The sequence below is a fragment of the Sturnira hondurensis genome, unplaced genomic scaffold (assembly GCF_014824575.4).
Source record: "Sturnira hondurensis isolate 20B ecotype Veracruz unplaced genomic scaffold, ASM1482457v3 Scaffold0009560, whole genome shotgun sequence".
NCBI classification, from domain to species: domain Eukaryota; kingdom Metazoa; phylum Chordata; class Mammalia; order Chiroptera; family Phyllostomidae; genus Sturnira; species Sturnira hondurensis.
Window position 1 is genome coordinate 332,843 of NW_028082191.1, and position 125,372 is coordinate 458,214.

The 125,372-nt window shown below is 38.6% G+C and overlaps 1 protein-coding gene and 2 pseudogenes across 1 annotated transcript; all 3 read right to left on the minus strand.

The window, feature by feature from the left end:
• Window positions 1-16,792: 16,792 nt before the first annotated feature.
• On the minus strand, window positions 16,793-84,141 carry MAOA (monoamine oxidase A). The gene is made up of 15 exons (XM_037057250.1): window positions 83,940-84,141; window positions 69,023-69,117; window positions 61,931-62,068; window positions 40,157-40,261; window positions 39,308-39,399; window positions 35,662-35,803; window positions 32,731-32,880; window positions 32,281-32,440; window positions 31,289-31,385; window positions 28,076-28,129; window positions 23,272-23,329; window positions 21,763-21,860; window positions 20,100-20,211; window positions 19,838-19,894; window positions 16,793-19,646 (listed from the first exon to the last, which is right to left on the minus strand). The coding sequence occupies exons 1-15, from the start codon at window positions 84,010-84,012 to the stop codon at window positions 19,506-19,508; spliced, it is 1,572 nt and encodes a 523-aa protein (XP_036913145.1). The 5' UTR covers window positions 84,013-84,141; the 3' UTR covers window positions 16,793-19,505.
• An 18,897-nt stretch (window positions 84,142-103,038) lies between these two features.
• Window positions 103,039-103,214, minus strand: LOC118994609 (uncharacterized; annotated as a pseudogene).
• Window positions 103,215-104,701: 1,487 nt separating this feature from the next.
• On the minus strand, window positions 104,702-106,829 carry LOC118994604 (zinc finger protein 131-like; annotated as a pseudogene).
• Window positions 106,830-125,372: the final 18,543 nt, after the last annotated feature.

Below are 125,372 nucleotides of genomic sequence, written 5' to 3' on the forward strand. Positions count from 1 at the left end.
ATGATGTGCCTTGGTGTGTTCCTTCTTGGGTCCAACTTCTTTGGCACTCTCTGAGCTTCCTGGATTTCCTGGAAGTCTATTTCCTTTGCCAGACTGGGGAAGTTCTCCTTTATTATTTGTTCAAATAAGTGTTCCACTCGTGGCTGTTTCTTTCCCCCTTCTGGTACCCCTATAATCCGGATGTTGGAACGTTTAAAGATGTCCTGGAGGTTCCTAAGCCTCTCCTCATTTTTTTGAATTCTCATTTCTTCATTCCTTTCTGATTGGATGTTTTGTTCTTCCTTCTGGTCCATTCCATTGATTTGAGTCCCAGTTTCCTTTCCATCGCTATTGGTTTCCTGGACATCTCCCTTCATTTCAATTAGTTTAGCCTTCATATATTCCTCTAATTTGTGACTATAATCAACCAGTTCTGTGAGCGGATTGATAAACAGTGTCTTGAATTGTGCTTCTGAGAGGCTGGCAATTTCTCGGTCACTGAGAGTTATTGGCTCTGGGACTTTGAGTTCTTCTCGCGCCATCTTTTGGGCTGTTTTTGCCTGTTCCATAGCAGGATCGGAGCCCTAAGGTGTTCACCAGAGCAGGGCAACTCAGTTGCTGGGTTGTGACACTGTATGTGGGGGCGGGGTCAAAGGAACTATGGTGTCCCGTCTGCCGCCTGCTGCTGCAGCCCCGACCGGCTCTGCAGCCACCACGGTCACCGGGCACACACGATTTGTTCCACTGCACTCGAGTGTGCCACTGCCGTCAGCCCTCCACCACTGGGTTCGCCCCTTGGGGCCTGCGTGGTCCGTCTCACTGTGCACTAATGTGCGACCGAGGTCAGTCTGCCCCACACCCCAACTGGTTCCGGGCTGCCTGCTCGCCTAGGTCGGGGGATCTTTCCTGCCCGACCCTGCTCTGCTGCTGGCTCCATTCCTCTTACCATCCCTGTTGAACAGTTCATAGTTGTTGGACTGCTGTATAATTCAATTTTCTGGTCTTTGGCTGTGTCTTTGTTCTCCAAACCTCTGTTGTATTCAAATTTGGCTGTGGGAGAAGGCACAGTGTTTCCGCCTATGCCTCCATCTTGGTGGAAGTCCAATATTTCATTTTCGAAAAAAGCTTTTTTCATGCCCTCTTACCACTCAACCTAACTCTGACCTCTTCTTGATACTGTTCTTTCACCTATTCTATTATATGGATTAAAGAATAATAGACAGCAAATGAATGAATAAGTGAATGAATGAGTCAGTGAGTGAATAAATAAATGCTATCATATATACTGTCAGTAGATAGAAGTGTTATCAAGAATATGTAAGCAAGACAAGGGAGTAATGTGGTGGGGGCTGGTTATTGTAGATTGGGTGGTCAAGTTAATGTTTGCAGGGAAAGTGACATTTAAACAGAGATTTAAGTAAAGTAAGGTCATGAAACATTATGCTATTCAGAGAAAGAACATTCCATGAAGGAAAAGCAGCAAGTGCAAGTCTCAGAGGTGAGAGTATTATTGGAGTATTAAAGTACATAAAAGGGATCAGTATGACAGGAGCAACAGTAACATAAAACTAGTGGTAGGAAATGAGGTTGGTGATTTAGACAAGGGCCAGAATCATTTAGGAAGTATCAAGACATAGTAAAAGTTTTGGCTTTTCTTCTACATGTGAAGGCAATCCAGTGGAGGGTTTCTAGTAAGGGAGTAGGTCTGGGAGATTTTTATGAGAATCACTTTGTAAGGGATGCTGTGGTGCACTGCCCAGATCCATTAAGGTTTGAGGCACTTATTCTTCCAGCTGCTGAAAATTGGGAGGCTGACAGCCTCATGGCTGTGTCCCTTTCTGCGGGCTGAAAAAGATCCCCTGGCCCCAAAACATGCCCCTTTCTAGGGGTAGCCTACATTCAATGACTGGGCAATGAGAGGGCACAAAGAACTGTTCCAACTCCAGGGCTTTCACAGGATCAGCTGATACCTCTAGTGCAATTTCATCAGAGTGCACCTTCACCTTCTGCCCAATTTTGTTTCCCTTACTCTCTCATAGGTATTAATCCCAAGGGGACCCTTAAATAAACTTCCTGCATGCAAATCTCCATCTCAGAGCTGACTTTTTGGGCAATTCACCTGTGACACACTTTGCAATGTGAACAGCAGACTATTATGCAGTAAAAGTAGAAGCATGAGACTAGTTAGGCCAGGAAAGTTGTCCAAGCCAGAGATTTTGGTGGCTTGGTCTAATGTAGTAGACTGGAGATACCCATTCAGTATCTTATGGACATCCAAGTGGATGTGTTGGATAGACTGTTGAACATATATGTCAGAGGTTAGGACAGAGTTTGGGCTGGTGTTATAACTTTGGGAGACATGGGATTGAGAATAGATAAATCTCTGAGGATAAACACTGTGACATACAAACTTTACATGTAGAAAAATATTATATATATATATATACATATATATATATATATATATATATATATATATTTTCACTTAGAAACAGCTGTGATCCCTAAAAGTAACATATATAAGAACCATCACAATCTGTGTATTAAAAAAGACTACTGTGATACTATGATCATCCATTGTAAGCTACATTATTACAGCTTTTCAATGAACATAACAACCTGGTGTTAAAAAAATGAGTATTTTTTTTAAATCACAACATTTATGTTATATATTTCTGGTTTTCAGACACCTGGTTAAACAATCTGCTGCTGTATTCATGTATTTTCTTATTGTCTGCTATTTCCTAAAGAATTTGAGGCAACATTCAGCAGTATAAGTAAACATGAAGTTAATGAAACAATACAGAAAATAAAGACTTGTTTCAAAAAAAATAAATGGTAGGTAAGCAATAAGTATGTGAGGAGAAGGCAGAAAAGCAGCTGGACACAGGGAAGGCCAGCTGCCTTCTAGGTGGGTAATCTGAGGGACTCCAATAAGGACACATTGACTAGGCCCTGAAATGTTTCTGTTTTATGTTGTCACAGTGAAATATTACATCAGAAAGCCTCTGGGATTGGGATCTCTCAAACGTACATCTGGCCCACCAACTGAATTCTTGGCTTATCTCACCTACCATGAATAAGATTCATTAAAATGTGGTCAACCCAGATATAAAATCAGCTCTGAAGTTTAACTTCTAGGTAACATCATCACAAGGTAATTGCAGGATGTTGGAAGACCCTTCAATTTCTTCTTCCCCATAACATTCCTGGGCTTCTTTCTGCCCACCTTCTCAATGTCAGCTTTTCCTCATAACTGTCCTTGGCTTCCTCCTGGTGCACTTTCAGTGGATGGTCTCTTTTCCAAGATCCTGCTGATGGAGGAAAGAGGGTCCCTAATGTGTCCAGTGCTTCCTGTGGGCCAGAAGGGGGATGCTGGAAAATATTCTTCATGGCTTGACCTCAGAAAGATGGGTTCCTTGCTTGAAAGAGCTCTATGAAAAGGGAGATGGGTGAGAGAACCAGAATGAAGATAGGTGAGAAGGGAAGGTTGCAATAACTTCTACTAGCTTTTTGTCCACTCAGCAGACTGTGACTTGAGAACGTTCCTTTGGGATTTGTGCCTGAAAGTAGTACTATTTTCTCTGCCTTGGGCATACACTCCTGTTGTCAGCCTGGAGAATTTCTACATTTTGTCTTCAGCTATTCAGCTCCAGAATTTCTTTCTTCAGAAAGCCAAGGAATAGAGAGCCATCTGGGTCCAGTGAGGCTCTTTCCTAACCTCAACACATCTAGGTTCACAGGGCCAATCACACAGTATGCATGGCTTGGTAGGGTGACCCAGATATGTGAGTGAACCAAAGCAGCAGGATCCCAGGGTGAGCTGACAGGTAATTCAGTCAAGGTTCTATGGAGACTAGTCCAGTGGATTCAGGGGCCTAAACCTCAGCAGAGATATGAAATGTCATATTTAGTTGGGGTAGGGACAGAGGGTAGGAGACTGGCAGCACCTGGGTTCCAACTATTTCCCTGTCTCATAGAGAAATGTGGTGAGAATAAAGTAGTTAAGGGGCCAAGTGCAGACCAGTGGCCTAGGACTAGGTGTCAGACCTCACCCTTTCACAAGGATGGGTCTGCCTGAGAGAACAGGACTGAGACTGTGCTCAGCAGCCATCAGCAGTTTCCCAGGAATTCCAAGAGAGGCCCTGCCTCTGCCCCTTGTGTGTGGGGCTCTCTTGCCTACATTTGAATGTATAGCCTGCCCCAGATAATTACCTGTCATTATCCCTTGCCACACCCTGAAACACCCTGGAAAGCAAAACTGAAGACTGGTGGACCTTTCCATGACAAACCCAGCTTTTCCTCTGAACACCACCAGACCACCTAGGCTATAGTTTCCCTTTGTCCACCCTTGCCATCCTACTGTGTTGGCTCTGTCCCGGGGAATAGGATTGAGCCAGGCATATGCTCCTTCTTTCTGTCTCAGAAGGATTGACCACAGAGATCCAGTTTTCCTAGGCATTGATTCATGAAATATGTTACCTGCTTAGTGCTTGAAAGCATCCATCTAATGCATGCAAGGGTTGGAGGAGAAAGTTTGCCCAAATTTAAGAAGCCAGGGGTACCTTTCTGTGGTGTTGTTCCCAGTGTCAGTCCTAACCCTTGAAGTGATCCAGAGAGAGATTGGATTTGTTCCTTTCTGTGCTTGTTAATTTTAACTTGTTAATTTTGTATTTCAACTATATACCCAGCTTTCCTTTGAGACTGGCCATTTTATAAATGATCAAGTAAAAAAATAATGAATAAATGCTTCTCTCTTGTATTCCAATTTAAATCTGAGGAGCCCTGGTGAGATCTGAGGACTGGTCTTATCAATTATTTTTTCCAGACTGACCTCTGGTTACTAATTGGCTCATTTAAATTCCTTTTTTTTTTTGTGAAGGACATGTTACAATGGCAGTAAAATAAAGAGCAACAAACTTGAATTTGTCATTGGATACCTTTGAAGCTATGCCATTATCATTATGATACTGGATACCTTATGAAACCGTGGTCTGGGGAAATAATAGCGGGTTTTATTTTTTCTTCTGCAAGTGATGTTTTATAGTATAATCTGAACATTATCCATGACCTTTAATCTTTGTTTCCTTGTATTTCTATGTGTATCAGAAATACTGGCTTAAGGCAGTGATTCCCAAACTTTTCTGTATCATATCACACAGAGAAAAATGATTACATTTGTATGGCACAATGGATAAATGGATAAGGTTACTTCATGCCTGAAACTGAGCAGCTTGGGGGCTCCAGCTACCAAAGACCCTGAACTTCTTTCCAGAGTGCTGACAGCTTATAGACATCTACACATATATAACTAATTTGTGGTGGCACCTATCATTTGGGGAGACATTAGATACCGTGTAGGACAGTACTGGGGCCAAGATGGAGGCATAGGCAGAAACACTTTGCTTCCTCACACAACCAAAAGAAGGATAACAACCAATTTAAAAACGAAGAACAACCTCAACTGCCAGAAAACATCTGCATAGAAGTCCAACAAACAAGGAATTGAAGAAATATTCAACCAGATGGTAGGAGGGGCAGTGATGAGCCATGGGACAGAGAGGACATGGAAAGGTGGTGGCTGGAGGACAGGCAGGCAAGGCAGTGGCTGGCGGACTGTGTGGGCAATCCTGCATTCATGCACAGACAAGCCCAGGGAAAGTGGGGGAGCTAGAGGGACTGCAAAATGCTGGGTTTCAGTGCAAGAAACTAAAGACTTAAAACCACAGGCTGTGGAAAAGATCTGTGGGGATTGTGATGGCAGGAGAGACAACCAGCCTCACAGGAGGATTTGTTGGAGAATTCCACAGGATCCTACCACCTGCTTGCAAATCAGCACCTAAAGGGCACAAAAACACTTGTGGAAAGGGAGGGAAGTAAAGAAAAGAGAGCAGAGCAAAGGGCATTGTTTCTTCTCTGACCCCTCCCTCACAGACAGTGCCACAACACAGCAAAGAGGGTAGCCCTGCTCTGGTGAATTCCTAAGGCTCTGCCCCTTACATGTAATGGGTGTGCCAAGACAAACAAATATGGCCCAAATGAAAGAACAGATCAAAACTCAAGAAAAAGAACTGACAAGGATGTAGACAACATATCTGATGCAGAGTTCAGAATACTGGTAATCAGAATGCTCATAGACTTGATTGAGCTCAGTCACAAAATGAAGAAAGAAATGAAGGCTACACAAGGTGAAATAAAGGAAAATATACAGGGAATCAACAGTGAAGGGAAGGAAACTGGGACTCAAATCAACAATTTTGGAAAAATAAGCATCCAACTGGAACAGAATGAAGAAACAAGAATTCAAAAAAATGAGAAGAGGCTTAGGAACCTCTGGGACAACTTTAAATGTTCCAACATCCAAATCATGGGAGTGTTGGGAGGAGAAGAGGAAGAGCAAGATATTGAAAACTTATTTGAATAAATAATGAAGGAAAAGTTCTCCAATCTGGCAAAGGAAATAGACTTTCAGGAAGTCCAGGAAGCTCAGAGAGTCCCAAAGAATTTGGCTCCAAGGAAACACACACCAAGGTACATTGTAATTACATTAGCCAAGATTAAAGATAAGAGAATCTTAAAAGCAGCAAGAAAAAAAGAGGCAGTTGCCTACAAAGGAGTTCCCATAAAACAATCAGCTGATTTCATTTAAAAAAGCTTGTAGGTTAGAAGGGGCTGGATAGAAGTATTCAAAGTCATGAAACCCCAATACTTGCATCCAAGATTACTCTATCCAGCAAAGTTATCATGTAGGATGGAAGGGCAGATAAAGTGCTTCTCAGATAAGGTCAAGTTAAAGGAGTTCACCATCTCCAAGCCCTTTTTATGTGAAATGTTAAAGGGACTTATATAAGAATATTTATAAAAAATTATGAACAGCAAAATGAAAACAAACCCACAACTATCAACAACTGAATGTGAAAAACAAGCAAAAACTAATCAAACAAGTAGAACAGGAACAGAATCACAGAAGTGGAGATCACATAGAGGGTTATCAGTGGGGAGGAAGAGGGGGACAATGGGGAGAAAAGGTACAGGGAACAAGAAGCAGAATAGATTGGCACAAAATAAGATGAGGTTAAGAACAGTATAAGAAATGGAGAAGCTAAGGAACTTACATGTACAACCCATGGACATGAACTGTGGTGGTAGTTGGGGATGCAGGAGGGTGGAGGGTGTGGGGAGTAGGGGGATAAAGGAGAGAATAAAATTGGGACAATTGTAATAGCATAATCAATAAAATATACTTTAAAAAGAAATATAATTTAAACAAATATGTAATTTCAAATCTTTACAGGGGGGAATAAAAACAAGGATAAGAGATTATGATGGAGAATCAATTGTGGGGAAGGGGTTGTCAGAAAAGGCATCTCTGAGGAAGTGATATAGCATCAGCTGACCCAAAGGATTTAGCCCAGTAAAGAATGGAGGAAAGAACCTTCTAGGGAGAAAAGGACTGCATATGCCTGAGGACATATAAGCAGAATTAGATGGCTAGAATTTTCTAAGGGAGAGGGCAGTGACTCCAGGCACACATAGGATAGCACGCAAGGGATAAAATGTGCAAGACCTGCCCTAGTTGATGTTGCTCAGTGGATTGAGTGCTGGCCTGAGAACCAAGAGGTCACCAGTTTGATTCCCACTCAGGGCACATGCCTGGGTTGCAGGCCAGATGCCCAGTAGGGGGTGTGTGAGAGGCAACCACATGTTGATGTTTCTCTCCCTCTTTTTCTCCCTCCCTTCCTTTCCCTAAAATAAATAAAATCTTGTTAAAAGTTTTTAAATGTGCAAGACCTTGTGAGCCATCCTGCATCATATCCAAAGTGCAAGGACACGCTATTAAAAAGCAACTTAGCCTTCAACTGACAGGATCTGATTAGCACTTTTTTAAAAAGATTCTCCAGGCTATTCAGGTGGTGTGGTAAAAGAGAAACCAGGACATTTTAGTAGAAGAGAGAAGCAATTCAAGATGTATTTTAAAAATAGGAGTCAGAGTAGACCACAAAGTGATCTTGAATCTTTTAAAAAATTTTATATAGCCCTGGCTGGTGTAGCTCAGTGGATTGAGCCTGGGTCTACAAAGCAGATGATCGTGGTTTGATTCCCAGCCAGGGCACATGCCTGGGTTGCAGGCCAGTTCCCAGCAGGGGACACATGAGAGGCAACCATACATTGGTGTTTCTCTCCCTCTCTCCTTTCCTTCCTCTCTAAAGATAACTAAAATTAAATTTTTTTAAAAAAGGTAAAACAATTACATATTGATTCTGTGTGTGTGCGCGCGTGTGTGTGTGTGTGTGTGTGTATAAGAGAGAGAGAGAGAGAGGGAGAGAGAGAGAGAGAGAGAGAGAGAGAGAGAGAGAGAGAGAGAGACATTGATTTGTTGCTCCCCTTATTGATGCATTCATTGATTGACTTTTACATGTGCCCTGACCAGGGATCAAACCCACAGCCTTCATGTATTGTATCAGGATAATGCTTCAACCAGCAGAGTTACCCAGCCAGGGCTTACATCTTCTTTTAAGGCTAACATTTATTGTTGCTAACAGGTTTGTCTGCATTGTCCTATTTAATGCTCAGAAAAACTTCAGAGTTATATTTAACAGACGGAAAAACATGTTCAAAGCAAAGATTCAAACCCAGGTCTAGCTGGCTTCAGGAACCTGAGCTCTTAACATGTATGATCTTTGTACAGAGGAGAATGACTTAACAAAGAATCTGTTTTCAAAGAAAATTCTTAAAACTGAAATATGTAAATATGCATGTAGCAATAATAAGTATTCTCAGATCTGTGCTAAATGTAAGAACTGAAACCAACATTCCCTCCTGTCCCTGACCTAAACAATACGGAACCAGGCAAAATAAGTTGCTTTGTTCAAGAAAATATTTGCTTCTGGAATATAAAACTTTGAAATAAAAAAAACAAATTATTTATAAACACTAATTGCTTGCTCAAGATTCACTTCAAGACCCCCATCTCAGTATGCCTACCATATCTGAGCTATGGTGTCAGAGATTCTACCAATGCCAACCAGTTTTCTAACTTGCAAGACTGACCTTAAAAATAACCCTGCCATACTTTGAAACCCCATAAACCTATGAACCCTGCCCTAATTTCTCCTAATTTCTGAGAAACTATTAAGACTGTCAATGTGATGTTCTCTGTTACTGCAGTGTCTAACAAACTTAGCTTTCCTTGATTGGCATGTTTTCTGGTAGTCTTTTGGGAGGTAAACAATTGGCAAGTGTCTGATAGGATACTTTGCTTTGAGCCTCCAGCTACTAAAGGGAGGCCTGAGAAGGTTCATATAGAAACACAATATTTACTCATATACAGAGTGTGAACAAATTTGGATTAGAGCATAGAAATATCAGTTCTCTAGTTTCTTAAAGGTATGAAATTGGAGTCTAGTTTTGTGCTTATATAAGACAAACACAATTGCTTTTGGGGATCAGATTCCAAACTTTCTGTATCTAGAAGACAAAACTGGAAAAGGTTATATTAAGATGTATGTGTGGTGGTGCAGGAGTTGGGGGATATTGTTGGGGCAAGGGAGAGTCCCTATGGTTTTAAATCATTAAATATTACACTTATTGCTCCAAATATAGGTGCCTGAAATTGCAGGAATTTGAGGATAGGCCAATAATGACATTTAATTCTTGGTTTGCGTGCTAAGCTGAATAATGGCTGTGAAAAGATGTTCATACCTTAACCCCAGGACCTGTGAATATATTACATTACATCACAAAAAGTTAAAGAACACAAAATAGAGAGATTGCCCTGGACTATCCAAGTGGTCCCAATATAATTATAAGTGTCCTCATAAGAAGGAGGCAGAAGGGTCGAAGTGTGGAAGAGGTGATGTGTCCATGGTAGCAAGAGATTAGAGTGATACAAACATGAGCCAAAGAATGCTGCAACTTCTAGAAGTCAGAATAGGTAAACAATGGATTCTCCCCTGGAGCCCCCAGAAGGAACCAGCTTTGTTGACACCTTGTTTTTTAGCCCTATAAGACTCATTTCAAACTTTTGACCTCCAGAAATAAAATATCATAAGTTTGTGTTGTTTTAAGCCACTAAGTTTGTGGTAATTTGATACAAAGAGAAAAAATACAGCCCATAAAATTAAAATGGCTTACATAGCAAAGGTGGTTGGGCTGCTTGTGAGAGAAGCTAATCTGCCCTCACTTCCTTTGGCCTATCTGAATTGTCCCCACCTGCCAGAGAACTTGTCTTTAGGATGCACACTGTGGCTCTGCACAGTGTAAACACAAATTCCATCAAACACCAGCAGCCTCATTGGGTCCATTCGAGAGCCCCACATCTGTATCTCCCATGTTCACTGTTTGATGCTGATACAATGGTAGCTAGCTGAATACACACACAGGATAAGCATACCTTTGCTCATTTTTTAAAAATGTAAATAGAGCCCTGGCTGGTGTAGCTCAGTGGATTGAGTGTGGGCCTGCGAACCAGTGGATTTGGTTCGATTCCCAGTCAGGGCACATGCCTGGGTTGCAGGCCAGTTCCCAGCAGGGGACTCATGAGGGGCAACCAATCATACATTGATATTTCTCTCCCTTTCTCCTCCCCTTCCCCTCTAAAGATAAATAAACAAAATATTTAAAATATATATATAAATAGAATTCACCGCCAAACCTATTATGTGTCTATCCAGTTTGGGGTGTATGGTTTACTACATTAGAACCTGTTTTTTTCATGGCAGAATTTTTGAGGTCTTTTTAGTTCCACTGAGATCCCACAAATGAACTTACAGAACTCTTTAGCCACCATTGAAGATGCCAGAAACTATTACCCATCTCTTTTCTGAATTTATATAGCTCAGGATAACATAGGCTGTTTGGGGAACTTCTAAGGTGGTCTCAGTACAATATACTATCTAAAGGAAACACAATTTTGACTCCCAAAGCATAAACAGTAGCACGAATATTTATTGCACCACATGTATCTTAGCCAAACTTCCTTAAAATCTTCCTAACTTTCTATCTGGGCTGTCAAGGCAGCTTTTGAAAATTCCTTCTTCCCTCCATCCAGCTGCACTCCATAAATACAAGTTGACTTTTTGAAAATTTCTCCTGTTCTTGCCACCCACTTTCTTCTGGTTTTCCCAGATTAGTTCCTTGCCCAATCTAAGGTAAAAAGGATCCTACCTCTCTCAGCTCCCACAAATTTTCCTCCTCACACATTACTGAGATGGATACAACAGAGGCTGAGGAATCAAGCAGTTCTAACAAAAAATATTCCTGGGAGATTAGGGCAGAGGAAAGACTAAAGATATTAGACATTAATATTTTTTATTCATGTTGCCAACTGGAAAGTAAGAAAGAGCAGGCAAATGTGTTTGGAGGAAATTCTGGATGGAGGTGACAACTCTTAGTTTCCCTTAAGGACAAAACTAAGTTGTATATTTTAGGATTTTCATTGGAAGGAAATAGTAGTGTTTGGCCAGAAGATGGCATGCTTTTAAAACAAATTTAGGTGGCTCTTAGCACAAGGGGCTAGAAGATAGGCTCCATTGATAAATATCTCAAATTGCAGTGAAGAACTAGGTAGACAGGAACAATAGAAGACTAACAGGATGAACAATGGTCAATGGAGCATGGCAAGTGGGATTTAACATTCAGCACTTACTGATGATGCTTGTGATTTTCTTTGCCACTTAGCCATGCCATCTGATGTGATCTGAATGTTTGTGCCCCACCCCCTCCATTTGCATCTTGAATTTCTAACCCAAAAGTCTATGGTATTAAGAGGTAGGGCCTTTAGTAGGTGATTAGGAAATAAAAGGTGGAGACTTTATTAATTGAATCAATGTCCTTATAAAAGAGGCTCCACAGATATCCCTCACCCTTTCTAACAGGTGAGGTTACAGCTAAAAATCTGTGAACTAGAAAGCAGGCCCTTACTGCTGGGAACAAGAAAAATAGTCTCAGCCCCAAGGAGCCTGTGTCCCTAGCAAACATCCTGTAAGTTGATTGCCATCTGTTTAGTTTCAAAATTTTGCTTTCAGTTGAGTCAGACCCCACCCTGTTCCCTCGCACGGGCACTGTGAGCCAACCGCAACATCTGCTTCTGTGCAACGATTGCTTGCTTGCCTCTATATAAGGACTGTAAGCACTGTACGCGACTCTCGTTTGCAGCCCCTGCGGGCATCGTGTCTCCGGACACTTTGAGAGTTCTCCCCTGTGCAGGTTAAACTTGGCCAATAAAATAACATCTTTGAAACCCTGAAAGTCTCCGACATTTGTTCTTGCGGTTGGTGGATGCAACACTTACCAGACACCCCATATGCTGATATTTGGGCTGTGAAAAATAAATTTCTGCTGTTTATAAGTCACCCAGTTTATGGGATTTTGTTATAGTAAAACCCCATCTCATTTTTATTTCCTTTCCCCTCACTGACTTGCTACACAGTGACCTATGGAAGTTTGAGGATGGAACTTAGAAACCTGTCCTTAAATCCCTTTCTAGTTTCCCTCTAGAAACTTTCCCTGAATACATAGTATTTTATGTTTTCCATAGTACTGGCCAGAGCCCAAACAATTGTGCTGCTTGGCATATACAGTGGACTATGTGCTCCATGAAAGGAATTCTCTCTTTTCGTTGCTGAATCCTAACAATGTGCCAACCAACACATAGTACACGCTCAGTAAGTGTGTGTTGAATGATTACAAAAATACAGGGCCCACAAAATTTTAAAATTACCTTCTTTGTGCTTCTATTCTAAAAGGTCAGTGTAAGTAAGTATAATAGCTAATACTTGCTACTTGCTATGCTAAGCCCTTACCTTTATTACCTAACTTTCCCTAACAACTCTATAAGGCAAGTCTTTATTACAGAGTAAATGACACAACATTCAGGGGTATCCTATTCACTTTGGTGGTATCAACCTATCAAAATTGTCATCATGTTGCTTTGTGGACATTTAAGCAACCCCCTCCCTCCGCAACTTCCCTTCTCTTTTTCTTGCTTCCACCCCACCACCCAAGCATAGACCCACACCAGTACATTCTACCACAAATTCACATATGGATCTTGATGGTTATTGGAAAATATCTGAGGCCCATTAATAAAAAAAACATGGTTTCTATTGAGGCTTGGCTGTAAAGGATTATAAATAAATAATAGTCTTGTATGGCTGATACATGCATCAAGTGAAGTCTTGTTTGAGTGGCCTATGACCCACCTTGAAGGAATCCCTAGTTCCCTCGAGCCAATTTTTTCACATGAGGCTCCAAAGCTGCCTTCCCAAACTTGGCTCCAGGTTAAGTAAGACAAGTTTACACCAGCTGTCACTCTGAGACCTGCATTTGGATTCTGGAGACAATAGCCTTGGTCAAGGAAGGAAACCAAGCCCTGAGCTCTGATAGGAAAAAGGGAATTGTTACTATTACTCAATACCTTTCTTTGTTACCACACAATTCCTCCAAAGTCTCTAGGCTAAGGCACTTGCCTTTCATTTTTATTACCATCTTGGTGTAAAATGGTCAGTATGAGACAAGGTAGTAAGAAGGTAGGAAAATTCCTTGGCAAGTGGAATAGGGAAACTGAGACAGCTGAACACAATGGCCAAGCAATTTATTATAGCCACATGCAGATGGTCACTAGGGGAAGGGCCCAGTGCCTGTCAGGGGGCAAAACTGGGAAAACAAGGTCCTTGCCCCCAGGGTGATGTTTCCTCCCCTGGAGTTTCCTCCCTGAAGATAACATCTAGGCCTCAGCTGTGCTTCAGCTCCAAGTCCTGAAAAGCTGCAAAATCATGTGAATGACGCCAGGATCAGTCTAAATGACTAATGTGACCCCTGCCCTGTCACTGACCAATCAGTGGAGACCACGACTCTGAAAGGGCACTCCTGGAAAACTAATGAATATTCCGCTGAAACCATCCCCTAAGATTCCCACCTGCAAGAAAAAGAGAAAAGCCTCAAGACTAAGGACTCTGCTTCATAGAGCTCTCCTTTTGGGGAGCAGCCTGAGCCATTCCCTTTCCACTCTTCTTCCTTCACACACAACGATAGCTAAGGCAATGGGCAATTGGCACATTTTTGCAGGCTAATCTTCTGATCCTGTCTCCAAAGTCCCCTTTTCTCTGACTTCCCAGTGAGCTAAAGCAGCCCAGCCCAGGCTCTCCTGTTGCTTCTTCTATACTAGGCCCTTCCTTGTTTCACTGTTCCCAGCTTTTTAATTTTTTAAAATTTATTTTATCTTTATTTTTATTTTTATTTTTAAATATATATATATTTTATTGATTATACCATTACAATTGTTGTTCTATTCCCCCCTTCATTCTCCTCCACCCTGCACACCCCCTCCCCCCTTTAGTTTATGACCACGTGTCTCAAGTTCATTAGAATCTATATTTCCCCTACTATTCTTGCCCTCCCTCCTATCTATTTTCTACTTACTATCTATGCTTATTCTCTGTACCTTCCCCCCCTTCTCCTCCCACTCCCCTGTTGCTAACCCTCCATGTGATATCCATTTCTATGGTTCTGCTCCTGATCTAGCTGTCCTCTTGCTTTGCTTTTGTTTTAGGTGTGGTTGTTGATAACTGTGAGTTTTCTGTCCTTTAACTGTTCATATTTTTCATCTTCTTTTTCTTATATAAGTCCCTTTAACATTTCATATAATAAGGGCTTGGTGATGATGAACTCCTTGAATTTGATCTTATCTGAGAAGCACTTTATCTGTCCTTCCATTCTAAATGAAAACTTTGCTTGATAGAGTCATCTTGGATGGAGGTCCTTGCCTTTCATGACTTGCTCCGCTGCTGGCTCTGCCCCTCTTACCAGTCCCGGTTGAACAGTTCGTTGTTGGACTTCCATATAGTTCAATTTTCTGTTCTTTGGCTGCGTCTTTGTTTACTAAACCTTTGTTGTATTCAAACTTGGTTGTGGGAGAAGGCACAGTGTTTCCACCTACGCCTCCATCTTGGCAGAAGTCTCCACTGTCCCCAGCTTTAATAAATGGATCCTCATAGTTACCTGGACTTGTGTTGTGTAATCTTTCCTACACAGTCAAGAACCCACACACTACAGCTGGCCCTAGGCAGACCCAGTCAGGATCAGGCCCCTGTTCAGGAACAAGTATAGTTTTTAAAAATCCATTCAGTCAATGTTAGTGTCCTGCTTATTGGAACTATATCATAATCAACAGAGATTAACCATTGACAATAGTCGATTCCTACCTTATAGTGAGGATGCATTTTTTTCAATAAAGTTTGGCACTTCTTTTGTCAGTCATGACATGGACATAGTAGGTGATAAGCATTGCCTTGGGATGCACTGGGGGAAGGGTTATTTCTTGAGGGAGATTTCTGATCTAAAAGGGATTTTTTTCCTCTCTACCCCACCCCTTGTCTTTTTGCCTGCTCCAAGAAATTTTACAAAATGATTGCTGGTTTTGGTACTCATTTCTCAAGAAATCAAAGACATCCAAAAAGAATTTATCATTTATATGATGTAAAACAAAACCTTGCACTTATTTATGAGACTTGAGAACAATTCGGACATGTGAACAAAGCCTTCAAATGTGTCTTAATTGGTTAGCAATCTTTTAAAAAATTTGAATATAAAAGCTTTTCTGAGGGGCAGATACTCCCTAGATTAGCCACAGTTTCCAATGCTCCCTAATGTCTCATACCTGCTGCTCATTTTTGGCTGCCTGACTCCTGAAGACATTAGATTTTGGACTCATGCTTATAAATGCACACTCTTCCCCATCACCCACTCTGATCTTTCTATCACTAAAATGTAGAAGGGTTTTCCTTCACTGAGACAGAGGTTGAAACATTTCCAGAGTTCCTTCCAATTCTGATTTTTTTCTTCCACATGAATAGTGCAGAAATATAACCTTCTAAAAGCAGTTACCTTACCTAGCAGGGGCAGTTTCATAGCAATAGCTTCATTCTACTTGTCAAAACCAAACCTCAGATCCAGATTTTTTACATGACAAAGGACACCATATATTTTTTGAGGTGGGGAGTGAAACAAATGCTGCTGTGGGTGCTTTTTTCTGGATTCTCCAACTGCTGGGAATGCAGGTTGATCTTAGGTCACAGCTGCAGTTCCCACCCAAGGTAGTGCCCCCTTGCAGAGGATGGCTAATGAAGGAGTACAGAGGCCAGACCCCTTTGCCTGAATGGGGGACAACTCTGAAGGGCCTTCCCATCTCCTCCTTAGGATCTGCTGAGGCCTCAGTTGCAACTGCTTTGTAGGTCAACCCCTGCCCAATCCTGCCTACCTCACCTCTGTAGTTGTATTTTCTGAGATCTGTTTCCAATAAGCTTTCTTCCCTGATTCTGCATCTCAGAGTCTGTTTCCAGGAAACCTAACTTAGGATAAAGTAGTGAACCAAGATACAGAAGGCAGAGTGACTTGCTCCTGCCATACTGATAAGCAAACATAGAGCGCTGGCAACAAATACATAAATCACATAATACTGCCATGAAAAGAATCCTTTGAAGCCATCAAGTGCAACCCACCCTTTTCCAGATGGGGAGACTGAGGCAGAGAACTAAAGTGATTTGCTTAAGGTATTATATGCTACTTAGGTGAGAAATCTTTGATTAGACACTGCACTGATTAATTATACCCCGGCAGACAATATTATAGCATTTAATCAGCTCCCAGGAATCCTTGATAAACATGAGAGTCAAACCAAAGTATGAGAAGTTGGAATCAATACAAAGTGACTTTTAAAACCCATCATCCATGGAAAATGCCTCATTGTGACCTCCTGCTATACAAAGCCATTTAACCTTGGGACTATCGACTAAATAGAGAAGCAAGGTCTGAATCAGGGGTGGTAAAGCACTTTATTAACAAATCAAACAGTACCATACAGGCAAAATCATATTTCAATCGCAAAACAAACACTTATGCATACTCCTACATGTAGTACTTGGGTACATTGCAGACAGAACATTAGGCATCAAGTTTACAATCAAACTAAATGTAGTTCATGGTCCTTCAACATTTTTTTCTTCAGTGTAGTATAAATCCTTATTTAACAGTTGTGACAAAAAGATAACTTTTAAAATCTAATTCTCAATTCTACAATGGAGTAAGACCAATTCAGCTCTCAGAACTGTTAGGCAAATGCCTTAACAGAACCTGGCTCTGGTTCTTAACAGAACCTGTTGAAATTGACTAGCTTCTCTGGAATGGAGAAAAACCTATGATATCTTTCTTAGTGATGAACAATCTCCTATATGGTGGGAGTTTTCAGCTCCAACTTTATGTACATCTGGAATGGCAACCATTTTAATACTCAATCTGTAGCTTAATAGGGCTGATCTAATTAGAATAAATTAATTGTCTTTCTAAAAAGTTTGAGGAGAGGGTAACTGAATACTCAGGAGTTCTTCAATATTCAAGACTTGGATATGCTATCAACCTGATTACTGTTAAAACTCTTGCCAGTTGAGATTTTGCCAAAAGGTGTGTCAAAGCCAAGTTAATAAGTAAGTGAACAGAAACAACTGAAATAGATTAGGGATGTGGTTTCTATTAAGTGGTTTGATGTATGTGCACCTCACTATGCATTAGAGCATGTCCAAGGCATTGCCAAAACTAAATTAGTTAAAACACTTTTCAAATGAAAGTTAAAGAACAGCAAAAAAAAAAAATCCTACTCTTTGCTCTTAGGTGAGGCAAAACAAATACCTTAACTCCTCACACCATGGCAATAACTTAATTTTGGATTTATGATAAGGTTGATTATATAATAAACTTGGGTTGGTCTCCTTTGGCAGTCTTTAATTCTCATGCAATAAAAAATAGATGTGGTTAATGGGTGTTAGAAAATAAAGATGATATGAAATAAAATGCTGAATATGGGAGAAGACAGAAGAAGCAGTAGCCTACCCAACAGCTACAAAACAATCATGTAACATTTTGTTGAAGGGCAAACATGATGGTATTACTCTATAATATAATTCAGGCATATAATGATTGACCTTATCAATAAAAAATAATTGGATGTAGCTTGTTTAATAATGCATGGAAATATGTTCATTGAAATTTTTATTTAAAAATTTTGGCACATAAAAGAGTAAGTTCTGGCTATCTAGAAACTTCATTTGAAATGAAACATTCATTCATTGATGCTGCACAATAAGGTTTTACTGTGTATCTACCACCTGTGTACCTGTGTCCACTGAATCTTCTCAGTTGCTTTATTTGATCACATTTATGTTGATTTTTCTCCAGATATTTATATTGAAAAAAGAAGTGGTTCGTGGCTGAAACCTTTGGAAGAGGCTTTTAAACATTTGAGTTTTTAAAATGGGAAATGCAAGAGGTGGTACTTCTCTGGGCCCACATAACTCCTTAGAGAACTTAGTCTTCATATGTAAAATCACTCAATTTCATATCTCATATAAAACTTAATAACTAAAGCAGGTGAATTTATAATATAGAGGCATAATTTTCTTTATGTCTCTCTTGTCTCAACAAATAATAATAAGAATTTTTTATGTCTTTTTCAGTTATTTGAGAGAAACTGGCATGCTAACAGTAGGGTAACCATATTGAAAACATATTGAAATTATCAGGTATGTCTAACTCTACTATGGTCATAGGAAAAGAGAAAAAAATGTCACTAAGGGCTTTCAGATATCCAGGGTCTACCTGAAAGAAAGGAAAATACTGCTTTCCTGAAATTGGTAGAGAAAGTTATCATCAATGATGAATGAAATGATATCTAGCCATATTCCAGGAAGAAGAGAATATGCTTCATATAGAGCTAGTCAGGGAGTTCTCTTGGAAACAATCCTGGCACTAGTTTACTTTGCTCACCTGGGGAGATGTACAGAAGTCACAGAAAGTCAATTTAATCATTATGCCTTGGTAAACACTGTCCCATTTAAGAAGCTAAAGTGGAAAATATACAAGTGAGCTAGCACTAGTACAAGATGTCTAGAAACTACATAGGGATTAGAAGCAGTCCAGAGTTTCCTGAGGCGACAGCCTACAAAATGTCCTTCCCCACCTCACTGGTCTACCTCTACTACTTTCATGTACTATTTCCTCATCCAAGGTGGAATCAGCTCACCCCAAGAAGCTGTGACCCCCTGTACTCTGGACCTACACTTCACCATTTCCTAAAGACTGAAAAAATCAGTCACGAGCTGGGCCTTCACCTATCTAACCTCTATAGAAAGTTAAAGGCTTCATTTTTGCAATCATCAGTCATTTTATGTTAAAGAGGAAAAACAGGACATAGAAATTATTTCTGATGAACGCTTGAACTTCAAATTAAAAAAATGACCGTAAGGTTTTATTCTACCAATCAACACAAATTAGTCTACACAGACACATAAGATGGAGCTTGCACTTACTGATTTTAATGAGGTGATTCCATGAGTTGTTTTTACTTTATCACAGACTAAACTAAGGGGTTATGTCCAGTGCACTTAATGATAGTCTAATGAGACACAGCCATTAATTTGTTGACAATTTCTTGCTGATAGCACTAGAAAAGACTAAGCAGAGAGTGTACTTCAGGATCATTTCAGCAGCCTAAACTTGTATGCCACAAAACACAGGGCAGTTACTGATGTGGACAATCCAATGATCTTCATAAGGCCTGGCACTGAGGGGAGATGTCTTTCCCAAAAGGTATGCCTGATTTCAGTAGCTGGAACATCCTAGATGAATGAACACAGATCATTAGCAGAAAACTCCTGCACTGACAAGGAGGGGCAAAACATATCTGCAAAATGAGTGCATGGTTATGCCTTGGAGAGTGGCGGCTACAATTACACCAGAGGCTAGAAGATGAGACATATGAGATCTATATACAGTTACTGGTATATGAAGATGAAGCTGCCAAATTTACCTCTGATTCAGGTTCTTCAATGTCTAGATTTGCCACCTTCTCCATAACATACAAGATCTGGAAGAAAGCAGCAATGGTATTGTGAAATGAAGTTCTATAGTTTTGACATATTCAAGGCACTGCTGGCCAAAGATGAGCCCCCTGAGTGGAGTAAGGGGCAGAAAAATAGACATACATATTTATTCATGTCAAGATCTAGAAAGGTCAGATACAAAAACAATGCTGGACTCAGGAGGGAAGGTAACTTGGATTCCTCCCTTACCGATCTAGCTGCCCGTTCTCCAGCTTCAACAGCTCCTTCCATATACCCACTCCAATGTGTGGCTGTCTCTGTTCCGGCAAAATAAATCCTGCCTACTGGTTCACGAATCACCCTTCAAATGAACAGAGAGGTCACAGTTGCTTGAGAAGGCACTGAAGATCAATGAGTCAATCACTGCCCTCATTTACCCCACAAAACACAAGGTAACTCAAATTGTTTCAAAAACTCCCATGTGCCTCAGCCAAATGTGAAAGGCTTTTTCTTGTTTCCTGGACCTATATCCAAGGGTCTGAACTTTCAGGCCAGAGAGAATCAGGCTGTCTGATCATCAATCACTAAAGGTGATGCTGACCTTTCTTAACCACCCAGAATTGGAATATAAGAACATTCATTGAATTCACATTCAGATTTATTTGTTGTATGCTTCTTGTTTGTAATTCAGTCTGATCCCTACACTGTATTTCGAAAGGGGTGCATTCTGCAAGAGATCTCATCTGACCACTGACCACAGCCAGGCTGGCACTCCCAGGCTGCCAGGTGGAACTGTAGTGGCAAGTGGAAAGACAAGATTAAATTATTTCTCTCAAAGAAAAGACCCGAGGGATTATAAATCTCTCTCTTAAAAAAAAAAAAAAAAACAACCTCTGTACAGTTAGCATCTAAGAATTTATCTGGAGACTGGCTGAGGGCAGGAAATGGTCCTTCTCTTACAAAGAGGTCTCAGTGAAGAGAACCATGGTTGGGCTGGGCTGAACAGACAACTATCCTTTCCTACCTTGTTGGGTTTGACTTCTACCATGTCTATAGCCACTTTCATAAAATCTCCTAAGCTACCCATCTCTACCCCAAAGGCTTTCATTGCAATTAATAATAAAAAAATCCCATGTAAGGAAAGGGTTAATAAATTTTTCCCTCATGGACATACGTGACCTTCAGTTAACTTTCTAACTCTGTTCCTTTGGAGACCTGACGAAGGTACAATGCCATCTATGTTACTGGGCAACATTGCTTATGCTAAAAATGTCTCCCCCAGCCCAACAATGGTAAATTGAATCTGAGTGGTGAAGACTGGCATGAATTGTAAGTACCTAGTAGGAGGCTACTACTTTGGGCTTCAATGAGTGTGGTACCTTTTGTGACTTGGCAAATCCCTTGCAGGGACCCTGGACACTATACAAATTAGGCTATTAGAAGAGACAGTGGTTCCTACTGGGCTTTTGAACCAAGATGGACTCCCTCATCCTGTAGGGCTATCACCTCTGCACACCTTAGCTGCATATGGTGGGGACCCCTCTCCCTGAAGAGGAATATATGATAATGCTTTGCTAGCAAGATGTCCTTCTATGTAGACTGGTGCCAGGAGCCTAGGGTAGTTGTGTGAGACTAAATGTGTAATTGAGCTCAAGAAATCCCCTTTAAGGACACGGCAACTTAGAGAATTCTCACATGTGCTGCTGACATTTGAAATCCTCACCAGTGTTCTGCTATTGTTCTCTGTGTTGACAGCTATTTTCCTATGTGCCAACATAACTTATTTACCTATGGACACCCAGAAATATACAAACTGACTACTTGAGACATTATAAGTAGGAATGCTGATTACTATTCCTAAAATTCCCATTGAACTTTGCTTATTTTTGTAAGTTTGGTGTCTGAGTAGTACCTTCCATATTGAGTCATGATGCCAGGAGGAAAGTAGGCAGTATAACAGCCCCCTGAGTACTGTTCTTCGCACCAGTTCTTTTCTTCATAATGTACTGGCTGAAATTCAATGAGGAGAAAATTTCAAAGGAAAGACACAGCTGAAATTCTGTCAGTCAACAATGAAGGTCCTCGTGTATTTTACTTTTAAAAAGTTTACATTTTTTAAAAAGATGGACCTGGTTTTCTAGCACATTTATGGGGAAATATAACAGAACCAAGTAATGTAATGGTCTTTTGTGAGGTACCAAGCAACTAAACTTGTATACTTTGACTTTCTCAACCTCTTTCCTCTGGACACAGAGCATCTCCAGGCAGATTCTGAAGTCTTTAGACCTAAGTCTACAGGATATCTCATCAATAATCAGGTTCTGGCCAGGCTGAACACTTTCAGAGGGGAGAGAATTTCAGGGGAGAGGGGAAAAGTTTACAGGAACAAGTATAAAAGACACATGGACAAAAACTCCGGCGGGTGGAAATGGGAGGGAGGTGGAGAGTTCAGTGGGTAGGCTGGGATGGTAGTAAAAGACAGAAAACTGTATTTGAATAACAATTAAAATAAAATTAAACAAAGAAAAACAACAATAATCAAGTTCTGGTAAGGTCTACTCAAATCCCTGCATTCTCTAAATAACAGATTTTACTTCCCCATCTACCAAGGCATTACTACTGAAAAAAAAGTGTGGAAGGGAGGAGGCAGAAGATAAATACAGTGTCTATGAACAAGTTTTTTTCAGAACCACTTCTCCAAGCTAGAAAACTGTATGATAGGAATTCTGATAAAAAGAGGAGAATTAAAGATTAAGATGTTTCTCAAGGGACATGAGAGAACCTTCTCTGATTTCCCTAACACATTCTGCAAATTTGTTATTTGAACAGTTCAGATATAATCCCCTAAAAGAGCCCTAAGCTAACTGGTAGGATTTTCAGAAAGAATTTCATTTGCATAATTATTTTTAGTGGTGGATGGAAAGCACTGAAATTCCCAAGTGAGCTGTGAATTGAGTCTACAAATGGAAAAATAAATTAATATAACTTTGACCTGGGCAGAGAGTCTAGATTCAGTTATATTGTCAAGTGTATACTGCAGTGCTTTCACCAACAAATGATGATATATCTGGGATCTTATTTCACAGCAGTCAGTTGACATTGACAGGTGGGCAGGATCTTGGTTGTGGGAACTGCTCTCATCCATCCTGGAGATAATATGTGAAGCTCCAGGCTCTGACTACAAATGACTGCCAGTTATTCAGTGAATATTTAAACGGTCCAAGGAACTACCGTGTCAAAACTTTCTTGCACCTATCAGCAGCTTTTAGTGGCCTTCTGTGATAGTTGAAGTTAATCCTGCAGTAAGTATATCCCTTTATACTTTCTTCATAAGCCTGTCAGGGAACCAGAATCTGCTTTATTTTACCCTTTAGAGCAAACAGAGAACAACCTGCCAGGTATTAAAGCTGAGTGTTCTTACTTGTAAAGCTTCTTCAGATCCCAGCACTTTGGAGTACAACTCACAGATTTTTCTCTTTCTATAAAAAAAGAACCAAAAATGTTAAAGAAGCAATAACTGGTGAGTATAGAATAAACTGTGAGTTCCAGGGCTCATAGTATAAACTATGAGTTCCAGGGCTCTTGCCAATGAACCAGATTTATCAAGGAAAAAATAAAATCAGTGGTCTTCTGTAACCACACAAAATAAACAATTCCATGAATCTTTGCACTCCAAGTAACTCTATGCCTTAATGCAGTTATTTGATTTAAAGATTTAACAGCATTTTTCTTCTTTTTTATAGTTTGCCTCTTACCAATGTCATATCTAGTCAAGATCAAAATTGGGGAAATAATTTTAAGTTAAATTCAGCCATTTTAGGATTGATTCTAAGTGACTTCTAGAATATGTACATTTCTACAATAACCTCTATTATAAGTCTGTAGGACAAATGCCTTTTTAACCATCCTATATTTGTTTTACAGATATTATGAACATATAAAGCTAATTTAATCTTTTAAGCAGAACATAAATTATGCTAGACCAAAAGATGCCTATGGTCATTCCAGTCTAGTAATCTGTAACTTTAGAGAATGGTTTGTGTACACAGGGTTCCAAAGGGCATCTGGGGAATGAGCACAATGTAATGTTACCTCAAACACAATCTTTTGTTACCCTCATAAATTCTTATATAAGTGACTAACGCAGAACATGGCACATACTATGTTTAAAAATCAGTAGCTTAGCCCTGGCTGGTGTAGCTCAGTGGATTGAACACGGGCCTGTGACCAAAGGATTGTGGTTCCATTCCCAGTCAGGGCACATGCCTGGGTTGCAGGCCAGTTCCCGGCAGGGGACCCACAACAGGCAACCATGCATTGACTTTTCTCTCTGCCTCTCCTTCCCTTCCCTTCTAAAGATGAATAAATAAAATACTTTTTAAAAAATCAGTAGCTTAATTTATCTAAGTATTTCTTGGAAAATATATATTTTGAACTCACAATCACTCTTAGTGAAATTTAAAAGTTCTAATTTACTAAAATTGTTCATCTTAAAAATGAATGTTTCTATTTTGGGATTTGTTGGGATAGGTTCGCACTATGCAGTTATATGCTTTTGGTATTTATTTTCTGTAGTCTTTATATGGTTTAAACATTGCAAGTGCTCCAAAATATTTGTTATTGGCTAACAGGCAACAGGAAATAAGAGTTGCTAAAAATGTGGCAGAGGGTTTAATTCAAATATGCAAGGTAATAATTAAAAGCTGAAAAGACAGCCCTGACTGGTGTGGCTGGGTTGGGCATTGTCGTGCAAAGCAAAAGGTCACTGATTCCATTCCCAGACAGGGAACATGCTGAGTTATGTTGGGCCAAACCCTCATTGGGGTCTGGCCCCCCAATGAGGCTTATACTAGAGGTAACCAGTAGATGTTTCTCTGTTGAATCAATGTTTCTCTCCCTCTCTTTCTCCCTCCCTTCCCCCCTCTCTAAAAGTAAATAAATAAAATCTTTTTTAAAAAGCTAAAAGGACAAATGGCCAAAATGGGGGGGGGGGGTAGGAGAGGGAGGGAAAGGAAGGTTATACTTACCAGTAATAAAACAGATTTTAAAAGATGACATTTTTATGTTTCTAATTACATTAGAAATTTAAAAAATTTGTTTTATCCTCTCACCTGAGGTCAATTTATTCCTCATTGCTTTTTAGAGAGATAAGAAAGGAGAGAGGAAGGAAGAGAAAGAAACATAGATGCTTTGCATTGATTGGTTGCCTCCCATATGATGTGCACGTGAGGGGATCTGGCATCAGGGATCTGGGATCCAACACACAACCTAGGCATGTGCTTTGACCTGAAATCAAACTTACAACCTTTCAATGACAGGATGATGTTCCAGCTAACTGAACCACACCAGCCAGGGCTAGAAAATATTTTGAAAACATTCTCCTAGTGTCTCTGAATAATGTTAGACAAAATGTAACCTTATAAATTTACCCAAGTGTTCATGTTTACACCATTTATATAACTGTCAGAACTTCCATCTTGTGGATATACAGTGTTAAGACAGCAGGAAGGTGAGGTGGAACTATAAGCACTGCCTATTGCAACCATGTTACCATCAAATGTTTTCAGGGGGAGACACATGCCGCTCCTGAGGTAATGTCCTACAACATTAGGTTGCTACTTAAGTTTCAGGACAAACAGGAAAAGTTTGGTTTCCCTTCAAGGAGCTGTTTATACTGTAGATCAATAATTATAAAGGAAAGGGAGAACTGGAAGAAGTCTCAAAACTACTATCCTCCTATCTGTCTCTCTCTCTCTGTCAAATCCAAGCCCTTCATTTCAGAGATGAGGAGATCAGGGCTCAGTGCACTAAAAAGAGTTGTTCCACATCAATTGGCTAATAGCAGGGCTTAGGCTGAACTCTCATGAGCATCCTACCTGTAGTTAGTGCTCAATAAAAATGTACTGAACCAAAATCCATCCTCAGCCTAGTATTGTACCCTCCATGATATAGATATAGATATAGATGAATGATTCTTACCTACTTCACATGAGCTTACAAGGAACAATATTAACATTTTGAGTCAATTAGAAAATAAAAGTATTAACAATCATTCTGAAAAGTTTAATGAAGTTTAACTTATTTTGGGGACATGTAATAAAATCTTTATTAAAACAGTGTGAAACCTAACATATAATGGAACTATAGGCAGCTATTTTTAAAATCATGAATGAGAAACTACTTATAATAGAAATATAAGTCATTTGACTGTATTTCATATTATTAGATAAGTCAAGAATAAGTTCATACAACTACATCAGGAAATTCCCCATTCATTCCTCTCATTAAATTTAAAAACATTTTAGAAAAGTAACTGGAGCAATGCACTCTCTGATTAGTTGGGCTCTAAAAATGTTGGAACATTTTAATGATGGCCAAAGGAGGTCCACTGGGTAGATTGTTTTGTAGTTAAATTTACCCACTGGTTTCTAAATCTAGATGCTCATTACAATCACTTACAAAGTTCCTTACAAATACAAATCCTCAGGCCCCACCCCTAACCTACTGAATCATGATTTATCAGCTTCACACAATATATATTTTCTAAACGCTCTTTTTTAAAATTTAAGTATAGTTGGTATACACATAGGTTGGTTACATTAGTTTCAGGTGTATAATATAGTGATTCCACATTTTTATACCTTACAATGTAATCACCCACTAGTAATCATCTGTCACTGTATAAACTTATCACAATATTATTAAGTAGATTCCCCTTCCCCTTTTTACTCATCTCCCTACACCCCTCCCCTCTGGCAACCATACTTTTGCTCTCTGTTCCTATAAGTCTGTTTGGTTTTAATTATGTTTGTTTACAGTATTTGTCCTCTGTCTGACTTATTTCACTTAACATAATACCATCTAGATCCATCCATGTTGTTACAAACAGCCAGGTTTCATTCTTTTTTATTGCTGTGTAATATTCCAGTGTGTGTGCATGTGTGTGCATGCACCACATCAAGCATTCTATTGGAGATTTTGATGCAGTCAGTTCTGGGAACTGTTGCTCCAGTCAATAACATATTAAGACTTCTAAAGGTTTTGTCTTATAAAAACTTTTGAGAAGTTCAGTCACCATGTGGAATCATAACCAAATGTCTACACCTGGGCTGGTATTTACTTTACTATTAATAAGAAAGGAGAAGCAGGAAATCCAAAAGAAAATGTCAAGCTTAGTGTGGTGTAATGAAAGAAAGTATGCATTAGATGCTATTCCTGAACTAGATGTGGAACTTTTTTTGTCATAAACTAGATGTGGAACATTGGCCAAACTGTTCCCCACTACTGGACCCCACAATTTTTCCTCTATTGTGTGAGTAGTGGACATTAAAATAGATCCCTTCCTGACAGCATATCTCATGGAAATTCAAATAAACTAATCCATGTGCAAATGTGGTAACTTCTGCAGCTTTTCCTGACTCCCAAAGTCATTCAAGTAACCCTCAAAGCAAGGGCTGTTAGTGGATTTGCTGTTTAATGTTTAAATTGAATGCAAGGAGAAGTACATTGTGTATACATTTGTTCTTGTCAAAAGCTAATGAGAGATTTAAGGCTACCATAAAGAGGGGAAGTCAAGAAATTCCTGGAGGTAGTCCCTCAAAAGTCAAATGACTGTTTCCAGGTGAGATTTTATTTGAACAAATAACTCCAAGGTAAAACAAAACAAAGCAAAAATACAACAATGCAGAAAGAGAGAAAGAAAGAAAGAAAAATCTATTGTCTTTAAATTCTTTTATACTAGGAAGCTCTTGAGAGAAGAAAACATCAGAACTGTGTACTAGATAATCTAGCTAATTCTCCTAATAAAAGGGGAATACTTTTATGTACATAAGTTGAAACAGGTTGAAACACATAAGCACAGATTTGCTTTTCAGAAAAAGTGCATGTCAGAGAAACTTAGTACAGGGATAATGGTCTTTGCAAGGTTACTGGGTATCTAACAGTTTTTTCACAGTAACATCTTCTATGATTTTTCTTCATCCATCTTACAAAGAAACCCTATCCTCTCGAACACTGTAAAATATAAACAATTACATAAAACTAAATTAATATATGCTTATGGACAAGGGCTGTGTCAAGGGAGCTGTAGCAAAATCCAAAAAGGTTGATTTATTAGGATTTTGAGAATATTGGTGAATTATTGTTTTTCATAATGCTATTATATTGTTAGTACAAGCACAGTATAAAGCTAACCTGTTACATATGTTTCAGAAGTAAATTCTTACCTTTCATCTTTACAGAGATTTGCTAGTTGGACAGCTTTTCGAGCAAGAATGAAACTGGAGAGAGAAGTTACATTTAAATAATTAGGTGACAATAGTTTACCTTAAGAGCTCCCTTTTTGAAAGTGTTCTTGCCTCCATGTACTCAGCATTAATGAAATTTTCCTCACCCTTCCAATATTTCCTTCTGTTAGAATAAATGTCATGCTGTCTTTCATCTGCCTCTGTGTCCAAAACCCCTGCTAGGCTGTGTGCTCCTAAATGACAGGAGGCATCCTACTCAACATTTTACCCCCAAAGTTTGGCACAGTTCTTGGCATACAGTGGGAAATCAAATGTCAGAAAAATTGATGTTGCATTAAATGATTATCCTGGTAATGACTATTGCCTTCTGCCAAATACTTGATAAAAGCTGGAAAAACAAATATAAATACATGTCTGTAGTGGATGCCATGGTGGGACACCCAGAGCATTCATTGCCCTCAGCTCACAGCTGAACCCTTCCCCAGCAATTGTATTCTGCAGCAGAGAATTGCCTGCCTCAAAATCCCCTGACTCTCCCCAGCATGACTAGCTGAGGAGTACAGGATATCATCTCTCAAGGATCATCCAGCTCGAGCTTGCTGTAGGATGGCTTAGGCCTTCACTGGATCAGTACTAGAAACCAATCTCTTCTCCTGTCTGATCCTGATTCTTTCCTCACAGGCAGTGATCCTAGAGCACTTCCCAATGAACCTTCTACACACAAATCTCTATCTCCAAGTTGACTTCCCAGGAAACTTGCTTAGCACATTCACAAAATTCAGTAATTGAGTAAAATTCAGTTATAATCTGTCTGCTTCATTTTAATCAAATAGATTCTATTTATTAAACTAACATTACTAATAACTTGGATACTTTAAAGAACTGAATTGTGACAAGAAGTCCTTATATTATAATATTACTAGAAAATCATTTTTTCTCCAAAATCTAAATGAGCCAAGGAACAATGAAATTATTTCTCCATTAAGAAAAGTTTAGAAATTGCATTTCTTTTGTTATAGCCATAAAAGACAAGCAGATCTGCACTGAAAATTCAAGGACTAAAAATAGGTATTTTGTCCTCTCCATTACCCCCAAATTAGACTCTTTCTCAATTTGATTTGGAAATTCCTTTAGAGCTGTTGAGATCACTTCAGGAAGCAATGATATAAAAATGTATGTGTTAATACAGAGAATAGTATTTCAGAGGAAGTCGTACTTTATGGGAGATAGTCTTAATTTTGCTTGATTTGATACCATATGTTATGGCTTGCTAGTAATTTTAGTTAAATTTTAGGTTTATGTAAAATCTATCATTTTAAATTTATGTGATTATTTCAATGGAAATCACCAATATCTGATGAAAGATTAAATCATTTAGCTGAAAATCTTTTCAGATCTTGGGTGCTTTTTATAGTTCCTTTTCTAAAGGGCAGTTAGTGTTGGCTATTTTTGTTGAATTTAAAGTCAAGAATGAAATAACATTTTTGATCTATTTCTATATGGCCAGCTATCCTTTAAGTTTCTTTGCTGTTTTATTGAGGAAATCAAACATGCTGGCTTTGGGGTGGGAACATTTCACAGCTCTAAAGTACAAGTTCCTTTCTAATTTCCAGAAGGCACTAATTATCACAAACAGTATTGGGCAATTAGTATTCCTATCTTCAAAGCTTTCCCTGTCCAGAGCAAAGAGCAGGGCAGAGGCAATATAGTTTCAAGGGAAGAACAGAGTAGGGGCAATTGTCCAGATAAATCTTTTATAAACTGCCTAAATAACCCCATTACCATCCTTGTTAGTACAGCTGAAGAAAACCCAGAAGGGAAGATGCTACAATATATAATTCCCCGGGTAAGAAAACATCAATATTCTTCCATCCATAGGTGGAATAATGTTGATTGAGTCTCCTAAAATCTCTACTTCAACCTCCTGCTTTTTATGGCATGTAGAAAGTGATGCCAAACTGCACAAACAATCGGTATCCTTTCTTGTCCAGAGTGGTCAGAGATGAAGAGCATGTATTGTCACTATGGTCATTATGTTGTGAGTTTCTGCCCTTTCCAGGGGAGTTAATACTGTTTCTTATATGTTATACATAGAAAAGTGGTTACAAAATGGTTTGTTGGCAATCTGGTAGCACAGCCTGTTTTCTAAGTTCCTTGGGTCATGGGTTTGTTCCTCTTGATTTTGTAATTTCCCTTTAACAATGCAATACACATGAGCTCAACTCCCCCAGGGGTGAAGGGGAAAATCACAGGTCCCTAAAACTCATTTGACTGCTATATAAGCTGTGCTCTTTTGTTGCCATTGGTAGACCAAATAGTTCTTTTGTTTGTACAGCTATGAGGAGCACTAAAACACATGGCAAATTGGAGGCTGCGGCACTCCTTAGCAATCTGTGGGAGCCTCCCTTCCCTCTCTGGTTGCCTAGTACTCAAAGGGCAGGAGAGCTGTGTGTGGGATTCAGAAGAGAGGGGAAGAGCTCTCCTCTTCAAGACACAGAACTTCTCCCTGGACCATCCCTGGTGAAGGATAACTATAGGGTGATCTGCTAGAAAAAGTGACATTGGCATCAGGACTGGCACTGCTTCAAACTGTACTTCCTAATTAGTCATGCATCTTATATCCCAGGGAAACAATGAACACATTAACATTTGCTATGTAGCAATGTTTGGAATGGAGAAAAGGTTAAATCCCAGAAACTGTAGCTTTGGAAGATTTTACAGTTTGTCTTTGGAAGATAAAACAGTTCTCGTTCCAGAATGGTTGTGGACATTCTGCCTCTAAGTAGGGTTGTCTACCATACCACCTAGTTAGTGTTGTTTTTTTTGCTGTGTTTCATATATATATATATATATATNTATTCATATATATATATTGAATATATATATATGAATATATATATATTCATATATATGAATATATATATATTCATATATATATATTCAATATATATATATGAATAGAGGAAAGAAATATATGGGAACAAATTCAAATGGTGTCAGTTTTAGTAAAGCTTCCCAGTGTTCTTGTGCTATGTATGAAACATTAATATTTTAATACATGGAAACATAATATATTTCTGTAGGATTATTTATCATTGCTTGAACTTGATTTCAAAACAATATGCTCTGACAATATCCACACAAATACACCAACACCATTTGGAAAATGCAGAATACCCAACTCAAACTTACCCCATGATAGCCGGCAGAGATCCATCTGGTTTGCTGTCATCTAGGGTTATCGAAATTGGAGCCTCTTCATCTTGGATGATCATACAACCACAGTAGTCTTAACCAGAAGAAAATCAATAGGATATTGAGACTTGACCTTATCAAAGATTTAGGGGAAATTTATATATATATAAAATATTTATATATAAATATACCATTTTGCTAAGAGAAAGGTAAAGCTTAAATTATTGCTCTTTGCCCCCACTTTTTAGAAGCTATTTCCTATCAAATATACACACTTGACTATACAAAATTTTTCACCCAGACACATGGAAAATGACCCATCTTGATGATCTTTACATAAAGATCATATATGAAAAATACATAATTAGAATTTTAAGATGATCTTGGAGCCCTGGAATACATAGGGAAGGAGAGGGCTGTATTAGAGGGAATCACTCCTATTAACTCACAGAAGAGGTGGCAGGAAGTGATCCTTTGAGTATGAGCAGAAGGCTTATTAACAATAGCTACCATATCTGCCCAGACCCTGCCTCATTTAATCCTTATGATAACCTGACAGTACGTTTCATTGTTACCATTTTACATAAGGAGACTGATGCTGAGAGAGGTGAAGCATCACACCACAGGCCACACAGCTAGTAAGCAAGCAAAGCCCAGGAAAAACTGACTTCAAAACAGTACTCTTTCCATGGTGCCCCTTTGTCTCACTCAGCTCATGAAGAATAAGTGGGAGGACGTATGCCAGGAGCCAGAGTAATGGTGCCCTGCAACTAGTGGGATCTCTTACTCCCTTTCACAGCCAGCAAGTGTTCTTAGGGTCATTTTGTGTTATGAGGGGCTATGAGGAAATGAACAGACTGAGATTTCTGTACCTTTCTCTACCAATTTGAAAGCACTAACCATTTTCTGTCCAGTATCTAGTATAATGTTCCCCCCAAAGAGTAGTTCCTTCTCTTAACACAATTTAAACATTAATAAATGTAACTTACCCTTCTTCTTCCAAAAGGCTTCCTTGTAATACATCATACACTTAATGATAGCTCCCATTGGAAGACGTTGAACTAACTGGTTTCTCTCAGGTGGCAGCTCTGGAGTAAAGTGAATCTTGGCTGTCAGAGTTGGAGGGATGGCACTAATAACATATTTGCACTAAAAGACATGAATACAAAATTCCACCTCAGGTATGAGTCAGAGTGTTTGCAGAGGGTGTAAAACATGATATTTACCATTTTGAACGGCACTGAGAAGTAAGAGTATATGAAATGAGGCCAGTGTGAGGCAAAAACAATAAGGTAGGTCAGCCAAGACTGGTCATTTAGAAGACTGAGTTGGAAACATGCCGGTATTAATTATGCCACTGCTTGGATTATATTTGGTTAGAAGCTACAGAAGATACAAGCCATATGTAATATATGATCCTTCTGACTAAACTGAATTACCTCATAAACTTCATGATTCAATGTCTGTACGATGATGTTGTCACCTGACTGGTCAATGCAAGTAACAGGACGCATCAGCTTCACTCTGTCTCCAAGAAGGTTCATTATCTTTTCACTCACTTGAGCAGATCCACCTACAAACTTCCGTTCCTACAGGAGAAGGAAGGCAAGTAACATCACAAAAGCCAAAGGACTATTGTATTTGCCACTGATTAGAAAACCTCCAGAAAGTCAGAGGCCATACCATTACTCTCTGTATGCTTAACCATTGAAAGAACTCATTAGGCCAGAAGCAAGGTCTACCAAAAGACCTTGATTATCATGTTCTGCAGTTTCTGGCAATAAAAAGCAGTTACTAGTTTATAAAGTCACAGAATTAAAAGAAATGTTCCCCTATACTGGTCCGTTCACTGAATGCAAATATCAGCAAGTGTCTGGGCTTCAAATGCCCAAGAGTGCAGTGCATGGAGGAAATCCTGAGAAAGTGCAGGTGCTTCTCCCAAAGGATATGGTTTATTTTTTTAATTAATATTTTTTTAGTTTTATTGAAATGGGGATGCAGTTCATAACTCCCCTTGGTTTCTTAAAGCCCCAGCCAAGAGCTGTCTAGGCAGGTTAAAATGTTCTCTAAGAGAACAGGTTCAGAGTACTCTTATAAAGCATCTGGTCATCACCCAAAGATGTTCTAAGAATCTAAATCTCAAATATTGAGTAACTTTTTGCAAAAATTTCTCCAAGGGGACATTCAATGTGGGGGCAGAAGGGTGAAACCTAACAATGTTAATTGTCTTCCAGACATTGTTAAATAGTTCACTTGCACAGGCCTATAAGACCATGAGTGCTGTTCCCTACTGTGATCTGCTATACTTACCATGGAAATAGTTCCATCTCAATCTAAGAAGACAAATCCTTAATACAACACATTTTGTAAGAACCAAGGGAATATATCTAGTCTGTTGTAGAAGATTCTTTGAATGGTTACAAATACACGTAGATAGACTGAGGCATAGCCCAACATTTGACAATTAGGTACAACAGTCATGCTCCTCTACAAAACCTTGCATGAGCAGCCACACAGTGGTTTTTATGCTTTTCATAACTGGCTATTGTTCTAATGACACCATTGAAGTTCTTTATAAAAATAAACCCATAGTAATTCAGACTTAAATTCACGATCTGTCTTTCCTCAAGAAACTGGGACAATTTAATTTATAATTTGACCTCTGTTTTCCAAGACTTACTTTCAATTTTAGCATAGTGGAAGTGGACTGTTTCCACTTGTCCATCTTGGAACTATTTCATCTTGTTCACTGGCTACCCCTCTATGTTTGGTATTGGTCGAATTAAATTATTAAAGAATAAATCTAAATTCTTTATAAAGACATTGTGATAATTGTTTGAAAGTCATAATATGAACTGTGCTTTCCAAAAGTCCATGTAGAGTTTGGCTAGAAGTATCTTGACTCCTTTGAATGAGTCAAGATACCCTGGAAAGTAAAACATAGATTTAAAGGAGTAATGTGTTATTTCTGCCTATATATAAAGACATAAACAAATGCAACTGTCCTGAATTAGCTAAAGGTAAGGGTCAAATTGACAATAACTCTTGGGGCCATAGGGCAACTTGGGGAATTCTGGATATCTCCTAAGGAGAAAAATAATTCACTTAGTGGATAAGGACTCTATACCTTGCACTATGGAACACAGCAAAATTAGAAGTAAACTATTCCTAATTAAACCTCATGCCATTGAGGCCTAATATTCCTAGGAAAGAGAGACCCATCTTCTTTGAATAAAGGTGAGCCTTGAAACAATATCATAGGCTAAAAAATCAGGGAATTAGGAGTCTGGTCTCATCAATGGTTTGCTGTGTGTCCATACAATAAGCTAAATGAGTCCATAACAGAAGTGATATGGAGCCAAATTCTAGTTGGCTGCAAAAATTTAGAATCCAAAATATAGAATTTACTAATGAAAGAGTGGCCATATATTATTATGAAAATTAGAAGAAAGAATAGTCACTTCCATTCTATAATAATTAACATAAAAGAATAACTGAGACGCAGAATAGGACAAAAAAGCCTTATGTCTGGAGCAGAGATGACTTTAAACACAATAATTTTACAAGCACAATAATCTTCTCCTTATCTGTGTGCAGTATATTCCAAGACTTACAATGGATGCCTGAAACCATGGAGAGAATCAAACCTTATGTATGCTATACACATAGGTACAACTTACAGCTTCTCTTTGGCATATCTGAAATGCCAGCATCACTACTGTTGCACTTTGGGGCTATTATTAAGTAAAATAAGGGATACTTGAACATAAGCATTGTGATACCATGACAGCTGAGATGGTTACTAAGTGATCAACAAACAGGGAGCATCTATGGTGTGCAGACAGTAGACGAAGAGATAATTCATGTCTCAGATGGGACACACTGGGAGAGCATGAGATTTTATCTCACATCTCAGAGTGTTGCACAATTTAAAACTTATGAATTGGTTATTTCTGGAATTTTCCATGTAATATTTTCAGACTGCAACTGACCACAGATAACTGAAACTTCTGACAGATGAACTGTGGATGTGGAGGGGGGCAACTATACTAGACATTTTTGGAAATTAGTTATTTCACTAATTTAGCTTTGCCTTACATAAGTAGCCTAATTTTACCTACCTTCAAAAGGAAAGAACTGAATTCCCAATACCTACATAATTCAAAATGAAACATTCTTTAGCTGTGAACTTATTTTTCAGGAATGAAAAATGGAAATAAGAACTTTTGTTTTCAGAAAAGTGTTTTGAGATCATTTCAAGCTGCTAATTATTCATGTTTCAAAATGCAAAAGCATTTATTGAGATAGTGATCTAGGGGTAGGGGCGAAAATCTCAAATAAAGTTATATTTGCAAATGGACACTCCATACCTGGCCCCCATTGGTAACAGAGAATATCCGAGTGGTGCCACCACACTGCTTCACATACCACAAAAACCACAGGGCAGATACCTCATGCGGCTCAGATGTCACATTGATGTTCACAAAGAGAGATGCAAACTGCTTAGCTGTCCTGGTCAGAGAATAAGAGTGGATGTCAGAGGCAAATACATATATGCTTCACTGGATATCATGTTTTTAAAACACAATTTAGTGTGGTTAGAAAACATTTCTATGGCTTTTGAAAAAACCCCTCATTAACTCAATTTCTGAAGGAAGGCATATTTTAACTCTGGAAAAATTAACATTTCCCTTGCTTTTAGGAAGTTATGGGTCAGCTTCAAATATGCTAATCCCAGTGTAGTCTAAAGAATCAATATGCTTCTCAGGGATAATTAAGGATATCTGTTCTCACATATTTGAATAACCCTCCTCTACTCTCCACCTCTGTTGCCCCCAAACTGATCCAGGGTAACCACTATCACCTGGGTTACAGTCATGGCTGCTCATGGTTAGCCCTACCTGGTCACCTTATATTCTCTCTTGATGCTTCTTCAAATTATAGCCAATGAAGTCTTTTAACAGCTCAAAACAAAACAAAACAAAAAACCTTCACTCCACTTAAAACCCTTCAATGGTCTTCATGGAAAAAGGCAAAGTCTCAAATATGGCAAATTAATATTGCACCATCAGCAAATCAACCAGTTCTCCAGTCTGTCATTACATCACTTTCTCAGGGCCTCTTTATGGCCCAGGAATACTGTCCACACTTTGCTAAAACATGCCAATTTTCCAACCTCATGACCTTTGTAAAAGCTGTTTGTTGCTCTCTCTACCTTGAAAATAACTTTTCCAAAATATCCACCCTTCATAATGCCCACTGTTCACTGTGGCTTATTCCTGGAATATACCATCCATCAGACCATTTATCCTTCAGGTCTGCATCCATCCATAGTACATCATTCTTGGAAGATGCCATCCCCTCACAACATCAAGGTATCCCCTACCATATCCCAACTACTGTGGTATAATCCTGGAAGATACAACCTACAAACATCATTCAACTTTTCTGTTTCCCCCCAATCTACTGTGAATCATTTTTGGAAGATACCATCCTTCTGCATCATCTATCCTTCTTGTCTTCCTCATGCACTATGGCTCGTTCCTGGAAGATACCATGTACACATGTTGTCTACTCCCCATTCAATGTGGCTCATTCTTGGAGGACACCATCCAATCACACGGTTCATTCTTCTTGTCTTCATATCAACTGGCCCATGACTGAAAGATACCATTCTCCCACACCACCTATTGCTCCTCTCTCACCCCATGTACTGTGGCTCATTGCTACAAATACCATCTAAACACATATTCCATTTCCTATATCTCCCCCAACAACTATGGCTTATGCATGGAAGATACCTACTCCCCAATACCACCCACCTCTCCTGCCATCCTGATTCACTGTGACTTATTCCTGGAAGATACCATCCCCCACAACATCCAATCTTCCCTGTCTTTCCCCTACCCTATCCACTATCTCATTCCTAGAAGATACCTAATCTCCCATACCACCCATCTTTACTCCCCATCCCATCCACTCTGGCTTATTCCTGGAAGACACCATCCCCCCTCAACAGAATCCTACCTTCCTATATACCCCCATTAAATGTGGTTTATTCCTGGAAGATACCATCCCACTACATCATATATCCTTCCTGTCTCCCCTCACAGTCACTAAGCATTCCCAGATTACACCACTCACTCACATAACCTGTCTTTTTGTACCTCCCCATCAACTGTGGCTCATTCCAGGAAGATACCATCTCCTATACCATCTTCTCTTCCTTTCATCCCATCCTCTGTTGCTTATTTGGGGAGGATACCAATACCACCCCCAACACCAACCAGTCTTCCAGTCTCTCCCACTCCCACCTACTGTGGCTCATTCCTGGAACATACTGTTCCATTTACCATCTAGCCTCCCTGTTTCCCCATCCACTGTGCCATACTCCTGGAAGATACCCTATCTCCACACCATACAGTTATCCTGTCTCTCCTCAACCCCATCCACTGTGGCTCATTGAAGACAGATACCGTTCCTTCATTCCTGGAAGATACTCCTCTTTCACTCCATCCAATCTCTCTGTATGCCCCACACCATTCATTAGCTCATTCTTAAAGTATATTATCTGCACACATCATCCATCTGTCCTATCCACCCCCCATCAACTGAGGCTCATTCCTGGAAGATATCATTTAACTACCCCATCCATCCTTACTGTCTCTCCTCATGTACCTTGGTTCATTTTTGGATGCTACTACCCTCCCACAACATTCATCCTTAGCCATCTACTCCTATCTATAGTGGCTTATCCCCTTACATCATCATCCCTTTGTCTTGCTCCATCCCCCATGGCTCATTCCTGGAAGATACCATCCTCCCATATCACCCATCATTTCTGTTTCCATCCATCCACTGTGTCTCAGTTTTAGAAGATACCAATCCCCCACAGTATCCACCCTTCCTGTCTTTCTCCTAAAATATGGCATCCCACTGCACCACCCATTTTTCCTGTCTCCTCACCATGCACTGAGGTTTATTCCTGCAATATACAATTTCTCATACCATCCACTCTTCCTACCTCCCCCCAATAACTTGCTCATTATTGGAAGATATTATCCAAACACACCAGCCATCTTTCATGTCTCCCTCCACTCACTATGGTTCATTCCTAAAATATACCATCTGCATACACCATCCACATTTCTTGTTTTCCCAATCCACTGAAACTCATTCTGGAAACATACTGCCTTCTTACACTATACATCTTTGCTCTCTCTTTATTCATTATGGAACATTCCTGAAAGATACCATGCCCAATACCTTCTACTCTTCCTTATTTCCTCCCATCCTCTGTGGTTTATTTTTGATTGATGCTTCAACTTTTTTGTTTCTGTTTAAAGATTGCTTCATTAAAGAATATCTCCTTTATTCTTTGACATTTCAGATTAACTGTTACAGTCACTCCCCTAGCACCATGTAATTTTGTCTATTATACCAGTCTCCTGCTAGAAGAATGTAAACTCCATAAGAGTAGATGACTTGTTTAACAAATTCACCACCATTCCTCAGAAAGCACTGCTTGATGCAGTGCTTTCACATAGGAGCCCCAAGTGGTCACTGAATAATCTGTAAGTAACTCAGCTAATACACAAATTCTCACTGAAAACATTATAGTTTATATTTTTGTTAAAATATACTAGTATCCCTCCAGTTTCATATTTTTATATCTATATGAAATTACTTTCCAAATTGCTTCTATATCTGACTGCTATATAATCTGTAAACATAATCACTTGCAAATCACTTGTTTTATTGCAAATCACAAAATTGTTTCATCAAAAAATGTTCTACTTCATTCACCTACTTTTCTTCTTAAGCTTTAGGTTCATGTTATGTTCAAACATGCTCTTAAATCTCTAAATGTCCTTATTGTTGCTATTGACTGAAAGATCATTAGATTTCCTCTTAACTCTTTTCCTATAATTTAGAAGGAAAAATGGTACAGTTCAAGCTAGGATAGAAATAATCAGAATTGAAGATAAAAAGTAATTTTTAAATAGTCAAGATTACTGTGTCCAACAGATCTTTTCGATGAGGTCTTTCATCGTAATTCTGTCCCATTCATGTGCATGGGGAGCATTCCATGGCGCATCAGCTGGAATCTGCAGAGAAAGAAGGGCTCATATCCAGGTGTGATGGTTACTGTCCACTGCCCTGCCAAGATGCCCTAAGAAGAATCTCTGAAAACTGGTTTTTCTGTCCATGTTGGAATGTGTGATTAGCATACAATTCAATGTATAGCTCTTTGGATTCTATGTCTTAATGCTGTTGCTAGAATAATTATGTTGCTAGAAAAAATAATAATAGTGGCAATATATAAATGCCTGTATAAATTTGTAATACATTAATATGTAGTGTGAACATATAAACTAATGAATGTTGATAATAATGATAATTACTATTATTGAAAGTTAACACCCATTTTAAGTCCCAAATTTAAGTTTCAGAGTGATGTTACAGAGCCTGAGACTAAGTAAAAAAAAAACCTTGAGGAAACAAATCTGTCTTTCCTTTACTACTAAAGTGCCATCATATAAGTAGGATACCTAGTAAACATATGTCACATAGATTCTCAGTGGCAGAGAGTGCAAAGTACACAGGCATTAGTATTAGATGGATGTGGGTTTGAATCCTAGTTCCCTTGCTATATTGTCTTGGGGAAATCACAGAACCCCTTGGCACTCATTTTCCTCACTTGTAAAGTGGAAATACTGGAAACTTTTCAGACTTGTTGGGTACATTGGGAATGATATGCATCATTATCCAGAGCCACGCTCCCTGCACTGTAGAAGGATATTAAACAGCTACTACTGTTACTACAGAAACAGGTCATGTGCAAACTGAACACACACACTTTACCTCCTTTCCCATGTTATCCATTGTCCGCCACAAGTTGTTGTAGTCCAGATATGCAATTGGGTTCCATACAGGAGGGAATGCACCCCGGAAGGGGTACGTTTTTCCCTGTAACATAAAAACAAAGGGTAATACCTTAAATGAGGATAGTATTTTAAAAACTCAAAACCAACCAATGTATGAGCCATTTTCAAAGTAACAGAATCCTCTACTGAAGGGATGTCAAACTCATTTTCACCAGGGGCCACATCAGCCTTGTGTTTGCCTTCAAAGGGCTGAATGTAATTTTAGGATTGAATACCTAAAATTAATAAATGGTGTGGGGCATACAGAGAGATTGGATGGAGTGAAAGAGGAGTACCTTCCAGGAATGAAGGAATGGTATCTGTCTGCAATGAGCCACAGTGGATGGGGTTGAGGAGAGACAGGATAACTGTATGGTGTGGAGATAGGGTATCTTCCAGGAGTATGGCACAGTGGATGGAGAAACAGGGAGGCTAGATGGTAAAGGGAACAGTATGTTCCAGGAATGAGCCACAGTAGGTGGGAGTGGGAGAGACTGGAAGACTGGATGGTGTTGGGGGTGGTAACTAGTCCTTAACAGTTAAGCGACAGCTCGGCACTGCCACCAGGTAGAAACAAGGTGCTGGGCCAGATAAAACAAGGTGGAGGGCTTCTTTCAGCTGTGGGCCTTGTGTTTGCTACCTGTGTTCTACTGTGTAAAAATTAACAGGTCTAAGTAGATTTTAAAGACTTATTTACTAATTTAATTTCTTTAAACACAAAACATGTTGTGAATTTTCATAAGGTCACAATACCTACAATTCAGCATGAGATTTTGATTTTTTTATCACATAAAAACATTAGAGCCCTAGCTGGTATAGCTTAGTGGATTGAGCACTGGCTAGTGAATCAAAGGGTCACCGGTTCAATTCCCAGTCAGGGCATACACCTGGGTTGTCAGCCACATCCCCAGTAAAGGTGCATGACAGACAACCAAACATTGATGTTTCTCTCCCTCCATTCCACTCTATCTAAAAATTAATTAATTAATTACAAAAATAAAAGCAGTATATATCTGCAGAAATCCTACTGTGTGCACTGTGCAACATGGACAACTATGTTGAATTTTTCAAAAGGGGCTAAAGCAAAACTCTTGACCATCAAGGCATAGACGAAGATGTAACAGTATTTGCACTCATGTGTGCACACTTGCAAGCTTGTGCACACATACTCCAACTAAGTAAAAATATACACAGGCAGTATGTGACAGACAAATTTTTTCCTCAACACTACCAAATTCAAATAAGCTTGGCTAATAATATGATCTGGAAAATACTATGTTGTAATGCTGTAATACTTTTTGGGACTCCAAAATCTTTATCATTACCACCACTATTCTCACTAACATTTATCAAGATCTTTCTCCATGCCTGGCACTGTCCTAAGCCCTTTATATGTTTTCTCTTATGTAATGCTTACCCCAACCTTGAGAGGCAAGCCCTATTAATATTCCCATTTTATAAATGAGAAAATTAAAGCCCAAGGATATTAGCTAGGAAATAGAAGAATAGAAATTTCCTGTTCCCAAAGCAGTTGATCACAAACATTAAATTTTCTGGCCTCCCATATGGTTGATGAAATGTTGAGATAGGCTTGTTCTAAAGACATCTTAAGCTTCCTAACTTTTAAAATAGAGATAACTTTGAAATGTAAAATTTATAAACCTTCCACTCATATTTTTTATACTTCTAAAGAGTAAAACTGGAGTCTAAAAAGCTCTGAGGTATAAGATGACTGCTCAGCAAACAGGGTCAACTTTGGAAAATGCCAAAACATGTTCTGAGAGAAATGGGCAGAGACATTTTACCCACAACACAAAAAGTAGCTATTAAAAGGGGAAAGAATGAGGTTAAGTAATAGCTCACAGGCAGAATTTACAACAGCTGGTTCTTGTTATAATTCTCCCCTTAATTAAAAGTGGGGGAAAATCTACATTTTTCTCTATAAGATGAGTTTATACTCAAGTCAACAGTCTCATAAAACACTGATTTTGCTTTGAAAAATGTTTTTAAAAATTAAATATGTGCAATCATCAGAGAGCATTAAGAAAAGTATTATAAACATAACTAAAAAAATATGCCCCACATTCCTAATGAAGTTCTTCTCAGGACAAGGCTAACCACAGTAAGGTTTCATGCAAGGTCCTATGGACCCCATAATCTAAGCCTTGTTAAACAGAGGTGGCAGGGGAACTGAAGAATCCAGTGAAAGAGAAATGTCTAGCCTGGCAATCTTTGTAGGAATGGGAGCCATGGAATATTCTTAGAAGATTATAAAGACCCACCCTGGCATCAATCTTTATCCTGTTGAGAAAGGCACCAAGTTGATAAAGGGAATTTAGTAATTACTCTTAGCATTTTCTGGCTTCTCTGCTCTTATTCCATAGAAAAACCCAAATTTGCTAAAGAAATGTGGATACTATATGGAAACAGTCACTTACACGTCACTTTTTCCTTTCTCACAAGCCCCTGGGAGGCTTATTTCTTCCACACCCTGCTTCTAAACTAGATAACTGTTGAGACTACTTTTTGCATGTGTGAATCCCAAAAGTAGTGTAGTGGGAGGGCCTGGCAATGTCTGTTAGCTGAGAACTGCCTGCTAACCAGATCTTGTCAGTCTCTTAAATATAATGTTATAGTTTTCTCACAAAGGTGTCAGCAGTTTCTCAATCCCAAACCACTTAGCAGCAAAAAGTGAGGAAGTGACTGAAAGCTGGCCAAGAGCTGACCATGTGACATGATTCCCTGTTGGACCACACCCCCACATACAGTCCCACAACATAGCTAAGTGGGTTGCGCTATCCCAGTGAATACCTAAGGCTCTGCCCCTTACTGCATAACAGACATGCCGAGACAAAAAAAAATATGGCCCAAATGAAAGAACAGATCAAAGATTCAGAAAAAATACAATATGTGATAAAGAGATACCCAACCTATCAGATGCACAGTTCAAAACAGTGGTAGTGAGGATATTAACAGAAATGGTTGAGTATGGTCACAAAATTTAGGAAAAAGTGAAGGCTATGAAAAGTGAAATAAAGGAAAATGTACAGGAAACCAACAGTGAAGGGAAGGAAGCCAGAACTGGAATGATTTGGGACTGCGGGAAGAAATAAACATTCAACTGGAACAGAATGAAGAAACAAAAATTCAAAAAAATGAGGAGAGGCTTAGGAACCTCCAGGACAACTTTAAACATTCCAAAATCCAAATCATAGGGGTGCCAGAAGGAAAAGAGGAAGAGCAAGAAATTAGAAACTTATTTCAACAAATAATGAAGGAAAACTTCCCCAATCTGGCAAAGGAGATAGACTTCCAGGAAGTCCAGGAAGCTCAGAAAGTTGCAAAGAGGTTGGCCCCAAAGAAGCTCACACTAAGGCACATCATAATTAAATTACCCAAGATTAAAGATAAGGATAGAATCTTAAAAGCAGCACAGGAAAAGGTGGCAGTTACCTACAAAGGAGCACCCATAAGACTATTAGCTGATTTCTCAAAAGAAACTTTACAGGCAAGAAGGGGTTGCATCCTAACAACCCTGGAACACCAATCCAAAAGAATCTATGTGCCCCAATGTTCATAGCAACACAATTTACAATAGCCAAGTGCTGGAAGCAATCTAGGTGCCCATCAATAAATGAATGGGAAAAAAAACTATAGTACATTTACACAATGGAATTCTATTCAGCAGAAAGAAAGAAAGAGCTCCTACCCTTTGTGACAGCATGGATGAAACTGGAAAGCATTATGCTAAATAAAAAAAGCCAGGCGGTGAAAGACAAATACCATATGATCTCACCTTTAACAGGAAGCTAAACAACAAAACAAAGCAAACAAGCAAGCAAAATATAACCAAAGACACTGAAATTGAGAACAGGCTGACAGTGACCAGAAGGGAGAGGGGAAGGAATTTCAGGGTAAAAGGGGAAGGGTTTGCAGGAACAAGTATAAAGGACACATGGACAATAACAAGGGGGTTGAAAACATGAAGGAGTTGGGGAGGGCTGGGGGGTTGGCTGGGATGGGGGTAAAAGACAGAAAACATCACTTGAACAACAATTAAAATAAAATAAAATAAATAAAAAAGAAGGAGCTGGAAAGAAGTATTCAAAGTTATGAAAAGCAAGGACCTACATCCAATATGACTCTATCCAGCAAAGCTATCATTTAGAATGGAAAGGGAGATAAAGTTCTTCCTAAATAAAGACAAGTTAAAGGAGTTCATCAGTACCAAACCCTTATTATATGAAATGTTAAAGGGGCTTAGCTAAGAAAAAGAAGATATAAAATACAAACAGTAAAATGACAAGAAACTCACAACTATCAACAACTGAACCTTAAAAAAAAATAACACCAGAACTAAGCAAACAACTAGAACAGGAACAGATTCACAGAAATAGAGATCACATGGAGGGTTATCATTGGGAAGGGTGAGAAGGGAGAATGGAGGAAAAGTTACAGGGAATAAGAAGCATAAATGGAAGGTACAAAATAGACAGGGGGAAGTAAAGAATAGTATAGGAAATGGAGAAACCAAAGAACTTATATGTATGACCCATGGATATCAACTAAGGCGGGGGAATGATGGTGGGAGGGGGAGTGCAGGGCAGAGGGCAATAAAGGGGAGAAAAAAATGGGACAACTTTAATAGCATAATCAATAAAATATATTAAAATATATAAAAATAAAGATGAAACAATTTTTAAAAATCTTGAACAAAGTCAAGTTTATTTTGTGCCTGTACTCTGAAACCATGCTACCCTTCCAAGTTGGCTTTTAATCTTTAGAGGAAAATGTCTTTGGTACAGCAGAAATTGTTGATGTCTACTAGAACACAATGTCCCTGGAATTGTGCCCCAAATACTTAAGTCCCTTTGAGCAATCACATCTCTGATCTAACAACATACGTAAAAACAAGAGACTAGTGCCAGATACAGTTTATGCCTCCTACATCATTCTTTAGTTTTGGTCATATAAGATAAGCCAAGTTTATAGTAAAAGCAAGTAGCACTGGCATGTTAAGAGAGTTTCATCTCGCTGTATTTTTGTATTTTAGTTAAACAAAAGGAAATGAGTGGTATTAAAGGGTATCAAAGGCCACTGAGGGAAGGTGCCAACTAATGTTCTTTAATCATCTTGAAAATAAACAGACATATTCTGGATTGTTTTAAGAATATGTCTGTAACCCATATGAATCCCTTGGCACCCTTCTAGTCCCACTGTTTTGTGAGAAGCTTATAAAAAATTTTAGTGATTTCTTTTCTATAGTTCATAATAATGCTTTAAATAATGAAAAATCTAAAAAGAGATCCATTAAGCAGGATGGCAGTGTTATGTTGTATTAATAGTTAATAAAATAATTTTCTTTCTCTTTCCAAATGCAGGTGACTCAGCCTCTTAAAACATGCATAGTTCTACTCTACCTAAAAAAAGCCATCATAATTGACACGGAAAAAATCTATCCCATTGGAATGTGCTGGTTCTCCCAAGTTGGTACTCAGTTCCCATTCTTTTCAAGACCCTCCCTTTTCCTATCTACTGACTCCCTCATGGTCCAGAGTCCAGACTTTTTCTTTTCCTCTGCCCAGGCATTTCCCTGGGGAACTCATCCAGCATCTGGGTTTGTTATTATATTTGTACACTGTTATGGTTTGCATTTTCATTCTTCTGCTCCGTTTATATTTATGAGTACTACCAACTTGTTATCTACAACCTTTCATACAAATTCAAGAGCTGGTAGCGTGTTTCTGAATATTTGTTCATGACCTGGTATTTCATCTTATTCTCAGCCTCTCTTCTCAGGACTTGCACAGCTATCAGCTAACACAGTGGGCACTTGAATTGTACAGTCCCATCTTTAGGAAAGGATAACCATTAAGGTCAGGTATAAATAATGACATATCATCAAGAATGAAAGGTTTCAAAAAATAGTTATGCCCTTTTCCCCAAGGAATTCTAGTTATATACAGTAATTACAAACAAAGCAATTATGATTGAAATAATAGAAGTTCTGGAGGCTGTTGAGTAAGTAAAGATAATTGACAGAACATTTTTAACAGCTTTAATATATTCACATGCTCTATAGTTCATACATTTAATATAATGGTTTTGGATATATTCAGAGAGTTGTGCAACCATCACATGTAATTTTACAACATTTTGTCACCCCAGGAAGAAACCGTTACTCATTAATAGTCATTCTTTATTATCCCCCACTCCATTTGAAGAACTGCCAAATTATTTTTCAAAGCAGCTGCATCATTTTACATTCCATTTTATATTATGAAGGTCCAAATTTCTTAATATCCTCATCAACACTAGTTACTGTCTATCTTTTTTTTATGACAGCCATCCTGGTGGGTACAAAGTGGTATCTCATTGTAGTTTTGACTTGCATTTCCCTAACGACAAATGATGGTCAAAGTTAAATCAGGCTTAATGAGTAAAAGGTCATACTGTTGAGTCCATCCTCACTACCATGACACTTTGTATGTGGGCCCACTGAGAAAGTGACTGGAAAGAGACGGTGTGATGGTTTTGTACTGTGTCAACTTGTTCAGGCTGAACTAGATTTCCAAGATTTTTCTCTCCTATACATTTCTGGTTAGGGTAAGTCACAAGACAAATTCTTATATGAGAGTTAGAGAGCATAAGTAAAGCGAAGCAGCACTCATTTTTTAATTCACACACACTGTCACTTATCTCATGGCACAAGATGGTGGCTTATGGCACCTCACCATTTCCTACACTGTATTCAACTGATTTATGTATGTGTTACTTTCCTGACTAGTCCCAATGCATCTGAGAAGGACAATGTTTCACATGTGTTTATTATCTCCTACACTGCCTTGTAAATAACAAGATTCCAAGAAATACACCATAAATGAAGAAATATAAGGGAATGTAGAAGTCTTGCTTTTATAGCCCATCTCATATCATATTTAGCTCTAAGCATCCAGTCTTTTTCTATGCAAATGACTTTTTCTTTTCCCAAATCAGACAAGACCTTCTAATGAACATCAATTAACACTAATTTTTAATATCAATTCCACATCCATCCTTTTCTAAAATAGCCATACCAGTATACCATCAAATTTAGTAGAATTCACTATGTTTAAGATGTTGAAGGGGGAAAAAAAAAGAAGACTCAGTTCCTTAAGAAACCTAAATTTCTAAAGACATTCCCTATGTTAGCATTTCTCATTCTGATCTTTATAGCATTATATGAAAACAGGTTCCATGGTAATAAATTTAGGAAATCTCAGCTTATAGTTAAGCAGCTTTAAATTTTTCTTTTACTGTCAATCCTCATAGGATCCTAATTTGCTAATGGACATCTTGGCTCTCAAAGGCAGAATATGGAGCACTTCCAAAAATCTATCTTCCCAACAAACCCCCTTTGGCAAAGAACTTTTGTGAATAATGTTGCTAAGAAAATACTCCCTTAAGCATTCTTTCTTCATATTCTGGCTGGTATTGGCACAAGCTTGAGAGAACGTGGGAAAACATGGGAAGCTGCAATAACTGGAAGACTTATTTTTCAAATGCTACATTGAAATATATTTTTATGAGTACCTCCCCTGTACAACAGAGTACCTCATCTCACAACAATGAGTTGACTAAGAGATGTAAAATAAAATCACATTTGCACATCCACCTAAAACTGAAAGTGCTCTGTGCTGTCTTGAGCTGGACTTCTGCCAGTTGGAAATGAGCAATACAGTGAGAAAGTGCATCAGAACAGATCAACAGGGTTAAGGGGTATTAACTGACTGCATTCATTATGCATCCTGATGACTGGGCACACACAACCGACCTTCTACTGGATGGAGTTACCTCAGGTATGGTTTCTATGATCACAACGGTGAAGACATGATGAGGACTTGCAGTGGGAGGTAGGGTAGACCAGGAACCATCAGATTCCTAGCACATTCTTTCTAACATTTGTACATCAGAAAAGCATTTTTAAGAAAATCTACACATTGGGAAAAGTCACAGACACTCAAGACTTCTTTGGTAGGGGCCCAAATAATTATGTAGATTAGCAACTTCACCATGTCTGCACCCCAGGAGCTACTTTTATCAATCATTGCTGGTCAGAAAGTGTGAGCCAATAGTGATTCCTTCCCAACATCTGTGAAGCTTAATACTTTCTCAGAGATGTTTATCTACTGAATGTGGCTGTGGAAACTAGGCCACTGGGTAACACACAAAATTAGATCTTAGCCTGAAGTTCAATGTATGTAATTTGAGCCAGACAAATTAGATGAGAGTTATGGGAATGAAAGGCAATGAACTACTATTTCAGTAATTGTTCTCTTTGTTTGAAAATTTTGACATGAGAAAAGTCTTTTAAATGAAAAGGACTCAGCTTCACAGCTTTCAGGATCAAAGTGTTCATTACATTTAAATATAATAACAATAATAACACACATTTTCTGTGATCTTAGAATTTTCTTCTTCTGGTTGCATTAAACTCAAACACAAAGCAAAAAAATAAAATGAAATGCTATAGAAATAGTACTAGACTGCTCAAATATAAGGTATCAACATTATCATTATTTGTCTCTTTTTAGTTTCAAGTTCCGTGTTCGCTAAAGTTAGTTATCAACTAGATTTTTATATTTATCTATCTGTCCATCTCTGTCTCTCTTTGACACACTTCTGAAGGACCTTGAATTTTCTCCCATCTCTAAAGTAAGAATAACTGTCCTTAATTGAGTTTGACACAGTAGTGAAAAACCCTGGAGTTCACACCTGAGGGAGAGGGCTATGTAGCAGCATCAATCCTATTAAATAGCAGGACAGGGCAATGACTGAAAAGATTTTCTGGCTGGGTCAGAGTGTGTTTATGGGACAATGGAACTTCCCTTCTTCAGGAAGTGTCCAGAATGGAGCAGGTATGGGATTAACAGTATGTCAGAAATTTTTTTAAAAAAGATTTCAACTGTTAGGAGGCTATTCTGCAAAAGTTTGAAAACTCCAAACCAATGATTAAGCCTTTTGGTTGAGTTAGTGGGTGTGTGGTCTGGGATGAAGGTAGGGGCTTCAAAAGTGTGGAACAGGAAAGAAGTACAAAGCAAGAAGTAGGGAGGAAGGGGTATAGCCATTCTAACTTCAAACTGGTAACTACATTCTAATCTGAAAGTTCAAAACCTCCAGGAGTCGAGTTATCATGAAGACTAGAGCAATTATCTTGAGGAAGTTGCTTATATAATGTTTCATTCTATTCACAAGGTTCTTTTTACCATTAGCCAACATGTTGAGGCCCCACTTGAGGAGGTGATTACAAAGTTCCCGAGCCTTAATGACAGAAATCCTTTGTCTGACTTAAACCAAGGTAGGAGAGTGACTCTAGATAATGTTTTGATGAATGATTAGAAAACAATTTATGTGGTAATAAACTCCCTACTAAAAATGAATGGAAGGAAGATTAAAAGAGTTCTGTAGATGAATGATGGTAGCAAAACAATGTAATTAATATCACTGAAATGTGCACCTAAATACGGTTAACATGGTAAACGAGTCAGGATCTAATAAACCAGAATTAGAATAGGAATTCTATTCACAAGATTCATGAAGGAAAACGCAGAAAAGTTAGCTAATATTATTTATTATTATTGTTTACTTGCCATCCTTTTAGATGGCAAGCTCAATGTGAGCAGAAACTTTGATCATATGCCTATCACTGAAATGTGCACCTAAATACGGTTAACATGGTAAATTTTATGTATATTTCACAGTTGTTTTAAAAATTAATGGAAAAATTAATAATTAACCTGACTTTGCTATATATTGGGATGTCACTTCAACTGAGCAGAGACTTTATTCTCTTTGCAACTAAATCAAACACTTATCCCTGAAAGTTTATAAGAAAAAGAAAGAAGCCTTTGAGAGAAAATGGCTAATGCTGACTGAGCTTTCTAAATAGTACAAGGCTTTAAGAGTAATTTCTGTCACTAAGCTTTCCTGTGACCACAAGAAGTAAATTAAGTCTTTTTAAAATAGAGGGGAAAAACAAAGTAAGTTACTAAAAACTACTTTTACAAGCTATGTCAATATGTATTTATCCCCAATACTTGATATATCAGAGTAAAAATATGTAGCCCTGGCTGGTGTAGCTCAGTGGATTGAGCGTGGGTCTGTGAACCACACGATTGAGGTTCGATTCCCAGTCAGGGCACATGCCTGGGTTGCGGGCCAGTTCCCAGCGGGGGACTCACGAGAGGCAACCATACATTGATATTTCTCTCCTTTTCTTCCCCTCTAAAGATAAGTAAATGAAATTTTTAAAATATTTTAAAAATAATGCATTCTTGAAAAAAAGAAAATATGTAAACATTTTAGACTCTCTGCTTTTAAAAACCTACACATTTGTAATTTAGAGGGAAAACAAATAATCCTTCTTGTATTACCTCATTTTTACAATTAAAACAAACTTTCTTATCATGAGCACAGGCCACACTTGCCTTACCTAATTGTCTTCTCCTCTTTCTTTCTTTCTTTTTTAACCAAGCAGAGTATAATGGCATCAAATACTCTTGGACATATTTTGGCTAATAAGTTTACATAAATCATTTATCAAAAAGTATAGCCAACAACAATTCCAAACCATGTTCTAGACCTCTGTACTTAGTATTTCAACACAATAATAAAATCCATCTGTAGTTTTTAGCCTACTGAGCCTAACTACCATGGGCTGGGATTACTCTGGTGTCAGGTGCTCATGAGGGCCAGAGTAGCTCCAGATCTGTAACTCAGGATCTTCTCAAGATAAAAGAAGCCACTCTGGTGAATAATGCCACATATGGCTTCCAGGAACACACTTTACCCCTCAGGTCCACAAGAGCCCTTGCCACCAAAGTGGCTGGTAATTTTTGTCATATCTTGGAGAAGTTTATTAAAGGTTCACAGGTTGACTTTCTGCCCATGGAATAAGGGACAATGTAGTGTAGCTCACAGAACCCTGAGCTTAAGAGCTGGAAAATCTCACTCTGGCCCCTAAAATTCCCTGAGCCTCTGTTTTTTCATCTGTAAGATGGGGAAAATGTTTATTACTTCACAGGATGATTGGGAAACTCAAACTGAGACACAATAGTAAGAAGGTAGGAAAATTCCTTGGCAAGTAGAATAAGGAAACTGAAACAAAGGGGTGAACAAAGTGGCTGAACAATTTGCAGCCAGGTGCAAATGGTCACCAGGGCAGAAGGCCCTGAATTCCTGGCAGGGGACAAAACTGGGAAAATAAGGACCTCACCCCCAAGGTAACCTTTCCTCCCCTGGCCTTTCCTCCATGGAGATAACATCCAGGCTTCAGTTGTATTTCATCTCAAAGCCCACAAAAGCAGCAAAAACACTCTATTATTACAAGCAAGAGGTAAAAGACACAGTTATACCTGGCAAACATTAAAACCAACAACAACAAAAAATACATCCTCTGCTTTCAACACAGCCTACTGGCTAAACCAAAGTTCACCTCCTAGCAACAACAACGACAAAAATTACTTAGCATTCCAGCATACACATATTCTGAAAAACCTTTGATTTTAGTTGTTGGCATAGAAACCTGGAGTAAGTGGCTCTGGGAAGAACAGAATAAATACAAGGGAAAAAATGCTTTCTCAGCTGTTACTATCAGGAAAGCCTGTACTGTTTCAAATCAATCTTTATTGCACCATTCTCTAAACAAAAATGTGTGGTATATATTTACAGACTCTAATTTTATTTAGAGAGGATGTGAAAAGTAGGGAGAAAGTCAAAATGCATGAATGTGCCAATGTGTCCTTCAAAGCAGTTCCTGAAAAATGCCTTGCTCCATCTTTGGCAGTGTTCTCCATCTCCACACCCTACCTACATTTCCAAGATCTGAAGGAACTGATGGAAAAAATATCAAGCATTTCCTCCTTCCTCCCCAAGACTTGGTGTTACAAAATTAAACAAAATCTCCACAACTCAGTGAAATTCACCCATAAAACAACAATAATAACCACACATTTTATTTACTAATGCAAGTAATGAATCAATAAATCCAAGAGGCATTCAAGTCCATCTGCTTCCCTTAACATACAAAGAAAAAGAATCATTAAGAAAAATATTTTAAACATATCTAGCTGATGCCATCTTTTAGCTTAAATACACATGATTAATTTGTATTTGACAAATCAGAGAAAATCTATAAAACAAAGCGATATCAAATTCACAAATTCATAAAACCTGCTCACTGTTGAAACCAGGCAAGAACCTTCTATGTATGAGTCAGGATCTAATAAACCAGAATTAGAATAGGAATTCTATTCACAAGATTCATGAAGGAAAACGCAGAAAAGTTAGCTAATATTATTTATTGTTATTGTTTACTTGCCATCCTTTTAGATGGCAAGCTCAATGTGAGCAGAAACTTTGATCATATGCCTACCACTGTATTTCTACCCTGGAATGATATCTGGTCCAGAGTATACTTGCCAGTAACTATTTATTGAAGCAATGAATGAATATAACACAAGAATGTGAATCTTCTATGATTGAAGTAGATAGACAAAGTCTATTAGGGAAGGGACAGTGTAGAAAACACTAAACATCTATCTCTGTGCTCAGCACAGAGGCTCAGGCTCCATATTCCACATTGTTATGTCAAAATTTCCACCATAAACACAAGCTAGCAAAGGTCAAAAATACTTCTACGGTGAATACTGAAGTGAAACTGGATGCACTGCAGACTGCTGACAGAAGAAACAGTTGAGGCATTCTATCAAGCTGCACATTAGGAAAATTGAAGAACTGAAGCAATCTGGATCATAAATAATACTGTTTGGTTTAACTAGACAGTGGCAATTTTCCAGTGATTCACCCACCTCATTATGTTGTTATTTTACAAAAAGAAACAGGAAATCCAAGATGGTGGTGGAGTAAGTAAAAGCTACATTAACATCATCCTAGGACCAATCTAGAATTACAACTAAATTATGGAGAAATCATCTTGAATAACCATCTGAACACTACCTGGAGAAAAGCCTTACAACCACAGACACACATAGAAAAGCAAGGACCTACAACCAAGGCCACTTTACCCAGCAAGACTATCATTTAAAATTGAAAAAGAAATAGGGAGCTTCCCAGATGAGAAGAAGCAAAAGGAGTTTGTTAGCAGCTTTACTGTACTAGTACTGCAGCACATGTTAAGGGGCTTGCTTGAAGAAGAAGAAGAAGAAGAAGAAGAAGAAGAAGAAGAAGAGGAGGAGGAGGAGGAGGAGGAGGAGAGGAAAGGAAAACAAACTAGAGGAAAAGAGTCTAACAATAAAACAGCACTACATCCGTATCTATCAATAATCACCTTAAATGTAAATGGCTTAAATGTTCCAACCAAAAGACAGAGTGTAGTTGAATGGATAAGAAAATAAGACCCATACATATGCTGCCTATAAGAGACCCATCTCAGATTGAAAGATACACACAGACTAAAAGTAAAGGGTTGGACAATCATATTTCATGAAAATGGAAAAGAAAAAAAGCTGGGTTACCAGTATTTATATCTGACTAAAGAGACTTTAAAATCAACACTATATCGAGATAAAGAAGGACACTACATAATGATAAAGGGAACAATCCAAAACTGTAGTAAACATTTATGCACCTAACATAGAAGCACCTAAATGCATAAAGCAAATCTTGATTGACATAAATGGAAAGATAGACAGAAATACAACCATAGCTGGAGATTTTAACATAACATTGACTTTAATGGATATATCTTCCAGGCAAAAAATCAACAAGGAGACAGCAGACTTAAATGACACACTAGGCCAAATTAATTTAATTGATATTTGCAGAGCATTTCAACCCAAGACAGCAGAATGACATACTTTTCAATGCACATGGGAAGTTTTCCAGGATAGACCACATGCTAGGACACTAAAAATGTTACAATAAATTTAAGAAGACTGAAATCGTATCAAGCATCTTCTCTGATCACAATGCTATGAAATTAGAAATCAAGAACAAGAAGAATACTGAAAAACATGCAAAGACATAGGAGCTAAATAACTTGTTATTAAAACAATGAATGAATGAACAATGAGGTAAAGGAAGAAATCAAAAGATATCTTTAAACAAATAGAAATGAGGACACAATGATCCAAAATCTGAGGGATTCTGAGAAAGCAATCCTAAGAGGAAAATTTATAGTATTACAAGCCTGTATCAAAAAAAACAAAAACAAGAAAAAGCTCAAATAAAAAAATCTAACTTCACACTTAAAGGAACTTGAAAAGAAACAACAAACAAAGTTCAATGTGAGCAGAAGGAAGGAAATACAATCAGAGCAGAAATAAATGAAAAAGACTCTAAAAAATGATACAAAGATCAATGAATCCAAAATCCAGTTCTTTGAAAAGATAAACAAGATTGACAAACCTTTACCTAGACATACCAAAAAAAAGAGAAAGGATACAAATATGTAAAATCAGAAATGAAAGAGGAGAATAACAATTGGCACCAAAGAAATGCAAAGGATTGTAAGAAAATATTATGAACATTTATATGCCGACAAATTGGACAACCTGGATGAAATGGATAAATTCCTAGAAACATACACTCTTCCAAAACTAAATCAAGAAGAATAAAAAAATCTGAATAGACAGTTCACACTTAGTAAAATTGAAGCAGTAATAAAAACAACTCCCAACAAATGATAGCCCTGAACCAGATGGCTTCATTGGTGAACTTTACTACATATTCTGAGAACTAACACCTCTCCTTCTCAAAATATTCCATAAAATTCAAGAGATGGGAAGGCTTCCAAACTTATTTATGAGGACAGCATTATGCTAATTCCAAAACCAGATAAAGACACTACAAAGAAATAAAATTATAGGCTAATATCACTGATGAACATAATTGCTAAAATCCTCAACAAAATATTAGCAAACTGAATCAGCAACGCATCAAAAAGATTATACACCATGATCAAGTAGGATTTATCCCAGGAATGCAAAGGCGGTACAACATTTGCAAATCAAAAAAATTTTATTCACCACATAAACAAAATGATGGATGACAACCATATAATTATTTCAATAGATGCAGAAAAAACCTATTGATAAAATACAGCATGCACTCATGATAAAAACTCACAGCAAAGTAGAAATAGAGGGAACCTACCTAAACATAATAAAGACTATATGTGACAAACCCACAGTCAGCATCATATTCAATGGGCAAAAACTATAAGTGTTCCTCTTTTAAGATCTGGAACAAACAGAGATGTCTGGTTTTGCTTCTCTTATTAAACAAAGTACTGGAAGTCCTAGCCACAGCAATCAGACAAGAAGAAAAAATAAAAGGCATCCAGCCCTGTCTGGTGTGGCTCAGTGTATTGAATGCCAGCCTGCAGACCAAAGCGCTGTCTGTTTGATTCCTTGTCAGGGCACATGCCTGGATTGCAGGCCAGATCCCCAACAGGAGGTATGTGAGAGGCAACCACACATTGATGTTTCTTTCCCTCTCTTTCTCCCTCCCTTCCCCTCTCTCTAAAAACAAATAAATAAAGCCTTAAAAAAAGAAACAAAAGGCATCCAAATTGGAAAGGAAGAGGCAAAACTGTGTTTATTTGCATATGACATAATACTGTACATAGGGAACACAAAAGATTCCACCAAGAAACTACCAGAACTGACAAATGAATTCATTGAAGTAGCAGAATACAAATTAATATTCAAAAATCAGTTGCATTTTTATCTCAATAATGAACTAACAGGGAAATTAAGAAAACAATCCCATTCACAATTGCTTCAAAAAGAATAAAATACCTAGGAATAATTCTGACCAATGATGTAAAAGACCTTTATGTGGAAAATTATAAGACACTGAAGAAATAAATTGACATACAAATAAGTGGAAGCACATACTATGTTCATGGACAGGATGAATTAACATCATTAAAATGTCCATACTACCCAAAGCAATATATAGATTCAATGCAATTCCTGTCAAGATTCCAATCACATATTTCACAGAACTAGAACAAATATTTTAAAAATATATGGAACCACAAAAAGCCCTGCATAGAAACAGCAATCCTGAAAAAGAAGAACAAAATTGGAGGAATCATGGTATCTAAATCAAACTATATTACAAGGTCATAGGAATCAAAACTGCTTGATACTGGCATAAAAACAGACACATGGATCAATGGAACAGAACAGAGAGCCTAGAAATGAAACCATACTTTACAGTCAATATTTGACAGAGGAAACAAACACATATGTAATTGGCTAAAGATAGTTTAACCAATAAATGTGCTTGGAAAATTGGACAGATACATGCAGAAAAGTGAAACTAGACCATCTTCTCACACCACACACAAGAATAAATTTAAAATGGATCAAAGACTTAAATGTTAGATCCAAAACCATAAAAATTGTAGAAGAAGACATAGGCAGCAAAATCTTAAACATTGCTTGTAGAAATTTTTTATTGGATATATCTCAGGCAAGGGAAATAAAAGTAAAAGAAAATGGGACTTCATCTAACTAAAAAGTTTTACACAATAAAGGAAATCATCAACAAAATAAAAAGATGACCCACAGAGTGAGAGAACATATTCACTGATATATTGGATAGGGGGTTCCTATCCAAAATTAATAAAGTACTTACAAAACTCAACACCAAAAGACAAACAATCCAATAAAAAAATAGGAAAAGGACCTGAGCAGACACTTCTTCAAAGAGGATATACAGACAGCCAATAGACATATGAAAAGATGCTCAACATCACTAATCATTAGAGAAATGCAGATTAAAAGCACAAGATATATCTCACATCTGTCAGAATGGCTATCATGAATAAATCAATAACCAACAAGTGTGGTGAGGATATGGAGAAAGGGGAACCCTTTTGCGCTGTTGGTGGGAATACAGACTGGTGCAGCCACTGTGGAAAACAGTATGAAGATACCTCAAAAAATTAAAAATGGATTTGCCTTTTGACTCAGTGATCCCACTTCTGGGAACAGAGCTGAAGGAACTCAAAACACTAATTCAAAAGAATATAAGCACCCCTTTGTTCATTGCAGTGTTATTTACAATCACCAGGATATGGAAGCAGCCCAAGTTTCCATGAGTAAAGGAGTGGATAAAACAACTGTGGGACATTTACACAATGGAATTCTACTTGGCCATGAAAAAGAAGAAAATTTTACCTTTTGCAATAGTACGGATAGACCTAGAGAACACTATGCTAAGTGAATTAAGCGAGTCAGAGAAAGACAAATACCATATGATTTCACTCATATGTGGTATGTAACAAACAAACTGAACTAACAAGCAAAACAGAAACCAATTTATAGATGGAGAACAGATGACAACTAGTTGCGGAGGGACTGGGGGTGAAGGGATTGAGTAAAAAGGAAAAAGGACTCATGGACATGGACAACAGTGTGGTGATTGCTGGGGGGAGGGGTTATAAGGGGACTAAATGGTAGTGGAAAAATTATAATAAAGAGTATATATTTAAAAAATAAATATTATGGGAAAAGTTAAAAAAATAAAAAATAGAATTACTGTATATATTACTGAAGCTAAGGCTGTCATGAAAGAATAATATAATTTGCATTATTAACCCAATACACTATCATTTTGGCAAAAAGGCCCTTTTTTTCTTAGAAGTGGACAGAATAGTGAAAGTTAAGATAGTTTTAAATAAGGAGACTTGTTTTTTGCTATGTAGTTTATTAGCAATCTTACCTGGAATATTTAACTGAGTATCTTTCTGCTTTTCTCTACTCTGGCCTGTTTCCTTTATGGTTTTTTGGTTACCATAAAAGTATCCACTACACTGAGTATTTCTCATTGCTGAAATGATATGATATTATCAGAAACACTACCAGATATAAAGCACTCATTCAGTTAAAAATAAATGCAAAGCAATCCACTACTTTTTTTACCTTAATATTTCTGTCTACCCTGGTTGAAAATATGTGTTCTTTGGCAGGTAGAATGATTGAATGTTATTTATATTCTCCATCTTTTTGTTAGGTGATATTATATCTTAAATGAAAAAAAGTGTTTAGCATCTTAAATATGTGTTTACTTATACATACTAATATTTAAAATAGAGCTTCAACATTCATTATTCAGAATTTAAATGAATGTTTTCCAGTTACTACACCAATCACAATAATCAAGACACAATAATTTCGTTATGGCAGATAGCTACACTGCTCTTCCAGGCTCAAAGGCCAAAGGGCTGAGCAAAATGATCCCTGGCACTGTCTTTAGGGACATGATGAAGGACATAGAATGACTCTTAGAAGAGAGTCCTCAAGGAAGACCAGACCAGCACAAAGGCAACTTCATGGAGTTCAAAGCCATGACATGGGAATCTGGCATACAAAGAGACAACATGGAAAAGTGGAAAAGCCTTGACCTAAATTTCAGCTCTGTGGCCCTTACTTGCTTGAGTAGGTTATTTGGCCTCTGACCTTCGGCCTGTTTTGGTGAAATGGGGCTACAGCCCCTGCCTTAGAGTCCTTGTGAGGGTTCAGTAAGATGATGGAAGCGAAGACCCTGGCACAGGGTTTGGAACATACAAGGATCTTAGTAAAGGTGAGTATGGGTTGTTATTACTATAGGAGTGCTGTTCACCTTGAGGGATCAATCACTGTGGCCACTATTTCAGTGTATTCTTTGTTGTCCAAACTGCAGGTTAAGCAGTAGTCTTAGCACCAAGCCTGCCACATGCGGCATGTACAATAATTATAACAGAACATTATTTCTATTGTGTTGACATGCATGGCCATGCAATGACAAAGATCCAGAGGTTAATAATGCCTAATAATTCTTGAATGCCGCCTCTGGCTACCAAGCCCCATGCTGCAAGATGCCTTTTCGAGTAGGTTATGTGACAGCTCAGCTATACTTGTATTTTTTAAAATATTTATTTATTTATTTTTAGAGGAAGGGGAAGGGAAGGAGAAAGAGTGGGAGAGAAACATAAATGTGTGGTTGCCTCCCATGTGTCCCCCACTGGGGACCTGGCCTGTAACCCAGGCATGTTCCCTGACTGGGAACTGAACCAGTGACTCTTTGCTTCACAGGCCCGCGCTCAATCCACTGAGCTACGCCAGCCACGGCTATACTTGTATTTTTGTTGAAGAAAAATGTGGTAGCAGTTGAGTAACTCTGCTCTATAGAAAGCTATTTCTTTGGAACAAGACTATCAGGGATGTCTGGCCCTAACTTTAGAGACAGGAGCTCAGTAGCAGCAACAAAGAAAGTGACCCTGGATGTTACTCTTAACATTTCCCTTTCCTTACTTAGGCATTTGATGTAGCATTTCCTTAAGTTTTTCCACAAGTTCATTCTCTACTAATGCTTGCAGCAGGACTCTGTCAAAGTACAGAATGATTACAACTAGACTTTTGAATGCAGCATTCACCATGAAGCCAAGTAAATTCCAGAGGTGTCAGAAAGCCTAAGCTAATGATGGTTAACTCATTAAGGTCCTGTCAACAAGGTTGAGCAACATGTCGTGATTTGTTGATAACTTTCAAGCAAAGGCAAAATTCCCAAACATAATTTTCTCATTTTACTCCCACCCCCACCTCCATCAGGAAAAATGAGTTGAATTATGACAAAAGTTGGCTGGTGATGCTCTAAAAAAAACTCACCTTAGTATCACGTTTTAGAGTGGGCACAGCTGGGAGATTAACAGGTAGTTAGTTGGAGGACATAGCTACAAATTTTCAGTTTTTCCCTCTCAAAACGTGTATAAAGGAACATGGGACTGGGAGAAGAGTAAAGGAAAGATACTTGCTCTTTCTTCAGCCACAAAAAAGATTGGAGGGCCAGTATATTTCATTCAGTACCCTGAGTTTCATTTCCTACATCACATATTGGGATCACTAAGAACATGCAGTCAGTGGGTAGGCAGACTGTTACCAGTTACAATCCTCTCAAGTCAATTTATATCTCTGAACCTCAGTTTTTTCCTGTGTGAAAAGGGTATAACCATGCCTGCCCAGCAGGGTGGAACTAAGCGTTTAGTGAGTTGATGTATAAAGCTCTTAGTTGTTTATTGTCAGGTTCCAAATAAAATTTTTTTAAATCTCTTAACACATGAAAGTTACAGAGGAAGAGATTATAAGCATGAGTCTGCTCAGATTCTAGGATAATCATCAGCTTCATTTGCTTCCCAATTGGACTGGAGAATGAATTTATAATACTGTTTACTTAATACTTGAGTGCAAAGGATTTGGTCTGTCTTTCAATATTAAATGTGCTAATACACATAATGGTACTCAATATGTTAGCTGCTATTATTCTTACTGTTGTTATTACTTACCAGTCTGGAGAACACCATGACATACAGAAAGGAGAAAATGGGGAAACGAGGGGATTTTTCCCTCTTGATTGTGACTACTGAAGCCAGTATTGCTCAATACCTTGTAAAAATTATTATTTACTTATTTTTAAGATTTTAAATTTATTTATATTTAGAGGGGAAGGGAAGGAGAGAGGGAGAGAAGTATCAATGTATGGTTGCCTCTCATGCATCCCCTGCTGGGAACTGGCCTGCAACCCAGGCATGTGCCCTGACTGGGAATCAAACTGCAATCCTCTGGTTCACAGGCCTGCACTCAATCCACTGAGCTACACCAACCAGGGCTGTATAAATTTTTATACTTTCTTCATTCCTTCATTGACCTCTGAACCCACAGTTTTTCTAATGGCTACTGGTTTGTTTTTTCCCTTGTATGACTGCTAGACTCTCCCAAGCATCCAAAACCACCTGACCATCAGTTTTCCAAGATTTGTGATTAAGCACTGGTATGCATACATCACAGGTATCCTTAACTCTCACCTTCAAAAGGCTGGGGAGACACCAGACCCACCTGATTGCCTGGATTTTAGTGTAGGATAGCTGTGTCTATTGAGAAGTGATGCAGTTATTGGCATGGGAATCCTGGCATTACAGAGTAAGTGACACCTGGCCTAGTGATTCTCACTCTAGGAAGTGGGCTACAATGTCAGATTGGAAACATGACTTCTCAAGACATATTTCTACACTCCAGCAGCTCTGTTTGGCTTCACTAAGAAAGAATAACACTGGCAAGAGCAGCTGTTCCAGTAGTGGATATCAGCATTTAGAGGTTAAACAATCATTTGTTTAAACAGTAGGAAACTACACAACCGGGCTAGACTTTGCCAGAGTCAAGGCTAGGTGCAGAAGAAATTACCAAGGCTTGTAAAGAAGTGTCAGGTAAGAAGGAGAATGAATAACTCTGTCAGTATTTAAAAAGTGGCTTCAAACTGTTGATTTTTTCTAGGGGCCTTAGAACTGTATCACAGGTGTCTTAAGGGCTGCTGGGGGCTACCAGAAGCTGTGTGTGTGTGTGTGTGTGTGTGTGTGTGTGTGTGTGTGTGTGTGTGTGACAGGCACCCCCCCCCACTCCAGAGAGGGGAGAAAAGGAAACTGAAAGCCTTTTATCCCTACTCCAGTTGGACTGCGGTGGGAACGCAGCCTTCAAGTGCCTCAGTGGGTTATGTGGAGGAGGGCTAAGCTGAGGGCTGACCACTTGCAGTAAAGGCAGAATATTACCTTAAAGCCAAGAACAAATTTTTATGATTGTTTATGAGAAAAACAACTCAAAACAAAACCAAACTTTTCCCCAAATACAAAACTCCCCCATTGGTCCCTTGAATAAAATATCAGGCTTACCTTAATATATTGTACAACACGCTCGTTCACATTCACTTTGTAAGTTTTTAAACCCAGCTCCTTAGATAACCTTAAGATCCTGTTCTGGGTGGGTCCAACATAAGCCCCTCCAACATCTACATAATCAACCTGTTCATTCTGCAGAAAGAGAAAAAGTGTTAAAAAGACTTTAGTTAAAACTTGAAAAAGAAGGTTGCCTTATAGTAAAATGTTTACTTTTTACAACTTAAATGTGCCTAACATCTCTCTGATAAAATGCAACTGAAAAGAACAACCCTTTCTACTCCATTCAAGAACTGGGCACAACTCCATATGACATTCATTACCAAGCAACTCCATTTGCATAGTTATTGGTGAGGCTATTTCAACAACAGCATACATAAAGAATAAAAAACACCTGGCTAGTGTGGCTCACTGGATTGAGCACTGGCCTGTGAACCAAAGGGTCCCCAGTTCAATTCCTAGTCAGGGCACATGTCTGGGTTGCGGGCCAGGTCCCCAGTGGGGAACATGTGCGAGGCAAACACACATTGATGTTTCTCTCCCTCTCTTTCTCCCTCCCCTCCCTAAAAACAAATAAAATCTTTTCAAAAAGGAATAAAGAACACTGTAGTACATCCTGCCAATCAAGAACCATTTTAAAGCACTTAGGTTATTTTCTATGCTTTTCTTTGGACTTGCTGCTGCAGGAGCCACCTAGGAATTTCTTATGCCTAATTCTGTGTTTTCCAACAGATGAAATCTCAAATCAGCCCACACTGATGGGCTATTGATCTGATTTTAAAACATAGGAAAGAATGCATCATAGGAAAAGAGTATGAAAATATATTTAAAAGATTCATATACCTAACAAATTAGTTTATAAATATATAAGCCTTTGTTCTTAAACCGAAGTTTACTTTTCCCCCTCTTAAATGCAGTTCTACATTTTTCCAGCTTTTTAATTAACACATTCCCCAATGAATTGATCAATAAATTAAATACTGGTGAGTTATAATTCCTCCATGTGTTTGTAATAACTTTTTACAGGTCTGTTTCTACTTTGCTATTTATACCATCAGTTCTCATTCATGTTGCCTCCTCTTGTTTGCCTGATTATTTTATATTGCATGCCATTTGTTGAATCTGAAAAACTAGAAATTGTTGTAGACCGCTCTGCCTGGTTTTAGGAATTGTATCTCAACCCCTTGTGGCTAAGGGCGAGGGCCGACCTCTGGAATTCGAGCTGCCTGTTTCCTCTCCCTGCCCCAAAGCTTGGTCAGAAGTTAATGATGGGTAAGACCCCTCACAGCAGGGGGCAACCTAAGCCAGACAGGATCACTTGGGAGGCCATCATGGAAGGACTTGGGGGGGGGCTGTGACAAAGAGCATTGGACTCTTGCCCCCCCCCTTTGACATAACCCGAGTCCCCATGTTCTCTGGGAGAAGCGCTTCCTGGCTCTTATCCCCTTAAGCCTGAATACCTGTTGGGAGAGGTGCAGCTCCTTGCCTTGCTAGAGCCTGTCCTGGGGAAAAATCTGGCATCACAAAGATTTGCTGATAAACCTGTGAAATCTGCTCTGCTAAGAGTGCTTTCATTCATAGGTTAAGGGTTAGAGCAGGAAACCCTAAACCTCTGTTCCTGACAGACTCTGGCTCATAGTAAGCCCTCAGATTTCTTTGAAATGTTATCTACTGTTTGATCCTTGCCGCCCTGTATTCCTGTGTATTACAACCCAATAAAAGGCCCTGGAGAAGGGAGCTCAAGGCCTTTTTCTCCTCGGAGAAACTGGCTGCTGTTGGCCTTTTTCCCCTGTGAAACTGGCCACTGCTCACTTCTCCTCCCCAAACAGATCACATCACGTCTCAGTCATATTCATTCTCATCTGTGGCACCCAGGGGGATTTGCAAGGGAAGTTGCCCCCACAGGAAATAATTTTAATCCTAGGAGGATAATATCTTTCTTAGAGAAAATTTATGTCTACTTCTGCCCAGCACCTGGGTTCACTAACAATACCTGATAACTTTATTGCATTTTCTATGCCTGAATGATGTGAAGCTGGGCTGAATGTACTCAGTGGCCTAGTCCTTTTGCAGTTTGCCCTTAGTGCTAGGACAGAATCCATCCCAAAGCATGAACAGCTTACCAACACTTCTCTCCACACACACACACTTCTGTGAACTTTGGGCTTAACCTTTAGTTGTCCTAGCTTTGTAAAAGTTTTGAAAGTACTATTGAGCCTCTTACTTGCTTCTTCAGTGGTCAGCAAAGTCCTCCCTCCCGAACGCACCAGTGAGAAGAAAAGTTAGGTCAATCTTTCCATTACAGGTGTTCTAGAAGGGTTGGTACAATTTACCTAACCTGTTATTTCCAGAATATTGTCTAGTATTATTCAACCTCAGCTTCCTGGAGTAGCCTGACCTCATATTATTTTTCTATTGTAGGATATGCTTTGCTAACATATTGTTTATGATTTTTGCATCTATGTTCATAAATGAGACTGAGGTCATCCCATGATTTTCCTTTCTTCTACAGCCCTTGTCTGTTTTTTCTGCATTAGAGTATTGCTAGTCTCATAAGTTAATAATCATACTTTCTTCTGTTCTCTAGAAGAGTTCGTCTATAAATTGAATGAACTTTTCTTTGAACATTAGGTAGGACACTAAGCCTAGATAGCTGTAGAGCTGTAGAGCTATCTAGGCTTAGCATTTTCATTATGGGAAAATAATCTACAGATTCAATTTATTTTGAGGCAAAAGCACTACTCATATTTTCTATGTCTTTTTAACTCAGTATTAATTTCAATAAATTATATTTTTCTTATAAGATACGCATTCCATGTATGCTTCAAAATATGACCAGCGGGGAGTGCAGTGGAGACTCATGAGAGCTGGCTGGGTGTCTATAGGCAGCAGTGCCAGAGGTATAATTAAGTGACTAGTTAGATCCCTCTGAGAAGAATGGGGTCTAAACCTTAAGTAGGATTCTCAGCCTAGAGCACCAGGGCCCAAAAAAGACACCGATAACAACCAACAGCAAAAAGTGGCAGGGCTGTAGAGACAGACAGCTGGAGATGCAAGAAGGGTTTAAAGGGGCAACACACAAATTTTCATTTGCAGCCACTTACCCTGGGCTCTGGCAATGGCAGGGGCAGAATGGGCTGGTGATGCTTGAGGAGAGACTAAGGACTGAAGTTTGGGGGAGAGAACTGAAAGAATAGACACCAGGGTCCTGGTACAGAGTTATACCTCATGCTGCAGCAGCCAGTGGGTTCAGGCAGACCACTCCCCTCTGAGAGGCAGCAGCCTGAGGGGAAACAATAGCCTTGACCCCTGGAGGGTATATGCCCTGCCCCTGTGGTGCTTAAGCATGACTGCTGAGTGCAGAGGAACCAGATTAACAGCCAAAGGAGATAGCCAGAGATAGTAGATACCTGGAAAAGGGGAGGGGCAGAGTGCACTAAAGATGCTGGAGGAGAGACTAGGGTTTGGAGGCCTTGGGGAGTGGACTGAGAGAGTAGCTGCTGGATCCCAGTGCTGAGCCAACACCCACATGCAGCAAGCTTCCTGCTCAGGCAGACCACTCCCCTCAGAGCAGCAGCAGCCTGAGGGGAAACAATAGCACCCACCCCAGGAGGGATTCAGCCCTGCCCTAAGGTGCTTAAACTTGACTGCTGAGGGTAGAGTGACTGACATGTTGCCCCTCAGTCTATAGGGTCTTGATTTCAACCTCAATATACAGCCTTTGGAGAGTCCACAAACATGCAACCCTATTAGAAAACAAATACACCATTCCTTTGGTAGCCCTGCAGGCATTTTAACTTAATTAATTTGGTTCTTGAGAATTATAGAGGAATCACACTAGAAAAAAATTGGAAAGTTCTGAACTAATAGAACTATCTGAACAGCTGCCAAGTGACAATATTAAATTTGACATTTCAGTACTGAGTAACTTTTGTGATCCAGAGTAACTTTTATGTCATTTCCTCACCAAGTAATCCTAATTGCTTCTACTATTAGAAACAATTATGATATTATTCAATTCAGTTTCTTATTAAATCCCATTTCTTTTCCTGCTTCCTAAAGCCCCCTTTTTTCTATTCGTTTGAAATCTTTTAAATGTTAGTTTCTAGTTTCCAAACATTTCGGAGTTCCTTTCTTATGTACCTGAGGGAAGTTATATCATGATCAATACACAATAGTTCCTGTATAGTGTTGACATATATACATTATGCGGCATGAAAAAGCAGCCTGGGGCAATAACATATTAGATCTCTCATCCCCCTTATACAATGAAATTTATTCTTAACTGAAAATCTGCAACATGCCTGATGTTCTTATTTAATAACCAAAAGGCTTTAGAGATAAGAAAAGTAGGGCTAAGGGACAACTTAATAATTATCTCAAAAATGAAGAAATAGTTTTCGGAAAATGACAAGACAATCATATCTAATGAGGTTATACAGGCAGAATATAAAATCTTTCTTTTTAACTACAAACACGACTTCAATTAGAATTTGAGTTGGAAGGGAGCTTCAAGTACATTTAAATTAAATCTCACTGCTCAGATTGAGAAAAATAAGATGTAAAAGAACTAATAAGACTTACCCAAGGTAGGATAGTGTGTCAAGCCAGTACAGGGGCCAGAATCCTAGTCTCCTCACTCCCACACCAATAACTTCCCAGTGGACTATATCTGAGGAAGTACTAAGAAATTCTCCAGATACAACTATTCTAGATATACATTAATTTAAAGCAAGTAAGCAAACAAACAAATATATATGATAGAGGAGCATTTCTGTAGTATTCCCTGGCAAAACACAGATTCAGCTTCAGCAGGTCTGAGACAGGTCTTGAGATTCTGCATTTCTATCAAGCTCCAAGGTGTTTCTGAAGCTAAGGGCCTATAGGACACTTTGAAAACCAAGGTTGTAGAGCAGTCTTAGAGCTGAACAGAGTAAAAATAGGCCCATCGTACACCCCTGTACATCTAAAAATGTAGAAAGCAAATGACAGAGAGGAGTATAGCATGGTGTGGCTGAAACAGCTGGTATAATATCTTAGTTTAGATGTTGCTCTTTGGCTATTCCATATCCATTCAAATTCTCTTTCCCATGCCTGCTTTTATTATGCATCCTGAAAATGGTAAACACTTGCTGTCCCAAGCTCCTTAGCAGCTAAGGGTAGCTAAGTACCCCAACTCTAACCAATAGGACTCAAGCAAATGTCTGCTGGGGTCTTGGGGTAAAGGAAAAACTTAGTGGCAGGTAACTTGGCCACCTCTTCATGCTCTTTCCTGCCTTAAATGAGGACTTGATGCTCAGAGATGCAGCATCCATCTTCTTACCACTGGCAATAAGCCAACGTATAAAGAATGAGGAGAAAGACTAAAAGATCATAATCTTTTTAAAAAGATTTTGTTTATTTATTTATCTTTAGAGGGGAAGGAGAGAGGGAGAGAAACATCAATGTATGGTTGCCTTTCATGTGTCCCCTGCTGGGAGTTGGCCTGCAGGGAACCGGCCTGCAACCCACGCATGTGCCCTGACTGGGAATCGAACCTCGATCCTCTGATTCACAGGCCTGCGTTCAATCCACTGAGCTACACCAGCCAGGGCTAAAAGATCATAATCTTGATGACAAAGCTGAACCCCTGCACTAACCTGAACTACCTACGAGAAGACTTCTTATGTAAAATAACTGAATGTTTGTATTGCTTAAGCCATTCTTATTATCATGATGTAAGCCATTCTGTTCTAAGTCTGACATATCTTCTAATTACATAGATGCTTCCTCTCCTTCCAGTCACTTCAACAATTTAGTTTTGTCCTTACAGCCAATCCCCAGCCTTTAATACTCTATTTGTGTGCTCTAACAAAGAGTCTCATGAATGACTTCTAACTGGCAAACACAAGAGTCTTTTCAGTCTTCCTGGTCTATCAAATGCTGATGGTATTTGACTATTTAGCATACTTTCCTCTTTCCTGTACTGATTTGCATGTCACTGTTCTGATATGGTCCTCCTGTGCCTCTGCCCCCCTTAAATCTGCATGCTCCCCAAACTTCCATTTTTTGGCCCTACTTCCTTCCCACCTTATGTCATCTATATGTATACTTTTATCTGCTGCCACAGATTCAAACACCAGCATCCATTTCCTTGAATAGTAGTAATTGATACTTGGTGTTCATTTTTCCAGAATGGTGATATGATTCCAAGTACAGGCAAATCTTGGAGAGATAGTGGGCTTGGTTCCAGACCACAACAATAAAGCAAGTATCCAATAAAGAGACTAACACAATTTTTTAGTCTTAGTGCATATAAAAGTTATATTTATACTACAATGTAGTCTATTAAGTGTGTAATAGCATTGTGTCTAAAAATGTACAATCTGTAATTTAAAAATACAATATTGCTAAAAAATGCTAACCATCATCAGAGCCTTCAGCAGGTCATAAACATTTTGCTGGTGGAGATTATTATCTTCAATTAATAATTTAAAAAATGCAATGTCTGCAAGGCACAAATAAAACAAGGTATGCTGTATAAAAAGCAGTGATGTAGTGAAAACTGGGTTTCTTGTCATGTCTAGCTGACTCTACCTGATCAAAAAGTATCTCTGGCAGCAGCACACCATTAAGGGAACAAAGACCAAGGGAAAAGTTATGCAAAAATATGGTACATTTGTTTCTTCTTACTGCAGCTACACTTCTTTTAAGTTTTGTATCCTTGGATAAATAAACGAGGAACCTATACTAAGTGTACTTGTGTCATGGGTATAGAGTTACTTTGAGTCGAGTCAAATTGTAACCCCACCGAGACACTACATCTTCTATTTAGGTATCTGGTATAGAAAATTTGACATTGTGCTAAAGTTATTTGTTCACATTTGTGTTCTTCATTAGAATGTAAGCTCCCAAAGGTCAGAGACCATCACACCTTTGGTGAGTGCTTATTGAAAAAAAGGGACACTTATTTGATGGAGTAGTTTAGGGTTATGGAGGACAAATGGCTTCACAGCATGAACTTTTGAGATCTCTTCTAGCTCTGTGTCTTCCAATGATCCTGCTTCTAGTTTGTGTGAGATATTATATATAAGTATTTAAATTACTTACTCTTACAGTGTATGTTCTACCTCCAACTCTGTCTCGGGCTTCTAAAACCAAAACACTAACTTCAAGTTCAGCTAACAATTTAGCTGCAGATAATCCTAAAGGGGAAAAAAAGAGAAACAGAATCAAGGAACACATTAACATCTAAACATGAAATATCCAAGATTTAATCAGATCTACACATAAAATTAATGCAGGGTATCATACAGAATCCATTGATTTTTCTGTCTTTTTAATATATTCTTACTGCATTGTGATTAGCTTTATAGTCTATCACATATTATATGTTATATATAAAGATATATAAAATAAAAACATATAATACAATATATTATTACATATAATAATATAATACAATATAATACATAATATAATATATAATATACTATATTACCCATTATACTTTTATTATTTATCAAAAGGGCAGTTGAACAAAGTATAATCATTTTTAAATATATATTTTGTAGTTCAAAAAATAATCAAATCACATTTAGGAGAACTTGGTGTACTTTTAATCAGTCTATTGTGCACCTCTTCCAGAAATCCTGATTGTATAAACAGAAGAGTAAGTTTTCCTGGAAACTTCCCCTGGCTACATCTCAGGATATCTGTGCTTTTCTCAACTTAAAACTCCCTTATAATCACTTCCTATGATGTAATACTTGTATTACATGCTTGCCAGATCATGATTTCCCCACTCCATTTAAAGTTACCAGAGGTAGATACTATGCTTTATACTTGATTCATTCACTTAAAGCTGACAACGTGTTTTCCTTGTAAATAAAAACTTTCATAAAAGTTTGCTTTTTAAACCAGTATACTAATACCAGAAAAGTGGAGAAAATGTTGTGAATTAACATTATATCAAAGATGCATGCTATTGACATTACTTATCGTTGATGTTAATCTTGACCAACTGGCTGAGTTATTGTTTGCCAGGTTTCTCTACTGTAAAAGCTACCCCCACCTTCCATGCTATACTCTTTGAATAGAAGTCTATGCACAACCTACACTTGAGAAGATACAGAGAACAGACTGATGGTTGCCAGAAGGGCTTGGGGCGCTGGGTGAAGAAGGTAAAGGGATTAAAAACTACAAGTTAGTAGCCACAAAATAGTCCCAGGGATATAAAATACAGTAGAGGAAATATAGTCAATAATACTGTAATAACTGTGTACGGTGCTAGGTAGGGACTGGAAATATTGGGGGACTGCTTTGTAAAGTATCTGATTATCTAATCACTATGTTATATATCTGTAACCTAATGCAAAATAATAATGAATATAAGCTAATGAAAAATAAAAATTAAAAAAAGAATTGGTGAGTTATGTCCCAGTTCCTTGAGGATGAAGTATGGACATAAATTATTTTGAATTCTGCTGCTCAGGAGATTTGCCTCCCTTCTCCCATTTATTTATGTGTTTAATAATGTATTCATATCACTATGGACTCATAAATAGCCGTTTTATACCTTGAGTTACAATCCAATACCACATAGTTTATTTTGTTGCTCAAATTCTTCCAGCTTTGGTCACTGGGAGTTGTTTCAATTGTCTCCGGTGTCTCTTTGACATGCTCCCACCCTTTTGTATATACGTGTCTGTGTAATTCCTTAATTTCTGTCATTATAAGATGTTCTAGCCTCATCCTGTCTTTCTCCACTCTGGTCCTAGAACCAGCCATTTCCCCCATGAGCCTTTGTTCCTTTTATTAGAAACCAAGATCTGGGCTCTAGGTGTGCCCCATTGTTACTTGGGGTGTCACTGCTTCTAGACCCACTTGGCTCACAGAGTAAGAAAATAGATGTGTGTACACACTTATTTTTAAATATACATTTTTTACTTGTGATGGTATTTTATACCTAGTTATCTTTATACTCCTATTACAAAAAATATGAAGCAGACTACAGAGATAAATATACTTCAAGGAGAAAAAATCATTAGTTAGAACATTAGAGTGAAAGAGGAAAAAGAGTGACACCAGGGATAAGATTAGTAAAATGATACAAGTGATACCTAAATAGGTATAACAGTGGTAGAGGAGATGAACTATTCTAAGTGATTTTTAAACCTGGTAATTTGATAGGTCACTCCTAATGGTATCTATCTTAAAAACAAAAAAGAACTGCAAACATTTTGTTCAGTAGCCATTTCATTGGTACTAGTATTGGTATTGTCATTTTGAGGTTATTATGTATGTGGTATGGGATGAAGGACAAATACCATATGATCTCACCTTTAACAGGAAGCTAAACAACAAAACAAATAAGCAAGCAAAATATAACCAAAGACACTGAAATAGAGAACAGGCTGACAGTGACCAGACGGGAGAGGGGAGGGAATTTCAGGGGAAATAAGGGAGGAATTTAGAGGAACCTATATAAAGGATACATGGACAACAACTGAGAAGGGTGGAAATGGGAGGGAGGGGGGAGCATGGGGGGTGGGATGGGATGGGAGTAATAGACAGAAAACTGTGCTTGAAAAATAATTAAATAAAAAATTGGAGAAAAAAAAGGATCTGACAACACTCAAAATGCAAAAACCAGAAAATAGGAAAATAGCAAATCATAGCAAGGTAAATTTTAATAATCTTTCAATTTGTGTTCTAAATGAGGATGATGACTTTAAAACAATACAAGTCCTCTCCTGATTTCTCCCTCTTCAATCACTTGAATTTTACAGAAACCAAAATAAAGTAGGTTAATGAATTTATTAGGGAGGTTTAAAATAAAGCAACTCTACTAAAAGCACACCTCATTTGAGAGTTCAGGCAATGGTAGTACTAATTATTATTATATCGGCAGAGCCTGGGTGAGAGTAGGCAGCCAGCATTTTGAGGTTGCTGTGGCAACCTTGAACCAAGTTCCAACTTCTTAAAGGCACTGCCCATGAAAACTGTATTCCCACAGATTTTGCACTGCTTCCAGCATCCTGAGATGGCTACTCTTCCCATAGCAATGGTACAGTAAATGATTTAACCCACGTAGTGTACCCCAAAAAGGATTTAACATCTGCAATGGCACTGGCTGTGTGGCTCAGTTGATTGGAGCATTGTCCCATAAACTGAATGAGTGGACACAGATTTAATTCCCATTCAGGGTATACACCTAGGCTGTGGGTTCTATCCCTGGTCAGGGCACATACAGGAGGCAGCTGATTAATGTTTCTCTTTCACATCAATGTTTCCCTCCCTTTCTCTCTCCTTCCTTTCCTCTCTCTCTAAAATAAATAAACATGTCCTTCGGTGATAATAAAATTAAAAAAACTCAAGACACATTATAATTGAATTACTCAAGATTAACGATAAGGAGAGAATCTTAGAAGCAGCAAGAGAAAAGGAGACAGTTACCTACAAAGGAGTTCCCATAAGACCATCAGCTGATTTCTCAAAAGAAATCTTGCTGGCAAGAAGGGCTGGAAAGAAGTATTAAAAGTGATGAAAGGCAAGGACCTATATCCAAGATTGCTCTATCCAGCAAAGCTATCGTTTAGAATGGAGGGGCAGATAGTGTTTCCCAGACAAGGTCAAGTTAAAGGAGTTCATCATCACCAAGCCCATATTATATGCAATGTTAAAAGGACTTATCTAAGAAAAGGAATGTGATGAAAAATATGAACAGTAAAATGACAATAAATTCACAACTATCAACAATTGAACCTTAAAAAAAAACAAATGAAGCAAACAACTAGAACAGGAACAGAATCACAGAAATGGAGATCACATGGAGGGTTATAAGCAAGGAGGGGGAGAACGAGGGAAAAAGTACAGGGAATAAGTAGCATGAATGGTGGGTACAAAATAGACAGAGGGAATTTAAGAATAATATAAGAAATGGAGAAGCCCAAAAACTTCTATGTATGACCCATGGACATGAACTAAGGGGGCAAATGTTGGTGGGAGGGGGTGCAGAATGGAGGGAAATAATGGGGAAAAATGGGACAGCTGTAATAGTATAATCAATAAAATAAACTTAAAAAACATCTTCAATGAAGATTTCAAGGAAATAGTACTTTGCTTCTTGAGATATAAATCTCAAGTATCTTGTCACTGTAGAACCTTGCTTCACACTTATTCTTGCCTTCTTTACCTCGCCAAAGGTCTTTCCTTTACTTTACCTCTTAAAGCACATTCACAATGCTCTATTTCAGAAAAACAGAAATTGGTCCGTTTCACTCATGCCACCCTTTCCAATTAAATTTCTGGTTTTCTTTTTTTTTCTTTCTTTCTTTCCTTCCTTCCTTCCTTCCTTCCTTCCTTCCTTCCTTCCTTCCTTCCTTTCTTTTTCTTTGTTGTTCAAGTACAGTTGTCTCCATTTTCACCCCACCACTCCACCCAACCCCAGCCATCCCCACTCTCCACACTTGATCCTACCCTTGATTCTTTGGTTTTGTCCATGTGTGCTTTATAGTTGTTCCTGAAAATCCTTCCCCCATTATACCCTCCCACCTCCCCTCTAGTTACTGTCAGTTTGTTCTTAATTTGGTTTTCCTTCTACAACAAATGATCTAGTTTCTCTGCCTCCTCACTAGAACAAACCTTGAAGTGTAGTCCATACTTTGAAAAAAAAAAGTCCAGTGACCCTATTGTCAATATAGATAAGTGATATAATCATCTGATCCTGTTATCCTGTTTTTTTCTTAGCACACATTGCCACCTGGCACATTAGAAATGTAAAACTCAGAAGATTCTAAATACTACTAGTACATTTTCTGGTCTTTGAACCAGTATTGAACTTTTTAGCAAAAAGCAACAGAGAATATAACATGCATACACATTCATTTGGTACATACAACCATTTGTATCATCTATCTATCTATCTATCTATCTATCTATCTATCTATCATTTATCTATCTATCCATCCATCCCAACCATTTATCTATTCGTATATTCATCTGTATATTCTACTTCCTTGCAGAAACAATTCTCTGCTTTTGAAAATGCTAAATATTCTAACCCTTTTGATTAGCTCAAAGACAGTGTTGTCTCAAATGATAAAGAGATAAAAACTAACAATTAACTTTAAGTTGTCCTGAATTGAATAGGCTGTTTGTCTAGACAGCCCCAATTTCTTTGATTATTGTTCAGCATTCATCTTCACTTTAGATAAATGGATCTCACCCAAGTTAAGGAATGCAATTATCCCTTAATTCATTTTTCATCCTATTCTTTCATTGAAGTTTAAAATACACCAAGGGTACACCACACTCCTGTCCTCGGATTTTGCACACTAAGATGTACTGTGGTTTAAAGCAGTAGTTTCCATAATATTTTATGGAACACTAGTCCTCAAGATGTTCCAGGGAAAGTATCAATGTTCATGGAAGTTGGGATATCTCATTCTGTTTCTCCTTCTGGGAAATGTATGGTGTGCACTGGCATATCAAAGGCCCTGACAAGTCCTATAGTGAAGGCACCTAATTAACTCAGCATTTCTCTACCCTCTGCCTGAAAAAAAGAAAAAACCTCAAAACACATTTGGGGAGAGCTTATTCATATCTTAAAATATTGTTCAAATATTTACAGTAATAAACTAGCTTAGACAAGTTCCCAGGTGAACAATGCCTAGAGCACAAGCTCAAAGTAATGAAATAAAGCTTTAATGTAGCTCTGGCTTATGCTCTGCTGACTCTTTTAGTTCTTTTCATGTATTTTTAAAAGTGACATGCTTCTTCAACTTTGACATTTGTCACCACCTAGGAATGTGTATAGTATACATCACACTAAATTTTTAAAGTTAATTTTCTATGATTCAGTGAAGTGGTCTCTGGCTGACAAAATTCTTATATAACTGCGTGCTTGGATTCTTGGATTGAATACTCTGAAGACAATAAAAAGCATCATCAAACATCAGCTCATAGTGAAGTTTTAAAAGCAATATTCCTGAAGCAGGAAAACAGAGAGAAAAAAATCATAAATTTTGCTCAAGGCATAGAGTGACCACTTAAGAAATATTAAATGAATGGACAAATAAATGCAAGATAAAGGGTTTTGATTTAAGCCACAGGTCACAGTGAACTCATTTAACCTGGAAATGGTTACCTAAAAGGTCATCTTCATTACATTTCAGATTTTATCCAAAATCCATAGCACATCTGTCAAGTACCATATCATTCATTAAATCATTTCCCCATCACTCATTTCTTGTTCCCTTTTCTGTGTCACCACTGAACCTCTGAACCAATCTCAAGCACCAAGAGCACCTCAGGCTCATAGTTATAACCCTTAATATGTATAAGGGATCTTGTGCCTCACATGCTTGTTGGAGAGAGAAATGAACTGACAGATAAAGTAGATAACTTAACCCTTTCATTTGGGTCTGAATTTTGTCAAATGCTTCAGTGATCAATGATCTTTATAAGTTACTATACATGCATATTAAATCAGAAGTGTGTATAAGCATGCGCTGCATAATGACATTTTGATCAGTGACAGATGGCATATATGATGGCGGTATATTATACAGCCTAGGTGTGTAGTGGGCTGTATCATCCAGGTTGGTGGAAGTACATTCCATGATGTTTGCACAACAACAGAATTGCCCAATGATGCATTTCTCAGAACATAACCACCATTGATCATTAAGTGGCACATGACAGTATTTAACAACAATGGCTTCACTTTAATATGTAGGATCTGTAAATACCAGTCTTAGAAAACTACTTAAAAAATTACACCTACCACCACAGACTTTCATTTTCTTCACCAAGGTTCTCTCCACAGATTATTTATTTTTATTTTATTTTTTAAAGATTTTATTTTATTCATTTTTAGAGAGAGGGGAAGGGAGGGAGTAAGAAAGGAGGAAAAACATCAATGTGTGGTTGCTTCTTACACACACCCTCTACTGCAGACCTGGCCCACAACCCAGGCACGTGCCCTGACTGGGAATTGAACCAGCGACCCTTTGGTTTGTTGGCCATCACTCAATCCACTGAGCCACACCAGCCAAGGCTCCACAGATTATTTATTTTCAAGCCATGTCAGGCTCACTGTTCTATTTATCATGGTCTCAATGTGGAAAATGCAGGTGCCTTGTAGCTTAGCCAGGATGTCTTGACTTTTTATCATTGTCTATTTATAAATCCATTACTAATAACTATTTAATGACCTAATAAATCCTTTAAATTCTTATGTATCACCACTTTTGTGACATCTCAGTATCATTCCAAAATATATACACTACAAGAGCAGTGACACTAAAAAGATTTCCATAGCATCAGATGTTGGCTTGTTGCAGAAAAAAAGTCTATCATATAAATATGCATATTTTTTGCTGAAAAGGTCTAATAGCTTTCATCAGCTTTCCAAAGGGACATTTGATCCAAAAGGTTAAGAACCACTTATCTAAACTATTCAAACAATCACTATGTACTATCTTGCACATACTAGGAACTTTTCAAGGAAGAAATAAATTCTTTATATAAAGGTCATTTGACCTAATAGAGTACCCCATATTTTTAATTTAAATGTTCATGAATCAGTAACATTACATGTAATGTATTCTAAAGTATAAATTGCTATGTAACAACAGTCACTACTAGGTTTTAGACCATCAAGCCTCAAAATAAAGCAACAATAAGGTTTACTACAGTTCTATGAATGACCTTATAGAGCAAGCCCAGGGAGGCAGGGTATTGAGGGAGCACTATCTTAATGGTCAATATTTTAGGGACCAAAAGTCAAGTTATGTCACAAAGAATTGTGTGGCATATGGTAATCCACTTAATCCTTGGAATCTCAGTTTAATACTTTTGAACTTTTACAGGCTGCAATTCTGTGACCTTGAACATAAGTCAACTCTCAAAGCTAATCTGTTTTTTATGTTTTTATGGACACTCTGACCTAATCAATTGATTAAATATTGCTACAAAGTGGGGTTTTAATTACTCTGGCCTAGCAACAACTAGAAAAGGGCTTTTAACTAAGGCTCAGAAGAACCACAAGAGAAGTGTGAATGAGAACCTGTAAGAAAGACCCAAATCCTGATTTAAGTTAGCATAGGATGTCAATATGAGACATGATGCAAACCATTTCCAGAAAACAAAATGGAAGAAAAAAATGTTTAGGAGGAGTCCAAAAGAGAAAGCTGAAGAGACAGACCTTTAAGAAGTTGCCAATTACTACTAAAAAAGATACTGGAAGCTATACACATAGAACTTAACCCAATATCTAATTTTACTAGTTGGCAAAATCATGTTTCAAAGATTTTAAGTTGCCCTGTTTCATGTTAAACAACATAATGAGGAATACATTATCCAAGGAAAATACAAACTGCTGGTAAAACTATGAAATATTTTCCAATATAAAAAGATAAAATAGTCCTAATAATCAACTTGTCTCAAACATTACAGTATTTAAAAATGTAAATGAGCCCTGCCTGGTGTAGCTCAGTGGATGGAGTACGGGCCTGAAAACCAAAAGGTCGTGGTTCGATTCCCAGTCAGGGCACATGCCTGGGTTGTAGGCCAGGTCCCCAGTGTGGGGCGCGCGAGAGGCAACCACACATTGATGTTACTCTCCCTCTCTCCTTCCCTTACCCTTTAAAAATAAATAAAATCTTTAAAATATGTAAATGAACTTCCTTTGATTCATTTTGTGCAGTTCTAATAACTCACAATTAAAAATGAGAAGTCATCATCATTATGAAATCTATCCGTTTAGAACATATGGAAGTATAGACTTGAAGCAAGTGCTAATTGGATGTCTACACTCTTGTAAACCCCTGCAAGTGATATAAAACATATAATTTCAATCTTTCTTGGTATACCTCATTCAAATTCTGGCAAGATTTGTCATATAGAAAATAAGTTTATGTCACATCTGCACAAAGATTTTATGTCCCAATATGTCCCAATATTCACCAGTAGCAAGCTTCCACATTCCTTTTTCTCAATAATTTGTCTCTGTGATCCAATTCCACTATAGTTATACTATAATTATATAAGTATTACTAAAATAAATTATTATTATGAAATTATAGTAATTATTTTAATAATACTTATATAATTATTATTGGAATTATCAATTTTAATTAGTAAAATGTATTTAATTGCTGTTAAATATATTTTAAATATATTTTTCATATTAGTTGAGAATTATTTATAGATTCAAATCAATTAGTACTGGCAAAATTCCAAAATTGCCCATTAAATGTAAGACAAACTCTAAAGCTCATTCAACCATAAAGATATCAAAAAGTCAGACCTCCCTGAAATATAATTCTTCTATTCTTTGTTCTATATAAAAATAAGTTATAAGGTAAAAATATTTGTTTATTTTTAAGAAAAAATACAAAATAGGGGCAAAGAAATATCCTAAAAAGCAGAAAGTTAATGCTCAGCCTTCACTGAACTTCAGAGTATCTAAATAACTAAGGCACCAAAAAAAAGTGGCATTTTTAATGTAAGCTTCTCTTAACCACTACAAAACCACAAGTATGTGCTTCCAAGTTCTGGGTTAACATGTCTAAAATGCCTTTAGCAGAAATGACTTCAGGGTGAAATATTTCAAAAAGGGAAATTGTGGTATGTTGTACACTCAATTGTCAACATTCAAAACACTATCAGTCAATCTTCTTGCAAAATAGCTTTTCTGGCTCATGACAGAAAGATTCAATCCCTGCTGATTTTACACAGCACCAAGTTCAGGGAGGCTAGGGCTCTCAATTCTTTTAGTGGAGCTCGGCTCATTGAAAAAAAATGTAGGTGAGTTCTCTATTGCTTAGACACTATTCAGAAATATCTTTTAATACATGACACTTGAAATTTCATTTCAAAAAATATGGATTTTTTTTTTAATCAGCAAGGACTATCCCATGTTATGAATAAAGTGTCACTGTGCACTCAGTAACCATTCACAGCTTACCCAGGCACGAACATCATGGGCAGATGTGGCACACTGGCATGACCTCAATGGCCACCAGGATCATATCCCTAGAGCACAGTAGGCAACTATTTTCCTTCCCTGGAGCTCTTGCCATAGGCTTAAATTAAACACTGCTCATGTATGGATCATGGTCTCATGACTCAGTATCTGTGCTTCTCCAGTCTCTCCCGTTTTTTTTCATCCTCTTATCTCCACCTATTAAAATTCCACTTACTTTTCCAGATCCCAGCAGTTTGTTTATATTTGTAACATTAATATTTCCCTCACTGCATTAATGTCGATTATTTTCCCCACTTCATAACGTCTTACAAGAGGATAAGGTGAGACGGTACTCATTCATCTTTATATATTATATCTCTTTCCTTGTGATCTAGACAGTGCTTGGCATATGATAGAGGCTCCCAAAAATGCTTGGCTAACTCCAGGCACCAGAGCCACCTGTGCTTATAATGAGCTTTGAGGGATAGAGCATTGCCTTTTCCAAATGCGTTCATAGCTACAGACAGCTAATCACTAAGAAGATGCTATCGAGAGGATTCAAGTCTTGGGTGATTGGACTAAATAGACTGCCATTTAAAAACCCCTTTTGCCCAAAGACTCTGAAGTATGCATTGTCCCCTGGTGTTGTTTTTTTTTTTTTTAATCTCTCCCTAAAGAGGGCCAATTCACAAATATTCAGTTAAGGGCAGATTTTGAAATCTTATGTCACTGGGTTTCTGTCATTTGTTACCTTTGCATCCATTCACGAGTAAGAACTAGCATCCAAAGTCAGCAATTGATCTATTATACTTAAAATAACATCAAGGAATAGAGACAGAAAATAAGTAAAAATTGTTAGATATAGATTATAAGCTCTAGAAGATGAAAGAAAAATCAAGGGAGAGCCACACTGATCAAGGAAAGCACCCTTAATCAAGTATTGAAAAAAATAGATAAAATGTAAATGGTCACGGAGAAGAACTTCCATGTTAAGAAAAACAAAAACAGAGAAGATATGGAAGAACAAAATAAACCTGGTGTAGCAATGAGGACAAGAGAGCAGAGTGATTAAAGTTTAAGTTGGTTTTGGGGATAGTGCTACTTTTCCAAAAATGTGGGACCAGATAATTGGAGGTGTGGAGGGGAGCTTAAAGCACTGGTAATAGACAATTAAGGTCTTGCAGAAGAGTTAAGTGATGAAAGAAGTTTTTTAAAAATCATGCCTGGGAGAACATTACAGGATGGACATGAAAGGAAAGCCCAAAGTAAAATGTAGCTGCTGGGAAGATGCTCATAGCCTAGGGAGGTGAAAGGGTCAAGTTTCTGTCCTAGGGACAGAGGTGTCACTGGGAATTGAGAAAAGGAAGGGCCTGAGAGGAGCTGGCAGGATCAGTTGACTGGATATAGATGCTATAGAAAACAATGTTTCAAAAATGATGGAAGGTGGTGGTGCCAAAGAGTCCAGGAAGTGAGGAAGAGGAGCTGAGTCAATGGGCAAGGAGGCTTTGGTACATGTAAAATATGAATAGCAAGACATTTAAGTGTGAAATATACAAGAACATATATGCTATGTGACAGGAGTTCAGAGGAGGGAAAGGATTCAAACTGGAGACTTAAGAGCTCTCTATAGGTAAAGGAAACCTGAAGTTCTAGAATGAGAAAGAGAGGAGGAAAGTGCATAAGAGCTCAAAAGTAATGAACATCAAAACCTTGAGGCCATTTCAAAACTAGAATTTCACAAGAATATGGACACAATGAAAGGAATAGAAAAGGAGCAATCAGTGTGGGGAAAAAACTCAGGATCCAATAATGTCACAGAAAACATGAAAGAAGTTTTAGAAAGGAGTTAATGATAGATGATGGCTGACAGACAAGGGTAAGAGCATGTAAAAGATACCATTATGCTACTACAAATGAGCAAGGGTTTTCCCTCTCTCAACTACTAACATACTATATAACATTATTTAATTGAACCCTGGCTGGTGTGGCTCAGTGGTTGAGTACCACGAGCCTGTGAATCAAAGGGTTGCTGGTTCAATTCCCAGCCTAGGGCACATGCCTGGGTTGTGCCCTAGTCCCCAGTAGGGCCAAATCCCCAATAAAGGGTATGAGAGAGGCAACCACACATCAATGTTTCTCTTCCTCTCTCTCTTCTTTCTCCTCTCTAAAAAAATAAAATATTTAGAAATTATGAAATAAAATAATTTGTTTTGTGAGTGTGCAGACAAAGAGATTTTGTGGCTTTGGGATATACTCTGTTTTATGTATCTTAATGGCAAAAAGGAGTTATATTAAGATGTTGCTATTCTGAGTGCAGTCAAAGATATACAAAATGAAAGATAATTCTGCTGATAAGGAATTGATTTTTGAGGAATGTCATGTAGAATTTGTACTCTACTGGAAGCTATTTTGTTGTATAATAGGAGTAATACTGCAGATGATACATATTGGTAATATATTTGAAGTGTGCTGGTAACACAGTAAAATGTACAAGTCCTGCCAAAAGTTATAAGAAGCATCCAAAATATTTACAACTGATAGAGGGACTATTAAGTCACTCATAGGATACTGCTAAACACACACAAAATGATGTGTTTGAGTACTCAAGAACCCTTAGGAAGTAATGCCTTTCTCATTTGCTAATGAAACACCCACTCTGTGTGCAAGGTTTACCCAGAGCCAGACTTGCATCTATGAACCATCTGGGAAGGCACTACAGTCATAAGTCAGTGTTTCTGGTCAGTTTTGCTGTTAAAATCACACAAATCTGATGGATAGAGATGATATGACAGAAAGCCCAGTGTCTTTTTCATTGTCACTGATGGACTGGAAATTGGCTTTTGGAATAGGACTGAACCCCTGTGCAAGAAATTCTCTTTTCTTCCCCCAAACAGAAATTAAAAATTAATAATTAATAGCAACCATGGACAAACCTAGGTTTTGAGGGGCCTGAAGCTCACAGAATTTGGGTGCTCTCCTTAAGGAAAGAAGAGTGCAAAATTACAAATACAAGATTCAATATGAAGCTGGTTATTTATTTAGAATGAGAACAAAAAGTGACCTGCATTTGTAAGGTCATAAAGCACAAGGGTCATCAGCTGCATGGTAAATCCATGTATGGAAAGGGAGAAAGAACAAGTAATTAGGCAGAGGAAAAATTAAAGACAAAATGCTCCTGAAGAAATATGGGAACACGGAACAAGGAAAACACAAGAATAATATCCCAGAAAGAAGCCTGAATTATAAAATATGGATAGTATGGAGATGGGAGAGGAGACAGAAATCCTAATCAATTTACACAACACGTCATCATATTTATTTTCCAGCGATCAAACATCATATTGCTTCTAGGTTTTTGGAAGTATCAGTCCACTTCATTGTAGGCACTTCAGTGAATGAATGAATGAATGAATGAAAACAAGGGAAATACTTTTTTTTCTTACTGTCCACCAGGATCTATTTTCCTCTGATGTTCCAACATATATGCATGTTTTTGCTGGTACTGGCTGGAGTTGTCAAAGCAGTAGCTTATGCTAATCATTTCTCTGGTAATTAAGACTGTTTATCCTCAACAGGCCAAGTAAAAAACTATGTTCACACAAAATAAATTTGTAAACCTGTTCAGTCTTCTCAAAAGGATTATACATAAAAATGGCTACTGTGGGGCCCCCCTAATTACTCCCTTCTTGCCTTTCTCCTTATTTCTAAATCAGATCCTGCAGGTATACTTTAGAAATTATTAACCCCCTCCTGGGTTGTGGACAGATTAGTGTGGGATTCCAGCTAGGACTAAAACACAATTTGTAAAGTTCAAACATTTATATTAATTATGATGACATAAGTGACAATTTAATACATCAGTCATGATGAAGTTTCCAAGAAGATCCTGAAAAGCCTCATCCACCACTCCATTGGTCAGCTACAAACCCAAGCCAGGATCAAGGCAACCTAGGCTCACCAGGACATAATTTGGGGCGGGGGAGGGGGGAGGAGGTCTTATTAAAGGACACAATAAGGCATGCCCTAACCTGATCTTGACTCCAGCTTCACAAATGGATTCCCTTTGAGCAATAAATGCCCTACATATTCCTTAAAGTTATAAAAGTGGTGAGGGTGTGTTAAAACTAAAAGCCCACCCCTCTCTCTTTTTCTTTTTGTACTGTTCTTTTTTTATTGTGGTAACATAGATTAATAATATTATATGTTTCGGCTTAATTATATTATGTGTTATAATGTTATGTATAAAATATTATATTATAGATAATACTATAGGTATATATAATATACCATTATGTGTAATATAATATTATATTACATATAATATATTAGTATAGTATAATAATCTTATAATATGTCATATTATAATTTGGTATCTGTATACACTACATTGTGCTCACCACCAAAATTCTAGTTTCCATTTGTTGCCGTATATTTGAACCTTTTCCCTTACCAATTCTTCCTTCTTCATCTTCACTTACAAATTTTCTAAGGAAAGGCGCTTTAAAAAGAGCAGGACTGGAATAATACTATTACTATATAAATACTACATAAATCCACATACTGATGTCATTTGCTTTTTAGGGCAAAGGGCTTGAAATCAGTGAGGCAAAGCAGCCACCTCAGGAATTAGAAGTGAGAATCTTAAATAGGAGACACTTTCCAGCTAGGTGATTTGACTTGAAATGCTCCAGACCTCAGTTTCTCGGTTTTGTAAAATGGAGGCGAATATATTACCCTACCCACCTGTCGGGACTGCTGAGGATGGAGAAAATCCACATGAAGTGCTAAATGTAACTGCACAGCAACAGCTAATTAAATATCAGTATTTAATAGTAGTAATAAAGTATTGTTCGTGCCTCTCCCAGTTCACACCATCAGCAACACTGGCACAAACCCCTTTCCTGCCTGGCCTTGGCCGGGGGTGGAGAGGCCACTGTTGCACTCTCGAATGCTTGAGAGAGATCATCCCCTTCCCCAAACGTCCGGGCGCTACAGCAAATATACTCTCGGGCCACCAGGGCCCCTCCGGTTACCGCTGTGGTTCTCACTTACCTGATATGCCACCGCCTATCACGACTACGTCGAACACGTTGCCCGAAACGCTGGCCTTCTCCTGACTCGCCATGTCTAGGTTGACAGTCTCCCCGGGCGTGAGTGTACAAGAGAAGCTAGCCAAGGGCGTTGCGGACTTTTCTACTGACTCTCCCGGGGAGCTCCGGGGCGGAGCCGATTCTTTCAAGGATTGCCTGGCGGAGTCCCGCCCTGAGGGCGGAGCAGATACTTGTATTAATACCCGGGGAGAGTCCTGGGGCGAATCCGATACATCCACCAGCGTTTGACGGGTGTCTGGTCCTGAGCGTTGGGTGGGCATTCGTGCCAATATTACGGGGGAGTTCACCGGTGTAAGAGGTTTTTGTTCGGAACGCAGGAGGAGGCGGGACCCTGAGGGAGGGCCGGAGTCTTGTACCAACCCTTGGGAAGAGTGATAGACCGTGACAGTTTCTTGTATGGAACTCTGTGGGATGTTGAGTTCTGAGATCCAGGGGGACCCCTGAATGGACTCTAGCGAGGAGCCCAAGGGCACGACTCGTTCTTCTACCGAACCGCGTGGAGTGTTGAGCACTGAGGATGGGGCAAGGGCCAGAATAGACGCTCTGGAGGAGTCTGAGAATGGGAAAGATCCACATACAGATTCTTGGGAGGAGCGGGTTACTGAGGACTCGATTGACTCTGATAATGACACCCGGGGGGTGTTATTTCGTGTCAGAGGTACTTCCACTGAATCCCAGGAGGAGCTGAACAATGAGGAACGGGTGTAGCCAGGTAGTAATATTTCCGGAGTGTTACTGCGTATGGGAGGTATTGGTGGTACTGACACCCTCAATAAGCCAGGCATGAAGGGCTGGATGGCTCCTTGTCCAGATCCTTGGGGAGTGTTGCTGGTCGTAGGAAGTTCAGGTACTGACACCCAGAAGTTGTATGCACCCCGGATGGAGTTGGGGGCAACCCCCTCAGAGTTGCTGGAGCGGGAGGCGGACAGGGGGCTCTGGTTGGCCAAGCCATAAGCGGGAAAGCCCCAAAGGCCGATGATAGAGTCAGTATCAGTTCTTAGGCCAGTACTGGGACTGGGTTGGGAAGTCGTTCTGGAGCTCCAAGAATCGTCCGCATCTAGTGTAGAAGTGTTATACTGGTTGCTAGTAGACAAATAAGAAATGGTCCGCCACTCAGATTGGGTACTGGACCCGGATGTGGAGGCCAGGGCCGGGATCTGGTCTGAGACGGTCCCGACTACGGGTGCAGTTTCTGCCTCTGGCACACTCCCGCTGCCACTGTCCAGTGAGCTCGAAGTCCTGGTGCCCGCTGGAGGTTTACGTTTTGCTCTCCTCTGCCCCTCCCCTACGGACGACGGTCTCTCAGACATCCTCAGAGCCCAGACCCGGGAACACCACGCGTTGTTACGGCCTGGCTCCCCTACTCCAAAAGCTCCTGGCTGTTGCGCTGGGCAACAGCATTCTGAGTGGTCACGTGTCCGGGCGAAGCCACTACAGGTGGGTGGGTGGCTGAGTTAGTTGTGGGCGTGGCCGGATGGGACTTTTAACCTATTGCTTTTATTCATACTGTTTAACTCAAAGGAGCCTGGGCAAGAGTAGGCTTAAGGAATTGGGTACTTTAAAAAAGCGAATTTAGAGCTTTGAGTAGCAGGTCTGCCTCTACACTTGGTTTAGCTCATTTTTGACGTCACAAGGGGCAAGGCGAGGGCCGCGCAGCCGCGCGCCATAGCTAGAGGGGATGGGGAAGTAGTAATTATCATTTGGAGGAGACTTGGCAATTATTGGTTTTCCATGACTTTTTTCAAGAGAAGTGCTTAACCAAGATTGAAGCAAGTAGGTGAGAAAATTAACACCTCAGCTATCACAGATTAAGTGGGATCTGCACTTTAAAAGTGAAGGTTAAGGGATGGCTAAAGTGCAAGAACAAAACAACCACGTGTTTCCCCATCCTAGTGAAAAGAGGAATATTTAATGTACATAATTTACAGGACAGCAAGCCTCTTGTCTTGCTACTTTTATTATACTTTGATTAAACTCCTCAAGTTTTCTTCTTTTTTCCCATTAGAGGTGCATTTGCCATCACTGAACCTTCAAAAATACATGTAATTATGACATGAATTCAAAGTAAATAATGAGAACTCTAGGATACTAACTACTATCTGTTCCCACCTATAAACATATCTTCCACTCACCTCTCATCCCATTCTGTATAAATAGTATTTATTGAAGAAACTAAGGAATGGAGATTTAGTCTTCATCCAGTTTCAATAGCCCTTATCTAGAAAAGAATTTGAAACTTACTGCTAAATAGGTGTAATTTTTATCATGTTAGACATTGAAGCAGAACAAGAAGAAATAATACATATTTAGAATTCAGCTCTTTCAAATATGATCCTACCCAAACTTCTTTTTCCTGTTGTTTTCATTCACATATTTTATTTCATATATGTGCTAGGTGCAGGCCAAGGTACGGAGGATACACAGGTGACAAAAGGCAGTTGGAGATGTTCAATGATCATACACTAGAGGAGCTAGTAGAGAAGATGGGCAGCCACAAGCTTGATTGTCAACCTGGACTCTAATCAATGTTGTATTGCAAAGGTCCACAGTAATAAGAACGAGTTAGGGAAGTTAACTTTCAGATGAAGGGTATAAAAATGAATCCAGAAAGAGGGAACAATGTGGGCAAAGGCATGGTACAAGCATTCGTAGAATCATTGTTCACTGGAGTAGCTGAAAGTCAGCCAATAGAGTTATAGTGAGGGGAGAAAACAGAGACAAAGGTACTGACGTCCACTGAGCTATAGCACAATCTATGTGTATATTCCAAAGCAATGTAAGCCACTGCAAGATTTTAAGCAGAAAGCAAGATGATTACATTACATTTAGCAAAGGTCTGTGTGCCTGCCTTGTGAATAATGGGTTGAAGAGGACAAGTGTAAATACAGAAAAACCAAATTTTGGAATTCTTCAAAAAAGAGGTAATGGTGTCTCGGACTAAAGTGGGAAACAACACTGGAACTGGAGAGATAAATACATAGAGACATTTACATGTAAAATTGATAGGACTTCTCACTAGGATTTGGAAGATCTTGAGCATGTTTTTGGACATGTTGTGTTCAAGTGCTTTTCAGGCATCCACATGAAGGTATAGAGTAAGCCTGAGATTCAAAACAGGAATTTGACTAGAGATAAAAGTATAGAAGTCTTATTAAATAAATGATGGGTGGAATAGATGGATAGAAATATGAGTATTTTCTCTATCCATTTTATTGTTTGTATTGTATATTTCATATGACTTATAATAAAAAGAATAAAAGTTATTTTTAAATAGATAAATGAATAAATAGTTGTCACATGTTGTACAAGTATTATTTCCTCCTTTGTGTGATCTGGGACAAATTATTTAACTTCTCTGTGCCTGTTTCCTCACCCATACAGTCTCATAGATTGTATCAGTTCCAGTAGGAAACAGCAAACTCTACATTATTTGAAGAGAGTTATCATAAAGAAAGTATATTAAAAGATATGGGCAAAATTGAGAAAAACCAAAAGGAATCATCTGTTACCAGACTGGTGACAGCAAGAAACCATTACTACAGGAGAAAGCAATAATCAGAACCTGGCAACAGAGATTTTTGGAAAGGGTTGCAGGGCTGTCTGACTCAAGCTATGGCTTTTAGTTCAGAGAGGCAGTCAGCCCACAGGAAATCCTAAAAAGTCGGAGCCAGGTCAAGTAAATATCCAATATCTCTCTCCTCCCTCCCCTCCTCCAATTTCTGGCTGGTCCTCTCCATTGACCTAACCTAATCAGAAGCTAGAAGGCAAGGGAAGCTGTTCATGTTGTCCTTACAGGTCAAGTATCAAGGGACAGAACAGGTGAGAGAAGACCTGTGAGTGCACCAGGAAGAGCCAAGGGAATATGTCCAGTACCATTGTAGTGAGGTTTCAGTGAGCAAATGAATATGAAATACTCAGATAATTACATAATACATACATTTTAAGTTCTAAAAACTACAATATATTCATGTCATGGGCTACTATTTACTTAACCATTATCTTCTAACATTAAGGATTTAGTACTTTTCTATTTTTTATATGATATAGCATGGGATAAACATTTTTATGCATGTCAGTATTTGTCAGTTTCTTTGAAGTAGAATCCTAAAAATAGAATCATTGGATAAGAAAGTAGAAGCATTTTAAAACTCTTTGACATTGCCAAATTATAGTACTTGCCCGAGATCATACAAATTTATACCTTATAGCAATGTCTTACAAGAGTTGTCTTCTTATTGCCCTCACTTCAACATTATCCAAGTTAACTTTTTGAATTTTCTTTTTTTACTGATGTTCTATTACAGATCCCATTTTCCCCCATTGCTCTCCCCTACTCCAACCCCTGACTCCTGCAGTCAATCCCCACCCTGTTGCCCATGTCAGTGTGTATTGATACCTGCTGGTTGATGAGACCCTCTCCTTCTTCCCCTCTACTCCCCCTCCCACCTCCCCTCTGGTTCCTGTAAGTCTGATCCTTGTTTCCATGACTCTGCTTCTATTTTGCTTGTTTGTTTTGTTCATTAGGTTCCCCTTGTAAGTGAGATCATATGGTATTTTTCTTTTACCACCTGGCTAATTTTGCTTAGCATAATACTCTCCAATTCCATCCATGCTATCCAAAAAATAGGAGTTCCTTCTTTCTTTCTGCTGTGTAGTATACCATTGTATAAGTATGCTTCAGTTTTTTATAATTTTTAAACACTTTTTAAAATTTAATTGTTCAAGTACAGTTTTCTGTCTTTTTCTCCCATCCCAGCCCACCTCCACAGTGCTCCCCACCTCCCTCCCATTTCCACCCCCCTTAGTTGTTGTCCATGTGTTCTTTATACTAGTTCCTGAAAATCCTTCCCCTTTCCCCTGGAATTCCCTCCCATCTCCCCTCTGGTCCCTGTCAGCCTGTTCTCTATTTCAGTGTCCTTGGTTATATGCTGCTTGCTTGTTTGTTTTGTTGTTTAGGTTCCTGTTAAAGGTGCGATCATATGGTATTTGTCTTTCACTACCTGGATTACTTCACTCAGCATGATGCTTTTCAGTTCCATCCATGCTCTTACAAAGGGTAGGAGCTCCTTCTTTCTTTCTGCTGCACAGAATTTCATTGTGTAAATGTACCATAGTCTTTTGATCCACTCATTTAGTGATGGGCACTTAGGCTGCTTCCTGCAATTGACTATTATAAATAAAGCTGCTATGAACATAGGGGTGCATGGGTTCTTTTGAATTGGTGTTTCAGGATTCTTAGGGCACAATGCCAACAGTGGAATTGCTGGGTCAAAAGGCAGTTCCATTTTTATTTTTTGAGGAAATCCCGTACTGTTTTCCACAGTGGCTGCACCAGCCTGCATTCCCACCAACAGTACACTAGGGTTCCCCTTTCTCAACAAACTTGCCAACACTTGTTTGTTGATTTGTTAACGATGGCCCTTCTGACTGGTGAGATGTGGTATCTCACTGTGGTTTTAATTTGCATCTCCCTGATGGTTGTGATGTTGAACATCCTTTCATATGCCTATGGTCCTTCTGTATGTCCTCCTTGGAGAAGTGTTTGTTCAAGTCCTTTACCCATTTTTAAATAGGACTGTTTGTCTTTCTGGTGTGGAGTCCTATGAGTTCTTTATATATTTTGGAGATCAAACCCTTGTCCAAGGTATCATTGGCAAATATGTTTTTCCCATATGGTTGGTTCTCTTTTAATTTTGCTGATGTTTTCTCTACCCATGTGGAACCATCTTAGTTTGATGTAGTCCCACTTGTTTAGACTTTCCTTTATTTCCCTTGCACTAGAGGATATATTAGCAAAAACATTGCTGCATGGAATATCTGAAATGTTATTGCCTGTGTTTTCCTCTAGAACTTTTATAGTGTCACAGCTTATGTTTAAGTCTTTTACCCATTTTGAATTCATTCTGGTGCATCATCTAAGATGCTGGTCTACTTTCATTTTTTTTAATGTTCCATTCCAGTTCTCCCAACACCTATAACAAAAGGGTTATTTTTACTCCATTTTATGCTTCTGCACCTTTTGTCGAATGTTAATTGACCATAGAAACATGGGTTTATTTCTTGGCTCTGTATTCTGTTCTATTAATCTATGTGTCTGTTCTTATACCAGCAAGAGACTGTTTTGATTACAGTGGCCTTGTAACATACTCTGATGTTAAAGTATTGTGATCTCTCCTACTTTGTTCTTCTTTCTCAGAATTTCTGAGGGTATTTGGGGTTGTTTTTCATTCCTTATAAATTGTTTAAAAATTTGTTCTAGATCTGTGAAGTATGTAATTTGTATTTTAATAGGGATTGCATTGAATCTATAGATTACTTTTGGTAGTATGAACATCTATTTTAAATGAATAGGTTTTTCTTTTTACTTTATTTATTTACTTATTTAAATATTTTATTTATTTTTAGACAGAGGAGAAGGGAGGGAGAAAAAAAGCAGAGAGAAAATCATCAGTGTGTGGTTGCCTCTCATACACCCCTACTGGTGACCTGGCATAGGGGGACCTGTCCCACAGTGCATGTGTGGACCCTGACTGGGAATCAGACTGGCAACACTCAATCCACTGAGCCACACCAGCCAGGGGGTAGTATGGACATTTTAATGATGTTAATTCTTCCAATCCATGAACATAGTATATGCTTCCATTTATTTGTATCATCCTTTATTTCTTCAGTGTTCTACAGTTTTCCAAGTACATGTCATTTACCTCCTTAGTCAAGTTTATTCCTAGGTACTTTATTTTTCTTGTTGCTATAGCAAATGGGATTTTTTCCTGATTTCTGTTTCTGATATTTCATTGTTGGCATACAAAAATGCTTTCCATTTCTAAATGTTGACTTTGTTCCCTGCTGTTTTGCCAAATTCACTTATTAGGTTGAATAGTTTTTTGGTGGAGTCTATAGAGTTTTCTATGCACACTATCATGTCATTAGCAAACAATGACAGTTTTGCTTCCTCCTTTCTAATTTGGGTGCCTTTTATTTCTCTTTCTTGTCTGATTATTGTAGCTAGAATTCCAAAACTATGTTGAATAAAACTGGTGAAAGAAGACACCATTGTCTTGTGCCTCATTTTAGGGGGAAAGCTTTTAGGATTTGCCTGTTGAGTATGATGTTGGGCTGTAGGTTTCTTGTATGTAGCCTTTACTATGTTGAAGTATGCTCCCTCTATTCACACTTTGCTGAGGGTTTTTATTATAAATGCGTGCTGTACTTTATCAAATGCTTTTTCAGCATTTATTGATATGATCACATGGTTTCTGTTTTTCATTTTCTTTATGTGATGTACTATGCTTATTGATTTTCAAATATTATACTATGAATGCATCCTAGGATAAACCCCACTTGATCATGGTATATAATTTTTTTAATGTCTTGCTGGATCTACTTTCAGTTTGTTTGTTAGTTATTTTTTTGTTTTGAGGATTTTGGCCTCTATGTTTTTCAGCAATATTGGCCTGTAGTTTTTCTTTGTTGTTTCATTATCTGATTTTGGAAATAAGGAAATACTGGCCTCATAAAATGAGTTTGGAAGTATTCCTACTTTTTGAATTTTTTTGGAAAAGTTTGAAAGGGATAGGAGTCAGCTTTTTCCTAAATGTGTGGTAAAATTTGCCTGTAAAGTTGTCTGGTCTAGAACCTCTGTGTGCTGGGAGTTTTTTGATAACTGCTTCAATTTCACTAGCTGTTATCAGTCTATTCAAGATTTCTGCTTTTTCTACCACTGCTGGTGTAGCTCAGTGGATTGAGCATGAGCTGTGAACCAAAGAGTCACCAGTTCAGTTCTGAGTCAGGGTACATGTCTGGGTTGCAGGCCAGGTTCCCAGTGGGGGCCACATGAGAGGCAACCACACATTGATGTTTCTCTAACTCTCTCCCTCCCTTCTCCCCTGTTTAAAAATAAATAAAATATTTAAAAGAAAGATTTCTGCTTTTTCCTGATTCAGTTTTGGAAGATTATATCTTTCCAGAAATTTGTCTCTTTTGTCCTGGTTGTCAAATTTCCTGGCATATAGTTGTTCATAGAAATTCTGACAATCCTTAATATTTCTGTGGTATTGGTTGTAATTTCTTCTCTTTTATTTCTGATTTTACATATTTTGGTCATCTCTCTCTTTTTCTTGATGAGTCTGGTTAAAGGCTTGTTGATTTTGTTTATCTTTTCAAAGAACCAGCTCCTGGATTTATAGATTCTTTGAATAGTTCTTTTAGTCTCTATGACATTTAATTCTGCTCTGATCTTGGTTATTTCCTTCCTTCTACTTGCTCTGGGCTGTCTTTGTTGTTGTTCCTCGGGTTCTTGGAGGTGTCGGGTTAGGTTGTTTGTTTGAAATGTCTCTATCTTTCCTATATAGGCCCATATTGTTATGAACTTCCCTCTCAGGACTGCCTTTACAGTGTCCCATAAGTTTTGAGCTGTTGTGTGCTCATTTTCATTTGTTCCCAGAAACTTTTTGATTTCTACCTTCATCTCATTGTTAATTTATTCATTAGTTATTAGCATGTTATTTGATCTCCATATATTTGAATGTTTCTGGAGTATATTTTTAGGTTGGTTTCTCATTTCAAGCCATTGTGATCCAAGAAGATGCTTGTCTTGTAGCCTGTCAAGGCCTGGAAGGTCCACTCTAGCTTTGGGGAGACAGAAGAAAATGCATGGAGCTGTGGGGATGCTTGACATACCTTTATTCATGGTTGGAAAAGTCACACACACTATAAGCTGTGTGTGTGTCTACTGAGAAGCCCCTATGGCCTTAAGTACTAGAGGACAAAAAAAGCCGGCTTCCAGCCAGAAAATTATGTAACATACCATGATTCTGCACATGCATACCCACTTCATGTTTTGGAGACAGTTTATTGGACCGAGTCTCAAGGCTATGAGAACACGACTTATCAGGCCCCTTCAAGATTATGGGATCACTGCTTCCCTTAGTTACTCAGGCACCTGGGTGAGGAAGCCAGACTGCCTCCATTTACCCTACCATTTCTGTGTTCCTCACTGCACAATCTACATGAGGATGTCTTCTGCAAGGTTCTCATAATGAGGAGGGCAGAGCCCTGCACCCATAACCAACAGCATCAGTACAATCTACAAGAAGAAGTAAGCAAAACACAACTGCTGCCACCCAGTACAGCAAGAACCTACCTCCATTCAGTGGTTAGGGTTGTCCACGATTCCTGCAAAGGATCACTTGTCAGGCATTCAGTGGCACAGGTCTTAGAGGCTAATACACATTAAGCTTGGCAAACATTGTGATGGACATCAGGAATATAGACACGACATTCTCACACTACTAGGGCACATATACCACCTTGGGATGCAGTAAGCATATCTAAAGCCATACAATTTTGCAAGGCTCCCTTTCTTAATTGATACACTTCATTTAAGAGGCTTAAGGAATTATGTGTTGCAATGCAAGACCAGTGTGCAAAGCCAAAGCAGTTATCTCAGTCTCAGTGACAGCAGAAGTAGCTTGAGAAGAAAACACTAATGAATAATACCACCCGGGAGTACACTTGACCTGTTGTCATGCTTTAAATGCTTCCCAATTTGTTGGCCAGCTTACAAGAGTTTTCTGAACTCAAGCAGGCAAATAGGGCCATGCCTAAGTACAAGGATCAGTCCAATTTCCAGGCAGGTAAGGCCACCCTTTGTGAGCCACACACCCAGAGGGCTCCAGTAGGAACTACAGCCCATGCATCAACCTGCACCTCCCAGAAGGGCTCTAGAGTCTGAGTCTGACACAGACCTGTCAGAGTCCAGCTCACCTGGGCTTATCCTTTGGGATTCTCAATGCAAAGGGGAACTGGTTCATCTAGCTCCATGGCCTCAGCTGTAAGCCACCCTGAGTCATCCCATATGGAGTAGCCACTTAATGGCTGGGTCAGTCATACCACTGCTTCACCCCAGCACAGATGTCAGTCCATGTAGCATTCCACAAGGAATAGTCACTGTTCCACTGGTTCTGAAGCCAAGTATAATTTGAGACAGAAGCACGAGAGATGCTCCATGAGGGGCTGGCCAATGTGTTCAGGGGGAGTTCACTGTAGACCCAGCATGCTGATTGGTTAGCCACTGAGGCCTATGTATGCACCCAGTGCACTAAGGGGTTACTTTGCACTCTGAGGATGAAAAGAGCTGTTACAGGAACCAGCAAAGGCAAGTCATGATCCTCAGGCAATATACAAGCAAGCTTCTAGTCAGTCAATAAAACAGTGGCTGGCAGAGGGGTTCTTCCTGGGTATGAACACCAGACCTTTTGTGCCTCAACTGGGGGTTGAGCATCTACTTGCAACTCATAACAGGCCATAGGGAAATCACAAAGGCGCTGCAAAGAAGCATTTCATGGTCTCCTAGCCCTGAATATGTCTAAGGCTGTTAAGACTGGGGGCCTTGTCCCAATCATCCAGGGCACTATTTCTCTCCACCCCTTGATTCCAAGGGGCAATAAGATCCACCCAATGCATGTGAAGGGCTTTTATTTCCCAATTCAATGTCCAAGTAGCTGTTTGCCCTTACTTCAGGCCCTCCAGAGTAGTCAAGAGAATATTGCCCTGGTTTCCCATTCCTGGTTTCAGCAAAGCATCCTTAGTCTGTACCTGAAGCTTAATTGGACTGCAAATTGGAAGTAGTGCTTTCACTAGAGTTGGGTCTCCCCTCTGACTCCACTCATTTAAAGTCCAGAGGACAGTCCATATGCATTTCATCCAGCCCCTCAGCATAGGGCATCTGTGGCTCATGGGCCCTGCTTTAAGAGACCAGTGTAGCATTCAATCATTCCAGCAGCTTGGAGTTGATAGGCCACATGAAATTTCCAGTCAATCTGCAAATCTCAAGCCCATTGTTGTACCAATGACCCAGTAAAATGCATGCCCTGATCACTTTTGATGATTAAGGGTCATCCATAAGCAGCACATACAGCTTCAGCACAGTAATTACTGCTTTCAGATCTGGGTGCCACATGAGATAAGCAGCTAAAAGTCTTGTGGTCATGTCTATACCTGTGATAACATACTTATATACCTCTGAACTAGGCAGGGGCCTGATTACATTCACCTGCCACCAGGTCAGTGGTACAGGCCTTCAGGGATGCTCTTGTGAGTAGACAACACAGGTCTCACAAGCTTCTTGTGTCTCTGCTAATGTAACAGGATACCTTCAAATTTTGATGGTGGACCATATAGTCTTTTGCTTAGCATGTAAAAGGCGATGTTGTAGCCACTGGGCTATTTCTCTTCCTGAGGGTCTGGCAGGTACTGTTTCTAGCCACTGCATCTTGGTTAGAGTACCAGCCTGGTCATTCCCAGGGGAAACAAGAGATGCATGTCCAGTAACATGATATACAGTGATTTGTTTCTGGTGGCCTAACTCCCATAAGTCTTACCACAAATCCTGTCCCCACAATAGACTATGCATAACCATCCATTTATTTGCATGCCATGTAGAGATCCATAATGTTTTCCCTAGGTGTGCCACCCAACTATCTGTGCAAATAGTCAGGGGCAGTGCCTCATTGCCCTCCATGAGTCATATGGCTAAGAGTTCTACCCACTGGCTGCTCTGTTCCATGCCAGTTTCAAATCAGATTGTGTCTGTCTCTGGTTGAATTCCTATGGTGGTCCAGATGGTAGGCTGCCCCTGGTGGACCCATCAGTGTACCAATGCATCTGAGGGAATAGGTGCCTGCACTTTGTAGAAGGGGCTAGCTTCTGTTCCTTCTATAGGGACAGGAACAGTTGATTTCTCATCCACATAAATAACTGGGCCTAACACTTCCTGTAGCTCAGCTTGAAAGGAACTAGTGGACAGAGCACTCCTTTTTGCAGATAAGCCCTCCACTTAGCTACTGTGGGTGTCTAAGCTGTCCTACAACAAGGCTTGGCCATTCAGTCTTGGACCCACCCTGCAGTGGGATACGTGGTCATAAGTGTCATGGGGGCAGTTCTTGTTATGGCCTCTGTGGCCAACAGGGCAGCATACACTGCAGCCAATTGCTTTTCAGTCATGGAGTACTGTACCTCTGCTCCCTTCCATAGCTGGGTCCACAAACCCAAGGGTTGACATAGCTATTCCAATGGCTGGCACGAACCCCATCCAAAGCCTTCCTGTGTCACATGCACATCGAGCTCACAGGGTCTAGAGGGTTCCAAAGTATACAAGGCCTGAGCCTGCTTAATGATGTACTTTGCTCCTTGGAATGCTTGTTCTAAGGTCATAGTCTGATCCCAGTTCACTCCCTTTTCCACCAAGGAATACAATGGAGGAACAACCTAGGCTAGATGGGGCACAAATGGTCTCTAGTAGTCCAACAGGCCCCAAAATGTCTGGAGCTATTTCACAGTGGTAGGGGTCAGATATGCCTAAATCTTATCTATCACCACATTAGGGATGACTTTTATTTTACCTGACTAGACACCCCCCCAAGAATTTGACAAACAATCCAGGCCCCTGCAGCTTGGACTCCTTGACTGCCCAGCCACATGACTTCAGGTGTGAGAGCACTTGAGTCACTGCTTTCTCTAATTCTGCAAGATGCCATCAATGTAACAAAACTCTGGTACAACTCTGGAGGCCATGGCTTAGCCAGGTCCTCTGTGACAAGCCCATAACAGATGGCCAGGCTGTGAAAATATCCTTGAGGGAGCACTGTAAAAGTACACTGTCAGCCCTCCCATATGAAGGCAAACTGATCCCAACTTTCTGGAGCAAGGTCAAAGGAGAAGAAGGCATTTGCTAGGTCAGCTATAAAGTGGTAAGTTTCCAGCTCATTAGTTAACTGGTCCATCAAGTCCATCACAGAAGGGACAGCTGCATATAATGGAGGAGTGGCTTTATTGAGCTCCTGGTAATCTCCTGTCATTCTCCATGTGCCATTTGGGTTCCTCACTGGTCAAATGGGGGAGTTAAAGGGACTGTGAGAGGCCCTAGTTATTCCCACCTTCCCCAACTCTCATGTCCTCTGGCAACCAGTATTGCTTCACTGCCTGTCATGGGTGGCAATTGCACACAGAGATGATTAGCATGTCCCCTCAGAATGGCTTTTACCACTCATGCCTGTAGGCAAAACTCTCCTGCTGTCATGTACAGCCAGAAACCCTGTAGTATGTCAATACCCAGAATATACTCAGGAATGGGGAAGACATAGACAGTGTATTGACAGGTGGGGAGGGCAAATGCTCGATACTCAGAGAGAGCTGCAAAGACTTCACTCTAGCACTCTGTCTCCCATAACCATCAATAGAGACCTCAAGCCTTGGAAACTTCTCAGGGTTTCCATGTAAAAGAGTACATTCAGCTCCTGTATCCACAAGAACTGACACTTTCTGGACATTTGCTGGGGCCCGGTGAATAGTCAATACAACATGCAGCCTCTGGTCCCCTATTGTCCCCTAAAGACGGGTCCCTCAGTCTTGTTCCTAGCCACAGGTCAAAAGGATATCTCCTCCTTCACCTCAGGAGATTTACATAGTCAGATGATCTTCCATCCAGACTGAATGGGCTTCTCAGGGACCTTGGAGTGCACCCCTGGATTTCCCCATTAGCTTCTTTTTCTTCTAGGGCTGCAGGAAGTGTTGGTCAGTTCTCAGCTGCTTCCAGAGCTCTAACAGGTATGTGTTTGGCTTCCTGTCAATCTTAGTGTGATAGACTCCAGGCCCTAAAAGATCTGACCACATCTGTGTTCTAGTCACTTGAACGTGGCCACTGTTTGGCCAGGGAACAAACAGAGTCTGAGAGATTGTGCAAACAGTTTTCTATTGGCAGCAAGACTCCACCTCTCCCAGGCTACCTCAATGGTTGTGATGTCATTTATGCAATGACCAACAAATGGCATGAGAATCACCATCAGTGAGCCAAAAGAGGAAGGAGGAGTGTGTTGTAGCACAAGATCCTCCATTCCATCTGTAAAACATTCATTATCGGGACCCTGTGTGTTGGGATTGAACATGACCTCGTGCATGCCTAACTCTCCCAAGATTTGAACTAAGTCTGCAAAGAATAGTCACTTCCTCACCATATCTGGCATGTCACCCGCATTCACCCAGACAGTATGGATAGCTGACATTACCCATTCCATCAAAGAATAATAATTATTATTAAAATAATTATTTTAATAATAATTTAATAATTTAAAATAATAATTTAATGATTTAATAATTTAAAATTTAAAAATTTAAAATAATAATTATTTTCAAATTTTATTTTTTATTTTATTTATATTTTATTGACTTTAAGATTCTGTCTTTGTCTTTAAATTTTGGCATTTTAATTATGGTATGTCTTGTAGTGAACCAGTTTGGGTTCATCTTGATTGGGACCCCCTGTGCTTCCTAGACTTCTGTGAGTTTTTCTGTCACCATGGTAGGGAAGTTTTCTGTCATTATTTTTTCAAACAGGGTTTCTATCCCTTGCTCCACTTCTTCTTCTGATATCACTATTATACATATATTATTCTATTTTATGCTATCTTGCAGCTCCCTTAAACTCTCTTCATTATTTTTAATTTTTTTTATTTTGTTGCTGTGTTTAGGAATTTTTTCTACCTTGTCCTCCAGCTCACTGATTTGGGCTTCTCCTTCATCTAGCCTGTTTTTAATATCTTCTACTGTGTTCTTCACTTCAAATATTGTATTTTTCATTTTCTCAAGCCTCTTATTGATAGTTTCTATGTCCCTTTGCATGTTAGTGTAGTTTGCAGTAAGTTCCTTGTAGCTTCCTTGTAATTTTTTGTAGTTCTCACTGGGCTCATTGAGCATCCTTATAACCATTATTTTGAATTCAGTATCTGATAGTTTGCTCTCCTCAGTTTCCTTTAACACTCTTTATGGGGTTTCTTCCTTTTCTTTCAATTAAGGGTTGTTTCTTTGCCTCCCCATTTTAGGTGATTCTTGTTTGTTTATGCTTTTTGGACCGATCTGCTTTGATTCCCTGTCATTGTGGTGTGATCATCTGTGGTAGGAGACCTGTGGGATTCAGTGGTGCAGTCTCCTTGGAGCCAAATTGTAGAAAAAGCCACTACAGCACTGCCAACAACAATTAGCAAAGTTTAATATCAGTGGGAGGAGAATAAGATGGAAAAATGAAAGAAGAGCTTAAGGGATATCTAGAGGAAAGAGAAGTGATTTGGATATGATCAAGGGAGAAGGATATAATAAGAGTATCGAAAACCAGGCTGACAAGGAAAATTTAAAGTGAAAGAAAGAAAGGGCAGGAGGAAGGCAAAATGGAATAGGACAGGGGGACAGCAAAATTAGAGATTTGAAATACAAAAATAGTGAAGACCTAGAAATAAAATTGGAGGAATGCAACAACACCCACCATATTTGCAGCTGACAAGCAAATACTGATAAAGGTGGAGAGAGAATAAGGATATTTTAAGAATAGGAAAAGGAATGTGAGATGCTTAATGACAAGAAAAATGGTTTTGAGAGACTGGAAGGGGAACAAATAGTAAGAGTGTGGAATGTAAACAAGTCATACCAAGAGATAAAGCAAAATTTAAAATGAAAATAAAAAGAGGAAAGAAGGTAAAATAGAATGAGAGAAGGGAAGAGCAAAATATGAGATTTGAAATAAATTATAATATAAAAACTAGTGACTAAATATGCACAAATTTGAAGGACAAGAAATGAATGTTAAAAGCTGTATAGGAGAGAAAGTAATGCAAATCATAAAGGAGTTAGTGGTGGAATTCATTTCACTGTCCACTCTTTCTGGAACTGCCCCTGGTGATATCAGATGGTGTCCCAGTCAGGCGCTAGGTAGCCTGTTGGAAACTACCAGTGATTCATAGTCAGTGAATCCTTCCATTGTTAATCTAGTCACTCTGCAAGCAGCAATCAGGCTTAAGCTCTACAGTGTGGGGTAGAGTAACTCCTGGGGGCGAGGCTATTGCTTGCCCTCAGGCAGATGCCACTTGGAGGGGAGTGCTCTCTGCCTGATCAAGTTTGCTCTTGCAGTATGGGGGATGACTCAGCACAGGGATCCCGGTGGCTGTTCCCTTAGTTCTCTTCCCAAAGCCTTCATCCCCTTACTCTCTTCCAGCATCTCTAGTCCACTCTGCCCACCCTTTGCTGGAGCCCAGAGTAAGTGGCTGCAAACAAAATTATGTGCATTGGCCCCTTAAGAGGTTCTATGTGACTCCAGCCATCTCTCTCTGACAAAGAGAAACCCTGCTGCTTTAACCAGCTGGATGTATCTGGGGTCCTTTCCTGGCTCTAGTGCTATAGGTCCGGAAGCCCATCTTGGGATTTAGACCACACACTTCTCAGGGGAACCCCTCAGTCACTGAATTTCTCTCCAGCACTTCAGCTGCTGCCAGTGGGAGCCCAGCCATCTCTCAGATGTCTCCTCTACTCTCCATACCAGTCATGTGGTGAAGCCTGTGTTTATAAGGCTTATCTTCAGCTAATGCTCAGTTGGTTATTCAGGATAATTTCTCTACAATTTAATTCTAATTTCAGATTGGTCCTGGGAAGAGGTTAGTGTAGTTTCCACTTACTCCTCCACCATTGTGGATCCTCTCATCCTTATTTACTTTTCTGACCTTGAAAGGTGAAAAATCAGCATGACATTGCTATTCTAATCAGTGTTTTCTTGATAACTAATGAAACACACTATCAGTAATCAATATATTTATCAGTAATAATATTTATTATCTATTTCATTTCTTCTGTTGTGAACAGTCAGTTTATGCCTTTCTGTAGTTGATTTCTGTAAGCACTTTAATAATAAGATATTAACCTCTATTTGATTTTTTGAGGATTTTTAAAAAGATTTTATTTATTTCTCTTTAGAGGGGAAGGGAAGGAGAGAGGGAGAGAAATATCAATGTATGGTTGCCTCTTGTGTGTCCCCTGCCGGGAACTGGCCTACAACCCAGGCATGTGCCCTGACTGGAAATCGAACCTTGATCCTCTGGTTTGCAGGCCTGCACTCAATTCACTGAGCTATACCAGCCAGGGCTATTTGATATTTTCATAGAAATACTTTACTCCAATTTATAGTTTAGTATTGTTTATGGCATTTTAGATATACAGAAATTTTATTTTTTATTTTATTTATATTTTATTGATTGTTCTATTACAAATGTCTTGATTTTCCCCCTTCGCCTGCCCCTCTGCCCACTTCTGCCTACTCCTTCAAGCAATTCCCCCACAATTGTTCATGTCAATGGGTCATGCATATAAGTTCTTTGGCTACTTCATTTCCTATATTGTACTTTACATCCCTATGGCTATTCTGTAACTAAATATTTGCACTTCTTAATCACCTCACCTCTTCACCCATTCTTCCCCTCCCTGCTCCCATCTGGCAACCTTCTTGTAACTAACTTCTTTTCTCTTGCTTTTAAGAATCTCTCATTCTCTTTAACCTTTGGCCTTTTGTTAATGATGTGTCCTGGAGTGGGCCTGGTTGCTTCCATCATAATTGGAATTGTCTGTGCTTCCTGGACTTGTATGTCTATTTTCTTCACCAAATTAGGAAAGTTTTCTTTCATTAATTTTTCAGATGGATTTGCAATGTCTTTCTCTTTCTCTTCTCCTTCCAATACTCCATGAGGCGAACTTTGGACCTCTTAAAGTTGTCCCAGAGGCTGTTATACTATCCTCATTTTTTTTTTATTCTTTTTTCCTCTTGTTTTCCTGATTAGTTGTTTTTTTTTCTTCCTTATGTTCCAAATCATTGATTTGATTATCAGCTTCATCCATTCTACTGCTGTTTCCCTATAAATTGTTTTTTACTCCAGTTAGTGTATCCTTCATTTCTGACTGGGTCTTTTTTATGCTGCTGAGGTCCTCACTAAGTTCCTTAAGCATCCTTATACACAGTGTCTTGAATTCTCCATCTGATAGATTGCTTATCTCCATTTTGTTTAACTCTTTTTTTTTTCCTGGAGTTTTGATCTGTTCTCTCATTTGGGCCATGTTTCTTTGTCTCATTTTGGCAGCCTCCCTGTGTTTGTTTTTATGTATTAGGTAGAACTTCTTGGACTCTGTGTTTTGGTAGTATGGGCCAAGGTAGTAGGTGTCCTGTAGTATCCCATGGCACAGCCTCCCCTATCATCCAAGCTGGGTACTTAACGTGCACCCTTTGTGTGGTCTGAGTATACCCTCCTCTTGTAGTTGAGCCTTGGTTGCTTTTGGCAGATAAATGGGAGAGATTTACCCAAGCCAGTCAGCTGCAAGACCTGGCTGTGACCACTGACCGCCAACTTCTGCCCTCCATGGAGAATCAACTGTGTAGGGGCAGGGTAGTGGTGCTCTGACATGGTCTATAGCTGTCACTGGGTGTATTGGCCCTGTGGTTTCCTAGATGGTGCAGACCAATGTCAGCCCCCACTTGTGTTTTACCTGGGGCACCCTACCTGAGTTGTAAACCAATCTGAGATGGCTTCTACTTGTGCTGAGGTTGGAGATTCCCAAGTAAAAATAAGCTGTTACTCTAATCTGGTTGCCACCAGGGATCACTGAAGCCAGCTGTTGCTTGTTTGACAGGATATAGGAGCCCAAACCAGCCATTTTTACATAAAAGCAGCTTGGGTGGGCCTGTAAGTTGGGTGGGATAGAGCCTCTGTGGATCTCTAGTGTGGGTCACACAATGTTAGCCAGGTTGATGGAGTCTTAGATATGGCACCAGCCTACTGGCTCTGTGTGGGAAGGGCTCAGCAAAGGGACAATAGCCTCTGGTCACCCCAATGCCAGACACTTCAGCCTCACCCTCTATACCACTGGTGCCCTTCAAGCTGCCACTGTGTTGCTAGAGCTCAGAGGGAGCAATATGAGTAGGTGAATCCATGTATGGGTTCCCCAAGAGGAACTGCTTAGGGCCTCTACCAACTCAATCTCCACTGTTTTCATAGCCAGAAGTTGTGGGAACTTATCTTCCTGGCACTGGAATCCTGAGCTTGGAAGCCTGGTGTGGGCCTGGGACCCCTTGCTCCCAAGATGTCCCTCCTGAATTTTTATCCACATGGGTGTGTGACCCACCCATTCTGCATCTGCACTCCCTCCTACCATTCTGGATGGATGTGGTTTCTTTAATTATGTGGTTGTCAGACTTTTTTTTTTCTTCACAGTCCCCCACTACCACAAATTATGCAGTCGAGTTTCCCACCTTTGGAGAAATCGCAGGGGTCAGCACATACAGAGTGCGAAGGATAAGCCTTGCCCTGGGAAAACCACCTTTGTGATCATGGTATCTCCCATGCCAGGTAAGTATTCAGACTTCTATTCAACTTCATTTCCAACATTCCTGAGTGATGGCTGTTTAGTTTTAATTTTGATGTGGTTGTACAAAGAAGCGAGTCATGTATGCCTATGTTGCCATCTTGACTGGAAGCCTCTATACAGGAATTTTAAGTTTATTTGCTTACACAGGTTCCAGCACAAATAACGCCCCTTTTAAATTACAAATCATAAACATGTAATTCTGTAACTTAACAATATCACACTCAAGCATACCATATAACACTTTAGGTGAAATGTTCAGATTAAAACTATAAATTATTACACCCATATTATTGCCCTACCAACCACATTTAAGCAGGCATTATTTCTGCCAGACCCTGTATTTATCCTTTAGTGTTTTCTTCTGTTGTTTTTAAACTTAGAGACCTTAAGGATAAAAATCTACCTTCTTATTTTTTGATGGTTTGATTTTTTTAAAGTGTGGTTGTTATTTTATTTTCCAAGTAATACTAATTAAAAATATTTACAGACCTACTTTTAAGTCCACAGTATATCACTCTTATTTTTATGGGTTTAAAAGTTATAACACAAGACCTTTACATTAAGGTTGGGGAAAAGATTCACTCAAAACAAAGCCTGATATATTTTATACATGTTTTTCTCTGCACTTTATTTTAAATACATTAATTTTTAAATGATACTCATCCTTTTTTTACCTGGTAGTAAAACACTAGTGCAATTTTTCAACCAAAATAAAGTTTACCACAGATAGAAATGAATTTTTCCCAATTGAAAATGGCCCTCTGGTTGCCATTAAATAAAATTTTCATCCTAACTTAAGTGAAAAATAATTGGTTGTTGCCATTATAAGCAAAAATATAAAGTACTATACAGCATCATCTATATCACTCCTTGTAACACACACTTCGAAAGAACCAGAGATGCTTTATAGAAGTTTAGTTGGTTTTAAAAAAGAACATGGATATGGATAGTTTTTACATTCTGGAAATTCTTCTGCCACCACCACTCTGTTTCTGTTGCAGAACTGACATCTGTGACTATCAGGATAGACAAGAATGTTGTTCAAAGTGAAGAAAGCCAGAAGCAAAAATTTAACTGCACGGTAACAATGTACTTTTCTTCATGTGGCCTGTATTCTTCATATTCAATTTTCTAACATACATTAGAATACCAGTACTTGTGTTCTAATGATTTTATGTTTGATTTTACAACGTGTAGAATCTAAGAAAGAACACAACGTGGGAAAGAGAAGGGGAACCCTTAGCACAACGAAAATAGATACATTAGTACCCAACTGTATAAGAATATAATCCATTTAAGTTGCCAGAAATATACTTCTCAAAACTTCCCATTCACTTACAGGAAACATCCCTCCTCTGTGGTATTAGACAGGAGGAGAAATCGGGTTGTTTCAATAGAAACAGTTCAGCACAACAGGAAAGAGTTTAACTTTGGTTCACTTGTCTGTTAGCTCAGGAACAGTCACACTGCCCAATATCAGTTCAAAAACTCAACACATATGTTTAAAAATATATTCATTAGATAAATATATTCTAAAACTGGCAAAGGTATTCTGTTCTCATTTCTCACACTTTCAGATTGAAAACCCATCACTGGCCTTGTCTCTAACCCCTTGGCATCTTCGTGAACTTCTTCAGCTGCCTCCTCAGCGAAGTCTTGGCTTAGTTCCCTCTGCTCTGGGTTCATGAGGTCAGGGGTCACTTGATTCAACTGCTTCTAGAAGCTTGGTGTGGACTTCCAGGAGCACTTGATTTTTCACTTGTTCAACATGCAGATCCTCCATGTGGACTTCAGTGCCTTCTTCAGTCTGAATTCAACTCAGTTCTAGCTAACTCACCTGAACCTGCTCTGGAAGCTCACTCATGTGTGAATCATGCACCTGGCCATCCTGGAGCAGATCTGGATGGACTTGTTCTACAGACATTTGTGTTGAGTCTACCTGAACCTGAAGCACTGGTAACACATGAACGTTACCTACTTGTTCTATAATACAGGTTCACTTTGCACACAGGTTTCTACTGAAAGAACTTTATCAGTTACCAGATGCTCAAAAATATTATGAGATTCATTGATGTGCCTCCTTGATCAATTTCCTTGCATAAACACATAAAGTCACATAAACATAAGTCACATAAAGTACAATGGTTGGGTTTATCTCCAGTGTGTATTACCAAGTGATCTTTGAATTGGTCCCGCTGTTAAACACACTGTTACAGACCTGGCATTCGTAAAGCTTCTTTCTTCCCTTTTTTGCTCCCACTCCAGTTTGGCACACAGTCAGGTGATTTGAGAGTGCTATTTCTAGCAAATCATTCATGAAATTTGCACATTCAAAAAGTTTTTCACCTGTATGTTTTTGAAGATACTCTTTAAAATGTCCAAAGTGGTCAAACTATTTCTCACAGTACTGACATATGTGAATTTTTCCCCAGTTCTTTGCTTCTTACTGACCTTACCTTCTTCAAGGTGGTAACAATTGAGGTGCTGTTTCCATGCACTCTCTAGAAGATACCTTTCATTGTGTATTTCATACTTGAAACTCTCCATGGAGTGTGATTTCATGTGTTCCTTAAAATGGTAAAACGATGTAAATGAATGGTTACATTTCTCACAATAGAACAAGTTCTTCACATGTACCAGCTGAAGTTCCACAATTCCAATACCTTCTACCTGTTTGCTTGTGGGGTCAGATGCACAGCTGTCTTCTTTCATCTGCCCTTTCCTGTCACCTTGAGGGTACTTTCTGTTAACATCTGCCAACAGGGCCAGAGCTGAATTGTCAGAGGAAGACATGCTCTGAACTACTGTACTCCACAGTCTGCTTGGCAGAAGTCATGCCCTCATCTAGCATCTCCATGCCTTCTTTTTCCACTTCCATGGTGACTTCCACAGTCTCTACCTCAATTTCAATGGTTCTGATTCCACAGGTGGCAATGACTCAGTGATGATATTTGAAGTTTCTACAATCCTTCTTTTTTTGGCCTCACTTTTTCCTGTGGTAGTTTCCTTTAGTGGAGCAGAGTTTTCTTTGATACTGACTTCAAGAGCTTTGATAGCTTCTAGCATTTGCAGAAACTCTGCTGCTTTCCACACATCATCGGCTTCTTTTTCTCCTTGTATCATTAATTTTGCTGTATATGTAAACTCCGTTAAATGACTAAAGGCCGTATTACTAATCCTTCTGTTTCTACCAAAGGTTCCTGAGTAAACTCCTGAAAGAATTTGTAAAAGAACTTAATGCAAGCAGCCTAAAGACCTTTGTGAGCCTTAAAATGGTGACCGTAGACAATTGGGGTGATGTCAGTAAACTGGTCTTGCTCTCACTGTTCATTCAATTGGTGTAGGATCACTTTGTGATGTTCCAGGAACTCCTGAAGGCAATCCATCATCTTTTCAGCTTCCATGATGGCAGATTGCTCTAGCTTGGAATCCTCCCTTGCTCCTCTACCTCCCTCCAAAGCCTCTCCCGCCCTGTTCTGTTCTCCGCTGTGGGGGCAGAACTCACCCCACGCTGTACCTACCCCTCACCCTCCATGTCTACACGAGTGCTGGCACTCCTTCCACTCAGGTCCAGCAGGTGCATGTGCACTTGCTCGGAGTCCATCTGGCCGTTGATGGTATGACATTTTAAAATATAATTATTCAATCCTAATCTACTGGTATGTAATTTTCTATGTGCTCTATTGTGAGGGTCTGAATAGACACCTCCATGCAAATCCAAACAGTTACCCAATCATAATAAAACTGTTGAAAAATCTTTTTATTCTCCAGAGAATTGTTTTACCTTTTATAAAATAAACACTGAGATCTAGTTTTGGATCATCTCTTCTGTTATGCTGACTTGCTTATTTGTGCTACTTTGTCTTCAATGCCATACTGATTTACTTATTCTTGCTTTATAGTAGACTTTACCATATGGAAGAATTAGTCTCTTCCTAATACTCTTCTTCATAAATTATTTACAATAGTCTTACATATTCTTTCTATTACTGTATTTTTAAATATTTAAATGAATTTTATAATCATTTAATCAATTAAAAATGTCCTTTGTTAATTTAATTCATATGATAATTATTCCTAAATATTAATCTAGAAAATTTATATTTGGCCATTTCACTTAACATCTTCAGAAGAGATGTCTTTATTTCCAGGATATTTGTAAGATATTGTTTTATTTATATCCCAAATTGAATAATTTGGTGTGGATTCTATGAGTCCATGTGTGCATGCAAATAAACAACAGGCATGCATGTATGCAGGCATGTATGCAGGCATGTATAGTATCTGTTTGAATACTTTCAATTTGTGGACGCTTAATTGGGGGGTTTTATTAATCCCTATGCTAGGGCAGTTTTCTTCTACTTTAACATGGATTATTATGTCTGTTTTTATTAATTATTACTTTTTCCTTATCTAAGTTAATATTATTCTACTTTTTGCTCAGCCCCCTTCCCTTGACTTGAGTCTGTTTTAAGTGGTTTCTTATCTCAGTAAGAAATAACACTTGTAATTATGTTATTAGAGCATCTTTCTACATCCATATTCATCTTTATTGTTTTCCTCTGAATTCTGAGAGAGGTAATCATATTTAGCCTTCATATTTCTGATTTAATTTTCTACAGTTTGTATTCTATTCTTTACTATTTCTACTACAGATTTTGACTATGCCTTTTCAGTTTAGGTATTTTTTTGAATTTTTTGTCCTTATTTCATCCAACTCACTTTTCATTTATGACATGTATATGTCAATGAATTTTCTCCTATGATTGCCTAATTTTATCATACAGATACTCAGTTTTATGCATTTTCTGGGGACAATATCAACTGTTTTTGAAAAGGCTTTTCTTTGTCTACAGACATGTGTTGCTTTCTAATATATTGCTAGCTCAAGTGGAAAATGGTACAACCTCTGTAAAATGGAATATGGTAATATCTAACAAAATCACTTATGCATTCACTCTTTGACCCAGCAGTCCTAATTCTAGGAATTAAACCTAATGATACTCTTCTACAAACAGGAAACACACACACACACACAAGGTTATTTATTGAAGAATTATTTTAATAGCAAAATATTCAGAGCAATCTACATGCCCATTCATGTGAAACTAGTTGCATAAACTTTGATATGTCTACACAGTGAAACACTATGAAGCCATTAAAAAACAATTAAGGTGATCTTTATAAATTGTATGAGTGATTTTTCAGAATGTAAGTGATAAAATCAAGGTATGAAAGAATATATCTAATATATATGTATATCTATCTGTGTTTGTACGTTCATATAAGAAAAGTATTTACTTATATTTGCAAAAAAACATAGAAAGGATAACTATTCAGAGATTGGTTTCATTTTTATACACCAATAATGAACTATCAAAAAGGGAAACTGAAATAAGCCAATTTAAAATTGCATAAAATATATAAAATAACTAGGAATAAATTTAAACAAAGAGGCAAAAGAACTGTACTCAGAAAATTATAAGACACTAATACTAATAAATGGAAACATATAGTGTGCTCATGGACAGGAAGAATTATCATTAAAATGTCCATATTACCCAAAGCAATCTACGGATTTAATACAATTCATGTCAAAATACTGAAGGCATATTTCACAGAACTACAAATCCAAAGGTTTATAAGGAACCAAAGACAACCCCAAATAGCCACAGCAATATTGAAAAAGAAGTAAAGTTGGAGGTATTGTGTTACTAGATATCAAATTATACTACAAGGCAAAATAGTCAAAACAGCATTGTACTGGCATAAAACAAACATACAGATCAATGGAATAGAGTAGAGAGCCCAGAAATAAGCCGTATCTATATGGTCCATTAGTATATGAAAAAGGAGACAAGAACCCCAAGTGGGGTAAAGATAGTCTCTTCAATAAATGATGTTGAAAAAAATTGGACAGATACATGCAAAAAATGAGATTAGACTGTCTTCTTACACCACAAACTAGAACAAACTAAAAGTGTATTGAAGACATAAAAGTAAGACTAAAAACCATAAAACTCCTAGAAGAATATATAGGCAATAAAATCTTGGAGATTTCTCTTGGTAATATTTTTTGATATATCTCCTCAGGCAAGGGAAACCAAAGAAAAAATAAACAAATAGGACTATATCAAAATAAAATGTTTTTTTACACAGCAAAAGAAACCACTAACAAAATGAAAAGACAACACACTGGGAAAATACATTTGCCAGTGATACATCTGATAAGGGGTTAATATCCAAAATTTATAAAGAACTCACACAACTAAAACCAAAAAAACCCCAAACAATCTAATTAAAAAATGGGCAAAGGACCTACATAAATACTTCTCCAAAGAAGACATACAGATGCCCAATAGACATATGAAAAGATGTTCAACATAACTAGCCATCGGAGAGATGCAAATTAAAATCAAAATGAGATATCATCTCACACCTCTCAGAATGACATCATCAACAAATCTACAAACAAGCATTCATGAGGATGTGGAGAAAAGGGAACCCTCATGCACTACTGGTGTGAAAGCAGAGTGGTGCAACCACTCTGGAAAATAGTATAGAGTTTCCTAAAAAAAAAAATGGAACTGCCTTTTGACCCAGCAATTCCACTTCTTGGAATATGCCCTAAGAATCCTGAAACACCAGTCAGAAAGTATATATGCACCCCTATGTTTATTACAGTGTTATTTACAATAGCCAAACTCTGGAAGCAACCCAAGTGCTCATCAGTAGATGAGTGAATGAAAAAGTGGTGGAGATTATATATATATATATTACCCAATCATAAAAAAGAATAAAATGTTACCATTTGCAACAAAAAATAAGGGTATTAGAAGTCAGTCAAAGATGACTTCTGGCCAAGATGGAGGCATAGATAGATACACCATGCCTCCTCACACAACCAAAATTAAGGACAACAAAAATTTAGGAACAAAAAATCCCCAGAACTAACAGAAAATTGAACTGTATGGAAGTCCAACAACCATTCATCCAGACCCAAGAGAAGGGCGGAGTGGCCTGTGGAGAGGGGGTTCTGGCAGGAAAAAGTGGTGGCTGGAGGACCTGGGCTCGCAGGCAGCAGCTGGAAGACCCCGGGTGCAGGAAGGCAACAAGCAGACTCAGTGAGGCACTCAAGACAGCCCCAGGCAATAACGGGCAGTGAGAGAGTTGCACAACCCTGGGCCCCAGTCCTGGGAAATAAAGCCTAAAACCACTGATCAAAAACACCTGTGGCGGTTGAGGTGCCAGGAGAGACTCCTAGCTTCACAGGAGAGTTTCTTGGAGAGACTCACAGGGTCCTAGAACGTACACAAGCCCACCCAACTGGAAACCAGAAAGGCCCAAATTTGCTTATGGGAAGTGGCAGAAGGGACCAAAATCTGAGAGAGAGTGGAGCAAGCGCCATTGTTCCCTCTCTAACCCAGCCCCCACATACAGCACCACAACCCAGCAACTGGGTTGCCCTACAGTGGTGAACACCTAAGGTTCCACCCCTCACACATAGCAGGCATGAGCAGACCAAAAAAAAAAATGGCTCAAACCAAAGAACAGATCAAAGTCCCAGAGCCAATACCAAGAGATAGCCAACCTATCAGATGCACAGTTCAAAGCACTGGTGATCCGGATGCTCACAGAATTGTTTAATTTTGGTCGCAAATTAGATGAAGAAATGAAGGCTACACTAAGTGAAGTGAAGGAAAATGCACAGGCAACCAATAGTGTTGGGAAGAAAACTGGGACTCAAATCAATGGAGTGGACCAGAAGGAAGAAAGGAACAACCAAACAGAAAACAATGAAGAAACAAGAATTTTTAAAAAATAAGGAGAGGCTTAGGAACTTCCAAGACATCTTTAAATGTTCCAACATCTGAATTATAGGGTACTGGAAGGAGAAGAGGAAGAGAAACAAGTGTAAAACTTGTTTGAACAAATAATAAAGGAGAACTTTCCCAGTCTGGCAAAGGAAATAGACTTCCAGGAAGTCCAGGAAGCTCAGAGAATCCCAAAGAAGTTGGACCCAAGGAGGTACACGCCAAGGCACATCATAATTACATCAGCCAAGATTAAAATGAAGGAGAGAATTCTAGAAGCAGCAGGACATAAGGGGACAGTCAGCTACAAAGGAGTTCCCATCAGACTGTCAGCTGATTTCTCAAAAGAGACCTTACAGGCAAGAAGGGGCTAGAAAGAAGTGTTCCAAGTCTTGAAAGGCAAGGACCTACATCCAAGATTGCTCTATTCAGCAAAGCTTTCATTTAGAATGGAAGGGCAGATAAAGTGCTTCTCAGATAAGGTCAAGTTAAAGGGGTTCATCATCACTAAGCCCTTATTTTATTAAATGTTAAAGGGACTTATCTAAAAAAAGAAGATAAAAAGCATGAACAGTAAAGTGACAGCAAACTCACGATTATTAACAACCACACCTAAAACAAACAAACTAAGCAAACAGCTAGGACAGGAACAGAACCACAGAAATGGAGATCACATGGAGGGTTAGCAACAGGGGAGTGGGACGGGGAGGGGGGGGAAAGGTACAGATAATAAGTAGCATAGAATGTAGGTAGAAAATAGACAGGGGGAGGGCAAGAATAGTATGGAAAATGTAGAAGCTAAAGAATTTTTAAGTATGACACATGGACATGAACTAAAGGGGTGGAACGTGGGTGGGAGGGGTTGTGCAGGGTGGAGGGGAGTGAAGGGGGGAATGGGACAATTGTAAATAGCATAATCAATAAAATATAATTTTAAAAATTAAAAAATAAAATTTAACTGAGCAAATTTGAAGATAAAAAATAATTTTAAAAAAGTTTGTACCAGTGCAGATGCTTTTACTAATCAGATGGCACTTTTAATATTTTTATAGGCAACATGCCTAATAAAACTGGAACAATTTGAGCATCAAAAAGAATTATAACAATTAGTAGAAAAGCTTTAGTCCATTGTGCTATGCCAAAATAAATTAAGTTAATAAAATATAGGGAAAAAGAAATGGAAAAGAGAACTTCTTCTTTAGAGAAAACTATCAGTAAATATAGAAAATATATATTTAAAAACACCATTTTCAACTTTTTTACTAATTGATTTAAGCAAGGATATTAGTAGATGACAAAAGTTTTAAATGAAAGATTATTAGTAAAGAGCTTATACACATAGCCTCCAAGTATTACTTCATAAATTATTTTATTAATTATAAAGAAAAATATTTCTTTATAGTTAAGAGATCTGATAATCACCTTAACCAGATGATCAAACTTAAGATCACTAATCATCAGTATGTAATAGAGTGTCCTTGGTGTAATACAATAAGTACACAACCTCGTTTATGTAATATTCTTACCAAAATGTCTAACTTGAGTCCAATCATGAGGATAAAATCAGAAAAATCCAGATTTAAGTCATTTTAACAAAACAGGAGGCATAGATTCTTTAAAAATGTCAAATTGAGAACAGACTGACAGTGATTAGAGGGGAGAGGGGAGGGGATAAAGGGGGAAAAGAGTGAAGAGTTTACAGGAATAGCTATAAAAAACATATGGACAACAACAAGGGGGTTGGAAATCAGGGAGGGAGGTGGGGCTGGGGGGTGGAGAGAAAAGGCAGAAAACTGTACTTGAAAAACATTTAAAAATATATACAACAACAAAAAGTCAATATTGTAAAAATACTGAAAGGCAAAAATAAGAGAATAGAGGTATGTTGACTAAACACTGTGTGAGAAACCTAATTGAATTCTGGATTAGAAAATTTAAAAGTCTAACAGGGTCCAGAGGGTAGAGGGGAGAGAAGCACAGAGTAAAAGGGGATGAACTCACATGAATAAGTATGAAGGACACATGGACAATAACTAAGATGGGGGGTGGAGATGGGAGGGGGGTGGGGAGCACTGGGGGGGCAGGGCTGGGAATACAAGAAAGAAAACTGTACTTGAACAAAAGTTAAATAAAAAAAGAAAAAAAAGAAACATTGCAAATAGAATATGCTAAAAAAGAGAAAATTTTAAAGTCTATAGACTTTATGAAAATTGAGAAAATGTAAACAGGACTATATATTTGATAATACTGATTAGTTTTAATCATATTAAGTGCAATAATGTTACTGTGGTTTTGTGTAAGAATGTTTTTAATTCTAGGAGAGGCAGACTGAAGTTATTTGAAGTAACTGCTTCAACTTATTTTCAAGTCATTCATTAACAAGCAAGAAAAATAATGGAAATGTGATAATATGCACATTGGTGAATCAAGGTGAAAGGAGGGCTAGTGTTGATAAAAATATTCTTTTAAATGTTTTGTAGGTTTGGAAACTTTTCAATATTAAGTCATGAGGAGAAAACCATTCAGAGAAAAAATTATCTTGAGGTCAGAACTCTTTACTAAGCTAAGTTATTAATTAGTTCTAAAGGCAAAAGAAACTCATTATACAAGCAAAAAAAATTAAGTTCACCTCTGTTTCTGAAAGAAAACTTTTAAAGAATTTACTCCAGAAAAATATGGCTAAAAACTAAGAATGAGTGCTAGCCCATGGCAAGAAACTAATTAGAATTCCAGTAAAATATCAGTGAACACCAGCTGGCAGTCTAGAAAACAAATAGATCAAAATTAGAATTCAATGAGCTCTATGAGTATAGTAGAAAGATATAGAATGAGTAAATTGGAAGGCATAGGAGTATGCTAAAGAAAACCTATTATCCTGTCAATTAAAGCTAGAGAGACAAAAAAATGTGACATTACAGGGCAATGTGTTAAATTCATTTAGTCTTGTTAGTAGACAAATTATCCTTTCGGATCATGACCTTGGAACCATTGAAAAGAAAACACTATATAATTATGCCACACTACTCACCTCTACAATTAACAGTATTCTCATAGCTGTTATTATATATTTTATTGATTTTTCTCTTAAAAAATTTTATTGTTGTTCAATTATAGTTATTCCCTTTTTCCCCTATTACTCTCTCTTGCCCTACCCACTCCCCCACCCACATTCAATTCTCCCCTACCCCATTGTCTTTGTCCATGGTTCCTTTATACAAGTTCATTGACTTGACCCTTCCCCTTCTTTCCCCTGTTATCTCCTTCCCTCCTCCCCTCTGGTCACTTTCAGTTTGTTCTTTATTTGCAAGTATCTGTTTTTATTTTGCTTGTTTGTTAATTTTGTTGATGAGGTTCCACTTGTAGGTGAGATCATATGGTATCTGTCTTTCACTGCCTGGCTTGTTTCACTTAGCAAAATACTCTGCAGTTCCATCCATGATTATTCTAAAAATACTTAGTTATAATTACAGAAAATAACATAAATGTTATCAACCTTGGCAATATAAAGATAAAGAAACATCTGACAAGTTATGGGGAGGAAACAGTAGAGGAAGATGCAAAAGTGTTACAATATTTAATCAAGTGTCCAAAGACACTATAGGAAATTAGTAGAAACTGAAATAAGGTTTAAGAATACAACTCAAAGATAAAGGGGAGGGAGTAGTTTAATAAATCAACACCCAAATATGGTAGTGATAGTTGTGAGGAAAGAATGTGGAAATGATGTAACTAAATCAAATCCTCATCCAAAATATAGGAAAGTGAACATATAGTTCAAAAGCAGACAAATGAAGAAATAGTACTGAGTTGGGATTGTGGGAATAAAGCACTTCCACATGTCAATGAGAGAAGTGTAAATTGCAGTAGTCTATTTGAAGGTAATATGTATTAAAAACCTTAAAAATACGGATACTGTCACATAATAATTCTGCTTGAGGAAATTACCCTAAGGAAATAATTATAAGATATTAATTTATAAGCATGTTCATTGTTATACAACTGATATATTGAGAAGAACCCAAATACAGGAGAAATTAGTTAAATACATTTGGTTTATCTATAAAGTGAATGAGTATAACTGTTAAAACTGATGATATTTCATTCAGGAGGATTCATGGCTATCTTCAATCATTTACTTATTTAATAACTACTTATCAAATATGTTATATGCTAATCTCTGTTCTAGATGGTATGGATACATCAGGTGTAGAATAGATAAAATCTCTACCCTCATAGAACTTAGATTTTTATAGGTTGTGGGAAGCAGAGGAAAAATAAATAAGTAGCCATATAGGATTTCAGTGGTAAAAATGCTCTGAATAAAAATCAGACACAGTAAGGAGAAGGAGAGTAATAGAAGGGCAGGGTTGTCAAACTCATTTTCACCAGGGGCCACATCAGACTTGCAGTTGCCTTCAAAGGGCCGAATGTAATTTTAGGACTATATAAATGTAACTACTCCTTAACAGTTAAGCAATAGGCTGGAACTGCCAGCAGGTAGAAACAAAGTGCTGGGCTAGATAAAACAAGGTGGAGGGCTGGATTTGGCCTGTGGGTCTGTGTTTGCCACCTCTGGAGTAGGGTTTAATATTTTGTATAAGGTGATCAAGGAAGGCCTTTTTCATATGGTGATATTTGAGTAGAGATGTCACTGAATTGTGGAGCAGAGCCAAGAAGATATCTGGAAAGAGCATTTCATGCAAAAGAAGAGCAAATACAAATACCTTATGCTAGACATATGCTTGACTTGTTTGAGGAACAGTAAGGAAACCCACAATGTTACAGTGGAGTGAACAATGAAGGGAGTAGTAGTAGATGAGTGTACTGAGGGGTTTGGCAGATCTTATAGGAGCTTGTAGACTATGCTAAGAATTTTGGATTATTTTCTTTCTCTCAGAGATGGAAAGCCACTCAAGATTTTGAGCAGAAGAATAAAACAATCTAACTTTTATTTTTAAAAAAGATAATCCTCTCTGCTTTTTGATGTATAGACTATTAGGGTCCTTGTCCTTGAATGTGGGTGATCTGGGGACTGGTTGGAACAATAGAGTTTGGCAGAAGTGATATTATGTAACTTCTGAGGCTAGGTCACAGTCATGAAATTTCTACCTGATTCTCTTGGGATGCTTACTCTTGTGGAAGTCGACCACCATATAAAAAGTTTGAGTGAGGAATCTCTATGCTGGAATGGTCATGTGTTTGGCATTCCAGTCAACAGATCAAGGTGAGCTCACAGCTGATAGCCACTATCAACTGTTATGTCCTTTGAGTGAGACCTCTTGGATAGACAGTTCAGTTGAGCCTTCAGATGACTACAGCCCTGGCTGACACTGGCTACAACAGCATGAGGGACTCTAAGCAAGAACTGCCTAGCTAAGTCTTTCCAGAAGCCCTGGCCCACAAAATCATGAGCAAAATAATGTGATTGTTTGATACTACTACACTTTGGAGTAATGCATGGATAGCAACCAGAACAATAGGTGAGAGATGACAATGACTCGAATCTGGGCAGTAGAAGTAGATGTAATCAGATTCTGAAAATATTTGGAAATTAGAGCCACCATAATTGAGTGTGGAGTGTGAAGGAAAGAGAACTGTCAAAGATAAATAGGCCCAATAAAGTGAGGCAAATGAGGCAATTTACTCAAGTGTAAAGCTTAAAGAGCACCAAACACTAAGTAATCAAGATAAAAAATATTTCAATGCATTGTTTAAAAAATCAATATTAATGCAAGAATTCATGATGAACCAAATATCAAAATGTTAACTAAAGACAGGACCAGTAATTTATTTTTTGCTCATGTCTTCATGCTCCAGTATGGCTAGGCACAGAACTGCTCCTGAGTGTTCACAATATGCACATTTATTGGTTTTACTCATCTCATCAGGTAGAAGATGCAAATGGGCTACTCTGTTCAGTTTCCCTGTATGCCATCATTGTCTGCAAGTCATTGGGGATCATATGACATTCTTTTTAGATTTTCCTATTGATCTTTTCTCTTTTTTTCTAGAGCACTTGTATGTGTGTCATAAGAACCACTTGAGAGTTGAATGTTTGAAACTTCATCATCTTTTTGTCATTTCAAGGCAGTTACCTGCCTAAAATATTTACCACAAGATTGACAGATGCTAAATCAGTCTCATAACTTGTACCTGCATACTCTCCTCCAGCCAGTACTCATTTCTCTCAACAGAAGCACAGTCCCTACAGTCACAAGGGCCATTTCTTTGAAATCAAGAGGATGCTTCCACATCACTCAGACCTACTGCATCCAGCCCCTAATTGAAGAAGGCCCCATTGGGAAAATAAAAGGCACGCATGAATTAGGATAATTTGAGGAAAATTTAGTAACTAGAATATTCACCAAGGTGTGGGCACAGTGTAGGGAAACTACAAAAAATATTGAGGTAACCCTGAGGAAGTAATAGCAGAGCTGTTACTACCCCTTGACAGGGCTAAAATAAATGAAATTTGAAAGGATAAATTCATATGAAGAGGACCACTTTGAAAGGAGCTGTGAGCACTGGTTGAAGGACACAGTAGCTCTTTGAGAACTCATAGTGAAGGAACCATGGAATAAGTACCCCAAACTTATCCCCTTTAGCCTATTATCTCCCCACTGAACTCTCCATCTGGATGAATGTGACCAGAAGCCAGACTATGGGGGGGCCTGTTACAGGCCAGTGAGAGGACAGCCTCTCATGGCAGCAAGCAGTATACAGAAGAGTGGAAAGTAGATCTAGAGGGGTAACTAGAGAAATCAGTACAAATAGCTTTCATTCAAAGCAAGAAAATGTATCAGATACCTTATTTTCACAATAAAACATCTTTTGCCATTTTCAGGTCTAGTATCCAGAATTTATGGATCTTTTTAAAAAAATATTTTATTTATTTATTTTTAGAGAGAGGGGAAGGGAAGGAGAAGGTGGGAGAGAAACATCAATGTGTGGTTGCCTCTCATGTATCCCCTACTGGGACCTGGTCTGCAACCCAGGCATGTGTGCTGACTGGGAATTGAACCAGTGACCCTTTGCTTCACAGGCCCGTGCTCAATCCACTGAGCTACATCAGCCAGGGCTGGATCTTTTAATAAATGTGTTTTAACTTTCAAGCACCTCTAGTCTCTGTTTGCCATTCATTTGCTGTAACGAATTAAGGTAGCAAAAACAAAATCTCTAGATGTAACCAAGTGGTATCTGCTAGATCTGCAGGGGACAGTAAATCTATATTAATCTTCACTTCTCAAATTCTCCAGTATTCTGCTGTTTGAAGAGCCTATTGATGTGTTTTATCAGAAATGATGATTTAATAGTACAGTGAAAGATTCTCTTATGACTAACTCCTGGGAGAGTGTATTGGTACAAACTTAAGAGAAAAACAATCCGGTGATGTGTATCAAAACTTTAATAACATTCACACTATTATTTCTATTTCTGAAAATCTTTCATAAAATAAAAACACAGACAAAAGACATGTTCAATCATTTTATAATAACTCCTTCCTAAAAAGAACCCCTACAATTCAGAATAACTAAACATGCAATAATAGAAAACTTGATAGGAATGTATCACAAATACACTATTAGAGATCATGTAGTCTTCAAAAATTATGTTTATAAGAAATTTTCATGGCGTGATAAAATTATTATTATAAATTTGAGTGACATGTGGTCTCAATTGCATAAAGCAAAATGTATAGGATGGAGAATCACTGAAACATTAAGCTAAAATTTGTTTTTATTTTTGAAATAATTATAAACTCACAGGAAGTTGCGATAATGGTACAGTGAAGTCCGGTTTCCCCCTCCCCCAGCTTCCCCCAGCAGTAACATCTTACTTAACCACAGTAATGTACTTACTTAGCCATAGCAAGACCAGGAAATGTACTTACATGTATTGGTACATGCCCACCAATATCACTGCAGTTATTTCTAAATGATAGTCCATATAAGCTCTTAGCAATCATCATGACTGAAAAGGTTTATTGGAAGTTAGACCCATGAAAGAAAAAAATGAGCAGGAGCTGGCAGAAGGCAATGATGTCTCTGCTGTTTCACTGGGCAAAGGGTGTCAATTAAAGGAGTCCCAAGTTGTGTGGAAATGGCCAGCCCAGAGTATGCCTTGGTCAGTCATTCACTGGGGGTTTCCTTAAGAAAACTGTTTTGCTTAGTCATTGGTTTGCACTTCCCCAAGAGTGTTGTGATATTGGCTCTAAAGCTGAGATAAATCCCAAAGAAAATCACAGCTAGAGGCTATCTGCTAACCACAGTCCTCACTTCTTGGTAGACGATCCTTTCTGAAGGGGGAAATGAGTGACATATTCCCATGCCCGCCACAGTACCCAGGGCTAGTTTCATGGGCACGTGACCCATGTAGTTCTACATGTCCTCAGGTTCAGAAGGGCCCTTCCCTTGTTTTAATATCTTGCTGTCACTGTCTCAAAATTCTTAATAATTTTCTTTGAACTTGTGATTTGTAAGTAAAGCCCAATGAGACAATGGGGCATGCATGTGCACTGAGAGCATATTCCCAATATAAATGTAATATGTTCCTTGTTGCCTCATTTGCATATACCATTAGCAATGCCCTTTTTGAACAAGGGGCTTTGCATTATCATTTTCACTTAGCTGTGGGAATTATTAAGCTGGTTCTGACAGCAGCCCTCCTTAACCAGGCTCTAATCCTGGATAAATGACTATCCCTTGATCCTACATGTTCTACTGCATGTATTACATCTTTTACTACAAGTAATATAAATATTAAAATTTCCTATTCCTGTATCTGTTGCCACATTATGGAGTACTAATTTTTTTTTTAGTATTCTCCACTCTTAAAAGGCATAAATGCCATGAATTCATGTATTGTTTCTGTTCTTTTATCTACCTTTCTCCCTCTAATCTTTTACCCATTTCTTACTTCTTTGTACATTTTTTAAACTTTTATTTTATTCTAATTGTTGTTCAAGTTCAGTTTTATGCCTGTTACCCCAATATCAGCCCACCCCCATCCCTCCCCACCTCCCTCCTGTTTCCAGCCTCCCCCCCATTTTTTAAAAAGTGAAATTCATCTGAGTGAATGTTAGAGCTTATTGGTTTCACAAAAAGGTAAAAAACCCATATACAGAAAACTACACAACACTGAAGAAAGAAATCAAGGAAGACACAAATAAATGGAAACATATACCTTGTTCATGGATTGCAAGAATTAACATCATCAAAATGTCCATACTACCCAAAGCAATTTACAGATTCAATGTGATACCTATTAAAGTACCAATGACATATTTCACAGACATAGAACAAACACTTCAAAAATTTATATGGAACCATAAACAACCCTGAATAGCAGCTGCAATTTTGAGAAAGAAGAACAAAGTAGGAGGGATCACAATACCTGATACCAAACTGTATTACAAGGCCACTGTAATCAAAACAGCCTGGTACTGGCATAAAAACAGGCACACAGACCAATGGAACAGAACAGAGAGCCCAGAAATAAACCCAAGTCTCTATGGGCGATTAATATTTGACAAAGGGGGCAGTAACATGAAATGGAGTAAAAATAGCCTCTTCAACAAATGGTGTTGAAGAACTAGGCACATACATGCAAAAAAAAAAAAGAAGAAGAAGACGACGCACCAACTCACACCATACACCAAAATAAACTCAAGGTGAGTAAAAGACTTAAATATAAGCAAGCCATGAAACCATTAAAGTCCTAGAGGAGAACATTGGCAGGAATATATCAGATATTTCACGCAGCACCATTTTTACTGATATGTCCCCTAGAACAAGGGGCATAAAGGAAAGAATAAACAAATGGGATCTCATCAAAATAAAAACCTTCTGCACAGCTAAAGAAAACAGTATTAAAATAAAAAGAGAACCAACTGTATGGGAAAACATATTTGCCAATCATACATCAGAAAAGGGTTTAACCTCCAAAATATACCAAGAACTTACCTGATTCTGCTCTAAGAAGACAAGCAACCCGATTTAAAAGTGGGCAAAGGACTTGAACAGACACTTCTCCAAGCCTCATCCAGAGGCACATGAAAAGACGCTCAATATTGATAACTATCAGAGAGATGCAAGTTAAAACCACAATGAGATGCCACTTTACACTGTTCAGAATGGCCATCTTAAACAAAGCAACAAACAAGTGTTGGAGAGGTTGTGGGGAAAAGGGGACCCTAGTCCACTGTTGGTGGGATTGCAGACTGGTACAACCACTATGGAAAACAGTATGGAATTTTCTAAGAAAGCTAAAAATGAATCTGCCTTATGACTCAGCAATTCCACTGCTAGGATTATATCCTAAGAACCCTGAAACACCAATCCAAAAGAGCCTCTGCACCCCAATGTTCATAGCAGCACAATTTACAATAGCCAAGAGCTGGAAGCAACCTAGGTGCCCATCACTAAATGAATGGATCCAAAAACTATGATACATTTACACAATGGAATTCTATGCAGCAGAAAGAAGGAAGGAGCTCCTACCCTTTGCAACAGCATGGATGGAACTGAAAAGCATTATGCTGAGGGAAATAAGCCAGTGGTGAAAGACAAATACCATATGATCTCACGTTTAACAGGAACCTAAACAACAAAACAAACAAGCAAGCAACATATAACCAATGACACTGAAATAGAGAACAGGCTGACAGGGACCAGAGGGGAGAGGGGAGATGGGAGGGAATTCCAGGGGGAAAGGGGAAGGATTTGCAGGAACTAGTATAAAGAACACATGGACAACAATTAAGGGGGGTGGAAATGGGAGGGAGGTAGGGAGCACTGCTGGGGACTGGGACGGGAGTAAAAAACAGAAAACTGCCCTTGACCAACAATTAAATAAAAAAATAAAAACAAACAAACCTTATTGGTTTTATTCAACAACATGAATTGGGCAGCATCCAATCTAGCAAATAGAAAGGAGCTCCAAGGAGCTATACAAAATAAACTTTTACAGGCAGGTGGGAGCAGGAAAAAGGAAGTTGTACTGGGCCAAAAAACAAGTGACTGGTTATTGGGTTATTTCAAGGTTACTTTTCTTTAGAGGAATGACAGGAATTGATATGGTAGACTACCTAACTGGTGCTGATCAGGCAATACTTAATTGATTTGTTTAAGATTCCATTTCTGGGAGAACCAAATTGTAATTAATTCTCAGTGTGGTGACACTGGACTTAGCATAAGTGACTTCATTTGGGGCCTGTTATCCTCTTTTTAATAAAATGAAAAATAACTTTGTTTATTTTTTTGGAAGAGATATTTGTCTCCCAAAATCTGTTTTCCATTTCTTCCTGATAAATAGAACCCACAGTTTTAATGCTCCAGATAAGGACCATAATTTCCCAGCCACCCTTGCGGCTAAGTTTGTTTACATTCTGGCAAATAGATATAATTGGAAATTTCATGTGAAACTCCTAGAAAGGTTTCTTAAAGGGAGGCATGTACCTTCTTCTTTTCTTCCTGCTACTGGAACATAGACTTGAAGGCTAGAAGTTATGATGCTATCTGGAACCATGAAATATAAAAAGTCTGGCAGAGTAATAAATGGAAGGAGTTTCTAGACTTCTTTTACGTAAAAGAAACTTTTTTGTTCATTTAAGTCACTACTATTTGGAGTTCTCTGTCACAGGCAGCTAAACTTAATACTTCTGATATTGTTCTTTAAGTGAATGTGGAACAGTAAATGTGTCTGCTGTTGCCCTGCTCAAGAAGGAAAGATACTGCCTATTATTCCTATTTACTTTATTTTATATTTTTTGTTCTTTTTTATTTAATTATTTTTCAAGTACAGTTTTCTGTCTATTACTCCCATCCCATTCCACCCCCATGCTCCCCCTCCCTCCCATTTTCACCCTTCTCAGTTGTTGTCCATGTATCCTTTATATATGTTCCTCTAAATCCCTCCCCTATTTCCCCTGAAATTCCCTCCCCTCTCCTTTCTGGTCACTGTCAGCCTGTTCTCTATTTCAGTGTCTTTGGTTATATTTTGCTTGCTTGTTTGTTTTGTTGTTTAGCTTTCTGTTAAAGGTGAGATCATATGGCATTTGTCCTTCAACACCTGGCTTATTTCACTCAGCATAATGCTTTCTATTTCCACCCATGATGTTGCAAAAGGTAGGAGCTTCTTCTTTCTTTCTGCAGCATAAACTTCCATTGTGTATATGTACCATAGTTTTTTGATCCATTCAATTACTGACGGGCACCTAGATTGCTTTCAACTCTTGGCTATTGTAAATTGTGCTGCTATGCTACATGCAAAAAAATGAAACTGGAGCACCAACTTACACCTATTTACTTTAATATTACTAGGGCCTGAAATTTTCTTTTTGTGCTTCCCATGCCCACCTTTTGGTCAAGAGTGGTATGGGGAAGGGGGCTTATAAATGTCCAATATTTTTGAAAGGTGGGTTGTTCACAGGATATGAATTGGCAAAGGTAGGAGAAAGGGGATTATTTTACTCAGCACTCAGGATACTATGACAGAGAACTCATTCCTCATGTTATTCTGTCCTTCTTCATCCATTTAAGTCTGTACTTTGCCATCTTTTGGGGCTCTGTTTAGGCTCTGTCTCATCTAATCTCTGGGACAGGAGAAGCAGACACACATTTCTGAGACTGTTCATTTGACACAAAAGTTTAAAGTTTCTTTGAATATATCATGTACATTTATTTCATCTTCAATGTAGATTGAAAGAGTGAAATTGGCCCTCATTGTCCCAGTGAGAACAAAGAGGGAGAAGGGGGAAAACAGAACACAACCAAAATAATAGTTTAAAACCTAACCCCATTGTAGAAAAGAACCACAGTGATTACTATGGTGATGACCAGTTATAGTATCACTGAGATATGGTATGTGTGGATTGAATTAAATTCTCAAAAGAGTCTCCTAAATACAAGAAGAGAATATAAATGTACGTGATCGAGTTCCCTAATAAGTGACAGGTGACTAAATTTCAGAGCTAAGACCGGATGTAGAGTAGTGGGATAGAAATATCATTGCACCTGCTCTGTGGATAAAGCTTCTGGCTCCCTTAGAGAGGTTATGCAATGACAGAGGGCCAGGGGAAAAATACAGCTTTCTAAGTACATCAAAATTATTTCTTTCCCAGACTTCTGGTCAGCAATGATATTGAATCAAGCCCTTTGAATAATTTTTTAATGTTGGCTCTGGCTGTCTGCATCAATAGCCCCTACAGGGGCCATGTCTGACATTTATAAATGTGTTTACTCTTCCCTTCACCTAAAGAGGGTCAGAGAACCCTCTGATTCATGTAGCTGTAGGCAATTTGAAGTCCAGGTTGTTCTTTAAATCATCCCTTTAACTTTCAATTTTTCAGGACAGAATCTGAACAACAAAAATGATTAAAGAAACAGGCAGTACTCTCATTTCCACAGATAAACAATTAAGCTCAAATCAGCCTCACTTAATAGATGCAGCTCCAGGCATTTTCACTGACTGGGACCAGGAAGGCAAAGTAAAGTGGTAAAGAAAACAAACAATTATCTACACAATTTGATCAATATAGAAGTGGAAACCAGGCAAACAAGACCTTCCTTAAAGCATCACCTTAAGAGGAGTTTCAATTTTATACCAGATAAGTACTTTCTTTTTAAAAAATATTTTATTAATTATGCCATTACAGTTGTCCCATTTCCCCCCTTCATTCCCCTCCACCCTGCACACTCCCTCCTCACACATTCCTCCCCCCCTTTAGTTTATGTCCATGTGTCACAAGTTCTTTAGCTTCTACATTTCCCATACTATTCTTGCCCTCCTCCTGTCTATTTTCTACCTACCATCTATGCTACTTATTCTCTGTACCTTCTCCCCCCTCTCCTCCTCCCGCTCCCCTGTTGCTAACTCTCCACGTGATATCCATTTCTGTGGCTCTGCTCCTGATCTAGCTGTCCACTTAATTTGCTTTTGTTTTAGATGTGGTTGTTAATAACTAAGTTTGCTGTCCTTCCACTGTTCATATTTTTTATCTTCTTTTTTAAAGATAAGTCACTTTAACATTTCATAGAATAAGGGCTTGGTGATGATGAACTCCTTTAACTTGAACTTATCTGAGAAGCACTTTATCTGCCCTCCCATTCTAAATGAAAGCTTTGCTGGATAGAGCAATCTTGGACGTAGGTCCTTGCCTTTCACGACTTGGAACACTTCTTTCCAGCCCCTTCTTGCCTGTAAGGTCTCTTTTGAGAAATCAGCTGACAGTCTGATGAGAACTCCTTTGCAGCTGACTGTCCCCTTAACTCTTGCTGCTTCTAGAATTCTCTCCTTTATTTTAATCTTGGCTGATGTAATTATGATGTGCCTTG

What these genes read in the sequence shown, in the direction of transcription:
- MAOA (XM_037057250.1), bottom strand. Translation starts at nt 84,012, where the DNA reads ATGGCGAGTCAGGAGAAGGCCAGCGTTTCGGGCAACGTGTTCGACGTA. An exon ending in GTGTTGTACAATATATTAAG is followed by an intron (nt 40,262 to 61,930) that starts GTAAGCCTGATA and finishes TTTATGTTACAG; the next exon opens with GGAAAAACGTACCCCTTCCG. An exon ending in AGCCTTTTGGAAGAAGAAGG is followed by an intron (nt 31,386 to 32,280) that starts GTAAGTTACATT and finishes CTTCTGGTTAAG; the next exon opens with ACTACTGTGGTTGTATGATC.